Source organism: Pempheris klunzingeri, chromosome 13 (assembly GCF_042242105.1).
Source record: "Pempheris klunzingeri isolate RE-2024b chromosome 13, fPemKlu1.hap1, whole genome shotgun sequence".
Lineage (NCBI taxonomy): Eukaryota > Metazoa > Chordata > Actinopteri > Acropomatiformes > Pempheridae > Pempheris > Pempheris klunzingeri.
The window spans coordinates 22,736,392-22,854,636 of record NC_092024.1 but is presented as its reverse complement, the minus strand read 5'-3'; the positions used below and the strand labels follow the sequence as shown (position 1 = coordinate 22,854,636).

The 118,245-nt window shown below is 41.4% G+C and overlaps 3 protein-coding genes across 16 annotated transcripts; 1 reads left to right on the top strand and 2 right to left on the bottom strand.

The window, feature by feature from the left end:
- Window positions 1-33,350: 33,350 nt before the first annotated feature.
- trmt61a (tRNA methyltransferase 61A) lies at window positions 33,351-53,043 on the bottom strand. The gene is made up of 4 exons (XM_070842169.1): window positions 52,924-53,043; window positions 51,118-51,456; window positions 40,662-40,928; window positions 33,351-34,058 (listed from the first exon to the last, which is right to left on the bottom strand). Exons 2-4 carry the CDS (start codon window positions 51,446-51,448, stop codon window positions 33,757-33,759), a joined length of 900 nt encoding a protein of 299 aa, XP_070698270.1. The 5' UTR covers window positions 51,449-51,456; window positions 52,924-53,043; the 3' UTR covers window positions 33,351-33,756.
- A 928-nt stretch (window positions 53,044-53,971) lies between these two features.
- Window positions 53,972-57,303, top strand: ckba (creatine kinase, brain a). The gene is made up of 8 exons (XM_070842170.1): window positions 53,972-54,089; window positions 54,494-54,695; window positions 55,403-55,557; window positions 55,644-55,776; window positions 56,109-56,280; window positions 56,385-56,508; window positions 56,603-56,792; window positions 56,937-57,303. The coding sequence occupies exons 2-8, from the start codon at window positions 54,503-54,505 to the stop codon at window positions 57,113-57,115; spliced, it is 1,146 nt and encodes a 381-aa protein (XP_070698271.1). The 5' UTR covers window positions 53,972-54,089; window positions 54,494-54,502; the 3' UTR covers window positions 57,116-57,303.
- Window positions 57,304-58,913: 1,610 nt separating this feature from the next.
- On the bottom strand, window positions 58,914-114,219 carry mark3a (MAP/microtubule affinity-regulating kinase 3a). 14 transcript variants are annotated; one of them, XM_070842156.1, is made up of 18 exons: window positions 113,582-114,219; window positions 107,377-107,559; window positions 105,924-105,977; window positions 96,598-96,646; window positions 94,432-94,497; window positions 91,647-91,717; window positions 90,694-90,750; window positions 88,023-88,259; window positions 87,048-87,188; window positions 84,192-84,291; window positions 79,538-79,650; window positions 78,032-78,197; window positions 76,620-76,816; window positions 75,806-75,909; window positions 71,525-71,797; window positions 69,939-69,965; window positions 61,721-61,765; window positions 58,914-59,868 (listed from the first exon to the last, which is right to left on the bottom strand). In XM_070842156.1, exons 1-18 carry the CDS (start codon window positions 113,630-113,632, stop codon window positions 59,523-59,525), a joined length of 2,280 nt encoding a protein of 759 aa, XP_070698257.1. In that variant the 5' UTR covers window positions 113,633-114,219; the 3' UTR covers window positions 58,914-59,522. The 14 variants fall into 14 exon arrangements, with proteins under 14 accessions (XP_070698257.1, XP_070698255.1, XP_070698256.1 ...); XM_070842154.1 differs by having other exon boundaries at window positions 76,620-76,837; window positions 78,050-78,197; XM_070842155.1 differs by having other exon boundaries at window positions 71,525-71,794; window positions 76,620-76,837; window positions 78,050-78,197.
- Window positions 114,220-118,245: the final 4,026 nt, after the last annotated feature.

Below are 118,245 nucleotides of genomic sequence, written 5' to 3'. Positions count from 1 at the left end.
AAATGAGTCACGTCGCAATTTCACACTGCAAACGGCCCCACTGATGCTCTGAAAGCAACAGCAGCCGAAATTCAAGAGACAAAACAGAACAAGACGACGATTAAATTACTTCAGAGCTTCCAGCTGACCTCTAACGATGAACTGTTCTTTAAGAGAAAGATGTGAGACGATGAGGCAACACCTGCAGAAAGCTTGAGCTGGGAAACGGCAAAGTTTAGTCGTTTAGTTCTGGAGCTTTCAATCAGATCTCATGATCTTTATCCAGCAGATAAACTCTGCCCAGCTGTTGTGGACATGTAGATGTTGAAATTGTAATTATTTCTCAGCACTCTGAGGAATTTAAAGTGGCTATAATCAATATTTTTATGATTATGGTTTTTTTTTTTTAGCTTTTCCAGCAAATTTACTCTTTTGGTTCTCAGCGTCGTTTCCAGTTAATGTTTTCAGAGTAAAAAAACCACCAAACAGCTGACAGACACAGTTGGAGACTAGCTGGTGCCCACAAGGGATGAGTATTTGCCTCTGGAGTTGGTGGAGACCAAAAACAGAGCCAAAAGACAGCGATTATTGGATTTCTATCCATCAGTTAGACGTAAACACGACTCCAAATGAATGATAATGTTGCTCAGTAACTGCTGGATGTGCAAACGTTTGCCACATAAACTTTCTAAGCTGATTTGTCAGGTTTAACAACAGGAAGTCAGGCAATTTAAAAACTGAACTTTGATACTTAACTTTTAGGCCAATATTTAGTTTGGCCAGCTTCTGTTCCCAAGGTCAAGAATAAACTTTCAATCTGGCGCCAACGTGAAGGAAAAAGCCCTTAAAGTGCTCAGAAAAAGGAAACAGGACATTTGAACATCCACATTGGCACGACAGGGGAGATTGTTTTGTCAAGAAGTGGAGGATTTGTTTGGCTCTAATCAGTCTCTTGCCAACTCGCTCATGAATTAAAGATCCCACAGAAGGGAAAGAGGGAAGCTTTTGATCGTATCTGATTGGCAGTTGACACTCACGGAGAGTTTAGCTGAGGCCGACGTTTCTTGGCCGAGAAGGTTTTGTCATCAGCTGAGCGTCTCTCTCCGTCCGTGGATCGTTTTTTGGCGGCTGCTCGCAGTGTGAACGCAAAACTCAACAAATCTCAATCGTTTTCCGGGAAACTCGCATGTGATTAAAGCTAAAGCGGCTCTTCGGGGCTGGTCCTGCGTGTCCCTGCTTTTTGGAAAACACAAAAACAAATTCCAGTGAACTCCCATGGACCAGTTTTATGAGCTGCCGTCGGAGGCATTTCCTGGCACCAGGCCTGCCGCTCGGCCTCCTGGGCGAGGAGCTGACTCATGCGAGAGAAAATCAGATGAAACGGTGTTCATTAAACATCGTCGGCCTTCCCCGGCTGTTGTTGTAACAGATGCTTTCTCACAGCGAAACCTTATGCTCTCTCTCTCAGACCAAACCAACCCGGACACACCTTAAGTTCACATGCTCTTCTTAAGTATGCAGTAATATTTACAGTCCACACTTCTGTACATTGCTTCCTTTTTAAATTTTCATTCCAATAATTAAATCAAAAGTTTTACTCTATGTAAAGAAATGTTACTTGGATCTTTTTCTGTCTTGTCATCATAGTGTCTCTAAGTTTTGTTTTTTTATTTACTCAGCACTAGTGGGCGCACTGGCAACCATGCAAACTCTGTGGTACAAAACTAAAAAGGAGGATGGCAGTGAGCTAAAGCACCATTTATATATAAAAAATTAAAAAAAAGAAGTTGTCTGAATCTATGCTAACGAGACGGAGCAAGTAACCCTTAAAATATTCCTACTGCTCCTCTTATTCTGTGCTGTAAATATATGGACCCTGGTCCCACGTTCACTTCTGGATTAATGAGGATTCGAGATGATAACAAGTGTTTTGATGCTTTTTTTTTTGTGGCCGTGTGTGTTTACACAAAAAAAAACTAAAAAAAAAAAAAGGAACGGTGGATTTTATAGGTCAAAGAGCGTATTTCTACATAAACTAGTGTGTCCCTGCATGAGTGTGAAAGTTTGTCAAACGGCTGGTTAGTCTAGACGGCATTTTAAAGGAGAAGGCTGCTGATGTTCTTGTTATCGTCAAGAAATCCCATGAAAAGACCCAAACCAAGGACTATGTAGAAAAACAAATTGGCGGCAAATGTTTACTGTCAACAGCTGGTCACTAGTTTTCATCCAATGTTACTCAAAACAGGAGTAAACAGTACATTTGTAGGGGGCTTATGCAGATTAGTCCACATTTGGCGCTCTAGTGTGTATTTGGGGCAGCAGCACATTTACCATTTTAATAGTTTTTGCACAAAAATGAAGCTCTTTGACACAGTTGTTGTTAGTAGGATGCATTTTTTAGTTAGTTTGGTCTTTTTATGGGATTTATTGATGAGAAAAACGGTAGAATATTACCACATGTATCCTTAAAGTGGAGTTAAAACTGGTGTTATAGCCTTATTGTATTGAAACAGCTACAGAGAGAGTCGGACCTTTCCTTAATGAAAAAGAAGAGGACATTTGTCTGAGCAGATTATTCTAGAAATGTTTAAGATACTAAGTCAGTACATTAATAAGTGGTTTGGATTTCAAACCTCCATTCCTCTGCTGAAGTGATTTTCCAGTTTCCTCCTGCCTGTTGTTTCGCAGGCTTCTCCGCCCAGACGCTACGCTCTCCTCCAACACACGGCCGGAGCGCTAAAAGCAGCTCGAGGTCATTTAGAGTACCTGAACCCGGCGGCACCGCGGTCCATTAGTCGAGAGTTTAAAAGATTCAGACCCTGTGGGTACGGAGAGGTGGCCGTGTGGCATCTATCAGCCCTTTACAGGAGGAAGCATTTATACGCTGAACACCAAATGCAGCGAGTGACTTGCAGATTTAGTGGTTTCACAAAAGATCTTATTTTCATTTGTCCTGGACTGAATGTAGTCACTGAGGAATGTTTTGTCTTTGTGTTTCATAACTACCAAAGTTAATATTGAAGGAGACATTTGAACTGGACTGATATATGATGATATGATGATGCTGACGAAGAGGAAGGAACTTTTAACAATTTAACAACTTAAAACATGAAAACATTCGGCCTTGTGTGAGAACATTTGTTTTCTAATCCTGTGATGTTTATGCTGCTTTCAAATGATACTCGTGACAAAAGGGGGAAGTCGTGTCGTGGCGTTTAAAGTGGTTGCATTGTGGGAACACTTGTCCGACACCGCTGCCGAGAAACACGGCAAAAGAGTCCTCGAGTTCGGCGTCTAGGAAAGGAATAGATGGTGATGCAGGAAATGTGAAGCCACTGGGAATATCACCTTTAAATGAAGAGGAAAATCTGTATGAAAACATCAACACGACCCCGTTTGAAGGCAGCATTAACTTGTCATGAATCACTTGTTTCAGCCTGATTAATGTTAATAAATTGAGGAGGTGGACGCTTGTTTGTCAGGAGAACAATGGACTCCCATAATTCCCCTAAGACAGCGGCCTGCTCTGCTCCCTCTGTAGATAACTTTCATTCACTGAATTTTCCCTAAACAGAAGAAACACACATTAGGAAACTCATTTATATCCTAAATGTTTAGACAGCGCAGGCTAGCTGTTTTCCAGTCTTCACGCTAAGCTAAGCTAAGCTAGCCGACTGCAGCTTCATATTAAACGCACCGACATGAGAGTGATGTAAAACTTCTCATCGAAGTGAAGAACTATTATCAAACTATTATATCATCATGAATCTAACTTGGATAAAGGATGTTAGAAAGCAAAAATGATGGAGAGGCTGGAAAACTACGACGAGAGAGAAAAGATCTTCCTTAGTGAGCTTCAGCAAGAGGTTCTTTTATTTAAGCGCACTTTTTTTTTTTAATATATATATATATACGTTCCTTGGTCACTGTTTGTTGCTGCTGCTTCGCCTTTCTTTCTGCAAACGACAGGAATGTGTGCTCTGTGACAGAAAAGGTCTTGCATTTCTTTTTATTTTTTTTTTTTCCAAATATGTTTTCTGAAGTCGCCTTTAACTGCTTTGATTGTGACAGGCTTTTGCTGTTTCTCCTCTGAGACGCGCTTGTACAAAAAGCACACTGAGACTGGAAAAAAAAAAAAAAAAAGTATCTGTGTGAATGCTCCATGGATGGTTGTGTTTCCAATTTGTATTCCCACTGCGAAATAAAGACGGCGTGTCTTGATCAGTGATATGTTAATGTGGTTTGTTCTTCATTCCTGTGTCTCCCAGCTCTCCGGAGAACACGTGAGGATCACAAACATGTGATCACAAACTTTTTAAAAATGCCTACTCAGGGTTATTTTAAGAATACATACAGTATCGCCACGGGACGCTGGATAAAAGACATTTCACGCAGCATAAACTCGCTCCCCGCTGGAAGATGGGCATTAAAATTTAAGCTGACGCACTCAGAGACGCTTTCTCCTGACAGGACATATCCCTGCTGCAGGAATCAAACCTGTGATCTCCCAGTTACAGGACCGCTTTGTTAAAGGGATAGTTCGGAGGCCTTTCTATCAGGGAAGATAATCTAGCGTTCACGTAAACTAATATATCTGTGATTATTTTTTATTTTAGGTGGTAAAATACACTTTCCTTTCCTTGGATAAGTTTCCTCACACAAAAATAATCCCAATTATCCCTTTAACATCTCCCTGGAAACATGTTTGTCAGCTTATAACCATTAGCCATCGATCAAAACAAGTATTTGAACTTATTTTGGAGATACAACACTGACTGTCCAAAATCTGAAATGTTAAATATGTCAGAGCATCAACTTTTCCCTAAAATACAGTCAGGACATCTTAATTATAATCTAGGGCAGTATTAGAGCTGTTAAAGTGTTTGAAACTCACCTTTTAATAACAAAAACATGCTATTTGACATCAGCTAGTTGTTTTTAATCAGGCAGACCATCATTTTGGAAGTGATGGCTGCACCAGGAAGTTCAGTATCTGTCACTGAGGGACTTCTCCAGAGTATTTAAAGAGGTCTGTGGGTCCTCATCAACCACCACTGCAGAGCTCATCAAGTCACGATTTGTGAGAAATTCAAGAGCATCTTCCAGCCAGAAAGCAGCAGGATTGAGGTTAAACTTCAGTTCACGGCGCTTCTCTCTGTGCTGTGGGGTTTTCCCGGTCGTTATGAATCCACCACCAGGGAGGAAACCGGACCGGGACGAGACCACGATCACGTTCCTCGCTCTGTGGCCAGCGGGCCGCCTCCGCAGAGGGAGACACTCAGCATGTGTGGGATCAGGCGACCTTTCACATTGTGAGAGAGTCTCTCAGCTGGAGCTCACGTCAGCAGCACTGACACACTGTTACAGCCGCCCAGAGGTCAAAGTGCATCTACATTTTGTGGGTTTAGCTGGTTTTCTTTTTTTTTTTCTTTCCCCCAGTCACTGAGATCCACTAACACGGAAAAGGGAGAACAAATTCCTAGTTGTTGTCGTTTTGTAGAGAAGTTCTGCCAAACACTGGTTCCTTTTGTCTTTGATGCAGTGCCAAACTACATGCTGGAGGGATACACAGCAAGAAGGCTTTAATCGGCTTAATAACACTTAAGACAGGCTTACATCGCTGAAACTAATGAAACATCCAAATATGTAAACAACTGCAAAACACATTTGTTTAATTCCTCATATTCAATTTATTTGTTTAAAAAAAGTCAGACAATATTTGAGGTTTTAAATCTGTCACACATGAAGCAGATTTTTTTTACTTTTATCCTATTTTATTCATTTATTCTGTTTGTAAGAGACCGTGTACGGTGTTAAATGTAGATGTCACCACATGGTGAGTTAACCCATCGCAGGTCATAATTAAATATCCACAGAGTTCAGTTCACACACATGAAGATATCAAGTATCGTTGTGTTTCTCTTACTTACAGAGTTTAGTTGAGACTTTTATACAAAATGTGAGATAACGCTTGTCATATATAGATAAAGACTGACTGACTGACTGAATTAAGGCAAAGAAATGAAAATATTTTAATTAAAACTAACAGGAGTTTATAGTTCCTCCTTTATTTCACCTTCCTGCTTCCATTAACCCGAGGACACTAAACGTCAGGGGATTTTCATTGTGTTTCTTTTTTCTATTTTTAAGGAATCTTTCGTTAACGATTCCCACATTTTTCACTAATCTTAGAGCCTTTTTATTAAGTCCCCCCATGATACCTTTTTTTTTTCGTTTTATGAGACGTTGCATCAGGGAAAATAAAAGAAGACTACTTCAATTTGCCACGTGTTGTTGTACTTATTAGTATTTTTTTATCAGGTAAAATAAACCAGACGTTAGTGATGATGGTGTTACTAACTGTTGTGTTCTAGGGTTAAAAAGGGACAATTAATAAAGACTTTTAATTAAACGTTAGTATCCAGAAGAAGTCTGTTCAAAACAAATATGGTGCCTTTCAGATAAAGTACATCCAGTTTGTACTTGTTTACTTTCCACCACTGTCTCCTCTTCCACTTATTGACGACTGTGTCATTTAATAATACCTGGTGTGTGTATGTGAAAGCTGTTTTTTTACTTTATTAGCACAGTTGGGTTGTTTGATTCACTGCAGTGGATCGTACGTTATAGGGAGATCAGTCTTTATGTTGTCAAGATGAAAAAATAAATCACATATTGTACTGAACAATAACAACAACAACTGTTATTTGTTCTAATCCAGCAGCTGACGTCAGGGGGAAGTTTATTTTGGGGGTGTTATGTGTCTTCTTCAGGGCGAACCTGTAATTTTCCTCGTCGACGGTGCAACAAAAGGGGATAATGAGGGAACTTATTTTGGTCTCCAGAGACGCTCAAACCTTCGGGAGCCATTTTTCTAATGAAATGATGCACACGCTGATGTTTTCTAGCTTCTAAAAGTTATTATAATGAAACAATGAGGAGGAAAAGTACTAATACCACACAGGAAGTGTGTCCTGCACTGAAAATGCTGCTTAAAAGTGTGTGAACATAATCAAGAAAATGCACCTAAAGTATTAAAAAGTAAAAGTACTCAGATTATTATTCGTCATACTTTCATGTAAAAGCAGGATTTTATTGTTGGAGCTCGAAATATTTTGTATCAGACTGCTGCTGATAATTATTGTCATGGTGAATTAAGCTGCTGATTATTTTCTCCATTGATTGTTTGGTTTGTAAAAATGGTGAAAATAGTGAGAAATGCCGTCGTAATGACCCACAACCCAAAGTGACACCTTCACATTTATTTATTTATACTTTGAAAATATTAAAATGATTAAAAAGAACAAATCGGGGAAACATTTAGCTCCAGTGACTGGACCAAGATTTGTGACGGAGTGTTTCCAAAATGTACTTCCATCTCAATACATGAACCAAATTTAAAATTCCTTCATAGGACTTACTTCACCCCTGTTCGCCTCCAAAGGATGTTCCCCAACAGCTCAAACCTTTGTTAGAAATGTAAAGTTCATAAGGGGTCATTTATCCATTTGTTCTGGTCATGTGATCACATCAAAATGTTTTGGAAAGGAGTACAGTGACTGGTAAACAATGTCATCCTCTCTCTATTTGTTAAACCATACACCTGGTAATCTATTAACAAGGTCTCTATTAACAATCCTGTTATTCCTTGCTAAGAAATGCATATTACTGCGATGGTCGGCCCCCCAGGATGTCTCAGATATCAGCTCTTCTTCCTTTGGAAAAATTGACCCACGATCTGAATCACAAATCAGAAAAATTTTGGAGACTCTGGACACCTCTGCATACTTTTCTACAAAAACTAACTAATTCAGTATCTCACTGAAGGTTGCAATGTTTTTTTTTAAAATACTGTCTGATAAGTATATGTGGTTGCATTTATTTCTGTAAAATTCTGTAATATTGTGTTGCAGCGCATGAAGTTAGTTTTGTGGTGGGTGGGATTGTTTTGTTTTTGTTCTTGCCTTCCTGTTTGTTTGTTTTTTAGTTTATTCTTATTATTATTATTACTATTATTATTATTTGCACATACCATAAAACTCAATAAAAGAACAAATCCATGAAATATTTTTAAATGATAAATGATCAATATAGTTGCCCGTTAATTTCCATTAAAACTTAATCTGTAAGAAACTGGAAACTTGTGTTGTTAGATACTTTTAGTGCAGTAAAAAGTCTAATATTTGAGGTATGAAGCAGCCTGAGAAGAAGGACTTGAGTAAAAGTAAAGGTCATGAAGGAAACTCATCATTTCAAAGGGTCACAAGTCAAAGAGGGGAAATTGTTCTTGAAGGTGCGACGACGGGTCAAATATCAGCAGGTGGAGGAGAAAAAGGAGGAAGAGCTTCAAACAGTAGAAATCAGACTCACCTGCTCCAGAGGGTGTTTCAGTGTGTGACCTCTGACCCTCCTGTGAGCCAACACACACACACACACACACACACACACACACACACACACACACACAGAGGAGACGTGTCACATGCAGCCAGCAGAGGGCGCCACGTGCTCAGCTCTGCAGGCAGGTGGTGGTGTGGGGGGGTGTTGGGATGATGATGGGGGGGTTCATATGGTCTCTTATGCTCTGGGCATGGCTCCAGTCACACACTGTCACATGCTGACTGCCTGAGCTGTAACACTGAGGTGATGAAGACTCTGAGGTGATGAAGACTCTGAGGTGATGAAGACTCTGAACATTTCACTGGATCACATCAGGCCGCCACGACTCACTAACAAGGACTTTAATCAAAGTTTCATGAGGGAAGGATGGTCCTCTTTGGTGCTGCTCGTTACATAAAGACCATTATCTAATATCTGGAAAGCTAAAAGTTAAATCTGAGGAGATTATAATCTCTGAATCCACTGTAGGAAGACGTTACTCTGCACTGGAGCTCATTTCTAACACTGCACACTGCTTTTCTTTTAAATAAGACCGACATGCTGCCCATATAACACTCTGATCAACCTCATCTCAATATAACCAGCAGTGTTAATCAATTCAAATCTGCTTTATTTTGAAAGAAAGCATGAATCAGTGTGACTTTATAAACCCAAATTTAAAACCGTCCCCTGATATATTTCTATAATATTTAAAGATTCTGTAGTAACTATTATATTGTAATTGTTTTAAGTAATTAAACCTGCATCCTCCTGGTTCTTTAGGCAGCGAGGGGCAGAGGGGAGAAGCTGATCCATTGTTAATGTGAAAAAACTGACTATAATCTCTTTAAGTCATCAAAGTAACCTGGTAAGAGGCTTAGTTTCCACTAATATTTGTACTTTCTCTCCTTCTAAAATAAGACGGCAGCTACTCACCGAGAATCTCAGCATTTCTGACCTGATAAAGTTGGAAAAGGTGTTAAAACATCTGAATCCTCATCAGGACAAATGTTTGACCAGATGCAACGTGATGATGTAATGAGACCAAACAGACCTCACCTGTGCTGTGGCACGCAAGTACACCTGGGAAATGTAGTTTATCGTAACGATTTTAGTTCCCAAACCCCAAAAAGAAAACAGATTTATGCTGGATAGATGCTTTATTCATGCCCATATGACGAAGCATGAATCTAAATGACTTATAGCCACCAATTAGCTTCAGGTTGATGCTTTAGCTGAAGCTTTGCCAGTTGTTTTACCGTGTTTTGTTGGATTTAAGGCTTAAAAGATCAAATCCTGCAGCTTCTCTGGAGTCTTGGGCAGAACACCAAACCAAACAAAAAGGAGATGGTTCTCAGTTTGCCCTTCGGCAGGAACAAGCACGGCATCAAACCGAGACGAGTCAGAGTCACATGGGCACAAAGTCATATCAGAGGAGCTCTCCAGATCAGAAATCAAACCCCTGCAACACTTTATTTATATGTTCTGTCTGTTTACAGCTGTTTTATATCACATCACAAACCTTTTTTTGACCTGAGAGAGTCAGACAGTTTGACCAAAGAGCGCCAGCAGGAGGGAATAGAGGGATAAACATGCAGAGATAACAGCAGGGCCGTGTGTGTGTGTGTGTGTGTGTGTGTGTGTGTGTGTGTGTGTGTGTGTGTGTGTGCTGAGGGTTATGTCATGAGGAGCATAACATCCAGAATGGAGCGAGACCAAGAAAAGGATTAGTCACACAAGAAGCATGAGACTCTGGGATGTGGACAGGGCAAGAGTGTGGTGCAGAGCTCGAACATACACACACACACACTATACATTCCTATTAATAACTGAGTGTATGTCTGCTTTTTCTGTGCAGAAATAGGCGCACAGAAGAAGTACTCTGAATGGAGGGGGAGGCAGAGCGCCCGGGGTGAGGGTACAGCAGAGAGGGAGGCGCACAGAGATGAAGGGAGGCCGGTGTGGAGTCAGATGTGAGGAGGGTTATGTCAGGCAGCAGGGTCCCCGGTGCTGTCAGCCGTGCAGCGGTGCAGAAACAGAGCAGGACGGTTATGTAATATTCCCAGAGCCTCTTTACTGGGTGAGAAAAGCCTGCGTCGATTAGCGTAAGCTGCCGTCACTGCAGGGCCGAGGGGGGGTTAAAATAAAATGGTCGGTAATCTCTCTGACCTGTGTGGCAGAAAACACAAGGACCCCCAGCAGCCGGGGAATCTGGTTCAGAGGGTTTGACGCTGAAACTGAAGCTCTTTTGTCGGAGACACTAAATGCTGGTCGGCTTATAAGAGCCTTAACTTTTGTTTTGTTTTTGTATTATTGTGCTAAATGTTGTCAGAATAAAGCACCAAGCACAAAAACACAGACAAAACATGTATTTTTAATCTCACTGTGAGCCGCTGTCATCGCTGCCAGGTGTCACCGAGAGGATGACCTTTTTAAGAGAAATGTCTCAGAAACATCCAGAATGTATTGGCAGTCTGTAACAACTTCAACGATCCTTTAACTTTCATCTAAATACTTCTCAGTAACTCCTATTCAGCTGCACCTGATGATTAGTGATAATCAGCACACGTTAGCATGCTAACATGCTGAACATCAGCTTGTTTGCATTTTCCATCCACTTCTTTTGATGCACGTAAAAATGGAAATACCAGAAATTAAAAAGAGAGGACACACTGGAAACACTTTAGGTACATTTCTAAAAAAAAAGAAATAGATGAATACAATGAAAAAAAAGGTTAAAAAAAAGTGAATAAACTCGACTGAGGAGGAAAAGTTGATTCATCGATAAACGAAAACAGACAAATTAAGGATGACGTATGTGAACTCTGTGACTTGAACGTCCACTGAAGCTGCACCTTCCTCACTCGCTCTTTTATTCATATCACCTCATTGTACCTTCTTCTTCTTCTTCTTCTTCTTCTTCTTCTTCTTCTGCAGTGGTTTATTGGCACCTGATGGAAGAATTAGCGACACCAGTGTTTTATGTTCCAGTGTGTTGATTCACTTTGTCTTTTGGAGGATTTTCTGTAAGTTTGAGGTAAACTTGGCTGTTATGAGCATGTTAGCAAAAATCTACTGGTAAAAAAATATATAAATTCTTTGGTGTGTTGCAGAAAATAAACCAAATAACAAAAGAAAATAGCCAAAAGTAGCTAATTGATTATCTCAGGCTTTAAGCTTTAACTGTCCAGCTTTGACCTTCCCTTGCTTTAGAGGCTCTGACCTCTGACCTCTTCCTTTCTTTACTGTGTCATGAACACAGCTGCACTGCTAAAGTAATAGAAGCTTTTTCTCTTCCCTTCATCGACGTCTCTTTGTCAGCTCGCTCTCCTACAAACACATTTAATCTTTTTAAACGTAAAATGAATCTTCACATGATTCAAATTGCCAAATGAAGCCTGACGAGCGTTCGTTAGTGTTCGTGTGTCTCTGCGTCTCACAATTTATCTCCACGATAAAAAGATCAGGGCTCATTTATCGATTTAATTCGGCAACAGTTCTCACAGGAAGCGTAAATGAGGGAAATCATAATCCTGAGCAGAAATAAGCTGCTGAAAGGTACCTGATTATGAAGAGCAGGCGTCCTGTTTGTATCAGCTCTTTTTCTAATTGAACATAATGGGACAGTTCAGTGTGTGTGTGTGTGTGTGTGTGTGTGTGTGTGTGTGTGTGTGTGTGTGTGTGTGCTTGTATTCATGACATTGTGGGTAATAAAGTTGTTGAGGATGAACATCTGGTCCCGACTATATAAATATTGTATTTTCACTCACTAGAACTCACTCTTGGTTTAGGTTTGAATTACTTCACAATAAAACTACAAATAGACTGATGTTTCTTGCTAGTTACAGGTGTGCACACCTGCACACTGTCTGCAGAGAATAAATATTATTCTACAGTCGATCAGAGGCTCTGTATCATGTTGTTTTCAGCTTGTTATAGGATATTTTGTGCAGACTTGTATCCCAACAATGCACTTTAAATTCCTCAAAAGGATCAAACCACTTCAGCTTTTTATATTTGTGCAAAGGGAACAACATGCATTTGTTGAGTTAAATGTTCGCAAAAAGTTTGTTTAGTTTTACTTTTTTTTAACTAAGCTGAAGTCCACAATGCTGCTGACATTTGCTGTGAAGTGTTTTGTGACTCAGTGTCACCCTGAGAGCTTTTCCAAAACTACAAAATACTGATATTTTGATCAGTTGTTAGTTGTTTTTTGACCAAAGAACTTCTTCAGCCTCACTTTTTATTTAGCTTTTATTGGTAATTAGAAGAAAGATGCCTGTAGACCAGTGAATTGTTGCTTCTGTGTTTGTAATGTTTTGCTGTCTTCTTACATTTGCTGCTTTAATGACCTACTTCCTTCAGGAATGAGACCCAGAAAACTTGAGAACTTGAACAACTATCCAGAATCACAACTGCACGCAAATAAAACCTTCAAATTATGTTTAGAGATCTTTTTTTTTTTTTTTGTCTGAGAGGTTTTTGACATGCCGTCCCGTCCTGATGGGGGTCAGGGGAGGACCGGGGATTAGTGAAGCGTCCCGGCGTCTCTTCGGCCGACTGGAAAAGTTGGCTCTGATCCGAGTTGGTCCATCTGTCTTCTGCTGTGAATGTGGTTATGGTGACTAATTTGGCTGGAAACCTCGACAGATAAACACTCCAGCTTCAGCGTCAGCTTCAGCTCAGGACGACAGCTGGAGATTCGTTTTTCCCCTCCGGTCGACCCTTTGACACTCAGTGAGTTAACAGAATTCATGCAACGTCAGTTAGTGAGAAGAGAGTCGGGGGAGTCCAGGCGGGACAGTCGCTGAGATTTTAATAATCCAAAATCCATTTTCAGATTCTTCTCTTACTGTCTTTACTGTGGGTGTCACTAATAACCCCTTCAGCACGTTGTAAACACAGCTGGTCTGAGACTAAACTAGATTTCTGCACCTCCTCTCGCCTGTTTTCAGTAAATCTAGTAAATCTAGTAAATCCTGTCAGAGAGAGAAAATGTTCCTCTTGGCTGTTCTGCAAATGATTAATCGGACAGACTCTGACAGAGAGACGACAATAAACGCAACAAAGCACGAGTCGGCATTGACGAAGTGTTTGGGAGATGAAGAGAAAGCGGTTAACTTCATAATCCTGTGATGTCTAAGTGTGTCATGGATGTAATGTTATTATAAGACCAGACTACAGGATGCAACACATCCAGATGCTGCGTACAAACATCCTTGATTTTGAATTCCTGAGTCGTTGGGTCTTTGTGGAGAGTCTTGAGATAACACTGTTATGACCTGCCGCTATATAAATAAATAAAGATTGATTGATTGATACGTAGATTTGCTATGAAAGAAGGCGATGAACAGTTATGTTGAATGGAGCTAAAAGTTTAGTCTCCTGCTGCTGCAGCTAATTCAAGTTCATGTTTATATGTAATGTTTTATAATGATCGGGATCCAATCAGAACTGGGATTACTGAAGCTGCTAACTTCATGTTCCTGCAGGCTAATATCTAAATGTGTTTTGATACTTTAGTGTATCTAAAAGCAGCTGATGAGTTTATAAAAAGCTAATAGTTTAGCTAATTCCAGTTGAGTGTCTAACGCTGAATCGTGAATCTCAGTGTAACACCACAAAGGGCCTTTACAAATCCACACATTTACACAGAAAATAAATAATATATACAGAAATACTAAACTACACAGCACTGTTTACTACAAACACGCTTGGTTTAAGATGCTAAACTTATTTTCCTGCACGTGTGAAGTTTGTGCAAAAGCTTTTTGTTGATTTATTTCCGTTTCCAGAGAGCTTGACTGATGCAACAGAATAATATTGATGATATCGTCACTTATCACAGATCAGCTCAGTAAGTTAGTGTTTTATAGGCTCCATTTCTATGTATATTATATTATTTTTTCCTTAAAATAAAGATATCCTGGTTTCATGAGATCATTTTTAACTAATTAAAGCAACTTCGGCTGTTGTGCAGTGCAGTTTGTTGTTTGGTTGTTCTGATTATTTTCACATCTTTTAAGAAAATCAGTAATATCCAATAAATTTTCCCTAATTTTTTTGCAAAATACCTGAAAGAAAACTACAAAAACACTTGATAAGTAGATTATTGTGGTGTCTTAGTATGTAAAAACAAATAACAGCCAAACACCCAGGCTTTAAGTGCAGTAACAGAGCCTGTATTTAGTTTAGTAGTTCCTGGATCTTCCCTTGCACAGACGGACGGATTCAAACCGGCAACCCTCCGGCAACAAACCAACTCCTCTGTCTTTTAGGTTGCTGTGACCCGACAGCCTGAGGATGTGAGACATTTGGAGAAAGGACATCACGCTCCAGTTCAGACTGTATTTACATAACCTCATAACTGAGAGCTCCCTCGTTTAGAGAGGATTAAAGTTCACACAGACAAATAACACAAACTACTGTTTAAAATCTAAAATAGGCTAATTAGCTTTTAGCAAGACTCTTTTTCTGTGTTTGTCTTTAGCCACTGCTTTATTTATGTGGTGTAATAGATTTGATTACTAAGATGTTGGAGCACCGATGTTAATTTTCTGTGCCAAGAAGAAATTAGCTGGTTTTTATTTACGCATTTGTTTGGAAATTCAGACGATAAAAAATCAGATTCTGGTCCATTTGACCGAGTAAATAAAAGATGACGGTGTCAAACTAACTAATAAAAGATAAACAAAGGAGTTAAAACTTACGATGAGCTAGTTTTAATTTATTTGATCAAGTATTTTGGTGCAAAGGAGAAAAGTAAAAAGAAAGATTTCTCTGTTTTAATGACTGATTGGAGGTAAAACGTACAGAACATCTTTTTTACATTCCTTTTTTAAATACAAGTATCATTTATTGATGTAATCAGTTGTATTTTTGACTGATCTTTTGTCAGTTTTGGGGCCCAATAATTCTTTCTCAGTCAATTTAAAGTTGTGTTTAGACTTGTGTTTCCTGCTACTGACATGTTGTAATGTTCAAAAAGCAAATTATTTTCTCAAACAGTGCATCTTCCTGTTATCATCCTCTTTCTGGACGCTGTGTTTTAGCTTCTTAACGTCCCTTTATGGTTCTTCAGAGGTTCTCTGCTGAACCAAAAGTGGTTCCCCCATGATTACAGGCCAAAGAACCACGTTTAGTACTATATAGTAGTACACTCTACTTTAGTACACACTAGTTTTCTCCGTATGATGTGACACTGAAAAGTGAGTGTTTCCACACAACAGGATAAAAACAGACAGGTTGGTCTTTTCTTATAGTTTCAGGGTCTCTAAACACACCAGGGACACATTCATTCATCTGAAAAACACTTTAACCCCTTGAAGGTCCTCAGAAATAATCACGTTAAAGATCCTTACACACATAAATGTGTATGCATAAAAACAAGCCATAAAAATGTTAAAAATCTTTCTTTTTTTAAAATTTTTTTTAAATAGTTTTTTAGACCAGCATCAGCCCTAATCATACATATCAAATTTTAATTAGTTTTTTAAAAAATTAACCCTTAAATTGCCATGTTTTTGTCATGATGCGCATCATTTTATGGTCTAAAATACACAAAAAATACATGAAAAAAATTGAGAACTCTGAAAAATTCACCATCTTGCAAAATTATAAGCAATATGCATGAAAAACTGATAAAATATGCTAAAAATAAAAATCATAACACACTAGAAAGTGCTGAAGACCCTCAAAGGGTTAAAAAGCATGCATTTTGCACAATATGTCCCCTTTAACAAAATTTCATTTAAATTTTAGACTTTTAGTGGATCATGATACTTTAAATGCTTCTAGTATAAAAAATATTGGATAAATGTGGCATTAAAGTGTTAGTGTTAGTGACTGACATTCTATCTATCTATCTATCTATCTATCTATCTATCTATCTATCTATCTATCTATCTATCTATCTATCTATCTATCTATCTATCTATCCATCCATCCATCCATCTATCTGGGCTGTAACACTGGTACCTGTCAGTGATGGGGACGGTGCCATATTTGGCCGGTTGCCACGGCAGCAGCAGGAATCACTCACTCCTCCGCTGCAGCTGCCCTCTGTTTGGCCCGCGGATATTATTGTGTGTCTCCACTCCCACGTTTTTTTTTTACATCTGCAGATTCACTCCCAGAGCCCAGAGCAGCAGTCCGGGGGAACAGGCAGAGAGCGCCGGCGGTGGCAGAGTTACCTAACGTGATTTTTGATTTGCAGAAAGGGAGATTATTAGTGTCATAAAGTTTAGAAGCCATTGTGGGTATTAAAGTAATCTTTTCCTGGGATAAAAACAGATGTGGCTGTTTATCCTTCACCCCAACAGAAACACACATCATTTGTCCTCTGCAGGGCGACACGTGCTCCACAAAAGGAGCTCCTCTGAGGAAAAATGGCTCTTTCACTGCATTTTCTATGTATTCTGGTACATACAGATATACAGGAATAGCACGAGTGCCTTCCTGGAGAGGTGAGAGCTTGAATGTGTGTGTCATGTTTTATTCACCACCATAAGGCCTAATGTAAAGATTGAAGAGTCCACTAAGAGCCGGCGTCTCTATTTCAGGACACAAGCTACTGCACGGTGTCCTCCGTCTGAGCTGCAGGGGGCAGCCGATCATCGCGCCACGTCCGAGCCTTTCTCACCTTGAACGAGACGTGAGCTGTGTTTGGGATTTCAGGACAAGGGGGGACGTTGTTGTTCCCTTCCTCCTCCTCCTCCTCCTCCTCCTCCTCCTCCTCCTCCACCCCTCCCTGTGGGAATCTGTGTTTGTTCCCAACCTGAGCTTCACAATCTGTGACACAAATGTTTCACTGGAGCAAAAGAAAAGGAAAGAGACGTGAGGGGAATGAAAAAAAATCAGCTTTTTCTATCTGCACTTGTGCTTTGATTAGAATATACATAGGTTTGGCCTGATCAGGGGGTTTTAGGAGTCCTTAAAGACGGGGAAAAGGTTAAAAGTCAGGTGAAGGATGTGTGCACAAGCCAATAAGGAAGTGAAACAAGACATGAGCGTGTAGTGCAGCCTCTTCTTGGAAAAACTGTTTCATCAGTTCACGGCTGAAACATCGTGTTTAAGCTCCTCTTAGAGGCGTTTTTTTTGTCACACGGGGAAGTGGACGGAGAAGTTAACGTTAGGAAACAAGAAGGCGGTCTGAGCAGGAAACAGGAGCAGAGAGTTAACTGGCCCACTGCGTCGATCAGTGTCTTTGAGGTTGTTCGCAAAAGCAAACAAAATAACAGAATAACTATGATAAGATCAGATCAACTTTGCCAGAATACAATACAAAGTTGAAGCAGTATACACAATTACAGGAAGGAAACTAGATGTGAAGAAGAAATTTACTGGCAGAAATTTAAAAAAGAAAACAATAACTGAAACTGTTTTATGTTTCCAAAACTAACTAACTAACTAACTATGATAAAGAAAATGTCTCTGTCGTTCATCTTTGGCGACACAGCATCACAGCAGCACCTCACAGTTGGTAAAAAGCACCTGATTAAAAGAAAGAAATCAAAACAAAGCATTTTCCAAAAAAAAGCTAGAATAATGTAGGAAACCCACTTAAAAAAACTGAAAATCAAAACAAAAGAAAAATGCAAAACTAAAATCACCTCGGTGTCTTCTGGATGTGAATTTAAGATGATAATATGTACAATAATTAGCTTTTTATGGAGTTGATCTGCCCTCAAGTGGCCAAAAAGAGAATCAACAAAGCTTTAAAACTATGTGTAAGTATGTAGAGAAAGATCTCTCTCTTCAGAAGCACATTTACCGACTCATGCTGTCTGTTTTTGTCTATTTTCTCATTTCTTTCTCACAGTTAGATAAATAATATGAACATATGATCAGTAATGGCTCCTCATATCTAAATGGAAGAAAGCTGCGGCTACTAACGGGAGAAGTCCTGGATCATAATCGATCCCTGTGGAGCTGATGGAGCAAAAGTGGTGAAATGCTGCAGTGTCGCCTCTTTGGCCAAAGTCCATCCTGTGACTTCACGTCTGCACTCCTGCTTCGCTGCACGTTCACACGGCCGACAAACGCACTCTGCACCTCGTAATAGCAGCAGGAATGTGACACACCTTCTCACTGCACACACAAAGACAGGAGGGCTGCAGCCCTGGTGACACAGCACTGCACAAACATGTAGCACGCCGTTATCACTTTTTGTGTCCTGCTGTTTTAGGATCTAACTGTTTTGCACTTTAGCCTCATTAGGAGCAACAAATACTGTACAGTTTGATTGAGTCATGATTCCCACTCCGGCTTTTCCTCTAGCGCCACCCAGAGACTCAATTTTGTTGCTTTACGTGAAATTTCTCAGCAACTATTGGACGGATTTCCATGAAATCTGCTTCTATTTCTTTATTTGCATCCTCATAATTTATCTTTTCTCTATACTTTTATCCCTTTCCTTTACTTCTATACTTCTTTAAACCTGCAGTAAAGAACTTTACATTACACAAACACTGTTGACGCATGCTTATGATTTACGGCTTCATTTGAGCGTGCCAGAAACAATTTACAAACTCAAGTAGAGTATCGTAGCTAGAATGTCTGCTCCGAACATTTTACAAATACCAACCCGTCCAAGAGCAACAACTTCCATGTCTGCCCTCAGGCTTTTCTCTTCTTTAAGCAGCTTTAAGCTACACCAATGGTTATTCATGTCTGTCCTCCCTTTTTACTGTAATCCTTCGTTTGAACGTCGAGTTTCTTCTTTATGTGGACGATCAAACTTTTTTCCCACCACAGGCTCCGTTACACTCCTAGTTGCTGTAGCTTTGTCCTGTCACAGGAGATGGACCCAAACACAAAACAGAAGAGGCAGCAGGAAATGCAGAGCTATATTCACAAATATCAGGCACGAATTAACTGCACAAACAAAACAGAGAATCCAAACAACAATAAACTGAAGTCAGGACCAAGATACAAACTGAACAAATCGGGGAACAGGGGACAAGACGTGGAACACTGAGAACAAGGCAAAGCTAACTGAGACGGGAACAGGCGAAGGCAATCATAAGGGCGGGAAGGGTGACAAGACTCCTACAAAATAAAACAGGAAGTAATGACTGGACAAACCACAAGACACAACCAGGGAAGTGCAAACAACTCAAAAGTTCAAAAGTTCGTCGCTATGGTTGACAAAAGATTTTTTTCCTGGGACGAAAAATCGTTCTTGACGTCAAACCCCTGATCGGTTAGGTTTAGGCATGTGGAGTCAGACGGTTTAAGGTAAAAATATCCAGATCTGCCAAACCAATCATTGCCGGTTGATGTAGCCGATGTGGTAACGCAGGGATGTCGCCACAGACACCAGATTTAAAAGGCCTTGAATGTAACATTTACGTTCATTTATATGGAAAAGCAACAAGCTCCAGCTTTAATGATCCAAATCCCCACGTTAGCATGTTAGCAATAGTTCTATTTTAGCATCTTAATAAAGTTTATCATTGCTCATATTTGTAAGATTTCTGGATTATTGGAAGCAGCCAACAAGTAAAGAGATCAACGATCAAAGTCTCCATAACTTTTAGAGGATTTTATTTGAAGTAGGCTGGAAATACTCAACAAAACTTAAAGAGACAGTTCGACATTTTTGTCTTCTTACTGCTTTTCCTTGCTGACAACAGGCAGAGATATTATCAATGAAGTGTAACAATTATTGGTTGTTCTCGCTTTAAAATTGGCCGATGACATTTCAGGCTGCCTTAAATATCTCAAAATGCACCAGCTGTGTCTGCCGTCAGTTTGTTGGATGTGTCAGTCATGCTGGGAGCTTGGGTGTCATTTTTTCCAGCTGGTGGAGATCTCCTATAGCAATGAAATTCTTCTGGTATAGTGTCTATTGTTAGGCAGATGTCAGCTGTCTCTGCATGCACTCCATCAGTCCCCCCCTGTTTCCATTTTCTGGGAAAATCACAATGCTCTGGATGCTGCTCGATGCTTCCCATGACAGAGTGACTCATACTTACTCAGAGACGTGGAAAATATAGATCTGGTTTTAACTCTCGGCTGCTCAGCTGTGGCGGTCTGGACTTTGGAACGAGTACAAATCAGATTCAGGGTTGTTTTCTCACTATTTGGGTAAAATTAAAGCGTTTCTGTCTCTGGTGCATTTGAATGGACTGAAATAATGATGGAGGCCACAGGTGAAGGAGTTCAAGTATCTTGCGGTGTTGTTCTCGAATGAGGATGAAACGGAGCATGAGATCGCCGTGGTGAGGACGGAGCCGAGCTGGAGGGCAAATAAAATACCTGTCGGCCCATTTTCCAACCCTCACCTGTGGTCGTGAGCTTTGGGTAGTGACTGAAACAAGGAGATCATGAGTACAAGCAGCTGAAACGAGCTTCCATCATGTCTGGACTGGATAAAAGGCAGAAAATGAATGTATACATGGTAGAAAGATCTAGATCTTGTTAGACGAAAGGTGATCTGGATTCAGTACAGATTTATCCTGGGAAGTCAAGATTAATTGTCATGTCCTTCTCTGTTATCTAGTTTGTGTTTATTCGGTCGTTTCCTGTTTTGTTTTGCTTCTTACCTGTCTTCTCCTTTCAGAGTCTTTGCTTCCCCCCCAGGTGTGTTGTTCCCACCACTGCCGATGGGGTCTCCATCCCTAACTGCTTCCACCTGTGCCTCATTATTTGCCTGCCCAAATCTATTTAGTCTGCGTCTTCAGCACCAGTTTGTCCTCGTTCCCTGTAACAAGTGTTTAGTGTTCATTGGTTTCTGATTCCTGCTCCTGTGTACTGATCAAACACTATTTCCCTGAAAAGTTTTGCATTTGCATCCTCGTCGCTTTGTTGTTACACAAAGTCATGGAACAATTGTACATTTGTCAGGTTTTCCAGCCCACATCTTCATTGTTTGGTTCACTCTCACGTTTAAATGGCCAGAATTCATGTAGCGCTTATAATTTATCTATTTATTTATGTAATTTGGCTCTTATTAACCCATTCATACTGCAAGCGTGCAGACAGTGTGCTCTACTTTGTGAACCACAGCCTCTTGTGAACTTTATTTCCCAATTTAAAAAGATAAACAAAAAACACTAAACTTAACTCTAGAAAAACTATATAGACAGATATGTCCCTCAGGAGGTGGTGGAGACCAAAAACAGAGATAAAAGTGAGGGACTATTGGCCTTAGATTCATCAGCTGGCCAGAAACAGACTCCAGATGGATCATAATACTGCTCAGTGTCTGCTCAATGTACATAAAAGGTAACTGTTGCTAACACATTAGCCTCATCAGGTGATAATATATCAGTGTTGTGTTTTAATTTTGCTGTGCTGCCTCCAGAGTAAAAAAAACTTGAGGCAGGTCATGATTTTAAAGCACTTTTCAAGGTAAGTTTGTGCCCTGGTGTTGTGTTCTTCCCATTTCAAAGTAGTTTTCATAAAAGCTGCACTTTCTGGAGGAGGAAAGTTCAGTTTTTATGAGTCTGTTGCCCTTTAAAACCGTGTCGTCGCGCTGGTTTGTTATCACAAGGTTGAACTCTCTGAGTCCAACCTGCAGCCAGCGATTAGGTCACTGGGTCCTTGTCTCATATCGCTTCTTTATGACTTTTAACTTCCTCAATGACAAGCGTTTAAACATGTGACATCACCAGCAGCCAATCAGAAAGTCTGCAGCAACGCAATTACAGCTTTTTATATTTTCCTGATAAACTGCCGGTTAGTTAGATTGAACCTGTGAACCTGTGACACATGAGTGAGGATTCAACCAGTATGAGTTCATCCTGATTCAGTATGTTTATTTCACCTTTTTGGGGGGTATCTATTCTATTCATTGTATTTTAAAAAGCTTAAATTAATTTAATTACAGTCTTGTGATGTTTTTATCTTGATTCTTACACGTAAATCGCCTTGTAACCTTGTTTGTTTTTTCAAATCTGCTGTTTAAATAAACTTTATCATCATTATACTCTGTGTTCCTGTATTAAATGAATACTTTGTGCTGATAATGTCCTGAAAACACTGAAGCTTTTCCCTGAAACAAACCACAACTATATTACTTCATTAAATATCAAACTTTTATACTAGATTTCTGTTTAATGTCACCAGAACCAACACTACACTTAAAGCCAGGTCTCTGGGAGCCTCCTAGAATAGATTTTCTTTAACATGAGACGATAATAAAATAAAAATTTTGCTTCCCAAACAAAAACTGGCAACATTTCGTGCCATTTTTGCCAATAAAAAGTGACAAAACAAAAGCTCAGAGCATCATATGAGCATCATATCTTGTTAGTTGTGTCATCTGTCTGTTTACTGTAGTCTGAATAAAGTGCTGCTGCTGATACTACTTTAATGTTTACATGCTTATTTGTACATTATGTGTGCTTAAACTATTATTTACACTACACAAGCTGGTTCAGTGCCATGTGTCATGCCCCCAAAACCAAATCCTGCTCTGGGCCAGCCCTGAACGTACCTCAGCTTGACCTGAAAGTCATTTCCAATGCAAAAAAAAGAGTTTGTGTGAAGGTCACTTCAGACTAAATGTGATAAAAATGATAAATTATGCAAATACATAGACAGGTAGTGGTAAAGCGATGAGATGTGCAGATTTATAGTATGAAGAAAATCCTTATTCCTCATCCTGAGCGTGCACAAAAGAGTCTCAGATGTGGATTCAGTGTGAGGGCTGAAACAGCTTCAGCCAGCTGCAGCTAACAGTCTGTTCATGCTCGTCACTGAGCGAACGCACTGTGCATGTGGGAGCTGTAGGAAAAGTACTGCAGCCGTCGGTATCTTATCTGCACAAAGTGTAAATGTGAAGCCTGTTCTGTGCCTGCAGACAGAGTACATATAAGAGCAGATACGCTGCATGAAAGCAGGCCGTTATCTTTCATTTTTTCGACAGTGAGACTGTGTAAGTCCTCTGCAGAGGTAATCACACTGCTGCAGAGGTGACTGTGGGGTCAGAGCCCGGGAGGTGATTATAAAATGACATCATGGTCATCATGAGCTGCGGTTTTATTGGATTTTCAAACCTTTGGTACAAATACACGCACCTCCACTGCCAAAAATAGCATCCGGCACGTCAAGTCATTGTGCTGCTTTGTGATTGGCTCTGCTGCACATGTGGGCCTTGATTTTTATGTAATCTTGTTTCATTTTTAATCCTGGCCCTCCCTCTTTCATTTTTTGATGTGTCCCCGATCCTCCAAACACTGATATCCTATATTTCTACATCATTTAATTACAGTAGTTATTTACTCAATAAACACTAATATCCAGACACACTGATTAAATTAATATTTGTTTGTCAAAGATAAAAAGCTGCTAGCTTAAAGAAGTCTTCATCAACACAGCAGGATGTTCATTTAGTGAATTATGGTCCCATTTAGAGTGAAAACAGCGGTTATGGTTTAAGGCGGGACTACTTTGTGACTAACCAATCAGAGGTGAGGTCTTCGTGGTATGAACGTCACTTCCGATACGGCCGTAATACCAAGATGGCGATTTTGAAAATGCTAAAACTTGAGGCTTGTTTTTCTTGCAAATTTGTGAGTTTAATTTAGAAAAATTCTGGATTTTCTTCTCAGAAAATGATCCTCTCCCTCGGATCTATGATTGTTTTTTAGTTTTTTACCTTTACCTTTTTAGATTGGCCCCTAAAATGAGGTTGTACAATACATTTCTGACTTGGAAACTAAACATGACAACTATATATAATACAGGGCCCAGTATTTATCCTTGGGGGACACCGTTATCGACCAATCCAACAGCAAAAATCAATTTATTGAAACAGTTACTTGTAACCTGGACACCTAAGAAACAAATTTAGCAAAGTTTGAATCTAAATATCTTCTGACCTGCAAATCAGCATCAGTTTCTTTCTGTAGGAGAGGACAATCATCATCAAGTGTACAAGCCTGTTAGGAAGAAATATCATCAGGAATATTTAATCTCCTGCCTCTCTGTGGTCGGGTCAGAACACAGGAGCCATTTTCAGAGCTGCACAAACTGTAACAAAGACTCAGCTGACCTCTCGGTGACGTCAGAGCGAGGCAGAACAAAGCCTCGCCTCTGACCTCTGAGAAATCACCGCTGATAACACACATCGACCACAGGGCAGCCAGAGATACAAAGACTTACAGTACAGCGGCGCTCACTCGGACAGACTCTGCACTCATCTGCAGTGTACGTGGACTCTTCCTGTCTGCAGCCTCAGGTTTCTGACAGGAGGGATGATTTATTGTCCTCCACGTTACAACGACAAGGAAAAAAATGCTCATAATCAGGAGGAGATCCTGCATGTGGACTTTATTTGTGATTTATGAAGCTCAGGGCTTCTGGAAATGTATGAAGTGACCCGTCTTCCTCTTTTTAACGTCCTCTGTGGTTTAGAAAATTATGTTTTAGCTGTTTTAGTAAATGAGAAACCCTCTCTCCATCCTGTATACAAGTCAGATTTAAGCACTTTTAAGGTAATACTGCTGTATTACTGTATTATTAATATGAAGCTACAGCCAGTTAGCTTAGCTTAGCATAAAGACTGGAAACAGGGGGAAACTGCTAGCCTGACTGTGTCCTGACTAAAGATCACACATGAACATAAATATGACAATAAAAAAACTTCTAATTAACTAATTAATGAGTTTAGGAGGAGAGTGAGGAGGAGATCCTGTTTCCAGTCTTTATCACAAGAATGTGTTATGTTAATTTTTGGATGTTTTGCTATTAATTTAGATTTTTTACAGCTGGAATTTGGACAAATCTGTTTTTAAATATGTCACATCCGCTGTCTTGTTCATGGCGTGTTCCTCTTGAGCGAACCCCCCTCAGACATTCACAACGACCCTCTTTTCCCAGACCCATAATGGTCCCCAGTGTTCCCACTGCCGAGCGCCCGTTTTCAGTGGTGGCCTCCTGCCAACCGGCTCTTCCATTAAATGAAGACGAGGAGTCTGAGCCACCGTTGTGAAGCGCTGATTAACCCTCCATTGTTGTCCTGCTTAGACGGCGACCCCCCACCTCAGTGATGAAGGCGACTGGCTGAAATCCAGACTGTGCTGTTGGAAGGTCACAACCAGAGAGAGTGATGCTGCGTGTTAATGAGCCCGGTTCCCAGGGTGAGAATAACCGTCCCTTAAAGCTCTGAGGAGGGTCGGAAAACAGCGAAACTACCCTTTAATTCCAGTTCTCACCTGTCAGCCTATTTACTGTCAACATTAACAAACATAATAAATCCTGTGACATAAACTTAACCCTCTACTGCAGAGATGTCAAACTCATTTTAGTTCAGGGGCCACATGCAGCGCAATTTGATCTCAAGTGAAATCGCAGCGTAATAACCTTTAAATAACGACAACTCCAAAGTTTTCCCTTTGTTTTAGTGCAAAAAAGCACAAGTACATTCATTTAATCTTTTTATGAACCACCTGAAATTTCTTAAGAAAAATCAACAATATAATGCCTCAGTTTATTATTTACACTTTGCAAAATGATCATTTAAACATGCTAAAAATGTTTTGTGTATTTTGTATTACTTAAAATTGCTTAAAATAATGGAAATATTGAAAAAAAATAAATGTTTTCTCTAAAAAAGTGCTTTTATTGAAAACAAGACTAAACAAATCCACATCGTACTTGGTGGAATGTATAACCTTATATCTTTATGATATCATATTGTTATTGGTTAAAAAGACAGATAATTAAAGAACATGTGGTCTCTGGGGAACCGTGAAGGACGTTTCACTGATCTCCTTGTAGATATTTTGTAGATTAAAGCATTTATGAGTTCGTTAGTAAAGGAAAGCATCAGTTGTGGCCTCATTAAAGGAGGAGTCAGAAGTCCTAAACCTTCACACTCACCCTTTTTGTCGTAATCTCCTCGCGGTCCGCCGCCTGTTCTGTGAACGGGGAAACAAACTCAGGGTTCAGGCGGAGTGTGGAGGAAAGGTCCAGTCAGTGACTCCATCTTTAATGAAGGCTGTCCAAGATAGAAAGTAAATAAATTATTCATTTAGACACATGGTGCTCCCACAAAAGCAATCTTGTAATCCAACACTATCCAACTAACTATTACAATGAGGACGTACATATCCGAGTCAAACATCACAGATTAGATTACAGATTGTGATTATAAAACTCAGGAGTAAATTAATCCCACTCACAGTGGCATCTTTTGTGTTCTCCTGGCAGGACGGAGCAGCGTCGGCTCTCCGTCCCGCAACTGATCGATTGTAATTTAGGAAAAAAGAACTGGAACGGATTCAAACAAGCTTCTCGTCAATATTTCATGCAGTAATTAGACCTCGGAGGAGGCCTGTGGCTTTTAATACTCTGCAGGGTGGAAACAGTCGGCCTGCAGGGGAAACTGGGTCACAGACATTTTATGTTTTTATCCTCAAATGAAAAGATCTGTCAGACCGCAGAGAGAATCTGCTGCACTCAAAACCTTCTCAAGTCAAATTTCGCAGGTGTTATCGGCTAAATTTACCTAAAGTATCAAAAGTAAAAGCACTAATTGTTCTCCGTCAGCGTTTTCTTATCATAGCTGATGTGTCTGGATTAATATTACTGCTGTGTTGCATTTCACTGCTGCAGATGTTGATGGTTGAGCTCATTTTAATCGCTTAATATCCCGTCGGGTAGTTTATTCTACAGCAATGCATCATGGTCTATAAGATCACCATATGTTTGTGGCATATGTCTGAACCAAATAGCTCTAAAAACATTAAACATTTAAACATTTTCATAAGAAAAGCAGCCAGTTTTTAACTCTGACATCATTTTCCAGCTGATCCAACAGTTTATTGAGCTTTAGAACGACTTCATCCTTCAGTTTATCAGAAAAAACATGAAAACAAAAGGATTTAGGGGAATGTAATGGCAGAAATGTAATATTGAGTGTATAATAGCGTGTCTATATATATGTAGGGGTTGGTTTTCAGTATGCAAACGTGTCTCGTCCTTTCATCCTTTCTTTGCATCTTTACCAGTGAGGATGAGGGAGAGATGTGAGGATACATCAGGGCACTTCAAAGAGCTTTACAGGGACATAAAACACAATAAAAACAAGACACAGAAACGTTACATTGCACGTATAAGCATGTTCTCTCCTTTCTGCCATCGCTGCTCGTCTTCTTGACGTGCATTTAAAGGATTGGACGATCGTCCGTGATGGCGGATGGGAAATGATTTCCAGGTCACAGGAGGAGATCGGAGGCCAGGACGGATGATTTATGTCGTAATGAAGAGCATCCCGGGAGTGGGTCCTCCTCCGTGGAGTCCACCACGCTGCTCCGCCATGTTTTTACGGAAGCCCAGAACGGACAAATGAGGCCCTTTTGTGTTTTTACGTTGTAGAGACATGTTGAATTCACAGGCACGAAGGCACACGTTGGAAGATAAAGAAGAAGAACGAGGAGGAACGACAAATGGAGGATCGTTCTCAGTTTGTTACAAATTACACCTCTAGATACTACTCATCCCTACGTACTGTTCCTTTAAGCAGTTACACACCACCACTGTTTCTTCCACGTGTAAATAAAGGTTTTATACGGTTTAAATCCACCAACCAGGGTTCAAACTGCTGCGTGCTGCTGAACGACCCCAGTGAGCATCAGGGCCGCTGCTCTGTGACCTCTGACCTCTGAGCGTGGAGGTCAGGACAGGAGCTCCTCAGACGCTCGTCACTCCGACTGTGATCAATTCTGTTATTGTTCCAATCTAAATCTATTTTTTTAGCGGTGAGATCGAGACTTGTGTAAGAGGTTTAATGTGAAACTGCAAACAGCAGCGCGGCTTTTCTCTCCGAGTCTCTTTTCAGCCTCTAATCTCATCATCGCTACTTTACTCATCTGCCCCTCGTTCTCTTTTAGTCCCACCAGGATTAAAGGGTTAAAAGAAAACAACAGCTCTGAGTGTTCGCTCGCTGTGACTGGAGCTGCTGATCACGTCCTTTACTGTCACCTCCTGACAACAAATAAATAAAAAGAAGAAATTAAACTTGAATATTGTTTATTTTACAAGAAAATACACATTTTAAGAAACTGTTTTAATATTTAAGACAAAAAATAAAATGTAATATCCAAAACTCTGAAGCTCTGAGACTTCTTGTGCTTTAACCTGATGCATTTTTCCTCCCTGCAAACAAATCCGGCTGCGTTTAATTCAATTAGCACCTCCTGCTAACACAAAAACAACTTATATTTAAGTCGATGACTCTACTTTCCACCATATAACCATCGGACCTAAATGTCTTCTAACCATCTCAGCTCCTTTAATTCAGTTAGAAACAAGTTTTACCTGAAAAATAATCTAATTAATGTCTCGTCTTTCACATAAATGCATCAAGCCTCAGTTACCAACAAAACCTCAACTAAAATAACGACTCCAGTTCGACTTTTTGTGATTATTTTGATGCATGTTTCTCTCTGGCTTCACTCGGTCACACAGTATAAGGAACAATAAACTCCTCCTCACATTAACGTGGTTGTTGTGGCTGAATGGTTCAGTTATACAGGAGAATAGGAGGTGAATCCCATGTGAGACCAACAGTAAATTAATTTATTTGTAAACTTAGTTACATATTTATAGTTTTCTTTTATCATAATCAGTCTTTAGCTGCAGATTGGTTAGGTTTAGGCACCAAAACCACTTGGTTATGTTCAGGAAAACAGAATATCTTCTTTCTAACATACACCAAATGGTGTTGATTACCGACACCTGGGTGCAAATAGCATTTAGCCAAAACTTTAATTAAATTAGCTGTGACTTCTTTCCACCATATAACCGTTTAATCTGTGAACCACTAGCTCCAAAAACAGCAGCCGACTGAAAGCAATTATTTTAATCTTTAAAACTGTGCCTCTTGTGTCCTGTTTTAATGCATTTTATTCTTATTTTTATGCACTAAACCACTTTTATCTCCTTTAATTCAACTAGAAAAATGTTTTAACTGAAAAATATTAGTGATAAAATTAGAATTAATTCTCCTCTTTGCCATAAAACCATCTGAGCTCAGTGTCAGCTCCTCTCTGTGAGCCACTGGCTCATTTTAGTCTTTAGCACGAACATGACAGCGGAGGCCCGACACGCCCTCTCGCCCTCGCTGAAATCTCGCCATCGTGTGCCGCCCGGTCCCGTGCTCGCCGTCCCCCCCGCTCTCTGCCAGCGTTGTTTTCAGGCCCTAATGTTTGCAGGGAATCAGGAGGCCAGAAGACAAGCTGATTAAGCGGGAGGATTTCCAGCAGCTCAGAGAAGCTATTCCCAGCCTCGGCCGGCCAGATTAGACCCTCCGGAGCTGCCTGCTGCTGCTGCTGGTCTGCGGGTGGGACGATGCGCTGAGTGCTCGGGCATTACTCCAGCTTTCACTCAATTACATGACTCAGTTTTCTGGAAGCTGACCAGAGAGGCTAGTATTTCTTTAATGCAGGGTTAAACAACATTCTCGTCAGCCTCCTAGCGGTGATCTTCAGCAGCACCTGAAAGACGCCACACAGTTTTGATGTTTAGATGGATTTTCAGGCATCCGATTGTTTCCACAGATGATAGTGAGATGGATTACATGACTCAGGCTTGTTCCCAGAGTCTAATAATTGTTTTTTTTTTCAGTATGGAAATGAATGGAAACCAATGGTTGCCACAAATGATGCAAAGCTTTGATAATCTAAGTTTTGGACGTTATTAAAATCTTACGTTATTCGGTACGAATTACTCTGAAAAATGAAGTAGAGATTTAGAAATGCATCAGTGATTGAATAGAAATGATTTAGGGGTTGCAGAAGAAGCCCATGAGGAGCTTTTATCGAGTACCAGAAGTTATTTGTTCATCTGTCGGCAGAAAAGACTTGTTAACCTCTGTGTGTGTGTGTGTGTGTGCAGAGACCACACTGTCAACGGTAACTTCAGTGGCTGATTAAAACAAAAGTAAATGTAATCTAAATAAATGTAGTTTGCTGTTATCTTACTTCATCTCCAACTCCATCTCGTCTATTCTGCTTTCCACTTCCTTCTGTATTGATGCTGCGCACCAACAAAATCATGTGACTTGTGGGCAGCAAAACAAGCTGTGAACAAAATATTGACACATTATCGCCTTATAACCTGTTGGCAAACAGTTTGTCTACTCATCCAACATTTCTATTCATTTGGAGCCGTGTTTGATGAACGTAAGTCCAATATTCACTCTCTTTTAGCTCTGTTTTGGTCTCTACCAAACTCCTGAGGGAAACTTCTCACTCTTAGGCTGCTAAGTGATGCCGTTAATGCTGTTTTTACAGGACATAGATCTAAAACAACGAGCCGAAAGATGCTAAAATGCTCCAAAAAGCAGATTTTGTTGATAATTCTCTGTTTATTTGTCATTTAATTCTCTAATAAAGCAAAAATAACAATCGGCGCAGCTTTAACTGGCCATTAACTGAATTATCTCCAACTAATAAGTTCTGTAGGAGCAAATCTTTGCTGCTTTAGGCTTTTTGATGGTGAAAACGGAGCAGGAGTTTTCTAATCCTACCCGCTGCAAACTGAATCATCTGGAAGATTCACAGCTGATAATATTTTCTCTCCCTTAAGAACGAGGAGACGAATGCGAAGACGCCAGCAGCACCCACACCCACACCCACCTCCTCGGCAGGGAGCGTTACTCACTTCCTCCACCCACACGCTCCCTCCTGCTGGTCGGGGGAAAACGAACCAGGAAGCTCAAGACTCCCAAACACTCATTTCTCTAATTCAGCCACTGGTCCTGTTTCCACTGTTTACGAGGACCAGCCGGAGGTTATTTATCATTTGTGAACTTCCCTCTTAACTCCCAAACGGCTGCAAGTCACACATCGTTTGCTGCTCACACACATGCCAGGTTTTTACAGTTGATTTTTGTTCCTTTTTGCAGTGATGTATTAATAATAAAAACAGATTTGTATGAGCTGGTCTTTGGCTTTGGCCAGAAGTGGAAAACTGGCGGTGAAACACACCGAGATGCACAACAACCTTTCTCCAAAACAGCAGACTAAAACAACCACAGTGCTTTTTATAACCCACGGTAAGCTCGGGATTATACCGTTAACCACCCCGTAACGTCCCCGCTGCACACCAACGGCCTCTAAATGTAGCAGGAGGCTTTGACTAATAGCAGCAGCAGCAGTCAGGTGTCACAGCGCTGAGAAAACACGACCGATTTAATGAGATATGCTCAAATTTAATGTCTCATGTACCCACAAAATGCCAACATGACTCTCAGATTTCTCCAACTTTAAACATTGAACGGTGAAGCTTTGGAGAAGAAAAGCACCCAGAGTCCAAATTAATTACAGCAGTAATGATTTACTGGTGCTTCTCGCTGCACCGGATCTCTTCTCCCCTCAGCGAGGGGAATGGGAAAGCTCAGCGGTCGACAAGTGGACGCTCCTCTGCGTGCAACTGCAGCCATTTTTTTTTTCTCTCTGCCTTTTTTGGTGCTGAGCTGCAGCAGAGGGGTCGTCACTGCAGGGGGGGACGCTCGCAAATTATCATCAAACATGTCAGAGTATAAAAAGATCAGCAACAAGAGCAAGGTTGAATAAAAAGAAGGGTTTTTTTTGTGTTGCCATGACTTAAAATCGGTGCTGTAGTTGAGTAAGAGGAGCTGGAAATGTTTTAACTTGAACTTGGTTTTTAAAAATTCAACGACACACATCTTAATTGGAGACTGTTTTTACTCTCTTTTGATTGTTTTCTTGCCCGTTTTTAATGTTAAACAGTGTTTCTGTGCTTCCTTTTTGGCCAGAAATGTCTAGAGAAGAAAACGTTGAACTCTGGGAGACTTTTAACCTGATTAAATAAAGGGAAAAATAAGCAATTTAAAGGATAGTTAAATCATCTTCTGACCAAGAGTTAGAGACTCGAGAGAAGTGATGCTCTTCTCCTCTACCATCAAATTTGAAGCTACAGCCAGCAGCTGGTTAGCTTAGCTTAGCATAAAAACAAGAAACAGCCGACTCTGCCCATAAAAAAGGTAATAAGATTTGACTAGAAACACTATAAAAACTTAAAAATTACTATAGAATATTTAGAATCTTAAAACCTACTTGTATAAAACCCGTTATGGTTTCGTAGGAGGGTTATGTGTTACGTTATGTGTTACCTGAGCCAATAAAACTGATGCTAAGCTAACGTAGCTTCATATTTACCACACAAACGTGAGAGGCGTCACTCCAAACATCTCACTCTTACAAATAATGTGATTAAGCACGTTTCCCGAATTTAAAACGAAAGATATTTTAGTTCATTCTTCACCTTTTGGCAAAACAATCCTAACTCAAGGTCCACTTATCAGCTTTCCCAGAGCTTTCAACCACGTCACAGTCTTCATCAGTGGGAGTCGTTGGCTGGTTTGTCATGGAGATGGAGGTTGAGGTGCAACCTCAGTGGCTGTTATGATTATATCCATTAGCTCTTTTAGGACTTCTCTTCTGTGTTGTCGTAGAAAGCCTTAAAAAAAAGCTAGTAAGTGGACCTTGAGTTGGTTATGTTTGTTGAACTGCTGTTTCCAAAGTCATGAATCAACTTTCAAGCTTAATATTTGAGCCAAATGTCCTAAAAGCGCTAGAAATTTAAACAATCAGCTGCCGAGTTCGACTGTCAGCATCGATAACTGAGCACCTGCTGATGAAGAGAATGTGATACGGTCAAAAGCTCCAGAAAAAAAGCCGTTAAGGCTTAGGCTTGTTTTTGTACAAACAGAAATAATAAACAGTTTTGAAACAAAACTTAATCTGGATTAAAATGTAATATGCTGCATTTAGCATTTTCACAATCTCTCTTGTTTTGATTGATCTGGTAGGTGATCAATGTTTTACTCAAGGGCACTTTAACAGCTGGCGAGGGGATTAAACAGCACAAAAACAAGCCTGTCGGGTTTATAGTATTAATGTTTATTGTTTACTGTCATAACTGTCTGCTGGTGAAGCAGCGTCGTCGGTATTTTATGGTCGTCAAATAAATTTATCAAGAAAAAAAAGGATCTTTTCACACATTTATTGTATTTATTTGAATACAAAAGTGAAAAAAAACAAACTATTTCTTCCCCCAACAAATGAAAAGATTAATTAAAAAGGATGTTTTATAAAAGAGGAGGCATCTTATAAGTCATGATGCACAAAGCTTTTAAGTAAATTCCCTTCAAAAATAAGTCACTGTCAACTTGATTTTCACTCTTGCTTGATCCAAGCAACAAACCGGTGCAAAGTGACAGGAGCTCAAAATTACGTAAGAGTGTAAGTCCTCTCGGTGCTGCAGTGCCAACCGGGACCTGGAGGAGCCTGGCACCCCCGCTGGATTATCACAGTCGTATTAATGTACATGTGAAATGAAGTGGAGTGAGGCAAAGTACGGATTATGAACCCCGTCCTGTTTACTGTTGGTGGAGGTGAAGAAAAATACCTCTGAGCTTTAGGTTCTCGGTTTGGTAGCGAAGGTGAGGTACCCTGTGTGCCCGGGGATCTCTCTGGGCGGGGTGGTGGTCTTCAAGGCAGCTGAGGCCTGATTTGGGGGCGTTTTCTCAGCGGCGCCCGGTGGAGTCTGAGCGAACGGGTCGGGGCCGAAGTCCGGCAGCGGCAGGGAGACGGTCCGCACGTCGTGGACTCTGAGGAGGACCTCCAGGGTGCTGATCTCCTCGAAGCCCTGATCCGCCAGAGTCTCGCATGTCCTCTGAACCTGCTCTATACAGGGAGAGAACGAGCACAGCCGACCTCCTGGAGAGAGAGAGGGGGAGAGAGAGAGGGGGAGAGAGAGTTGGCGTCTTGCTCCTCAAAAATAATTCAGACCAGTCAGCAACAAATATGTCGCCTTCTTTTGAGCATCTTTAGGCCAGTCGGGCTGATTTTCAGACACGCTAGAGACTCGGCCGTCCATCACTTCTGTCCGAGCTGAAATATCCAAACAGCTACTGCAGGGACTGCTGTCAAGTTCCTCAGAGGTTGAATCATATGTTCAGAATTTGGTGACCCTCTGATTTCTCCTCTCTCACAGCTGTCGGGTCAAAGTTTGACTTATCCAGTGAAACAGCCGCACATCTCCTGGAAGAATTGGGACTAAAGATGTTGGTAGGAGTGTTTCTCACATGTTAAAATCATGAAAAGAGCGCAGGGGACCCCGACCTATTCCTGATCAGGCTGCACTGTGAACAACAAACCTGTGCTGAGCTTGACAGGAGGAGAGCTAGTTAGCTGTTAGCAGCCAGTATTTAGCTAACGGAGCTAATGGAACAACTAATGGAGCATAAAACATGTTTCTGTCTCCTGTGAAAGAGCAGAAACAAGCTGTATGAGTCCGTCGGCCAACAACAGGATGGAAGTTATACTGGGTAATGTGAGTGTCTGGGAAAATGACAGTGAATCAATAACGGAAACACTGCTGATGAGTTCTACAGCGAGTTAAACTGGGACACAGAAAGGGATGCTAACAATAACTTCTCCACAAACGCTGAGATGAGTGCATGCACCAGCACCAGGAGTCTCTAACGGCTGTAGTTTACACTCAGTGATTCTCAAGAGCAGCTAGACAAGATCACTGCAGATGCTCTTTACCCCGAATCTCTGTTCACATCATTCTCTACAGATCCGCTCACAGCGAGAAAAGACTGTGCGAGAGGTCAAACAGAAGATTTATGAACTGAGATGCTCCAACAGATTACACAATTTACCATTCTTGTGTGGTTATTTTGGTCAAGACAGACGTGAGCAAATCAAACCTTCCTCGACAGCATCAGATATCTCAAAAGGAGCGTAGAGGGGGCGTATTTTCATTGTTATCTGCGTGTAGCTCATTTAAAAAAAAAAAAAAACAGCCACGGACAAAGATAAATAATCTAAACCACATTTATGAACTTAATATGGACTCAGGCTCACTCTAGGGAAACCCATGATACTTCTACTATTAATAATTTTGTTTTTCTTACACCCTAAAGCATATTATTTTCCTTAACAAAGCAGGCCTGTGACCCGTCGGGCTCCAGGCTGGAGTTTGTGGATCATCAGGGGATGAGCAGGCGCTCTAATAAACAGAGATCACCTACCAGCTCCGGCCCCTCGAATCCAAATGAAACCCTGCGGGGATTCGCAGCGGGAGGCCGGAGCGACGAGCCAAGAAACCTTTCACCGGCTGACCTGGAGAGGGAAGAATGTGACTCTGACCAGTACAGCTGGAGGTGGGAGGGGTTAGAGCCAACGAAAGAAAATGGGTTTATATACTTTTCCATCCATCCATTCATTTTCTTCTGCTTATTCAGGATTAATAATCCTTATTTTTATTTCTTTAATTCATAAATGTTTATATATTTCCTTAGTTAGATCAACCAACTTCTGATATTTGAAATTATAGCATTCAAATACGCTATTTTAGTCAAATATTCACTCTCTTTTAGCTCAGTTTTTGGTTTCCACCAACTACTGTTGCTAGTTAGCTAGTTGCTAACTGTGTCTCACTGCTGTTTGGTGCTGAGCAGGTAGCCTGCAGTGGGTTTTTTTTTACAGCTTTTCTGCAAACAACAGCTGAAATCAACATCAAGAGAGCCGTGAGAGTGAATGAAAACAGTACAGTTGCAGCTAAAGCTCCATAAAGCCGAGGGGAGCTGCAGATTCAGTCAATTATTCTCTGTAGGTTTATCTCACATTGTCTTCTGATATATTATCATCATAAATATATGTTTTAATGAAGCCTGAGCAGCCTGTTCAGTAAAGGTGAAGCTCCAGAAGACAAAACAGCAGCCATGTTAGCAGCGCTGGGAGGCTGTGTGAAATCAATGCTAACACTAGCATGCTAACACGCTCACTTGATAACATGCTGATGTTTAGCATGTTAACCAGCTTACTTTAGCACATTAGCATGCTAATATTTGTACACCCGTGGCTGATGGGAATCTGGTCATAAGCCAAAATACGGGACACTCATTATAATTCAGATATGAATGTCTGCACCCAATTTCACAGCAAACCATCCAACAGCTATTGGGTCATTTTAGTCAAAACCAAAAATGTTAACCTCATGGTGGCGCTAAAGGAAGTCATTAGGATTCATCCTCTTAGGTGGAGGCTGTTTATGTTTTTGGGGTTCATAATCTCTAGTGTGGACTCTACATTCCCGTCTGATTCATCCTCTGGGACATTTCAGTCCGGACCAAAAGACCACGCCTAAAAAAAAACTGCACTTACACACAATGTAAAGCCAAATTTACAAGAAGATTTCAGTGGTAATTCTTCTGTTTTTTCCTCCAGTACTTTATATACATGATTTAAAAAGCCTTCATTATATTTTCTGGTGCACTACAGACTTCAAAGTCCCTAAATGCAACAGTATAAACTCCATTAGCCCTCACATGTTGCTGAAAGCCTCCTTTTTCTACCTTCTACTAGCCACAGTTTGGGGTTTTTTCACCTCAGAGGGTCACAGATCACAGCTGTGCTGCAATCTGCCCATTTAATCTTGCTTAATGCTGCGGTGAAAACAGGGAGGCACCGTGTGTGTGATTAAAAACTTCAGATTCTGAAGTCATTAACACACACACACACACTCACACACACACACACTGAACCGAGGAGCAGGTCTGCAGAGGGCAGCCTTGCTGAAGAGTCCACTGTGTCTGATAAACGCTACAGGAAACTTTGGGGATGTTTCAGATAGCGGTCGTTCCTTCGGCTAACAGGACCAGTGTTCTCCCTCGAGGAGGCCATAAACACAACTCAATGGTCTCCTAGCAACCAGGACGAACACAGAGGGAGGGGGCCGAGTTGTTGATTATACAAGGGCGTCTCTGCTCGTTATTAATAGCCTCGAAAATCAACTGTACGTCCAACAGCGAGGATCCATACATGCAAGAAACCAAGATTCCTTATCTGGTTCTTGAGTGTTTGTGTTCGGTGGACATATTTGCTTTCTGGTTGCATAATAAGAGTCTTTGAGTGAGGAGGGAGGAGAGGGGAGGGGTGAGGTCTGTCAGGATCTACGGCCCTTCTCAAAGAGCAGCTGAATAGAGGGCTGGGCTGCAGGCCAAAACATTAGAAGAATTAAACTTGGAGGGGAAAAAAGAAAGAAATATTTCACTGCCACTTGTCTCACACTCTGTCCACTGCAGCAAAGCAGCTCTCAGCTACTTTTTCCTGAGTCTGAGAAAAGCTGTGGAGTCGATGTGTGCAGGACAAGGCGATGAATTTTGTCTGTCAACTTGTCGGGTAAAACAACAGAACTTTTCACGCTAACAACAAAAAAAACTAGCGTAACACCTCAGACACTTCACAGGTGAGGTTTTTTTCGTGTGTCTTTTTTTGGGTAAGTTCTCTCTCTGGAGAAGAAGCATCCAGCTTGAGTGGTGGGAAAGTAAATCAAGCCTTTCCTTATGAAGCCACATTTACCAGCTCTCTCCCTGCAGCATAACCCTGTATGGTCATGAGACTGCTTCTACAATGGCTGCACTCTATTTATCTGAATCTGTGTGTGTGTGTGTGTGTGTGTGTGTGTGAGAGGGTCAACAGCTCATGAAAGGAATATGTAGCAGTGGCACCATAAAAGGGATTCAGAGAGGAGGAGGAGGCAGAGCAGCATCCTCGCTCCTCCTGCATTCCTCTTCATATTGGGACTTACTTTTTAAAAACACGCTGCATTTATGTGGCTCAGGAATACGAGCGTGCACTCAGGCTTCCACACTCACTCATAAACCACCCACTTTCGCATCAGGTGTGTTTCCATTCACCTGTCTTATTCTCCATTCGGGCATCAAAGCAGCCGGCTGGGAACGGCCAAAACTTGAAATAATGCAAAAAGAAGTTATGACACTTGGCTGAGGTGGAAAAGCTGGTGTAGTAAAATGCGACAGCAAAGTGAAATGGAATAAATTGTGACGTACATGAAGCATGTGACATCGGAAAAACATCTGATCAGTGATGAAGAGCAGCAGTAACTTTCCGCCTGTTAATACACGAAGCAAACATAAATGCAATGTTTCCAATCATGTGTTCAACGTGATTTTCTACCACTCGGGATTTGACCGCCGCTCTCTCAGTTATGTTGCACCCTCTTCTTCTTCTGCAGTGATTTAATGGCACATGACTGGATAATTAACGCCACCAACTGTTTATCTAAAGGCACTTAACCCCAGATATTCACTCAGAGGAAGTAAATGGAAACATTTGCATTTTCTTTTAACGATTTTCTGTAAATTCAGTTCAAATTTACACTAAATTTGGATGGAAATCTGGTTGAGTCACTCACTTTTTGAGTAAAGCGTACAGGCGTACACGATTGTTGCACAAACTACGGGTGGCTTTTCTTTCTACTGAACCCTCAGACTCTAAAGCATCAGTTACCACCTTCAGCGGATCATCATGAAATAACCCTAACCCTCCGTGGAAAGATTCTGTCAAGGCGAAGTCAGACAACTTTACAGGTTTGTAGTTGAGATCACACTGAAGGCTGAGGTTGGAGACCAGTGTGGTTGGAGCGACAGCGCTGGAAGTAAAGAAAGGGCCATTAAGTGCCATAAGTTGATGATCAATATATCCTAGTTACTATGAGTCATTACCGTCCTTTGATCCAACACCATCTAGATAACATTCAACTTTCATTGTAACAACTCATAACATAATACAGCTTAAAAAGTCTGCACATACTAACATGGTATTTTGTAACGAACGTGACATTCCTAATAAATAAAAATTAATATCATAAAGCAAATTAATTCAATTTAATGTACTTGGATCATCGCAGGATTAATCTAACTCACATCTCAAAAAAACGCCGCTCTGGTGTCAGCCTATCATTCGATGGTCTGTAGTTTACATAATAAAACTGAAGCCAGTAACGGTGAGGTACAGAGATTTTAAAACTGGATCAATACTTGGTATCAGGAGAGAAACGTTGGATTGGTGGATCCTTAACAAAGTTCCTTAAAAAGCCTAGTGAGAAAGGGTTGCTATATCATTTAAAGGTCCCATATTCAGCTCATTTTCAACTTCATACTAGTATTTTGAAGTCCTACTCGAACAGGTTTACAGGGTTTAACGTTAAGAAACGTTTAGAAGGACAGAACAGTCTGTGTGCTTTGGTCTGCCGTCGACATCTCTGTAAAAAACAAAAGCGAACAGGAGGTTTTCACATACTGAAGATGTAGCAGAGGAAACAGAGAGAGGATGGTCTTTTCTGGGAGTTTCAGGGTCACACTGGGGACACATATTCATGTTGAAAAGACATTAGGAAGTACATTCTGCATATTATGGGACCTTGAAACCGTGACTTCACGTCTGACCACCTGAGTGAGCTGCTAACCTGTCCGGACCTGCTGCAGGTCCTGGTTGTCACAGACACCACCACATGCTTTCTGCCTCAGTGGCTGAGTTTGTTCTGTGACCAGGAACAAATGTAAAACACACACACACACACACACACACACACACACACACACAAGGGCAAAGTTAATGAGAGCCGTGCTGACAAGGATTGATTCTGGGAGTGCAGGGTGAGGCGATACGGCCGCAGGCAGGAAATAAATTCACTGGCTGGTATTTTAAAGTGCGCTCAGTCACATGTTCATGCTCCTGCTCAGCCAGAACGAGTCACAGTGGCGGGAGTCAACATCAGGTGATGGTGGCCACACCATTTATATATCTCACACACACACACACACACACAAAGATTTCAATATTATTCACTCAGCAGTGTCCTCCAGGTCAATAATAATAAACACCAAGGATTGCATTTTGCATTGCAACAGCTGAAAAGTAAAATACTTTTAGATGATCTGCACCAGTCGACTAACCTAGTGATGATTTCTATGTGCTAACTGGAAGTGGATGATTCTGGATGTTTCTCAAAATGGGCTGAAGATGAAGTCAGACCAGATATTGTAAAACTGCTGGTAACTGGGTGAAAAGGATTTATAAGTGATGGTGAAATAATAATGAATGTACCAAAGGAAAACTTTAATCTTACGTGAATATCATGACGTCATTTGTTCAAGACGCTACACCCTGTATGATGCATGATGCAGTCAATATGAGGATTGGCTTCTTTTCTTAATATAATCAATGTAAATTGAATGTCTTTAGGTTTAGGAAACAAGATATTTGAAGCAGGGCTGCAACTCATATTAATCTGCAGGATATTTTCTCATTAATCGATTAATTTTCTTTTTTCAAACATTGGCAGGTTTAATCTTTTCTGCGGAAATGATTTAATGTGTTTTATTATTATGTGGTGGCCTAACATGTATGCTGCTAAGTGTTTCTGATGTCTGGAGCAGCAAAAGGAACCTTGAAAGACTTCACTGGTCGAGAAAACATCCTCACACACACACAGTGGTGTCTTACCGTGTTTCTTCATCGCCGTCTTGGCGTGTCTGACTGCCTCCCAGGGGCTGGGGATGTCCAGGAAGACGGCGTCCGCCACCCCGCTCACCCCGAACCCGTCCTTGCACACGTCCTGGTTCCTCACGGTGACCAGATGATCCACGCGGTGCTCCTTGAACTCCTCTGCCACCTTCTCCGCCCGCTGCTGGTGGAACTCCACCGTGTGCAGGTGGCCTGTGGGGGCGACGGTGCGCAGGATGGCGTGGGAGAGGGAGCCGCTACCCGTCCCTGCAACAGAGGCAACACGGGGTGGGGGGGTGAGAACAGCATCACTTCACTGCTGTAGAGAAAGTGAGGAGAAAGCCCTTGAAGGACTTTAAATGTTTTAAAAGCACCTGTTGATGAACAGTTCTGTGTGGAGACCTGCGTGGGACGACAGTGTGTGAGTCCTAGACCACCCACTCCCACCCGCAGCAAAGTTTAAACTGCCTGCAGGATCCTAATTAATGTGTCCTCTAATTCTGACATGCTGGTAATAAGATGGTGCATTTAAAACCAAGGCACTCTCTTGGAACAAAACACTTTGATTTGACTCTTTTAGATCGTTTGGTTCAATGTTTGGTCATTACGAGCCACCGTACTGTGTGTGTGTGTGTGTGTGTGTGTGTCCATGGTCACGTAAGAGGAGGCGTTTAATGTCCAATCTGGTCACGTGGTCTTAATAAACCAGCAGATATTGCGACACAGTGTGACTCACACATAAGGAGCTCATTTCTACTACTGTCATCCGGCAACTATATCACACTTCATCTTTTGACCGACCACTCCCGCCTGCAGTAAAGTTCAAACCACCCACTCTGGGAGATTTGCATTGAGTCCTGCTACTGCACTACCATCAGTTTAACACTTAGAGATTAGATGAAGTCTGTCTCTAAACAACAATCCAGCACCAATAAAAACACTGACGCAGGTTTTGTTTGTAATAATTAATCCTCCTGTTCATACTGGACATTAACAGATTTGGTGCTTCCAATGTTTCTAAACCCGTTTATATATTAACTTTCGCTGGTGTCTGCTATGATAAAGACAGAGTAAAACATCCGGTCGTATCAATAAGAAGGCAGGTTGTGTTATTTACTGATAAAGCAGGAAGATGCTACAGCTAGCAGAGTGACTGCCTTCTCAAATAAACATGCAGATAAAGAGTTTGTCTCATACAAAACCACAGCAGCTACAGAGAGCCAGAAACTCTGATAGCCTGAGTTACCTCATTAGTGATAAAGACGACTATTTATCATTATGGGTGAAGGACAAACTGTGCTGACTGTCCTAACACGACCCCATGTTGATATTCAGCATCTCAGTGAAAATATAAACAACATAACATACGAGGTAATGCCAAGTCATTTGTCAAAAACAAAAAAACTAATATGCAAACATTAAGAAATGCCTACGTACATCCCTCCCAGTGATACATACCTGATAATAAAGCTCACAAAAAGACAGAACACTGTTATGTTTGGTTCAACATTAAAAATAGGACAGAAAAGTCCAGTTTTTCTTTTTTATCTTGAGCCTTGAGTAGTTTAAGGCGTCCTCTAAGAACAGATCAATAACTATGGTAAATACTGCTGCAGACGTGCTGAAAAATAAAGATTACTTAAAACACTGACTTAATTTGAACACATTTGAGATAAAGCTGTCCATTCAATGGTACGTATGAGCATGAAGTACCAATGACACGTTCGGCATCATGTTGTGTGTAAAAACAGCGTCAGGAAAACTTATATTTCCACTCAACACTGCAAGTGTGGAACATAAAGCCACTTTATCTTAGAAAAACCTCACCCGTACCATTTGTTATGTCTCAGAAATGACGTTCAAAGCTCTCCACTGTCCTGATTTAGTCTAAACGCAGAGCTCACAGCTGATACTACGACACACAGCCACATTTCCCGGCTGGTTTTCTCTCCACTCCGGCTCTTGAGGGGGGATGCTACATTTCTAAGTGGGCCCTCTTTGCCCTGCAGTTCCCTGCTTGGTCCTTGATGCCCGCTAATGTGCAGTCTGGGAGGAAAAATAACACCACCGGTCATGTGACTTGCAGTGAGGGCGTGGAGAACGCAGCTAGAGGCCAGCAGAACCCATCCTCCACCCTAACCCTCTTCTTCTTATTCTCCTCCTGCTGCTGCTGCTGCTGCTGCTGCTGCTGACATTACGTCACCGCCGCCTTTGTTCGCGTGGCGACAAAGAGGCCAATGTTTACCCCACAGCAACACTTTGACTTGCTAAAACCTCGCTCTGCTGAGCCGGATGGTGTGCGGCTGGAAACAACAGCGAATGGGAAAGCTGTGGATGGATTCTGACGGTTGTAGTGAACCGAAGGAAGGAGGAAACGTGGATGTAAATAAGCAGATCAAGAGTTTGATTCATAGAAAACTGCAGCAGAGAGCTTGAAACTCTCCGATTGCTCGAGTTACCTCATTAGTGATAAAGACGTTTATCATTATGGGTGAAGGACAAACTCTGCTGATTGTCCTAACATGACCTAACATATAAACCATGTAACGTACGAGGTAATTCCATCCAATTTTATCAATGTTATCCCATTAGACTGCATTATAATCTGTCTTTGACGGAAGTTATGTTTTCAGTCCCCAGTTGTTTCTGAGAAACTGGTGTTTCTTCAGAGCATTTCATTGGTCACTTAGCTTTTTTCATCACTCCAACTAAATCCTATAAAACCCAAAAGCAGATATCTTATATATTTTATTAATCTTTGACGCCACAGCACATTGTGAGGTTGTAACCTAACTCAGACCTGCTCCTGTCTGTTGGATTTCTGTTTTTAACATGTTCTGTTGTCATTCGCTTGTTTGTTTTCTCATTAATTATCTTAATTTATGTATTTGTATGTATTCTGTTGTTTATTCTGAACATCACTGAGAATGAGGGCATGCTCTCAGTGATGTCTCCAGATTTAAATAAAGGTTGAATGAAAAATGATTAAACTTCCCGCTCCTGTGAGATTCTCGTTGGGTCTCACGTGACCCAGAGCAGTCGTAGTACGTTATGCTCCTCTGCATTTACACATCACACTTTGATTTGGTTTTTGTGGATCCTTTGGCTTAATGATCGTCCTGTCTTTGTGTAACATCTGATCTAATCTGACACTAAACTGTTCAGTTCAAACTGCCTCCTCCTGAGAGATCTGGGTCCCATTCCCACTGCAGCCCTCTTCTTACAACTACTACCAATTATTCAATGAATCATTTAGTGTCGGGGGGAAAAAAAGCGAGAAAAGCCCAACACAGTTTCACAGAGCCCAAGTCTTGATGCCTCAAAATGTCCTCCTCTGTTCAGATTCACACGGACAGAAAACCAAGAAAAGCAGCACATGTTGAGAGAACTGTAAGGTCAATAAGCCTTGTGGGGTTTGATGCTGTTGTAAAGCTATGGACAGGCCACGGTTATTGATTCTAGTGCATGTCGTTCTAACATATTTGTCGTGTTTGGTCTGTATTTTGTGTGAACATGAATTGTTTATGTGCTTATGTTTGCATGCCTGCCTCAAATTGCCCCTTGAGGGACAATAAAGTATTTTGAACTTGAGGTTTTTGCTTGTTAAGTGATTTAAATTATTAAATCAATTATCAATTATTAACTGACTAATTGATCGATTGACCATTTTTTCCAGCACTGATCAACACTTATAAGTGGCACTTACAGCAACATGATGAGTTTACACGGCCATATAATCCAGTCGCATCACAAACTGCAGCCTCTCACTGTCGTACTGTTGAACAGGCTCAACACATCGATCCTCAGCTGAAGAGTTTACTGTTGAGAGGAAATGGCAGTGCTGCTCCAGCAGAGTTCAAACCATGTCTGAACTCGACTCTCACGAACAGACAGACAATCAATCAGCACAGAACCGACTCTGGACCTCTATCTTCATGCCAGGCTGCTGACGGGCTCAGTTATCCTGATGCACAGTGTGGATTATTGCCAAGTCCACCAGAAATACACTCAACATCAGAGGTTTTGTGTAAAAATCACATCAGAAATGTGTAAATACAAAAAGAAATGTGATTATAGAGGACAAATATCCAACCTTTCTTCTAAAATTGGCGATTTATTTAATCAGTTGAGGCATAAAAGTATATTTTCCACAATGTTAGAATCTGGGAAGCGACAAATTTGATAAAAGGGATCAAGTGTTGTAAGTGTGACTATAGCTTGAAAAAAAAAAAAATCATTGCAATGAGAATATTTATTACAACTCTGTCCTAGAGCCAAACAATGACTCATGTCAGAGATGTGCCAGCACATAACTCAGAGTTGATAATTGGTTCGATCAGCTGGGATTAAACTTAAGTTACGATCTGATTTGACGTATGAAGAGAAGGATAGTATGACAACACGGTGAGTGGAATCACTGTTGAACTTGCAGAGGTATCGTGAAAAAGGACAAGCAGCCAAGAACACAAGTGTTGGAAACAACAGCACAAAAAATTGCTCCAAGCAATTGTGAAGCATGAAAAGACTCCCACCACACAGAGAGGATTGTGAGAAACTCTTTCCAGAGTTAAAAATGTCAGCTTTTGATGGTGAGTCTGAGCAGCTGTTGAGTCATTGTGTGAGAGCAGGAATTAGAGCATATGACCTTTTCGTGCAACGTGCTTATGGGTCTTGACAAAGTGCATATTAACGGTTTATAAACAGCTTTTACAGAGGAAATAAGTCTGTGAGGCTGCACTGAGATGCAGTGGTGGTTTGAGCTAAATGCTAACATGCTCACAATAACAATGCTAAAATCGTTCAAACTCAAGTGCATGTGGAAGTCCACACCACAGCAACGCTAACGACAGTGGCGAACGATATCATCGGGATCAAAGCAACAGAAACACTGACAGCCAATTAAAATTCCTCCAAATTTACAGGGTGTCATATTTATACCATTTATAGCGCCATGGATATGATGCTGACTCATAGGAAAAGTATAAAATTTGTCTTCAAACGGCGACAACTCTCTCAAAAGGGTGTTGGACTCTTGTCTTTGAAGTTTTCTCTTTCTTTTTGTGCTCAACATACAGAAGTCTTTGATATCCATTTTTCTAAGCTGCCGACACACTTGGAGAGCAAAGCTCATTGTTCACCGGCGTGGATGCTCACATCATTATAGTTAGATTTTATGGTGAGGACGGCCCTTAACAAGCTCATGTTCCTCATAGTTTGGCATGTTAGCATGCTAACATTTAGCACTAAACACAGAGTACAGCTGAAGGAACGTCATTGGTTTGGCATTTATGCCCTAATAAATGCCAAACCAATGACGTTCCTTCAGAACTAAAGTTAAAACTGGACTCTCCAAAGTTACTACAATTCAATCTGAGAGAAGCATGAATGTCTAAAACAAATTTCAAGAAAATCCATCCAAAACTTTATACTATATTATATATTTAAACTTAGCTGTCATCTATTAACTCACCTGCAAACTATTTTGATAATCAATTAATTGGCCAAAGTCAAAATTCTGTTTCATTCTCTGTTTTTTTTTTTACTCTGTGACAGTAAAGTGAATAACTTTGGGTTGTGAACGTCATCTTGGGCTTTGGGAAACATTTTCTGACAATTTATAGACTCAAAAACTATTAATTAAGAAAATAATCAGTAAATTAAATCCACAATGAAAACGATCTTTAGTTGCAGCTCTAAAGTATAAAATCTGTTTGGAAATGCATCCAGTGGTTTTGAGATATTTCAGTCTGGCCCAAAGTGGTGCAAGCTGCATTGGTTCATGAAATAAAGAAGTGGCGCCCCACCATGTCTGCTTCAAGGGTTCATAAAGAGGAAATGCACCTTTGTTTGACCCCTTAGACGTCTGTCAACTCCAAGCTTTAAAGCCACATTAACCACTAGAACTTTATCGAGGATAAAAACTGAAACTGTGCACTGAAATCTCAGAGCGCTCTTCGTCTGTCTGAGTTTTACACATAATGATGAAGGAATTGCCCCTTAATGAGAGTTCTGCTTTGATGCAAACGGTCAAAGCAACCCGTGACTCATATCTACGTTTCTAATCTGCTCACAGAACAAGACGTCAATCCAGTGGGCAGCTACTGTACGAGAGAGAGACGAAAAACAGCGTGGGGGAGGCGGCTGTTGACCTGAACTACTTTCTGTTCTCCATTTACGATCAAATACTACATTGTGGTTGGCTGGATGAGGAGCAAAACCAGGCTAGGGGTCAGAGAACTTATTTTCCCAGCAGGCCCATCGTCGTCCACCCATCATTGACCCACTTCTGTCCCTGCAGACCAGTGAAGCACTTAACCCCTAAACGTTAAGTGGAGCCGCTTGAAGGCCAATTGATAGTGATGGTTGTGAGTCTTCAGAGCATCTTTTGAGGAGATGATACAAAACCTAATACACATTTTTCTGTATTTAGGCTTTTTATTGCAATTTCTAATACCCCAGGAATCTCATGAGTCCAAGGTAAATCACATAAGTTCATTATTGTTGATGTTGAAACGTGTCTGTAACAGTAAAAAGGACCACAAGAGTTTCTGATCTGATTCTGGCCCAAAATATATTGCTAATATAAATGCTCTATTAATGTCAGTATGGATGCAACTGAAGGTTTTTATTTTTGAATTGTCGATGAAATCTTTTTGTCCAAGGATTTATAATATCAAATAAAATGATTTGGGCCATTCATGAGTTAATGGAGACCAAAGTGAGTCTTTAACCTCGTTATTTCAAAAACTTAAATGGCACTTGCAGCCACATGAAATAGATTTTATGGTATTTGTGCTTGATAAATGATTTAAATGATAAAATGACTATCACAGGTGGACATTCCTGATAAATAAATTAAATATTTTGGGCTTCAGTTCAGAACTGAAGAAGCCTCTTGGATGGGAGGTCGAAACGTCTTCAAGTACCTTCAACAAGTCCAGTTGACTTTTGCTCAACTCCTAAGGAATCTCAATCAATCTTTATTTATATAGCGCCAATTCATACCAGTGATATCTGAAGATGTTCTCCATAAAGAGCAGGTCCAGACCAAACTCTTAAATTAAGAGAGAGACCCAACGATGCAGGAATTCAAAATTAAGGATTCAAGAATCCCCACATGAGCAAATATCAGGTATTATATTAGGCAGCAGTGGCAGGAAAAAACTCCCCTTTAACAGGAAGTAACCTCGAACAGAACCAGGCTCAGAGGGGGGCGACTCATCGGACACTTGAGATTAAATAAATCAGAACAATACATGACATGACTAGCTTTCTACCTGCAACAGAGCAACTGTTTTCACTGGAGTGTAAAAACAAGCCGTCATCTCCTTATTTGTGGGCATGAATCTGTCCCTGTACCACCTGACCGCCCCCTGGCTAGTTACACCTCAGTACAGCCTCAGTACTAAGACTCAAAAGCCCTTGAGTTACAGTGAGTATTTGCTCAGTGTACTGGCGCTGCAACCTGCTTGATGTGAATCACTGATACAGGTTGAAAAACAAAACAAAACAAAAAAAAAAACATACAGTAAATAGTAAAATTGCTCGGCCCCCCACCTCCAAGGTGACTCTGCAACATGACCGGATACTCCTTCATCACAAGCTTGGCATGTAGGTCGAGGGAAAACAAAATTATCACCTCTAATCGCTGGGTGTTTACACAGCTCACTGACAGAAAGTCTCCCCTACACGGGACAGCGTGTACTGGTTAGAGACCATTAGGCTGAACACAATGAGTCACCACTGTGTCGTACAAACGCTGATTAGCGCCTTGTCGACACATAACGGTGCTCAAGAGTCGTTATGTGCTGCTAATAAAACGCTGCATTCCAGAAGTAATTTAATAAACCGGACATTTAACCTGACGTTCAGACTGTTATTCCTCTAAATTTAAGACGTCCAGGGTGGTGATTTTTATTCTAATGCATGCATGAGTGTTGAATATAGATTAAAAAAGAAAGGCCAGAGTAATGTGATACCAATGCAGATAGTGCAGCCCTCTCCATGCTGCTGGTGTGTGTGCTGACTAAACAGATTTCCTACCAAACTCATTCATCACCCCAGAGAGCTGTCCAATCTTAGCTTGCACACACACGCACGCACATACACACACACGCAATATTCACTAAGCACAATCAATAAAGTGACATGCGCAGAGCTGGCAGCAGTAAAACATGATGAAACACTGCACCACACACACAATGACATCCTCTACCATCCCCCACGCTGCCCCTCGGACTGGAAGAAACTGCTACTAGGTAGCCCGAAAACACCCCCAACACACTCCGAGTGATTGTAATTTATCAAATGGGAATGGAGGATGGAAACAAAGGCGAAGTAGAGATCAGAGCAGGAGCCATGGGGGGGGGTTTAGGAGGACAAAAAGGGGGACAGTGTCAACAAATACTGTGTTATGTAACTTTCTTAGGCACATCTGCAGCTACAGCATGTTGTTCAAAATCAACAGCTGAGGCTCTGACTCAAAAGGTGTGAACAGGAAAATGAAAATCAGCTGTAGTGGTAAAGATCTGACACCTTAGTGAATAATAAAAAAAAATATAGGCGGCAATAGAGGAAAGCGTCCCGTCCACCCACGAGACACCTAATGGACATAAATCTGGATTTATACTGGACGTAAAGGGTTCACAGCAGTTCTGCCTCACAGATATCTACGGTGAAGGTTATGATTTATACTTCAGCGTCAGATTGCTCCTGTTGACAGCACCGATGTGACAATACAGACGTGTTGTGCTTTGATTATCTCTGTTCACATTAAGGCTTCATAGACCTTCTTAAAGAGTGACATTCAAGCACAATTCAAGCACTTTCAAGGCGTCTAAACCAAAACTTTCCAGCCCCTTGAAGCTTTTATCACATTTAAGTTGTTGCTATAAATGCAATTGTGAAATACGTGCAATCAATGTATTAAAGCACTTTGATTATTTTACCAGCTGTTCATATTAACTTTGATTGTCATGATTATTTGATGCTTGATAATTATTTGATAATTGATGATAACTTCAGAAGACTTATCCAGCTATGAATGGCCATCGTATCACAGGTCGATCTCCTTTCTGCAGGTTGTGCAGAACATCGTCTTTTCTGTGGCTGACAAGCAGGGCAATAGTTAGCTATCTGCCTTCAATGTGCAGAGCACCACATCATCAAAAGGTCAGAGGTCATCCTCAGAGCAGACGGCCGCCCTCATGACAACGGGTTGACACAAGACGCAGAGCAAAAATGGAAAAATGCACTAGTTTAGCACCAGTCTGCTGCACTCAACGGCAAATATTAAAAGATTTGAACGTGTAGACGAAACACCAGATTATGTTGAACATCAAGCAGTTTTCAAGGAGTATATTCGAATTCAAGCATACAGCGGTTATAATCTAAGCCTTCCTCAAACTTTTGAGACCTTGTCACTAAATGTGTGCCGCTGAGAGGGAGAGGATTACGAAGCCTTTCTTGCTGAATGTTGTCTTAGGTTTCAAGTTGTATCACAAATAAAAGCAAGACATGTAGTTATAGTTTAACTACATGTCTAGCTGCTTTGGTGTGACGCTTTACAGGCGAGCCGGCCTGATGCACATTAACATGCTGTGTGCTGCTCTTATCATTTACAACCACCAACATGCAAAGTAGCAGCTTCTAGCAAGCTATTACAGAACAGAGGCCTCATTGAAACGAGAAAATTAAGACCATAAATATTCAAATTTCACCCTTCAGCCTCATTTATCTGATATGGGGTGAATTTGATTTGATGACTGGGAGAGGAGCGACACTGAGGTCTTTTTTTCGTGAACAACCAAGATGGCTGCCGCTGAGGTGGAACGTTCTGTTGAATCCACTAAAACAAGTCAGTGTTAAATGAACAGGACGGCATATTTTGTCTAAAGGAAAAACAAACAATAGCACCCAAAGCTTTTGTTGGTAAGAAAGATGCATTCACTGGTTGTAAAATGATCGGAGAGGTTCCAGCCTAACTGGAATTTGTGAATTAGTATGATGATACCAGGCTATCAAGCTTCATTTAATCTATTAAAAACACCTTTTTGTATAAATGTGAATCATATTAAACATATTTAATATATTTTTAGCTGACTTTTTTGTTTTTGTTTCTCTATTTTCCATCGTTTGAGTCCTGCTCCATCATTCCAGCAAACATTTTCAATCACATAAGGTCTAACTCTAACAATCACTGCTGAATGACAGACGGCTGCAGTTAAAATTGGTGTTACAGCTGTGGCTAAATCACCTTTCCTTTCCTTTCCCCCTCTGATAGACCATTTTGTGTCAGCATTAAAATTCTCAGATGTAACTGCTGGTCAGGGGTGAGCACATTAAAGCAGATTCTCTGTTAACCAAACTGTGTGACATTTTCTCTTGATTTATTCTGTATTTGTGGGCTTTCAGCGCAGTGATACTTGTGTTCAATTCAAAATGACGTGGCGCTCACCGGACTCGCAGACGACGGATCCCGGCTTCAGCTCCAGCATCATGGTTATCGTGGCGATGTCGGTGGTGTAGAGGATCTGCGTGCGGTGCGGCAGGCTGACGGTCCACAGCTCAGGCGTGGGGTGAAGCACGTAGACCCAACCGCCTTTGCTGCAGGTGACCTTCGACCCGTACCGCTGACCGATCAGGTCTGTGGAGTGGCGAATGACTCCGTAACGAGTCTGCGTTTGGGCGCCCTGCTGCACCTTGACTGGCATCAGGGATTCGTGGCCCAGGTAGACGATGGCGACGTCCCCTTCCTGAATGAGGTCCGAGTACTCCACAAAACTCATGGCGAGCACTGTGGAAGAGGGGCGCAGGAGATGATCTCAGGTTAGTGAATGGTGTGCTTAAAATAGGAACACACAATCTTCTCAACATTATACTGAATATTATTTTTAACATAAACAACGAGAACACTCTAAAAATAGAGAGCACCGACATGCATTTGTACACATATGCAATATTTCAATATACTTAAATGATCTAGGTGAGATTATTACATTTTTAATTGAACTGTGCTTATTTCAGGCTTTATTTCTTCTATGGATAGATGAATAGGGGATGAATGAAGTATCTATCTATCTATCTGCTTCCACAGAGTGACAGCTAATCTTCCAGGGGTGCATGCACAAACAATAACAATAAAAACAAACAATAATTCAAATCGTAGTGTATCAACAACACAAAAAAAGCAAATATAAAGATCAGAAAATGAGTGAAATGACTCTACATGTGGAGCAAAAACAGAATTGCCACAAATATGCAACAATAAAAAGGAAATAAAAACAATCAGTGGTTTCAAAACAAACCACATCAACATCTACACGACAGCTAACCAATGCTCACTTAGTTACATCCTCCCTTTTTTTTTTTGTTCTTGTCACCTGCACAGGTGGCCATCAGACATCAGTTAAAGACAGGAGCCACAGTGATCACTGTTTATATAAATATATAGAAATATTTAGTGTTAAGGCACTAAAAACGATGTCCTCTCTGTCTCTGTGTGCATCCCTGTCAGTGCTTTGTTTAATAACTCATTCCTCTTCTTCTGTCCCTGATGTTGATGCTTCTGCTTGTGGATGCTGGGCAGTAGAGGGGGGACCTCGTTGCCATGGTACCGGACCAGTGGTTTCTAGGATACCGTCAGGATGTAGAAACCGTTAATTTGAATTTAAAACAACGGCGGTGTCGTTCAGCTGCTTTAGACAGTGAAGGGAGGAGAGGACTTCGTTTTTGTTGCTTTACAGAGAGAAGAAACTCACGGAAACATGTCTGACAACTTGGAGAAGATGTGAGTGATTAGTTTTAATAATTAAGGTTTCATTTCTGGTGTTGCTTTTGGTTTTGGTTGGCTATCTTTAGCTCCGTTGAGGGTTAGCTCAAGTTTACCCTGAGGTTAAAGTAAGATTGAACGCATGCAGGTGGAGAAACATACTTCGACTAACTGAGGAAAGTTTTCTGTGATGATAGCTTGCTAATTTAGCTCCCTAACGTTAAATGTTGTTGAAGGCTGCTAGCTAGCTGGGTAGCTAACTAGCTTTACAAACTGTGAACACTATTTCTTCATTATAAGAATTATAACCGCAATGTACAATCACACACACACAGAGAGAAAAGGTCGCAGTGCAAATGTCTGTTGACACAACTTGAGATAAAATTTTATGTTAGATTCCTGAGCGCCGGTTCGACATGCTAACTAGCTAGCATGCTAGCATTAGCCACCGTAGCCGTTAACGCTCAGACCGTTAAAGAACCGTTGACCCACCGTCTCCTGAAGAGCAGCTCTGCGTTAGAAACGGACACAAACTCGGGTCAGAAAGCGACAAATTCTGCTCCTAACGCGGGTGAAATGTGCTTGAGGACGCCGCTGACAGACACCCATTCATTCCCCCCGCACACGTGGTGTTGTTTTCGGAGGAAGTCGGCTGGACGTGACCGGATGTGGAGCCGCTTCACGGATCCAGAAACATCCTGCACCCGGAAAATCCGTTCAGAGCGGCCGCAAGGATGATGTGGAGATCTGCACTCTTCAGTCAGCGCCATGAAAGGCTCCAGGAAGCATCCAAAACAAGAGAAAAGTACTTCCCAATGTTGAGTTTGTAAAGGGATAATATCCAGTGTTAAAAGAATGAAACTACACAACATAATTTTCACCACCAGTAAGTGTTCAGGTACTAGGACAAGTAGAAATAAGTAAATGTACATAAATATCAGTAGAAATCTGTTCTTAAAGCATCAAAATTAAAAATTATAACCCTAGTTTTACATTATTTGTTATATATTTTAAAGAATGGATTATTATTACTGATTATTTTGCATTTCATATCACAGAATCTACTGATCAGATTTAATTTGTAGGATTATTTCAGATATTTACATGGAGCCAATTGAAATTCAGTCCCACTGAATAAAAAAGTTTGTGTAAGCCATTATAATGACAAATCTTCTGAATATAATGACTTAATATCTCAAAATAATTAGATAATTTCTGAATATAATGACAAAATATTCAGTATTTGGGGATACTAAGTCATTATATTCAGTTTCTCATTATGATGGCTTGCAGGATGTTTTTTCATCACAGTGGTGGAAATGAAAACATCTATAGAATATGAGAGCAGTCTTATCAATAAATACAAGACATTTTTTAGTATGAAAATTGCGATTTATTGCACAAAAGTTGAATTAGCGGTGTAATGTGTGGATGTGGAGGGTGTCAGCAGCCCAATCAGCGCGTCCAATTGAATGAATGGACTACAAATACCGACCAATGGGGGCGGAGATGGCTGCTATAAAGGACGGGCTGCAGCCGTCCGCGGGACCGGAGAGCTGCTGGGACGCCGCTGGTTGTTTGTGAGCTCCTCGGCTGGAAAAATAGGGATCTTTGTCTCGACCCCTGGTAGTAGTAGTAATCCACAGGTCCGACAGCAGGTAGGAAAGTCATTTAATTTCACCTTTAATCCCGGCACACAGGCAGAGAACCTGGTTTTTAATGGTTAAATCGATGAAATGAGACGGATTAATGTGGCCTCATGAATATGTCCGCTAGTCACCACAAGGGCATATGTTAGCTGTTTGATCAAATGCTGTAAAATAAGACTTTGCATGAGATTTCACAATATACTACAATATTTTTCTCAATATATCTGCTGCAGCTGTTTGGATGCATTCAGGGCCCCGACCACTGCAGGATATCTCACCGCCTCTCTGCCCTTATTTAGTCTGACATCCACAGAAATGTCGGTTGGCGCTGCAGACTGCACGCCGTCTTTGTCTCTGTGTGCTCGGTTTGTTTCGCTGCTTTTCATCGCCTCTCCCCTCCATCCTCCGCCCAGGGAGCAGCCATGCCTTTCGGTAACACGCACAACCAGATGAAGCTGAAGTTCACCTCGGAGCAGGAGTACCCGGACCTCAGCAAACACAACAATCATATGGCCAAGGTCCTGACTGCTGCGATGTACGAGCGGCTGAGGAGCAAACAGACACCCAGTGGATTTACCCTGGATGATGTCATTCAGACTGGGGTAGATAACCCAGGTAAAAACACAAGCGGCTTTTCGCCCAAACCGCCATCTGTTCCCGATCGGCCGTTTAATGGTTTCCTGACAGGGACACCAGCAGCTCTTTGCACTGTGACCTTGCCGAGGGGATAAAGTGAGGAACACTTAGACACGTAGGGGCTGTCATCCTCCTCTGAACGGGCCTCCATTATCACAGCAGCGCTTTATGGCAAACGGTAAAGATTACATGCAGTGTTACATAATGTGTGCAGGGCAGCAGCTGATAATCCAGGCTGCCTTCACCGCTTCATGTCAGTTTGCAGTGTAGACCGATGAGCAGAGTGTGTCACGTTCCTCCAAGCAGAGGAGCTGTGACTCACCTGGTCAGGTGTGGCAGGTGCCCCCCCCCCCCTCACCCTGTAGACTGTGTTTCTGTGTAGCTCTGAGTCTATGGCCAAGCTGACGCTGAAGAGGCTGTCAGCTGAGGAGGAGTTCCCAGATCTCAGTCAGCACAACAACCACATGGCCAAAGTCTTAACCCTGGACATGTACAGGAAGCTGAGGGAGCAGGCTACACCCAACGGCTTCACCGTAGATGGTGTCATTCAGACCGGGGTTGATAATCCCGGTACAGTCACACAGTCCCACCCAGAGACCTGATGGCACTCAGCACATTGAGTTAGTGAGGATGTCTGTTTGTCTGTCCGTGTGTCCGCTGTCCTGACCCCGCTGCTCTGTGCTCAGGCCACCCCTTCATCATGACCGTGGGCTGCGTCGCCGGGGACGAGGAGACCTACGAGGTGTTCAAGGAGCTGCTGGACCCCGTCATCCAGGACCGCCACGGAGGGTACAAGCCCACAGACAAGCACAAGACCGACCTCAACGCGGGCAACCTGAAGGTACAGCAGGCCGGACAGACGGACAGAATGACAGGCCGACTGTCCCTGAACCAGCAGGGCTAATAATGTGTGTTCTCCTCTTTCAGGGTGGTGACGACCTTGACTCCAACTACGTCCTGAGCTCCCGCGTCCGAACAGGCCGCAGCATCCGCGGCTACTGCCTGCCCCCCCACTGCAGCAGGGGAGAGAGGCGCGCTGTTGAGGCGCTCTCCGTCGAAGGTAAGGGGGGGTCACGGGAACCTGAAGGACACTGCTGCAGAATCACAGTAGCCGCACTGACAGACGTTACTGCAGCTGAAGGATTCAGAGCTGCAGGCTGTGACCTGAGCCAGAGATGCTCAGCGGAGTCAGTGATGCTGCACCGTCTGCTTTCTGCAGCAGGCGGTGCCCTCTAGTGCTGGAGGGAGGGATGGCAACAGATTATGGTGCAGGACACTGAAGTAAAGGTCGACCAGGATCTGCTCTCTGATGCACAGCTGCTTTTCAGTGACAGCTTGTGTGTTTTTTGACATTCCAGATGTGGTCTTGACACTTGTGTCTCCTCTGTGCAGCTCTGTCCTCCCTGGCCGGAGACCTGAAGGGGAAGTACTACGCCCTGAAGAACATGACGGAGGCTGAGCAGCAGCAGCTCATCGACGACCACTTCCTGTTTGACAAGCCAGTGTCTCCTCTGCTGCTGGCCTCAGGGATGGGCCGCGACTGGCCCGACGCCAGGGGCATCTGGTGAGGCTTCATCTTCACCGCCATTTGTCACCCAACATCTTGGATTTTTCTCTTTAGAGATTCAGTTTTAAGGGAAAATGACTTTGGTCATCTTCTGTCTAAAGGCACAACGACAACAAGACCTTCCTGGTGTGGGTGAACGAGGAGGACCACCTGCGTGTCATCTCTATGCAGAAAGGTGGCAACATGAAGGAAGTGTTCAACCGCTTCTGTACCGGCCTCACCAAGGTGGGCAGGAAGTGGAGTTATCATCCATAGTTTGTTCACATGATGGAGTTGGATGACCTGAACGAGCTCCCTGACGACCTGGTTTGTGTTTCAGATCGAGTCCCTGTTCAAGGAGAGAAACCATCCCTTCATGTGGAACGAGCACCTCGGCTACGTCCTCACCTGCCCATCTAACCTGGGCACCGGCCTGCGCGCAGGTGTGCACGTCAAGCTGCCCAACATGAGCAAACACGCCAAGTTTGAGGAGATCCTCAAGAGGTTGAGGCTCCAGAAACGTGGAACTGGTGAGTGCAGCCTTCAGACTTTCATTCTAGTTAGAACGCCACGAGGGACGTTTGTCAACAACTTCTATTTCAGATTGGTAAATGTTTGTTCCCAAGTCGTTGGCTGATCATCTGGACTACAATGTGTTTCTCTCGTCCTCTCAGGTGGTGTGGACACGGCCGCCGTGGGGGGTGTGTTTGACATCTCCAACGCCGACAGACTGGGTTTCTCTGAGGTGGAACTGGTGCAGATGGTGGTGGACGGCATCAAGCTGCTGGTGGAGATGGAGAAGAGGCTGGAGAAGGGCCAGTCCATCGACGACCTCATGCCCGCCCAGAAGTAAAACGGTCCTGACGACCCACCGTCCTTCCTCCTCTCCCCTCCCTCTCTTCTTTCTCCTGTCTGAATGTTTGACTCTGTCCCAGAATGCACTCTGTATCCCACAGCTTGGATTTGTTTGTATTTAAGACCAAACGGTTCCTGTAAGGTGACGATGGATCTGAAATAAAATCTAAAAACTGAGTGAACATGTTCAAGGTGTCATTGAATCATCACCTGGTTGTGTTTGACCTTCAGTCCGGAGCAGCTGCTGGTCAGAACTGGGTTGGCCGACTCTCCACATGAGGAAGCTGCTCCTGTTGAAACCTTCAAGGTTTCACACCTGCAAGAATTTAAAACTGGTCTCAGGGCTCCTGTCCAGACTTTAACCAGACCTACAGTCCCTGAACGCAGCACAGGAGTTAACACAGATCAATACTTGCATGTTGTGGTGAAATGTCTCTTTAAGGATGATTTCAGGCCTGTTTTTGTTCAGGAGGCTGCAGATGCTGTTGCGTTGCATTGTGGGAAAGGTGTTTTAGCAGCTGGACATAAGAGCTCTGATAAATGAGTCTCTGGAGTTTAACTTTACAGACTGATTATAAATATCTGGAATACAGATTTATTTTACGTCAGAAGCATCTTCACATTTAAGTGAGCCATTTTGTCTAAATCTTGTAAAACTGGAGATGTGAAACAGAATCTCTGCTTTCTCACCTGATTAAAAGATATTAGAGGCTAAATTTACCAAAAAAGTGCTGCTTACACTAACTCAGGAGTGGTGTTTCAATGAGGGACGGTGTTTTGGGATTTGTAGTTCTGAAGACATCAGTGAATCCAGATTAAACCTAGGATTAGGAAGGTTTCAAGTTTTTATGGGTTTCTGGACAAAGACGTCTCCTCTTGACCTCCAAAGCTGAACTGGGATTCTGTGGAAAGATCCTGATTCATAGTAAACTGACAGTACATGAGCACTTTTTCAAAATGTAATAGTAACAATTTTAGTTCAGTATCTCAAATTATAAAGATCTAATCTGATCAAGAGTTATTTCATCGATCACATACTCTACTAAAACAAAGCTGTTCTGTAAAAGCCCACATTTAATTGAGGATAACTTTGGTATTTTTAAGCATGGGGTCCTATTTTACTTCTTCAACAATAAGTACAATGAGTCATTTCCAGGAATTAGTCCAGTAGATCACATCAGCCACCAACAGATTACGTCCACTAAAAGAGCTTGTTTGATCCACTGACGGGCTCAGAGTGTTATTCTAAGTGTGTGACAGCATCATGGAAAGGATCCCTACAGAGAGAGACCTGGAAGATCCTTCTGGTTTAACCACAAACAGATGTTATATCGCTCTCTGCACACACACACCAGACTCCATTCACAAAAACAGGGATTTTACCCTGCAGAACAAGGGAGTTGCTGGTTTACTGCTTTCTGTCAGTTTGTGTGATTGTGCAAATTCTGTGTTTTAAAGGGTCAGTCTGCAACAAAATATCTGCTTTACACACAGTAACACAAACAAACTGACCACTTGAAGCAGCAGCAGTAAACCAGCAACTCCTGGTAAAATTACTATTTTTGTTAATGGAGTTTGGTGGATTTGAAGAGAGCTAAATAACAGCTATTTCTAGTGGTAAAAATAATCACTTTTAGTGGACGTAACTTGATGATTTGAGTTGCTCCAAAGGATCATGTTGAGGTTTTCTCCTGGACCAGTTCCCAACTTTTAATACCAACCAGTTATTCTAACACCAAAACATGTAAAAAAAAAAATAAAATAAAATATGAAGCTCCACACAGAAGCAGCAGAAATGTAAGCAAACGTGTTTTTTTATATATATATTTTCATCTCGACTGTGTCCGGTTACAAATGATCAGCGTGAGACGGGACGTTCAAGTTGACAGACACTTTAATTGAGACATGAGTGACCCTTTAACCACGTGGGCATTTACACGGACTCCCCATCATCTCTACTCTTTAACGAAATACAAAAGAAAAAAAAAACAAAAACGGAAAAAAAAAAAAAAAAAAAACGAGTATTGCCGTGAAGCCGTCTTGAAAGTAAGATACATTATTTACACTGAAAACAAAACGCTACGTATTTTTTTTTAAATCTTTTTCCAAGGAGAAAAAAAAAAAGAAATAAATAAGACTAGAAATGTTTTTTTTTTTTGTCCACATTCACAGCATGACAAATCATATTCAACTCGTTAATGTCGACCCCGTGTGGCCAGAATAGACTGAGATATTAGTAGGTAATTCAGTGATTATTGCCAAAAGCCTTAATCTATACATTTTAATATTCAATACATACTCTGTATTTTGTTTAAAAAAAGGAGACATTTGGAAACTGCTACTTGGATGATTGTACAGCTTAAATACTTCTAGATATATATATGTATACTTTTAAACCCTTTTGTTCATAGCTTTAACTCGTTGGCAACTTTGGAAGCAATGTTTTTGAAAGCGATGGATGATCCGGATATCCGTTTGAACCTGACGCCGTTGAGGGAGAGACGGGGCAGCTTGCAAACCTCCATCTCCCACTGGACCAGGTTCTCGGCTCGCCCGTCCCCGTGGACGCAAAGAAGCAGGAAACTCTCTTGCTGTTCGTAGTCGCAGTTGTTGGCATCGAGCACCTTGCGAATCTCCCGCATGATATCACAGGGCTCCATGGAGCTGGTGGTCCTCATACTCCAAGTGAATCTGAGGGAGCGGGGTTTACTGTCTTTATTTTCCCCTTTTTGATCCCCAGGTACATGGCGACTGTCGGGGAGAGAGAGACACACACAAAAATAAAAAAATACAGTTTTCTTTTCAGGTTTGGTGGATTTAAAAAGCAGCAGCCACTTTTGTCACATTTTACAAAAAGGAATATATTTTTTTGGGGGGGGGTTTGTTTGCGTTCTTGCTGAGAGTTACTGACACGGCCGGCTGTCTCGTCTGTGCAGGAAATATGACGCTACAGGCAGCAGCTGTTAGCTTAGCTTAGCACAAAGACTGGAAACAGGTGGAAACAGCTAGCCAACATATTCAGATCCCTGTCAGTGTTTCATCATCATTGCCTCATTAAAGTTTCTTTAATTTTACTGCTGTACATGTTTAATTAACATTGAGTTCATTTTAACTACTTTATATCCTGAAAGACAAATAAATCAGGAGGAAGATTTTTTTTGCATTTGAGAACAAAGTCGACGTGTTTTTCTTTTGCCAAATACTCTGACTTTCGACTTTATCCTCCATATTTTAAACTTTTTGAAATGCAAAATAAATAAAATCAAAACAAAAGAAATCTTCCTCCGCTGATCTAGTTTTTTTTAACTTAATCCTCTATATTTGGACTTTAGCTTTAAAATGAAAACCCTTCCTCCTCTCAACATGTCTGACCCTTACCCTCTGCAGCAATGCATCATGGTCTATAAGATCATCACGTGTTTGAGACTTTTTAAAATACTTTATTTTAAGAAGGAGGAAAGTTTTCATCCTTAAGTCCTCAAATCTGTGTAAAAAGTATAGAAATGACTGAGGTTTCACTGGAGTCTCCTCTGACTCTCAGCTAGAAAGCAAACTTCCCAAAAACGATTCCTTCAAACGTTATTCAGCTTGTGGCTGGTTTTTGTTTTCTGCCCCCAGTTTAAGCTTCACATGTATCAGCGTTACATTCAAGTCACAAAGCAAAGCGTCTGTTTGTCTCTAACACCTTCTGCTTTCCTACAGATGTTTAAATATTCCCCCCCAAAAAAAGATGCTTTTAACCATCTGGATGTTAAATTTTAACACTTTTGCTCGTCAGAACAAATAAATGATTAATTTATAATTTATTTTTAAGACATATACACACATTTTTCTTTTTTCAGCCACAATCCACCTGATGTTGTTGAAGTTACACTTTATGCTCCTTAACGGTTACATCAAACTTTCTATTTGTACAAAAACATCATGTCAATAATGTGACAATAGGAGCAGATAAAAAGATAAATTTAATGTTATCAATGTAAAAAAAAAGGTCCTACTAATGTCCACAGTCTATAAATTCAGTAGCTTAGAGCATAATAACAGAAATTCAATAAAATAAAGATGCAGTGACCAAAGTATCTAAACTATTTTAGCCAAAATCAAAGTTTTTGTCCTTGAAACAGGTCAAAAACGTGTTTTACTGAGCGGTGACTGAATATTTCTTTCATCCAGATGGTTTAAAGAGTCTTTGAGGATCAGCGGCTTTAACAATCTGTCTTTATTTTGTGACTGTGAACGTAACGTGAACTGGGGCCACACGTGTCCATGCTGGATTAATGCCGGTTTTCTTTTTTTGGGGGGGGGTATCAACGTCAAAATGCCATGCTAACAGAGCAGCACATGAGCGCAGGGCCATGCAAACACACAAAAATAAAATAAATGAAATGAAACGGGATAAAAACAAGCCAACAAGTCAAAAAGAGCAAATACATTAAACACATTCAAACATCCCAGGAGAGACAAAGCAGAGGTTTCCTACGCAGACGAGGACAAACTGAAGCCTACGTTTAAAGGAGGCCGACACATTAGAGGAGTGTGTGTGTGTGTGTGTGTCTGTGTGTGTGTGTGTGAGTGTGTGTGTGGGGGGGGCAGGTAACCTCACCTTGAGCCCTCAAGTCTCCCGTTTCTCTCAAACTCGGTTGAGACTCTGGGGCGCATGAGAAGATCAGACAGGGAGGAGGAAAAAAGAAGAAATAACAAAAAAAAGAAGATGTGGATTGTGCACGACAGAAATAACTTCAGATCAATTTCAGTGATTTCACAAAAAAAAAAAAAAAAAGAGTGACGAGTGATAAGAAGAAGAAGTGACACCGACGTGAAACCACCACCAAAAAATAAAAAAAGAAATATATATATATGCAAAACAAAAACAAAGACTTGGCAGATTTGTACTTGTCATGAAGAGGAAAAACCAAAACGGCGATGAAGGTTCAGACTGTGACCCCAAAGTTAAACCAACAGCTTGAAGCAGACAAAGAAAAACGACCTTTGAACACACAAGCAGGACGGAGATGCTTCTCGTGAACTGTGTGCGAGCGTGTCGAACCAAAAACAGCAGCACAACAACATCAACATCGGCCTGCAGGCCACAACCAGGCAGCTGCTATTTAAAGAGGGGGTGCATAAACCTTTGCTTTCTTCTTTTCTCCTATTTTCCTCCTTGAAAACATCTTTTTAATCTATAATTGGTGCAGCAGATAGCTCAAGATGGATCCTTTTATTCCTTTATTTGGTGTTTTTCATGACTTATTTCAAAATAAAGCACATGTGTGACCAACTGCATGTAAAATATTCTATTCATGAGCAGAACAAGTTCATTCATCACCTCAGAAAGTGACAAAAGGAAGCTTAACTTCTGACGTAACAACAGCTGAGCAGTCATTTAAAATCCATTTAATCTTACTGGCCTCCTTTCCTGAACTTTCAGGTGCTTCCCACAGTCTTCCACAGTGTAAAAGAAGTGCGAGGAAGACCAAGACACGGATAAAAGCTCCGGAGGAGGCAGGTAAGTGAACGCCTGGTAAGATTTGGCCTCAATTGGGACATTTTACAAGCCTTAATGAAACAAACAGTCAAAACCAGAATCAATAACTAATTTTGATAGATTTTAAAGTCAAATCTGTATCATTTTAGGAGTCAGAGACCTTTTTAAAATCTGTTTAATGTCTGTGACCGTTTGTGTTTCAGCTTCTGAGTGTCGTCTCTTTTAAAAAGACTCGATGTTGATCCGATAAATAAAAAGTTATTTGACCTCACAGGAGAAACAAATCCAGGACACACACACAGACGCCGTTTGCAGCCTTTCTGGCATTCGTGCAGACGGGAAACGCTTCTTGCAACACGACGCCGAGTGAAGCTCTAAAAATAAAAACAAAAGTTCCCCCGACAACGATCGAGAGGCAGCGACGCGTTCAGGGACGCAGCAGACGGCCGAACAGCTCGTCGGGCCGACGTGTTCGTGTTCTTCCAGTCCACATGTTTTTACTCTGTTCTTATTCATCCTGCTTTTATTCTGTTAGGTGTTTTTACTTCCTGTGTGCGTTTGTCTTTTGGTTTTACTCTTTGTCTTGTAAAGCACTTTGTAAAGTGCCGTGTAAATAAAGTTTATATTCTCTCTCTTCATATGAATATTTTGTCCTTAGAGAATCCAATCACAGCTGCACGATAATGTAGGACATAAAAATAAGAGCGACACTTTTCATTCATGTCCTGGAGAATAAATGAAGTTTGAGTCTCGTTCAGAGAGACTCACAGGGTTCCTTCACCTTTTACAAAGTTAAATCACAAATCAATCAGGCTCTTATTTTTCTTATTTCTTCACCTAAAAATCTAATTATTGGTGATTTATTATACTAATGCAGTTCAAGCAGTTTCAAGGCTTTCCAGGAGCCGTGTTTGACTTAATTTATGTGTAAATTTAACGCTGTACTATGATTGTTTTAGCATTTTTGTGAAGCATCTTGAGATTTCTCTGTATTTTAATGTGTGCTATGTTAATAAAATACATTATTATTATTATTATTATTATTATTATTATTATTATTATTAATGGCTTTATGAATGACATTAAAGTATTCTGTTTCTCTTATTATAAACATGACCTGATCAGAGCTCAGCTAGTTTTTCTTTTAAAAATCACAACATTAAAATAAAAAGCACTGAGAATTACAGTTTTTCCCTTTTACAGTTTGATTAATGTTACCGTGTTGAAGCAACGCATCAAAAAAGAGCTCACAGTCAAGATCAGGAAACTGGAAGCGAAACTGTAGTTAAATATTTAAGACAACTTCATGACGATATCGAATATTTCTGTGTTTTCTGCATCAGTGAGATGAAATACAGTAATTTCTCAGACATTTATTCAGCTAGATTAGACACAAACATGCATTTCTGTCTGGATTAATGGAGATTTTCAATCTCACAACATATAACTACAAACACTCAGAGTGTATTTTGTCCTCATCGCTCATTTTCAGTCAAGTTTTATAGTCAGAAAAACGATAATATTCCTGAAGACACCTGGCGTAGGTGCTAATAATCAGCTCTCGGCTCTTCACAGAGACTCAGGAGTGTTTTTACTGTTACTCAGACAGGAAACCAGTCCCTGAATCACCACAAAACACGAGGAGAACGTCTGAGTAATACAACAGATTAGAGGCAGTAAGCTCCCTGCGCCTCTGACAAGACGGGTTCCCAGCATGCACTGCAGCCTGGAGAACAGAAAAACAGGACGGGTGGAGGAGGAAGTGACTCCAAACTCCCCCGACAGCTAAAGAGACTCGACAACAAGCGGACAAGTGAAGAGACGGGACTGACAGCGGGGTCCTGGGTCGGCCGGAGAGGCTGTGAAAGGTCACATGACCGAGGGGTGGGGGGGGTGAGGGAGGTGAGGGAGGGAGGGAGGGTGAGAGGGTGAGTCCCTCCACATAACTGACACTCAAGACTCTCAGAGGAGAGGGCTGGAGGGATTGAAACGGACCCTTACTCTAGATCTTCATCTTCCTACAACTCTCTATATCTTCTGCTCCTGAATCTGAAAGAAAAAACGGGAATCTGAAAAATAAAAAACTGCGATTTTTTTTGTTTCTCTCAATGGACACATGACAAAGAAAGAGAGGAGGAAAGAAAGAGGGAAAGAATATTAAAAATGTATGACATGGAGCAAAAAAAGAAGAAGAAGAAGGAGAAGGAGAAGAAACAAAGATGGAAGGATGATGAGAAGGAAGGAAGGAAGGACAGGCTGATAGAGACCGGAGGGCAGGAGACTTACTAAGGGTCTTTCCTCCCTGCGTAGAAGGGATGGCAGGCCCTGTTTTGGCCGTCTGCCGTTTGGCCGGGTCAATACTGACCCTAGGCGGAGAGGAAGAGCAGCAAGAGGTCAAGGTTAAAGGACACAGGAAGGTTAGGAAGACAAAAAAAACACACAAACTGTGAGGAGAGGTCCTGAGGAGGAGGAGGAGGAGGAGCAGGAGGAGCAGGAGGAGCAGGAGGAGGAGGAAAGTGACAAAAACTCATTGGTTAAGTCTCAAGATGTGATGAGGATTTTTTAGCAGAAATGTACGCAGGGTTGAAACTGACAAAATGTAGTGAAATGATATCAGATGGGTCTAAAATATGATTTTAAATAATTAGAATGGAGAGTAAAAAGAAATATAAAGCGTTTTACTGTTATTTTAACATTAAACTCCAGTGTTTCTTTTGTTTATTTCTTATTATTACATATTTTGGGTTTTAAATGACTGGCGGCTTGTAGATTAAGTTTTGAAACTACTTTCTGTCCAGCAGATCCTTTTTGTTTGACCTGAAACAGCTTAAGTTCGCTCTTTTTTCAAACCTACCAGACTCCAGTGAGAAAAAGAGTGATTTTAGCTCACAGAACACAGGAGATGTTGATCATTTTGGTGTTTTAACACGTTAGTTTAAGACTTTAGTGTTTTTTTTTAGGGTTGATTTGATTAAACCTTTAAAGCACCAAACTTCCACAATAAATAAAACACACTAAATGATCGATGCGGCTGTGTACCAGCAGCTCTTGTGTTCTGTGAGATAAAATCGCTGTTTTTGTGAATGGAGTCTGGTGTCTTTGGAGAGAGCACAAAAGTATCGTCCTTATCTTTCATCTGACGCCGTCGTCAGGTAAAAAATATATTTTATTTAACCAGTGCTTTGGTTATGGCCAAAGTGATTACAATTCATCCTAGAGGGAACATGAATGTCTGAACCAAATTTGGTGACAATCCATTCAATAGACCTTTTGGTTTCTAGTGAAATATCTCAACATCTTCAGGATTCATCCTCTGGAGAACATGAATTTCAGCCATAGATTGAAAAAGGACCATGAAGGATCATGAAAATCACCATCAAGCATCATCATCCGAGTTTTTTTTTTCTATCTCCATTTATATATTTTTATGATAATGAGCTGAAACAATTATCTAATCGACCTATTAATTGATCAGTAGAGAACTAATCGCCATTTTTCAAGTAAAATCTCAAGAATTAGCTTCTTTACTTTTTGTTTTTTTATGCTGGTTGGACAAAAAAAGAGATTTGAGGATGTTACTTTCAGGTTTTTCACTTATTAGTCAAAAAAAGAATGAAAGAAAATGAGTAATACATTTACAACATATGAATCAATAATTGAAACAGTTGCAGCCTTAGTCTGGAGCAGTAATTGGTCCAGAGCTTCTTTTAAGTTTTATAACCAACTGAAGGTTCAATAAAACTTATTTTTAAATTCCATTTTAATCATTTAAACATTATTGATTGACGTGTTCAGTGATGTTTGTGACCCATCTGATGAACGTTTCACTGCATTTTGCCTCCTCAGAAATGAGAACAAACACAAAAAGTGAGGTGATAAAAGTGAGATGGGAGATGATGGACGACAAAAGTTCCCCCACACGAGGCTCCGGGTGATGAAGACGCTGCCGGAGGAAGACGACTGTCCACCAAATCAGCCAGCAGAGGGCACCGTCGAGCCTCGAGACGGCGGCCTGCGAGGCCCACAAAGCTCCTGCAGCCGATGCTGACAATTATGACGGCGGCTGGTCCAGTTTGACCACAGCTATCCAAATCACTTAGACGGCTCTATTTCAGGCACTGATCTGGTTTGTGGAGTTTTATTTTGGTGTTCTGGCCTGACGTCAGATCAGTTTCACAGCCTCCTTTTCTAACCCCGACCCCCCCATTAGTGGCAGAAATAAACCGACAGGAAAAACCACAAGTATTTATGTGATAAATGTTCAAAAATGGGAGCTTAAGATAAACGTCTGTGTGATCGGACTGGATCACAGTTATTTATAAAGAACATTTTGTTGTATCAAAGGAGTTACACAGAAAGGTTACTACTTGTTTACCCTCTTGTCAATAAGTGATGAGGGAGGAAGAAGAAAAAAAAAGCCTCCGCTGCCTTTGCACCGAGTCTCTATTCCCCCTTTTTCCCACCACTAGTCCACCAACCCTGTTATCAAGTTCACCTGAAGGTAAATATGAAGCTTCAGCATCAGTGGAGAAACTTCCAGAGTACTTTTAGTAAGAAAATTCCCTTTTTTATTCACTTTTATTTATTTTTCATGGTACTAAACACTAAAGTGTGGACGGTTTGCTAATCACCTAAATGATTGGTAAAAAATATATATATTTACATTTCTTATGGCTATATTGAGAATAAATCATTTGTCTTTAAACCAGCTGGTTCAGGCGTCTCTGATGTGAACATTTACTGCATTTCTTCGTCTTGAATGACAGTGAACTGAATTTCTTAAAACAAAGAGGCCACTAAACACACAACGGACATTTATCCTACATTTTACAGACAAAAACATCAGATTTAGATTTGATTAAACTCAACTTTAGTCTTTAAAGCCTTTAAAAGACTTTCTATTCTGACTGCTGAACCTCCAACGACATTAAAGCTTTTTAAAAAAAATAATAAACCTTATTTTTATAGCACCTATTTTACAGAGTGCTTTACAAAGAAAAAACTAAATAAAATAAATCTACTTCACCAAAATAAAGGTAAATAAGTACAGGGAATAAAATACCCAAAATACAATCAAAAAATAATAAATTAGCTAATTGACCCCCCCCCAAAGAAACTACATAAAAGATAGTGAAAGTAGAAAAAGACATGTTAATAAAAAGGCTTATTATTTAAAAGCTATGTTTTAAGAATTACTTAAGACAGTAACAGTTATTATTAAGACAGAACTGTGAAATTATAATAGTTAAACATGAATATTTTAATAAAACTGAGTTGTATTTCTGTAGTTTTCAGCCACTGATGAGTTGAGATCAAAGTCTGTTTAAAGATCATTTATATTTCTCTCGTGTCCACTGGGAGGAACCGTCATGTTGTGCTTGGTTTCTATGGTGACCTAAAGCTGATCTGCAGCTGATAATTAGCACATATAGCTGATCAATGAACTGAGGGGGGGGGGGGAACTCTTCTTAAAATGATTCAGCGGAGACCAGAAGTCCAGTTCAGGAACACCGATTGTTCCCCAAAATAAACATTAAGTTGCAAAAGGACAGAAGGAATCGACCGACAGAAGATCTTCAGCTGTAACTTAAGTTTCTACAGCTGTAAATATGCGCAATGCAAAGCCTAGAAACACCAAACACCACCGGACAGATCCATCAAAGTCCTACACAAGCACAACAACCTATTCGCTGAGGATGAGATTCACAGACGATAAAACACAAATCTGTTTCTTTTAGCTCTTCATGGCCCCAAAATGTCCTCCTCTGTCTGAGAAACAGGAAATAAAATCTCATCCTCAGTGATTTCTCCTGTTCTGACAGTCGCAATAAGTCACATCTGGGCCAGAAAGAGTTAAAAAAGATAAATAAATAAAACAGGAAAAAAAAAAAAAGCATCAGTTTTGTGGTGAATAACTGCAGCAGAGTGATGTTTAAGGCGTCCGTCCGTGTTTGCAACAGCAGAGAGAGAAAGTTCAGTCGCTGACAACAATTTGTTGTGGTGAGAAAACAAACCACAATCAATGGCAGCTGTAAGAAGCGACCCCCATGCAGGCATCGGCAATCGATTAGTGGCAAGCTGCTCTGTTGTTGCTGTTGGTTAATCGACTGATTGTTCAAGGAGTCCGACCTGCTCTCCCAATCAGCCTTTATCCAGCCAGACCAACCACAGCCACGCCGAGTACATTTACACACCAGAAAACACCAGTTAGAACCCGATTAATGCAGAACTCCCATTGGAAAAACCATCAATTTGGTGTATAATGACCGATTTGGATGTTTGTGTCGACACCGACAAGATCTTATTGTGTTAAATCCCTTTTAAAGGACTAGTTCGACATTTCGGGTGACTCACATATTGGCTACAGAATGAAATAGATTGGTACCACTCTCATGTCTGTAAAGTGAATATGAAGCTAGCTTAGCATAGCATAAAGACGTTTAGGAGTCAGGGGGAAGACGGCTCTGTCCTCGTGGATACAAATGGGGTGGACAAAATAACGGAAACACCATTTCAGTGCAACTCAATACCAGAAACAGCCAGAATGACCACAAAGCTTCTACAAAAACTGAACAACCGTCATAAAAGGGAAGATTTGCTGCAGGACTCTTGTGTCAGACTTAGCACGGTGTACCTAATAAACTGGCAACAGAGTCTCATCTCCAGGTAAAACAGTGAAGGTGCAGACGCCCACAACATGTTGAAGTAATGGAGCGTTGCTTGGTTTACAAACAGCACTTAAATTCAGACTCTAAATCTTTACGTGACTCATTACAGACACTACGTCACGTTGCTTTAGCCCCCGCAAAATGGTGACTTTACATTTTTCATTCTAATTCATGTACAGATTAAATAAAACAACATAAAACAGGTTAAATAATGAGCCTGCGTTAGCTTCGGACAGAGCCAGGCTAGCCGTTTCCCCTCTGCTTCCAGTCTTTATGCTAAGCTAAGCTAAGCTAAGCTAAGCGGCTGCTGGCTCCAGCTTCAGATCTACCGTACAGACATGAGAGAGGCGCCAATCATCACATTTAACTCTCCGCCAGAAAGTGGATAAGTGTATTTCCCTAAATGTCACACAACTCCTTTACCATTAAACCTACCGGCCGATTAGCCGACGCTAACCGGAGCACTAGAATCTGCTCACATTGATCGGATCATAAACTGCGTGCATGTAAATGTACCCAGAGAGTTTTTTCTTTTTCGTCTGCTAAGCGGTGTGTGTTAGTTGAGTGCCAGCAGCCCCACGCGTCTGGAGAGTCTCAGAGGAAGTTTTTCAGTGAGATTGTTTTCGTTATTTTTGGCACAGAGCGAAAAGGCAGTACAAGAGTCCTACCTTTTGGTAAACCTGAATGACATGTTTCTACAACAGAATCAGACAAAGAAACAGTGAAAATGGTGAAGAGGGGGTGAGAGGAGGGGAAGGGAGGGGAGTCAGGGAGGGTATGAGGAGTCTGAATGAGTGAACAAAAATGGGGTGATTGGAATCATCAACAGTGAAGGGGGATATTCATTTTTTTTTTTCTCCATTGATTATCAAATGATTTCAATTCCTCATTTTGGGTCAGTCATTGCAGGAGCGTCGCTGGCCTGGCTGCCGCTTCACGAGCCTTTTCATGCAGAGAGAACACGTGATGTCTCGTCATTTCAGTATTTTCATTACCGATTAAACTGTTAATTATTTTCTAGATTATAAATTCAGTCTGTTGCCGTTTACCAGAGCTCAAGGCGACGTCTCCAAATTTATTAATTTGCTCGATCGACAGAAAAACGGAAAAATATTAAATTTACAGTGATAAAAAAACAGAGAAATCAGCAAATCCTCACATTTAAGCAGCTGGAACCAGAACTTTTATAAGAAATTCTGCTTGAAACTCAACAATCATTTGATTCTGTCCATCAACTAATCGATTAAATGACCATTAATGGTTCCAGCTCTGATCAAGTGGAGGAATAAGGACTAAAATAATATTTTACTTTGGTAAAAGTAGAAATACCAAAGTGTAGAAACATGTTACTTGAGTAAAAGTACAAAATTATTAGCATCAAAAGTTAAAAGTACTTCTACATAATTGTGATGAGGATTATATTACCATTTAGAAGATGTGATATATATATATTTTAAAGTCATCGATGTATTAATTAGTTTAATGTTGGAGCTGGTAAACATTTTATTTACTTTAAATGCTCAATAAAGTCTCCTCATCTATTTGAGCCTGAGTCTGCAAAATAAAATAAAAGCCCTCAAATAAATGTAGTGCAGTAAAAAGTCTTTAAATGTTTGGTTACATTAACATAAGAAAAGCTGCCAAAACTTGAATGTTTTGACTGCAGTTCTGTTTATAAGCTCTGGTTTGTTGGTCGGGATGAACCAGATTTAGCCCGTTTCATTATACACTGCATGAAAAGATCTCTTCGTGACTGTTAAGCGAGAAAATGAGCAGCAACCATCTTTAAAGAATCACGGGACTGAAATGATCTGCTGCATCAGCTGCAACTATCAACGATCACTTCACTAGAAATAGAGACGTCAAATTGTGGCTCGTTCAAAGTGGTTTCAGCTCTCTGCGGCAGGCATCCAGGCAGCGACAGATTAAACAATTTAAGAATAAATCACATCGTACAGGACAGTGAAGTGTCCCCCCCACCACCCCCAGCATGTAATTCATCATCCTAGCTCTACGAGGCACTGCGCTGATTGGCTTGTAATCCGAAGAGACAGAGTCAAAGGGCGATTACAGTGTACAGAGCAGGGCTGGAATCCATCCTCTTTCTGTTTCAGGCTCTATATTTAAACAGGAGCAGTGAAAAAATGCACATAAATGATTGTTTTAGGACCGTTTGAGGCTTTAAGTCGACTGAACAGAAAGAGGGCTAAATCCCAACCCCTTTGGAGCCTGGCTGAGGTGTTTCCTCTCCTACCTGCGGGTGAGTTTGGAGGTGAGTTTGGAGAAAAGGTTGCTGGTTCCACGGCTGCGGGTCTGAGAGAGCGGGGTGGCGTCGTGGGAGAGGGTGGGCGAGGCCGGCGGGCCGTTGTACGTGGCCGTGCGGCGGTCTCTCAGCTGGCCACCGTGGAAGGTGCTGCGGCTGGCGGTGCCCCGTGGGAAGCGCAGGCGGTCGGGGGTGGTGGCGTTGGCGATGCTGTGGATCGACGCCACCGGGTTCCTCTGGCTGCCGGGCGACACCGCAACACTGCTGAGGTGGAGGAAGGAGGAAAGACGGTGGAAACAATTAAGATCCATATCAAAAACACAGTTTTTCCACTGCAGGTAGGATTTTCTCTCCTGTCTTTTACTCGCAAATGTGTCCAGCAAGTCTGTCACGGAACTGATTTTGCCTATTTTATTAATAACGTCTGAGGTTTCTCTCCAAAATAAACAAACCAAACCGGCTCAGTGTTTTAAGATGTAGTTCAGGTTTTTTATCCATCGTCACTGTATTACCGACAGTAGATGGCCGTTGGTGCATCTCCCAGTTTGGAGAAGCAGCTGCCCAAAAAAAAAAAAAAACATCATCATTTTAAATATAAACTATATTTAGAATATTTTAACCGTTTTACATTACCTCTTTTTCTTTGCTCCCATCAGAGCCACCAGACTCTATTGACAAAAACAGTCATTTTACTTCGTATATCACAGGAGGTGCTGGTCTAGTTCCTGTCGCTTTGGGATTTTATCTTAAATTACTGTTTTTATCAATGGAGTCTGGTGGCTTGGAAGAGAGCATAGACCGATATAACGTCTGACAGCAAGGTAAAGCAGTGAAAATGTTCTTCATTTAACAAACAATTCACTGCTATTGGTGGCTAAAATATATTTTTCTGCTGCCCCCGTCCACAGTGGTGCCTGCTTCTCCAAACTGGGGGCGTGCCGACCGCCATCTACTGTAGGTAAACCTGAAACACCCCTTTTAAAGTGGATATTGAAAGGCTGCAGTGGAAAAACCTGAGCGCACAGCTGCATGACATTCCCCCCCTTATCTTTAAAATGTTTGTTATTCCTACATGGATCTCTAATACTGCCATGAGTTTTAATAACATGACTCTTGCATGTTAGATGTCAGCAGGGTAGGAAATTAAATCAAAATGCAGAACATCCAATCACATTAGCTGGTGGAGTCAGACCTGTTGTTTTTAATTAAATAATTCCAATTTCCAACACTAACCCTCTATCTTATTATGCCTCTTTTTTATGCTCAACTAGTTTTATGAACTTCAAGCCACAGGGGACAAATCAGGAGCTGAACCAGGAACTAAACGCCTCCTTTGCACATTTCACACGTTTGTGCTGGATGAACATGTCATATTTGAATGTGTGTCACATAGGAGGTGGAAAAAACCTCCAGCAACGTGTCTCCAAAGCTGCATATGCTTATTTATTCCTGCTCCAGTGTATAATCTCATTTTAACATTATTCAGGAAGTCAAACTACTACTGAAGCTGTATGTGACTTGTAGAAGTTTGGAAGTTTGTGTTCGACCAATACGTGACGTGAAGACAGAACCGAGCCAGACCGGGACCCTTTGGGAGGCCAGAGACTATGACAGCAGGACCAACTTAGACCAAGGTTATTATAGTTTTGGATTCGTTTTCAATTTCTGTTTAGTTTTAATCACTTTTACAGAAACTTTAGTTTGGTTTTTATTAGTTTTACAGTTAGTGCTTTTTGTAATATTGGAGTACAGTTTTAGTTAGTTATCACACTTTATTAATTATTATTATTATTGCACACTTTATTTTGATTTTTACGTCACTTAATCTAGTTTTCTTTACGTCATTAACGATAATAACCTCACCTGACACTCTTGCTCCATCATAGAGGACCAAAACATCTTTACATAATATGTAGGAATCTGTGTGGGACGTTTTTATATAAACTCACCAGCAAAAGATCATTTTAGAAAAGACAAAGACTAAAAATCTACCAGCTGATTTCTTTTTAATTTCCCACCTTGGACATCAAGCCTTTAAATGTGATCAATGATACAGGAGTGAGTCGTGTCCCTGCTCAGTTAGAGTCTAAACAAAAACAGACGATGGTCTGAGGGTGGTGGGACAGCAGGAGGAGGAGGAGGAGGAGGAGAGGGGGGGCGGTGAGCGGTGGGGCTCGGCCGTCGTGTCGGAGGCCGACAGGTGAAGGATCCAGACGGAGAAGATCAGGGGTCAGAGTTCACAGCAGAGGATGGAGGAGAGATCAGGAGCAGAGCTGTGAGAGTTTGTTATTGCAGATGTCTGCAGCGGACACGGGAGGTCCTCCGGTTCATGGCGGTGCACAGAGATGATGATGCAGACGCGGAAAAATATTATCACACACAGAGTCTTCAAGAGCTCATTCACCAAAAGCGCGGCAGCTTGATTCCAGTGTGAGGATAAATATTTTTCTCTGCTGGTGCCTCCACTTTCATCAGTGTCTAAAATCTACACCCATCAGGCTCCAGGTCCAGGAAACCACTGAGGTTCATCACCTACAGTGTTAATGTGTGATACATTACAGAGAACTAGTCATTACTCTTTAAACCCTTCATACCATTGTTGCTCTTATCTTCATACTTAGTGGTGTTTTTAGGGATCTTAATATGACCTGTCCCTCCTACGGTCCCTCAACCTTAATACGCTTTTCTTGACTTGAGCGGCAAGTTCGTAGTTTGCTAATGTTACCAAAGATTTTAATTTCTTTCCATAAAACTAGATTAGGACATCTTCTATGGAGGTCGCTGTGAGACACTGCATGGACGAAAGGTGTTTTTAACGAGCTTAAAAAAGAAAGAACGGTTCAAAACGAGGACTAACATTTAATCTCAAATCTTAATCCAGGTGTAGGTGAAAAACGAGCATCGCGTGGGTCAAGCAGTTTGTTGACAGACTGCAGGTTTCAAGCACTTTCAAGGTGCCTTTTCCAGCTCCTTACAGCTGTGGTCAATTAACTACACTGAAATTAATTATGTTCTGTGGGACTTATTTTATTTCTTTATCTGAAACCGAGCGGTTGTTATTACTTTATTCAAAGTTTTTCCAACCTTGAAAAACACCACATTAGAATTTAAGCATGTTCAAGGACCTGTATGGAAGAAGTGAAGCCAAGTGAAGCCTTTTCTTTTACCTGCTGCAGAGGACGACGAGTGCAGCTTTGTCTCTCTGTAAGCTCTGCACACAACACCAGCAATCCCACGGCCTGAATAACAAGCGCTCTCGACCTGCTCGCGGCTGATGAGCATAAATTTCAGACACTGACCACAAAAAACAGGTTGGACGCACGCTTGCCTTACTGTTCTCTGCAGGAAACGGCGTCCATGGTTTAGTTGTGGGGTTACAGAGTGTGAAGCCGGCTGGATGCGTGGGTTAGCGAGGGGCCAAACAGGGGCTGAGACATGAGAGGAGACAGACGGGGGGGTTTGGAGGCCCTGCCGTCTTACTTGGGCGAGCAGTAGTCCAGAGCGTAGTAGGAGTGGGGCAGCGTGGCCCAGCCTGCCTGGCAAACGTACAAAGGGCCGACGGTTTGATACCTCTGCCGCACCGAACTGGACGAGGCACCGAACGCAGTGGCCGCAAATGCAGAGGAGGGGCTAGTGGCACAAGCCATCTCAGTCATGCTGGTCATGCCACAATAAAAAAAAAAAAAAAAAAAATTCCCCCCGAACCACAAACACACAGGCAGAAATGAAAAATAAGATGATGAGAAAAGGGGGAAAGTAAATACAAGAAAGAATGAATAAGAAAGAAAGAAAATAAGGGGATGAAATAAAGGAAATCTTTTTTTGGGTTCTGGATTTTTTCTTTCAACATAAAAGGAAAGAATCTGGCCTCAAACGCTGCTGTTAGAGTTCAACCGGTGAGAGTTTGGAAGGATTGATATTTTTGTACTGAGCCGACTAATACCCATATTTATAAAACCTTAAATTTGACCACAGTTGTGTTTCATGACGAATTTTTGCATTCTTGTTGGGCGGAAAAAGCTCTAAACCAGCATTAAGACCACAATACTGGCAAAGGAAAGCACTGATTGGTGGTGGAATTAAAAAAAATACACATACTGGGTTCCACAAACATGTACAGGCTCAATAATGCCATTGAACCAAGAAGTAATGCTCAGTCTTTCACTGATGAAGAGGTAAAAGTGGCTCAAACCCAAACTCTTCTCTGTGCTGACGCAGATGTTATGCTTCAGTGAGGAAACCAGGTCAAAGACAACAAACATCCTCTCTCACCTGTTCTCCTTCCCGTTGGGAATGACGGAGAGGCGGTCCGTGTTGTTTCTGTCGCTGCAGACATACGTGTTCCTCCTGGTCATACCTGCCGACGCAGTGTTATTCTGCAGAGCAACAGAGAGGGAAAGAAGATACTATATTAATACTGACTGTTTTAGTCTGTAGTCTGTAAGTAATATGTTCAATAAAAAACATTACAGTTTATTGGTTCACATTAGCTTCTGCTGAAGCAGTTTGTAGTCTTCAGATATAAATGGGACAAAATACAGAAATCAACAGTTAGATTTGTGTTTTATAATCCTCGTGCTGCCGTCATTACTTTTCTTAAAGTCTAAGAATTAACTATAAAAAAACCCCCAAAAAAGCAGAAATGTGAGATGAATTTGCTTAAAAAAGCTGAAACTTCAAATGTAAAACTGGCAGAGATGCAGAGTACGAAAATAAAAAAGTTTTTTTAACATTTGAAAGGAGTTTCTGAAGTACCAGTAATACCAGTAGTATTGGTTATACCAGTAGTATTAGTACCAGTAGTGTTATTAGTTATTATTAATTATCAGTAGTACCAGTAGTACCAGTAGTATTAGTGGGAGTGGTATTAGTATTAGTGGCAGCAGAGTCATTTACAGTGTCAACAGTCAGTTTAAAAACTGGCCACTGTGACTATAATCATAGTTTTTAAACGATGAAACAAATTGTTGTTTTATTTTTTCAGGAGGACCAAACTGATCCTGATCCCTGCAGATAAACCAGCCCGTGCTGACGCCGGCGAGCTCAGCTGCCTTTCTGTTGTGTGCAAACGGACAAAGTAACTCACGCTCGGGCCGGTGGTGGCGCCTTTCCTGCGGTCGGGGATGTCGGCCTTGTTGGGGTTGTTGGCGTTGCCCAGCAGGGGGCTGGAAGGCGGAGCCCCGCGGCTCCCCGGGGTGGTGGGTTTACGGAGCTGGACGCCACCTTCTTCCTTGGCGCTGTTCTCTGCCGTGGTGGTCTGACTCCTCTTTGGATGAGCCATCCCTGGAGGGACGTTCTGACCGACTGCAGAGAGACGCACAGAGACGCAGATGTGTGACGGATGACTCAAAGATGCTGCTGCTTTGCACCTCTGGCAAAAACACTGGTGTGAAAAGTGTTTTATCTATAACGAGACGACCCACATTCGGAAATAATGTGACACTGACGCAAAGTGACCGAGGACATCAGCAGCAGCACATTGTGATGTTTTTAAATAAACCAGGGTAATTCAGCTTATAGATGAAATACAAACATGTCTGTCTGTCTGTCTGTGTGCGTCTGTTTTAAATAATGAGCTTGAAGCCATAATTTCCCTCAAAAAACAGACCCGGAGCTTCAGCTGATGTATTTAGTTGAATAATCATTGAACAGAAAATTAATCAGAAACAATTTCAAGTCAAATAGAATTATATTTGTCTCAAGACTTATGATGAATTGTGCAGGATAAAGACAAGTAAAACACATAGTGAGCACTCTACGGTAGCTGATATTACTTCCTAGTATTAAGCCATCTACTAATGAGTGTTTTAGTTTGTGCATTTTGGATCATTTATTAAACTAAATTCACTCATTCCAGCTTCTCAAATGTGATTATTTGTCTGTGAGTGAACTGAATGTCTTGGAAAGGTTTCATTTTCACAACTTTCAAAAACTGTGACACACATTTTTCACCATTCTTCAACTAAACAACCTTTTAAAAATCAACTAAATAATCTGCAGCTTAATTGATAATAAAAAGAACAGAACCTGTAGCAGCCCTACTACACGTTCCAATCGCTGAATACTTTGTGGTTAAGCTGTAATTGAACATGTTGATATTGTGTGTCGGGGGGGAAAGAAACCTGAAAATGCCACGGTGGTCTTTAAAAGCACAAAGCTTGTAAATGTCTGTTAGAGCCGCAGCTTAAAAGCTTCCCAGTGAAGCCATTTAAGCTGCAGATCTAACAGAGAGGAAGCAGCACAAACGGAGGTTATTGACAAAGCATTATATCACAGTGGACAGCACTGAGCTGTGCAAATAAGCTAAAGGTTGAGGTGCCTCCACCATGTGACTGGTTTGATTTAAACCGCCTTTATCAGCCTGACAACAAGCTACTGACTGAAACCAACTGTTATTAGGAGGGAAAGGCACAGCAGAGTGTCGATACACGAAGAGAAAAAAATAAAAAAATACCACTAGAGCCTCTAAAAACGGCCGCATTCACCAGAGGAAGCGACACGATGCGTCCCCCTCACCTTGCTCGCTGTAGCGCCTCTGTTTGTGGTTGGAGGAGACGCTCCTCTGGACTTTGAGGTGGGAGGGCGACTGGCCGTTGAGCTCGCTGTTGGGTCTGGGTTTGGCCAGAGACAGGTTGCTGCTGGAGGCCGACTCGCTGGGCTCCAGCTGGGGGACAAACAGGGAGAGACAAACTGAGTCATGTAGTTCATGTAGTTTAAGTTAAAAGTGGGGGGTGCATAATTAGTGACGGGCAAGAGGAGGTATGGCAGGAAATGTTTCATTTAATTAAACACCTGAAAATGTCATTTCCTCCAACACAGAGCCAAATAATAATAATCACCAATAAAGCTGCTCCTTCAGCATAAAGCTCAGTTTATTTTGCACCATAAAATATTAGTGGTTCACTGACTTCTGTTCGAGCGACCGATTAAATGTCGTCTTGTTTACTGTACGTAACGTGTATATTGAACTGTTTGTCGAGACACATTTCAAAGCTACTTAACTCATCTGGACGTTTTTCAATTTTCAAAACCAAGATTTTGTTGTATTTGTGTTTGTGTTTCAACATCATGTGCGTTTCAGTTTCTAATCCACAATAAATGTGGAAATTAAACCCTAAAAAAACTTCATGTTCAGTGTCTAAAAACCTTCCATGCAGTAACCTAGTTATCTGGCATATCTTATGTAGTTCTCCAGGTTTTTGTTTGGTCAACAGACCAAAACTTAAAGCCGTTTCAGGCAGAATTATTCTGTGCAAACACACATTTCTTACCCTGGTTAAAAATGTGTGGCTGCAACTGTGGAGAACAACTTATTTCTACTAATTAAGAAGCTGAAAAGCTCTGCCCTCGGGTCATTCCAGAGTCCTGAAGAAGTGCTGATCAAAACAACAGCAGAAAGAGAAAAGACCATACAGACAAAAAAAACAACATAACATCTGATGTCCCCAGAGCCACTGCTTTCACTTAGTGCTGATTTCTGATTAAAGTATTTCAGCACTGGAAGGAAGGAAGGTCTTTTCATAAAACTGCACAGAAGAACAGCGCAAATAATTTTGAAAGTGGTCCCACATGACCGGAGAAAACAGAGAAAAAAGGGTTTGTGGTTCTCCCTTTTGCTCAAGAGCAAAGAACGCACCGCGCCGCCATCTTCCCCGGCTGGCGGTGCTCGACCCCTCTTCCTCCTGCATACTTTCTCTGTGCTGTATTCTGGCTCATAGAAGCAGCAGAAATTGTTTGACAAAAGTGGGAAACACAGAACGATGGATGGTTGAACGTCGGAAAAGTTCCTCTTTACAGAGGTTTAATGGTAATGTGTGTTCAGCATTTAACTCTTGGTGAAACTTCCTCGTGTGCTCAGTGTGTTTCATTAGAAACTCTGATTTGGTGAAAGAATTATTGACACGGCTGACGTTCAGTCTACCTTCCCGCCCTTCTTTTTACCGCCTGGTCAACACAGAGCAGATTAGTTTAACGGCTGCACTGATAACAGGCTGGTGTTCGTACCTCGGAGGCCTTCCTGCCCAGCAGCAGGTAGGTGGCTGTGATCTCGTCGTACTTCATCTTGGCCAGAGAGTCCTGGATCTCCTCCAGGTTGTAGCCCATTCCCACCATCACATCTGCACAAAACAAGACACGGCTCCTTTAAATGATGATGATGATTGAGTGTTTATGCAGGAAGGAGCAAGAGCCCGGTGTGTTTTGGAAAAAGAAGACAAAGAATCAAAACATGGCGTCATCCAAATTATAAATCGAAGCATATAAATCTAATTTCTGCGCCATATCGAGGATTAGAGCTAAATACTGAAGAGAAAATGGGGAAAAACACCAAACATCCAACATTTCTTGGACTTTATTACACTGAAAATGAAAAGGAGTCACATTGACCTGCCTGAAGCAGCTTCCCCTGAAAATGAGGTGAGCAACACGGCACACGACCATGACGCGTCACCTCCCCCATCGTCCAGCTCACGTTTGCGGCAGCATGCCAGGTGAAGCAGAGCCGAGTGTTTCCTGCTGCAGCCTGCTCGGCTTTAAACATTTATCCCTGTGTGTGTGTGTGTGTGTGTGTGTGTGTGTCGTCATATGAAGGCTTTTATCCTTTCATCTCACAACTACGCAGCCTATTAATCTTTAATAGACTCTCTTCTATCTGAAACATGTTCTAATCAAAGCAGATTACATCTTCAGAGGCAGAGCTGGTCTCTGAGCAAAAAGGTGCTGCGGCGAGTCACGACCTTCGTAGTGACCGCTGATGTGCTCCGATTTCCTGCCAGTAATCAGTCTGAGCGGTCAGAGCAGGACGCTGCCCCTTTTTCACCAGATCAAAATGCTAATCAAGAATCTGACATCTGCATTTTCTGGTTGAATGAAGCCAATGAATTAGTGCCATAAACCTGCATTCTTTCTAACGGCCAGCGGGGGGCGACTCTGCTGGTTGCAAAAAGCAGTCCAACTGTATGGAAGTCTATGAGAAAACAAGCCTCCTTCTCACTTGAGTTATTAGCTTTATTAGGGCAGGACTTCCTTGGGACAAACCAATCAGAGGCGGCTCATGCCTAAACCTACCCAATCAGAGGCGGTCTTCGCCAAATAAATGCCACCTCTAGTTTCAAAACCAAGATGGCGACGCCCCAAAACGCCAAACTCAGAGGGAAAATATTCTGTTTTGATATTTGGAGTTCTTTACCAATATATACACTGCAGGTATCTACTTTAAAGTGCTGGATTATAGCAAGAAAAACCTACACATTTAATGTTTTAAATACCCCAAAAGCCCACAAATGAGAATGATTCATTCTGTCCGACAGAATCTTCTTGCTATCGGGGTGGTAAAGCCTCTCGGGCGGCCTTCTGATCATCATGTCACACTGAAGCTCACCACTGAAAGCCGTACTAATGCCATTATGTTTGGTAGGTTAACAGCTCTCCTTTGCAGGTTTTTACTGACTGACATCTTCTAATTTGGTCAAATTAAATCCATCCACACCAACACGGAATAATCCACTCTGGCAGATGTGGCGAATCGGCTAATTAAAAACACACCTACGACATGATTCAAAATATATCTGTCGTCTGTACCTGGAAATTAACACCTGAGTCTAATTCTGTTCGACCTTGGCCCCCTTTCACAAACACACACACACACACACACACAGCAACCCTGAACATATCCAGACATCACCCAGGGGTGCTGCATCTGTGAATCAGCTGGACTGAACACTGGACTGACATTATCCTGCCAGCTCGCACAAAGTCTGCGTTACGTCTGAAGCAGCTACACTTCATACAGCATCGTCAACATGCCTGCTCGCTCGCTCTGAATTCTCCGGACTCTTTTCTGCTTGGATGTTATTTTGTTTTTCACTCTGTGGTTACATCCAAATACGTGTCGTACTGATTAACACAAGAACGTCATGGATGAGTCATCCTGCGCGCTCTAGCCAGCCTTAACCAATCAGAGCATTTCCAGTAGAGATGGGCGATGGCTAACAAACTGAAATATGTCCACAGTGAAACATCACACTGGATCATTGTTGTGTGGGGGAGGGGAGGGGCGGGACGGTGCTCAGCAAACAACACCTACAAAGGAACAAAACAACTTCAAGGCGACTGACGGCTAAAACCAACAGGGATGCTGCTAAAGATACTCAGACGCTCCTGGTCTGTTTCTGATGGAAGCCTCCAGCACGGAGCAGAGGAAGCAGACAGGAAGTCAGGCAAACTAACACTGAAGAGAGTCCTGTCAGCTTTCAAAATAAAAGCCCCCGTGCAGACTTTCAATTGTCTATTCCACCACCACATCATTATTGTTTTATAATCAGTGGCACCAGGCCAGATGGTCTTTTTTTTTTAACACCATGGACGACAAAAAAGTACTTTCACTTCAGCCTGTTGTCTGCAGGTTACAGCACATCAACGTTAATACATACAAGACACACATTTAAACCAGACAAAAGGAGAAACGTTTGCTCACATTAGAAGCACCAAAATCTATTTAATGACCAAATCAACTACATCCGGTACAAGAAGCAGACGAGCCCAGTGGGTTTTCCTGGTACCACTGGGAAAAGGGGAGAGCTGAGACTCACTTTTCTGAGGTGGGGTGGTACACAGCAGCTCCTACCTGCTACAGTGAGCAGACAGAGTTATCGACCAACGTCCCCATGGCTCCCCCCGAGGTTACAATGGTAGAGGCTCAGCGATCGATGGCTAGCAGCCAACTCTAACTTTAAGTAGGTGAGAACATGTCTCTGCACAAACAATCTCCTGTTGTGTGCGACACGCTTCAAAGGGCAACGTCCAGACGTTTAATACTTTGGATACTGTCCAGAGTTCGTATCTGAAAAGCGCTCTGCTTCAAGCTTCATGTGAAAGCGGCTGAAGCGTCAGATGTGGCGCAGGAAGTGAGACGGAGGGTGAGAAACTAGCTCTGCCTCTGTAACCAGGCAGACTCTGTGAAACCCATCTTTCATCTCTCTCTCCGCTCACTCTCCCCCTCAACACTTCAGCTGCTCTCGTCTTCCTTAAAATCTCCTTTACTACCGTGGCTGCAGACAGAGATATATATTATATATATATATATATATTCCAGCTGAAAAACATAGTGTGTATGTTTTAAGCCCTTATTCTGACATGGAACATTTGTTTCTTCATTCATGTGTTAAAGAAATGGCTTCTTGGAAAAGTAGACCTCTCTTATGTAAATGTTGGATACAGCTTTATTTAGACGTGACAGAAAAAGTCGTGATTTCATTCGACATGTGGCAGCTAATGTCTCTCACAGGCAGCAGCAGCGATGGATCTTAAAACTTATTTTGCTGTTAACGACTTAATTAATGACCTTTGTGAGCACGGCGGAAGCTCGGCACGCTGGATCCACTGATAAGAATTCACATCCGTTTCACCGTTTAACTTAATTAGGTGGCAAATTCAGGACGCCGGGTCCAACAGTGTGCAGGACGACAGGATGCTGAGGTGTTGTGTAATTCCCATTTGCTTGAGTTTCAAGCGTTTAGCTGATATGACATACAGAGAGGCTGTGGGAGTTTTTTTTTATTACTGATCTGACATAACTAGAATCTCCTCTAAGGATACAACTAAATGATTATTGTTTCTAATTCATGTGCTGATGATTTAATCGTCTAAAAATACGTCAGATAATATTGTGAAACTGTCAGTTCCCAGATCTTAAAGTTACTTGTTCAAGACACTCTGGCTGTTTCCTGGTTTAATTTAACCTGTTTCACTTTGTGCTTAAGCTGATAATCGATTAATGAATCTATTGCAGTGCTCCTAAAACAGCAGAACAAGACATTTAATGCATCTCTGTGCTGCTGGAGCCTTTATGTTAATCAGCAGTGTTACAGAAATCAGGCCACTTCCAACTTCTTCAGACTTTTATGTGAAACTTTATTCAGGCCTGACGTCAGTGTGTAAAAACTGCAGGCACAGTTCATGTCCTTCTTGACGTCACAGATGTTCGAGCCGTTTTGTGGTGAGAGGCACCATCTCCCCAAAAATATGTTGTTTTTTGTGTCATTTGGGAAATGGTTTATGTGAAGATGCATTATTTAGGATTCAGGGAATCCTCAGCAAGATAAAGCTTTCTTCTCCCTACACTAGCTGGGTGACAGAGTCCGCACCAACACATGTGCACTGCCAGCCAACCTCAGCTGCTGTTACGTAAGAGCCCCCCCCTCGTTTAAAGCTTTCATCCAGGGCACCATGGGGAGGCTTCTTTCTCCCTCCCCCTCTCCCGTCTTCCCCCTCCTGTTCTCTCCTCGCATGCAGCAACACACAGCTCGTCTTTATTTATTCATTCATCATCACATTTCAGCTTTTCTTTTAAAGCTCGTCAGCTCTGAAATAATGAGACCGACTCAGGTAAACCCGCTAACGCTAAACGCCTCAAACGTTTTCTCACCATCAGGCAAAAAAAAAAAAAAAAAACAGGAAGATTGAGTTTTACTGTAATAAATCGAAAAGGATGCGGTTTTGATGCCTGTGCACTTTTCTGATTACACAACAGGGCATGGCGGGCCCAGCGGTCATAACGCTGGAGGAAGACTTTAATGACTAAGCAGACTTTCCTTTCAAGGAAACAATAATGCAGTCATGACGATAATACTGGCAGCATCAGCATCAGTATTTTTCTTACCTATTCTCTTCTGGTCCGTGATGTCCAGCTCTGGTTCAGTGTAAGGCTTGAGCTCGTCCTCTTCAAATCCTGCGTTGATCCATCGATCCTTCATGATTTGCTGCAAAAGCAAAGTGAGACAATTGGAGCCCGATTTTTGATTTAAGCGTCACAAAAAAGCAATATTGATGTGTTGTCAGGTTTTGACGAGGAATCCCTGAACTAGTTTTGGAAAGAATTATGACTGTAGGTTAAAGCGGATATCTAAAACGTTTTCTGGACATTTTTCAGCCCTAATAACTCACAAACGATTTTGATATAAATCCCTTCATGTTGATACGAACTGAGCTGAACATTTTAAAGAAAAATCTACATATAAGTGCACTCTGGCGTGCAATTAAGAGACAGTGGAAGTGTCTTTGACATTCCTGCGCTGCATTTTCTGGTGACCTGGACAATTTATTAGTCTCGGTGTATCTCTAGAGACAAAAAAGGAACCCAAACAAGAAGTTGGCAGTCAGCTACAACAGGTTTTTACTTATAGTTCAGCAACTCTAGATGTACAAATTGTGTTGCGCTTTAATCAAACTCCCCAAAGTAACTGCGGTTACCATCTTTCTTCTACTGTATAATAACACAGTGACGGTGGGATGCAGTGGTTGAGGTCAAGAAGGTTTGTTTAACTAGATGTGAGCTACTGAAAAAGGAGGCACCACTCAGAGCTGTCCATCAGCTCCAGCTGCTGGCAAAACAGCGGACTACTCCTTTAACGTACCAATATTTTCAGAAAAATTGATAACAAATCATAGTATAAATCGCATTGATTGCACAGAGAACAGCCTCTTTAGACGTGCTTCCGTTGATTGTGCTTCCATATACGCAGCACGCACATTTATGGGTTTAATGAATGAACGAATGGATGGATGATCTTTATTTACAGTCCGTTTTTACAGCAGGGATCTCTGAGACGCACTACAAACACACACTAAGACAAGCAGTGTCATTAAAATGTCCATTAATGCTTTTGTATATCAATTATGCAAACTAACACCAGATGTCGTGGCACCGACTGGCTACTCAGTGATCACTCAGATACACAAGCCGACCAATCACAGCTCTTGTTTTATCCCCAGAGCTGATGTAGCTTTGACATCTTGTGTCGTGAGCAGCTACACAGACACATCCTCTTTAAATAACCCGGTTTATTAAATAAATACAAGAATAACTTTATTCTCACTCTGAGCATGAACGGAAAACTGGTGCACAGGAAGCTGCACATATTGCGTGTGCTGTCACCGTCCAGCCCAAATCATTATTCTGCCCTTTCACAGCGGTGATGTCCACACGGTACCGTGCGCTGCATCTCGTTTGCTCGCGCCTTTATTTCTAATTTGCAGCTGATCAATTGCTCTCCGGGGTTTCATCATAAGGGCCGTGCCAAACTAATTAGCACTGATCGTGGTCTGATGTAACCAGAGTTTATGCCATGATCCAGGCCAATCATGTGGCATCTGAGGCCGACACATGTGACCTCCCGAGAGTCAGGCCAACACGATTTAGTTTAATTCACTTATACTCAGAATACAACAAGATGCAATAAAGCGATTTCCTTCTCCATCTCTTTGATTAAATGGCCCATTTGAAAACACAAGACTGCCTTTGAACCTGATCTAGTTTGGAAGCTGCGTGCCAAAAATACTCTTGAAAAGAAATTCTGTTTAATATGTTAATGATGTACTGCTGGGTGTCAGGAAGGGCGGCACGATTACGGCTAAAAGATGATTATTAACAGGTTTGTATAGTGAGACGGCGTGATCGTCACTCTGATTGAACTGTGGAACAATTCTCTCCGTCATTTCTGCCTCTTACATCAAACACGACTATTTTAATCTCAGCAGATGCTCCAAGTGGAATGAAAACGTCTAAATATTTCTGGTATTATTGCAGGATTATGAATTGTGGAAAATTAAATAATGGTTAATGCAGCTCACAATGTTTAACTTGCATCTGCCAGGACATTTTGACACACTGTGACCTTTGATGGAAGCAGAAATTCTGCTTTTCTGAGTTAACTTTACCTTCAGGATGGAAATACTGTGCATTTACTTAGATTTTGGTGCATTAGTTTATGTTTTAATACTACAGCAATACAGAATTTCAGTTAAACAATACACATTTTGATAAATTAAAATGCTGCTGACATCAGTAGTAATTTACCTTTTGATACTAGAGTATATTTGTATAAGGAAAGTGAAAGAATTTACTTGCTTTTACTCAAGTAAATGACCTGAATACCTCTTTAACTATTGGTTATATTGCAGAGACCTCTACATCTTTGTTAAAACCGGGAATAAAAACATCTCAAATGTGATTTTTGCATGAAGACAAAAATCCTTTATTGCCCATTCCAGTAACTTGAGATGAGTTTAAATGTGCTCATGAATAAACCCCCTTTAAATGACGTTTATCCCTCAATCTAAAAAGTACTTTCTTATGTTACCAAAGGCTTAGGCTCCACTAAACCGGTTCTGCGTGCTGCCCTGAACACTGAGAGGGACGCTCGACACTCAGATGAAGGCAGAAGAGGTGAACAAGGAAGACTTTGGTACAAACAGGGATGACGATGCATTATTCATGGTTACAACATCAGAAAAAAGAGGGAGAGTGTGTGGGCCGGGCGCACACAGAAAACAGGACACTGTGGGTGTCAGAGAAGATGATGCAGGCGGGGTGAGGTGGTGGTGGTGGTGGGGGGGATGCAGAAACCGAGCGGAGGGGAGAAGGGGGGTTGCTGGAGAGGTGGAGGATAGATGCATTCTTCGATGGTGCAGACGTGCCGGAGGGGGGCGTGTGTTAAGAATTGAGAGGTATATTTACATTTTCTGCGTCCTCCCTCACCTCGAGAGTACCCCGCTTGGCCGGGTTGAGCACCAGGAAGCGCTTGAGGAGGTTCTCGCAGTCTGTGGACATGTAGAAGGGGATGCGGTACTTCCCTCTGAGCACACGCTCCCGCAGCTCCTGCAGAGAGCAGGACGGCAACAAGGAAGTTTTGAGCAAAAAAACAATTCAGCATGCGTCACACTTTGTGTTACTGTGCACTTGATACAATCCACATATGGATGTCAGTTTTATGTGGGAAGAAATGTGAAGCCCTGATGCAGACAGTAGGTTTTAATACCTGGTTAATGCCCACATTTGGTCATGTCTAAGAACCCAGAGCGGTACAAAGAAGGATAAACTGGCAGAAGCAGCTTAAAGTGACTCCATTTCAAAGCTAAATACTAAACATAATGAAATTTTAACCGGCTGCAGATTTAATCTCTTAGCAATTCACCTGCTGAAGACTGTGTTTGTGCTTCTAAACAAAAGGAATCTTTAAAAACATAAATATAGAGTCACATAACATCTATTGTACGTTACATCTTCAAAATTCAGTGTTGAACAGAAACATCTGGTTGTTGCATTATTATCGATTTCAAAGAAGATAATGACTATACGAATATTCTCGGTCACGTTCCCTTCACAAACCTTGGGAGAAAAATCTAAGGTAAAATGTTTGCCAAACACCAAAGCAACGTTTGAGTCATTTCCACCAAACAGTGTCCGAGTTAACGTACGTTACGAGCTGGATTTAAACGTTGGTTCTGACTCTGCCAAACATTTTGTCTCTCTGGCAGATAGTAGACATGTCTGATGTTCCAAAAAACACCTTTAAAAATAAAAACCTGCAGCTGGATAACATGTTAACAGGCAACATTAGGATGGTCTGCACAGGGAACACGACATGAGCCGAGGTCACAAATGGGGCTAAAGTAGCAGTCCAGGTATTTTTCCACATCCACACCATCCTACCTTGAGGTTCTGTCCATCGAAGGGCAGCGAGCCGCTGACCAGCGTGTACAGTATGACCCCCAGACTCCACACGTCCACCTCCGGCCCGTCGTACTTCTTCCCCTGGAAAAGCTCCGGCGCTGCGTACGGCGGAGAGCCGCAGAACGTGTCCAGCTTGTTGCCCATCGTGAACTCGTTGCTGAAGCCAAAGTCTGCGATCTTGATGTTCATGTCGGCATCGAGGAGCAGGTTCTCCGCCTGAGCGCAGACAGATGGAGGTCAGGGGTTATGATCCTTTTTGCCTACAGTACATCTCATCCAGTTACGACGCTGTGTGTGTGAGCTCATTCAGCCCTTTTTAAACATTCAAAGCTGCTTTTAAAGCATTATTAATTCAGTCTCACCGTCAGTGTTGGGATTTAAACTGAAGATTAGCAGAATTAGGAGTGAATCTGACCAGAGGAATTAGTGAGGGAGGTTATTAATGAAGACTATTAAGATATTTTAAGAAGAAATGTGTTTTAATGTGGTTTAAATTAAATAAACACCAACTTAAATTACCATTGTGATAATTTACACTAATACAAAACTATATATTTTAAACTAAAAGGCTACTAATTACTGATTTTTTGTTTTCATAATATAGCTTTGGATGGATTTCATAAACGAGATATATGATATTAATTAGTAGCTTTAGAGGCACTAGCGGGTGTATTTTTGGACCTTTAGACAGACAAGCTGTTCTCTGGTTTCCAGTCTTTATGCTAAGCTAAGCGAAAAGGGCTGCTGAATATAGCTTCAAATTTATTTCACAGATGTGAGCGTGGTTTCAATTCTCTCATCCAACATTCAATTGTTCAAGATGTAAAATACCAGAAAACAGTGAAAATTGACTGTTTTTTTCAAACAAATGATTCAAACAGATACTTTTTTCTGTATCTGTACTAATTGATGATCATTTCTGATTTAATTTGCATCTTTCCATTCTCATAGAGTGATTTGTTCGACACAGTCCGATCTAATAAAAGAGGATTTTAACTCAAACATCTGGCCGGCGCTCCCATGCAGCTGAAGGCTAAAGACTAATTAGGAGGCTGAAAACGAAGAGAGCAAAGTAATCTCCCAGCGAGCGGAAGGACTGAGAGGCGTTCGGCTGCATCAGGGCTTAACGACAATCATCGCAAACATGGCTGACCATCATCAATAGCAAAAAAGAAACATTTTGTGTCCCAGCAGGAGACGCTGCTGAAGCCCGGAGACTCACAAATGAAGAACAAAGTGGCTACAAGCCGTTCTTCAGATGCCTCGCCACAATCACACCTGTGACACACACACACACACACCTGCCCTCCTTCTCTCACACACACACACACACACATGCATCCACTGCATACATGGAGCAGGAAGCCAGAAGCCCCTGCTCTCATGCCTCCCTCCTCATCATCATTCACGGAGCTCTTCAGAGGAAACGGTTTCGACATACGCTGGCTCCTCAGGACTCCCACAGACGTTAAAAATACAGAAGCATCAATATTTATATTCAGGGACGTGAAGCCCATCACGGCTGCAAGATGGAGGCGGCCCATTTACACTACACACGGGTGATGTGGTGCAGAACATGTGAGCGGTTTGGAGGGCCGCCTACTTGTGCGTTTACAGACACAGACAGCCAGCCCCCCCCCCCTCCACCCTCCACCGAATGTGGTGTAATGATAGGTTTTAAAAAAGGTGGTTATACAGCTAAGGGGGAAAGTCAGAGAAGGGCGAAACGGAGCCTCGTTAGCAGCACGGGCGGTGTTTTGTAATCAGATGTGCCGTGTTGGAGTCGTCAGGAATACAGGAGTTAAGAGGAGAGTCATGAAGCACGTAGCACTGACGTCAGCTCCCTACTTTGACCTTTTTATCCAATATGAGTCAGAGGTAATTAGCCTGAAAGGTGAAGACGTTTTGCTAATTTAAACCCCTCACAGGGGCGCCGCTGACGAACATGAGCACTAATAAAATGTGTGTTCATTTTAGTTCTACTCTGTAAATTACTACCATAAATAATTATAAAGTTTTCTGCAGCTGGAATGAGATTTAAAATATGCAGAACATCTGACATCATGCTCACAGATATCGTCAATAAGTGATGTTTAACCCTTTGAACTCTAACCTAAATGGTCTGTCTGTGTCTATGTTGGTATGTTCAAATGCTTCTTATCCCTAAAATCTAGTGACGTGAATCAATAAACCATAATAACTGATCAAATTTGACAAAAGACACAAAACATTTTGATCCTAAACACTTCTGAATGTGGAAACATTCATTAAAAAAATATTTCTCAACACTCCAGAAGTTATTTGAACTCCATGTTTTAGTTTTTCTTACCAAATCTTACCAAAATGTGTATGTATAATATCAAAGTATTCATAAATAAAGTTTTTAACTAATAAGCCAGTACTGTTTGGACTATAAACGAAGATTTGTCGTTTTAATTTTCCAACCTTCACCTTGGTTGCTCATTGCCTACATTTCCCAGAAGGCCTTAGTTCCTGAGAACGCAGTGCTTTGACAGCAGCTGCACACTTTGACTGACTTTAAAAAAAAAAAAACACCCCATCACGCGGCTGCATTGCATGCTGGTCGACTGAAGCTACGCTAGCTTCTGTCCGTGCAGCTACCAACCAAGCGTGGCTTCTCTGGACTCACCTTGAGGTCTCTGTGAACAATGTGCTTCTGGTGGCAGTACTGCACCGCCGATACGATCTGCAAGAGGGAAGAGACGAGCAGAGTTTAGTCAAACGTCTGGCGTTCTGCTCTCAGGCTGTGATAAAGGATGTGGTGGTGCAGGAGGAGGAGGAGGAGGAGGAGATGTGGTCGACACTGGCAGGAAAGATAAAACATAACGCAGGTGTGGCTGAACACACCAGGAGGGTGAGACAGAGCAGTAACACTAGTGTACACAAAGGCTATGATGGAGGGATTAGGGCACACAGGGTTCCTACATTTAGAAATTTACCGTTTTTAGATCCAACTTTAGTTTTGTTTCTCCTTAAAAACACCAACATGACTGTTCTGCTCTGCTCTGTGCAGAAACCATGTTTACTGTTATTGCATCCACATTTGTTTTGCTCCATTTCTCATTTTTGGCCATATTCTTTCTAAAATACCATTTAAGGTTATAGAGAATGATTAAAAAATTGTTTTCAGGCTTCAAGGTTCAGTTACATTAGCCTCACTAAAGGACATGGCTTGATGTGCCTTGATTCTACTATGAGTAATAAATAAATATCAAGCAAAGTGATGACAAATTGTAAAAAGCCTGTGGGAGCAATGATGCAGTTTATAGTCTAGTACTGTAATATTGTAGTTGCATTTGTGAGGAGTCATTTTGGCGTCTCTAGAAGGTCTAAACTTCCTTTTAACACATTAAACTCATCACCATTTGGCCACTTTCTTATGCCAAACAACACTGGATGACTTTGGGCTGTGTGTGGCAGTCATTGATGAGGACGTAGGCAGGTTTGGACATTTCTCATCAGTCTTTGCACAGGACAGACGCTGCCGTCCCAGAAGCAGGACAGAGGACGACGACCTGTCTGAGGCAGAGCCGGGAGCAGAGGTGTGAAACCGGAACACTGCAGGGGGAGAAAGCTGGGTACCTGTCTAAATTTAGCCCTGGCCTCTTTTTCCTTCATTCTTCCATGTGCAACCAGGTAGTCAAAGACCTCTCCTGCAAAAGAGAGACACAGAGAGAAAGAGAGAGAGAGAGAGAGAATTAGGGAGCGACAAACCGAGTGTAAAAGATTGAGGGAGATACAAAAGGAGCAATGAATGAGAAGTCAGAGAACAAGACAGATGGAAAGAAGGTAGAAAGTGAGTCACAACTAGTAAAAATAAGCAGATAAAAATAACTTGAGGCTGAACTTTTCTACACAGCTGGCCTGCACCGTTACCCATGTGCATGGTTCCAGGGTGTTTCTTGACCATATTGAGACGAGCGCGGCGGCGTTGCTCCTCCTGGAGGCACAAAGCTGCTGCCGAGCTCGGCTCCAGCAGCGGACCCTTCGCTCGGCCCACACTTCTGCACACTTCCAGCCAAAACGTGACAACGCTCGCTCGTGTGCTAATTGAGCTCGAGTGGCTGGCGTGTGCGCATATGTGCATCCATACCGAGATAAAAAAAGTAACTAAACAACATAACAAGCAACAAAAAAACGCCCCCTCTACTTTTCCTGAATCCTCAGAACCCTGCTACTCTGTCAGCGCTGACCCGCAGAGGCGGTCAGAGTGTACGTTTCTGTACTTCAGAGCTCTAGAGAAGCAACAATTCATCGACGCTCTCTGACTCAACTGCTAAAGACAGAGTGTGCCAGAGCTAAAGGGCACAACGTGTGCCGTACATGGGGATGAGATTAGGGAACAAAACTGGAATGCAGCAAGGATACTGTAAGCTTGGGAAATGAGAGGATGGTGTGCCGTTAAAAAGACATATGTTCTGAGGATTCTGTACAAATGTGGAACAGGAGGTTAACATTACGCCTGAGAAATTCAGTAATGTCGAGGCATTCCTCAGATTATCTGTTTGAATGCAATTGACCCTCATCCAGTGTCAGATCCTGCCAACACGGCTCCTGATACATTGCAACTAAAAGTTTATTCTGGCAAAGAAAAGTCTCCAGTAAAATTAACTCAACTCATGTAAATTCAAAGTTAGAGCTAATTATGTATTATAGCTTCCAGCCACCAGCAGCAGAACTGAGCAGTGATTTTTTATATGTTGTTTTATACGTTTTTGTAGGGACTTTATTGGAAGAAGGCTTTCTCTGTCAGAATAATACACTTTTGCTGTTATTTTACTTGTTTCATAGGTTGGCAAGAACACTTCCCACCATCTGGGGAGTTTGTATTTTCATTATTCTTTACACAGTAAATTTCATGACTTCATCCGAGACTGAAATGTAGAAGTTCCTGGAGAGAGCCGTGCAGTCCTGGGGCTGTGCTGCAGACAGAGCTGAGGGGTCTCCTTAAGATTCTGCTTGAATTCCAAGAAAATCAATATCAAACTTGGAGAAATATTAGATTTACTTCATTATGATCTAATGCAATTGGCCTACGATCAGAGTTCCCATCTCGGTGGTAATGTGATTTGCTCCTCGGCGAGCGGGTCTTCACAATTTTTCGGCTCGGCTCGGCGGTCTGAACGCAACCTTTCCGAGAAATCAATGACAAGATGTGACTCTTCGGTGCCGTGCAAGTGTGCCGCTGCATTCAATGAGGAATGAAATGGCACTTTCCCTACAAGAAATCTCCAGAAGTAGAGGACATGTTCGTATCTGGGTGATGCTGAACACATTAACTTAATAAAAATATGGATGTTGACAAAGCGGACGTCGACTCTTCGGTTTGATTTGAGAGGTTTTTCCTGCTCTGACATGCGTCTCCTTTTAGGGAGTAGTTTTCCTGTAAGAACTATGTAATTTCACAGTAATTACAGGTAAAACTGGGACAGTAGTTACATTTCCACGTGAATGCAGTGCACATTTTTCCGAAATTTTAACAAAATTGGCTTAAGTAACTGTGCATTCATTCATGCTTCCATTCACTAATGTTATGTCAGTATTGGGGAACTGAGATAAACAACTGGTCGCGCTCTTTTTACAGTCAAGAGCCTTTAAATGATTGAGGAAGAAATCAATGACAAACGAAAGGAAACCACCCCAATCGGTAGAAAGCGTGATGGGAAAATGACATTTAGAGGTCACAGTTTCCTCGTTGCCGTCGACTGGTCTGATGCTTTCGTCTCTTCGGTGGACGTTTTAGTCACATGCTTCACGTACGTCACACACTTACTGTTCAGCTGACACAGATCTAAATAATTCATTCCAATTTATTGATAAATTAGGAGCAAATTAAATCAACTGCAGTCAATGTTCTAGAAAATAATTGGGGAAATAACTTACTTCATGTCTATATTCTCTGGAAGCTGCATAAAGTAATCCAACACGGCTCAGCTGCTCGCAAATCTGATTTACTGTAAATGCAGCTTGGATTTACTCAGATTCGTGTTGTTCTACATTTGTCGTTTCAGGTAGAATAAAAGTCTGTAGGCTACATGCTGCTCCCAATGTATTTGAATTATTAATGCACACATTTATTACTTTTGGTGTTAATAAATCATACTGGGGACATTGGGAGCAGCACACGGTGTGCAGATTTCTACCGACTACATCTGGTCTTCTGTTCTGTAATGGTTTCTACAATTGTTTTATGTTTAGAGCCAAATTTATTGGGGTTATGTAACCATTAAAAAAAAACAACAACTCAAAAATGCATTTTCATTCAACTAAAAGAGGCTGCATTTCTCACTCAGATAGGTTTGGCGTGTTGGAGGTAGAATGCTTTCCAGTTTACATGAACAAAATGTTTATTGTGTTTCTGTCTCACCTCCGCTGGCGTACTCCATCACCAGGTACAGCGTCCTCTCCGTCTCAATCACTTCAAAAAGCTTGACTAAAGAGGAGGGAGGGAGGGAGAGAGAGAGAGAGAGGGGGGAAGAGAGAGAGAGAGAGAGGGGAAACGATAAATTCAATTACGTCTAAAGATGGTAGAGATTCAGACAGAGACGGTAATGAATTCATGGACACAAACGCCAAAAACGTCTCCAAACAGACGCTTTGTGGAGGAAAAGTTAAGTCACGTGGATCTGTGTGTGTGTGTGTGTGTGTGTGTGTGTGTCGTGACCATGTAAGCACAGCATCGAGCCGAGCTTAGCAGCACTCAATATTTACTGTTCAGTTCAGAAGCCTTTTTTACTGCAGTGTGTTCAGCTCAAAGATATAAAAGACTGTGTGATGAGCGGCTGCACTGCTAAATATAGACAAGGTGGGATGGAAGACAATGAGGGAGAGAGATGGAGATGGAGAGCGTACGGCCTGATGAGCGCTTACTATCACCTTGGTAATTATAATCACATTTCTGCAGAGGAAATCATGCAGCGCCGGGGAAAGGAAATTAAAAGTCATTAGCGGGGAATCCCATCTCCAAAATCAAACGCACCATGGCAGGTCATCTGGTGTGTGTTTTTTTTGTGCACATACTGTACAAGTCAGAGAGTCGGTCCGTATGAAAGCCACTGAGGCCGAATTGATTAGTCAATTAATAGAAAAATAACACAACTATCTGGATATTCAATTAACTGTTGAGATCATTTTATAATTTTTTAAAGTCTTTTATGTGTTTTATAATAAAGTTTCTCAAATGTCTGGATTTGCTGCGATTTTTGGGTTTTCAAATTTGCAACTTCAACCACATTATATTATATTTATTTGATTTAAGCACGTATTAATCGAGTATTTATTGCTCATTTGTTCTCCCACACAGATCTCTCTTATTGGACTCCTGTTAAGATTAGAGAAGGTGGAACTTTATCTTGAAGCTAACTGATGTGCTGCAGTTATAGTACAAACCAGCAGGAGTGCAAACATTAGGCAGAAGTATAAAATATCAGTTAACAGTTAACGAAATGTATCCGGTGACAATAGAAAAACATTTGTCGCTCTATTATGATTATTATTCCATCGGGATGCAGATCACAATCTTTGCTGCACTACTTTTTTCAGCATTTGGTCGACGTTGTGTCCTTGAAATTAGCATGAAGGCAACACAAGCAAAAAATATCCTGTATCGTGATATGTGCCGTTATCTCAATATGAAATGTCCCACATGTATATCGCACACGATGAAATATGCTTGTATTCTTACTAATATTCATGTTCTCGTCTGTCATCTGATATTAACTTCTTCTTGACATGGTCTTGTGCCTTAGGTAATTGTGATGGCTATTTCCTCACATTTTAGGCACCAAACATTTGTTGAGGACATCACGAAAATAACCGTCACACTAATTGATAATGAAAGTAATCGTTAGTCGTGACCTGACGCGACACCTGATCATTGCCACAACATTGTGTCTCATGTCTTTGCTGTTGTCCCGCTCGTGTTCAACCCTCCAACCGCTGAGGGTTTTTAATGATTCTGGCTTCTTGTTGCTGCACTGGTTTGGTGTCAGTGTGTATTTCCTCTCCAGGCAGAGTGCCCTCTTCTTTATTGATCAAAAACGGTTTCATTTTCTGATCCCAAAACAAAGTGGAAAGAGTGACCCTCCAGTTTTAGTCTCAGTCACGTAGGCTTGCAGAGCGCAGTAGCCATCCAGTTAACGAGATAATAAAATGTCGCAGGAGATTTGCCAAACATTATTTCAACTTTACAGCCCGTCGTAAAAACCTAAACAACAGTTTTGGGCAAAGGCCGTAGAGTTTGACACTTCAGATGGCTGCTATATTTATAGAAACTCCTACATTTTTCCAGCATTGTTTGATTTGAAAGAACACAGCTTTCACTCACTAATCTCCTGTTGACGTCTGTCTGAGCCAAAACACAATAAAAAAGGAGCTAAAAAGCTTAAGAAGGAGCGTATAAATTAAAACAAGCTGATGAACTGCAGGCCGGCAGCTTGCTGACTAGCTCATGTGACTGTCCGACAGCAGAAAGGTCAGAGGCCCTACATGTCAAGCACTCTGTTTGTGCCATAATACTGTGTTTGCCACTTACCTATATTGGGATGATTAAGGATCTTCATTATTCTAACTTCTCTGAAGAGCTGAAACGAAAGAGAGAAGTGAAACGCTCATTAGTTGGCGGTGTGGGTTTCAAGATTCAATATGTTATCAGCATTTCAACGCAGTTAATGGGAAGTTATTGGCTTTCATATAACGTCACAATGGGACATACAGTCACAGCACTGATATACAAGAAGATGTGAAGAGCATGAAATTAAAGAGCTGTGACACAAAAGCTGGTTAACTGGTTCTTCGTCTCGTCTTCAAGACAAGATAAACCCAAAGGAAAAGGAGGGAATGACACCATTAAACAAATACTTGCTGAAGTAATTGTACGACATGACAAAGTAAACAGAGTTAGATTAGTTCAACGGCCCTGAGCATAAAGTTTCTGATCATTCATTTAATGTATTCAACCCTGTATTTAAATCAGTAAAATCCCAGTGAGATTCATTCACAGACTTGATTACATAGCAACAGTTAGAGGTGCTCCGATCAATCGGCCATCGATTATTATTGAATGATATTTGTTCCAAGTAGTTTGATGGGTGGCCAATCAGATGACGGGAAACAGGCCTGGTTTGACTGACAAGGCCGCACGCAATTAAGTGGTCGAGCCTGGCAACAAGGAGGCGTGGCCTTGGAGGCTAACGCTAACAGAGCTAGCATCTTCAGTCCAGTCCGGTAAAAAAAAAAAAAAAAAACGGAGGATTTAACCGGAGAGTTTTTCCTGCCTTGCGTCTTGATATTTGTGCCCTGATCACATTACTGAAAACCATCAACACTGCTGTTATTCTTGGACAGTTCATAACAGGAGATCATGTGTTCAGAAAGTCAAACACTGGGTCTTGTGTTGTGCCAACATCAACACATTTGTCAAGGAAATGTGATCGTTTTGTCACCGCCGGCAGATCGTCACGACAACGGGATTCCCTGCAGCTCAGCGTCGGTTCAAACCGGCCGGAGAGACGCCTGGACAACAGCCGAGGAGAGTTTAATCTGAATTAAGTTAAACATGCACCATCCCTCTGCACTAATAACACGGCGCTCTGTCAACACACGCTCCCTTCATCAGCATTCACAGGGACCAGACGAGCAGATTTGTAACGGCCAAAAGTGCTTTTCAGTTTTCCACTGTAGGAGGCACGAAGAGGACTGAGTGCTATGTATTATTGATCCACTGTTAACTACACCTCGCTCTCTTCCTCCCCATAAAAACATAAAAAGGCATCAATCATTCATGAGGCGGGAGTAGCCTCAGTTAGCTTACCGACGGCAGCTCGTAAGACCGTGCAGCCACAGAAATACCTTCCACATACAGACGTTCATATAAATCCACAGGGTTCAGATGAGCAGAAGCCAAGTTTAACTTATCACAGCTCAAACTGCTGTCCTGACATAAATCCTCTTCATCTTAAAAAGGAGAAAGCACCGACAGCTTGACATTTTTACTTGCCTCCAACATTGACTACACCAAATTCTTCCAGCTGCACTACGTACGATCTGTTTAATAGCTTTACTTTTAACATCTCAGTCTGATAATTAACTGTTTATCCCTCTACGGCCCAACTCATATTTTTGAGGGCATGATTTAAGCAGGTTAAAATAAAGTTATCAGAGCTCAGAATTTAATCATTTAGTAATCATTTGAAACTGAAGGACAATGAGGCAAAAAACTTCTTGTAATTTTAAAGCTCCAACCACAACTGCTCGACAAGTTTTACATGCTTACAAGATTAATTATTAATTTCAGCAGCACAGCGTAAGATCTTTTTATAGCTTCATTTTTGACAGACTGTACAGCTGGAACATCTTTTTGACAGTGAATCCTTGTTTTATTTGGGCTTTTTGCTCATTTATGCTTCTGATTACCAATTTATCATTTGATTACTTTTGTGACTGAGTAAAATAATCTGTTTTTGGTCTATAAAAAAGTCAAAAATCCTTCGTCAGAGCTCAAAATGACATCTTTTTTGCAGGTGTAGCGAACACACCTTGTTGGGATAATACATTGTTCGCTATTTGTGAGTTTCTCTTTTATCTCTGAGCTTTTCTCTCAGTGGGAAGAGAAATCAACGACTGCAGTGAAGCAAAATTCGCCGACAGATTCGAACTCGCGGCGCCTCAAACCCGCAGATCCACCAGGACGCCCCGATAACGCCTTCTGTCCTGAACCCCGGACGGCCAGTGTCTGCCTGAGAGGCAAACAGATGGTGACAAACAGCGGGTGATGTTTTCTCGTTCAGTATGAGGCCGCACGCAGCGCTGCTTTAACACACACGGTTACACAACACTGCAAAAAATGTGCAGAGATACGTGCTGTCGTTCCACGTCTGTGTCATGTGTCACACTGACCCCTCTGCACTGTCCGTCTGTCCTCTGTTGTGCTGAGGTCTTATGTCATCTTTACATAAAAACATTATTTACACACTCTCTCTGACCAGGAGTTGTCGTCTGCCTCTTTGAGAATTCAACTCATTGAATACTTCCCCTGTGAGGCGCATTTTGAAGAGTGCGTGTTGCAGTCAGATGACGACCACCAGACCACCGGGGCCTACGGGGGTCGTTGGGCTAGCACAGTTAGCACAGTTAGCACAGCTAGCACAGTGAGAGGTGTTCAGCAGAGTGAGAAGTTAGCAAGGCTGCAAACTTTCACGCATGGACTGCACTCCTCACGCCACTCGTCCATATTGCCGCACAGAAAACTTTTTTATTAACTGATAACATCGCGGTCTAATCATCTATAACGGCTGTAAAGGCTCTAATGTTTCAGTAAAATCACATTTTCACATTAAAAGGATGTCGGGGGATAAGGTTAAGTCTGTCAGTCCAGACTTTAAACAGTAAAGGGTTGGTGTTGGTGTTGGTGCAAAATCTGATCCAGTTTGAGCAGAGACACAAAAAGAGAATCTTCTTACATCTTCTTCCAAATACTTGCTCATAAATATATCACAATAAAACGCTGGCATGAAAAGTGTTTTTAATTAAAATACCATTGACTGACTGAGCGAGCAGCTAATTAAAATGCAACTGGGGGAACTGAACAGTTACATAAGTGCAGTGGAGCAAAAAAAGTCTTCAACTTTAACTAACTCAACATTACGTAGTTCAGTTTAAACCTGGGGATCAAAATGTCTCTTATTTGAGAATAAAATGACATTAAATGTGTTTTAAGAATTTCAAATAGACAAATACAAGCTCCAACAGTGTTTTGTAACTGAATATTTATCTATCTATTTGATATACGGCCCATCTCTGCAGTCTGAGTAACAAATCAACGAGTCTGAGGGTTTAAAACATTTAAAAAACACACTGCTTGTTACTTTTATAACATTATGAGAAAGTTATGATGGAAGCAGCCATTTTGTCTTTCGGCGCAAAACAACTTCAAAGTCACCAGGATAAATACAGCGTTCACGTTACAAAGTAATCTAGCAGGAATGTGCGCTTGCCTTAAAGGAGGGACTTTATTGCTGCAGCCCCCTGCGTAGGAAGTGGTTTTATTCAAATGAATGAGGGGCTGCGTCTCTCATTTCCTGTCTCTACTGTCCACTATCAAAATAAAAGGCCAAACTGCCCACAAAAATGCAAGATGTTCTAACATTGTCTGGGAAATGTGGTTAAATCAAGACAACAAGGCGGAAATACTACTATACTAGTATATTACTACATACTGCCGCTGAATTAGATCTGTTGCTGGAACAATTAGTCGATGAGTTGAATTAGATAGACAGCCAATGACTCAATGACAGTTTTGATAATAAATGTGTTCTTTTACAACACTTCAGATGTAAAAACGCTGAGCTGTTGGACAGAATACTGAAACCAATCGCTCCCCTGCTCGATGGCCAATCGGCGACTGGTGAGCGTCAATGTTTACTGTGGTTTAACTATTTATTTTCTTGTACTTTTATTATCTTTTACATGCAATTTAATGCTTCCGAGGCTCGTTTTTATTGTGTTTTATGTCCCTGTGAAGCACTTTGAACTGCCTTGTATCTGAACTGCAGATCTCTCTGCGCTCCATCCAACCTCCCTGCCATGCATTCCTGATAATGTCAGCATGTCACACTTATCTGTATTTATTTGCATTCCTTTTTGGTCCAATATTTCCAGCTAATTATCATTAAGTGCAATTCAATCCACCGAGAAATTGTTGATTAGCATTTAGTTTGTATGTAACATCTGACTTCTGGTGGACAATAAAGCTACAAAATCTGAAAAATCGTCAGTCGACAAATTTCAGCTCAACTTTTTTTCTCCAAATTAAGGATTTGCTTGCTTTTCTTTTCAGTTTGTGTCTCTGGATATTGAGATCTGTAGGTTTATTTCCCCACAGGTGATCTGACAAAATGAGCAAAGCGAAGACATTACCAGGGTGATGAGACATTTAGAGAGATAATAAATATATTCCTTTTCTCTACTTCTTCCAATTTTCCACTACAAACATTTCTGTTTGGAAAAACCAAGATTAAACAGTTGTAAAGATAATAAGCATCACTTCAAAATGGTGATATAAACACAGAGATGCTGCAGCAGGCGTCCGCTGTGGGAGGAACCGAGATAATAAATCTCATTGATGATTCGACTGAAGGGTTAATTATGAACTCAAGTCACTGGGGCCTTCAGGATGGAGTCGACCGGTTTGGAAGCCATGTTAACAAACTGAGCCAGGACGAGTCTGGCTGCTGACAAGGAGGAGGGGGAGGAGGAGGAGGGGAAGAAGAAGACGATGACGAGCTCTGGAGTGAGCCTGAGGTCTCTTCACTGTCATTACTCTCTGCCTGTGATCGCGCTCTGCCCATCATTATACTGAAAATACTCTCCTGAGCTCTCACAAAGTGCAGAGGAATAAATCTGAGCTGGTTTTCTGTGCGACAGTGGAAACAGTGCTGCTCAGGAAGGGGGAACTTCATCTTTTCCTCATTACTAGAGAGGGGGAAACATGTTTAGAGTAGTTCGGTTGTCAGAGCGAGACAAGCGTACCACTTTCTTTAAAACTCAGTGACTTTGTAAAGTTTTTGACACACTCTGTACTGTCCTACATAGCAGACACAAGCCTTTTGACACCTGGGGAGGCTGGAAAACAAACCAAAGAGTATATGAGAATACTTTGTCGGGTACGTTATGCAGTAAATAGAATTAGTGGAAAAACACGAGAGATGAACAGAGATGATTCACCACATAATACGACCATGAGGTCGCAGACGTAAACCTGCTGGAGATCCAGTCATACCACCGCAATGATGCACAGCTGTCCCCGATTACACAATCCGCCTTGTGATCAATACAAGCCACCTTCAGGCCATATGACACACGGTTTGAGGGTGAAATCACACCTACAGTCGGCCTGCTGGAGCCCAAACCTTAGTGGGGAAACCTCCTCCTGCTGTGTTTTCCTGTTAAAGATGCCTTAATTACAACTGATCTTGTGAAACAAAACTTCCTGTGGGCTCGTTGTTAGATCATCTCCCGCCTGTTTTTGGTAAACTTCCCACCGGGTCGGAGACTCTGAGTTGAGTCACAACATCATCAGTAGGGACAATGGATGCCTGTGCACTTCTTACTGTAACTGACCCGCCTGCTTGTTTATTTCAGTTCCCATCAGGACTAAAAGATCAACCTGAGGGAATAAACGCTGGTTGGAGTAACTGCTCCAGTCACACCAAAGTTTAGGACATTTAACAGAGAAAGGGTTTGTCTCTTTTAAAGTCAATTCAAGTCATTACTCAAACTGTATTCAGGTTCAATTATTGCCTTATTCATTAAAATTAGAGGCTTACAGAGAGCAAATATTTGTTTTTTCACACGATAAATGCTGTTATTTTTGAATAAAAAGTTAAGAAATGCTCTTCTTCCTGTTAGATTAATGATTTTGGTGACTCCAGGTTGAAAAGTTGTGCTAGAAACGATGTCTAGTAACGGCTAATGAAAGGCAAAGCGTCAGCACCGAGAGCAGAGGTCGTCCCAGGCTCCAAGCATGTGGCAGACGTTGTTTAGATTTAATCAAAACCTCCAAGAGTCACACTCCCTCCCTGACCTTTGACCCAGACGCCAACAAGACCCTCAGCAGGTCGAATCAGGACAGAGAGGTGAATAAGAGGATGAAGAGGAGAGAGGAAGCGGGGAGCAGCTTGCCAGGAGCCGTTGACAGATGTGAATGTCGACTCAGCTCCTCCGAACTATTAAGAACAGAGGCTGAAAATAAACACTTAGGCTTCAGAGACGATATCCCCCGCTATCAGCCTCTCGCCAATTCTTCCAGTTACATAAGGGGTCAGGACACAGGGGTGCCGGCTCTGAGGCAGGTTGGCTGTTACAGCAGCACCAGCTCAGAAAGAAAGACGAGAGCAGAGGAAAATAAACACGAGATCCAGCCCTTCAAAACTCATCCTGAGCCTGAACACATCCCATTCAGTCAACTCTTTCAAACCGACAGTGAGTTAGTCCGTCTCTCAGTACTTCCCCTGCCTGGCTGTGGCCCATTAGTTCCTCCTGAAGACGCACAGCTTTAAAAAAAACAGGTCACAAATGCATAGCGTCACTTTTAAGGCTCAGTAATTTGGGACACTGAAGTTTTAAATGTTACACAAACGGGACTAAGTGGAGCATTTGTTGGGAACTCTTTCCAGCAGATTAATACAAATTTGTTGCTCTGCATTTTGATAGTTTTTGGGGGATTGCAGGAAGTTGAGGAAATCCTAACATGGATCAGATTTGTGGCCTGTTATGAAGGAGTAATTAGACATTGAACAATATGCTTATCCACCAAGAGTTAATACTGTTCTCTGACAGTTCAGCATGAAGCTACAGACAGCAGCCAGTTAGCTTAGCTTACTAGAACTAACACCTTACATCTCATTTGTTTAATCCGTCAAAAACCAAAGAGTAAAAACAAAACGTTGTGGTTTATGTCAGGTTATGTGCAGCACTGCTCCTCACACAGGCCCACTGACTTCCTGTCACCGTGGACAGAACCAGACTAGTCGTGTTCTCCGTTTACACTCTTTATGCTAAGCTAAGCTGCTAAGGTGCTTTTTTTCTGTGGTGTATAGGAAGAAAAACCAGATACATTCAGGGTTTTACTCATGCATCATATTTTACATGGTCTAACAAAACAAAATCCCCTCTGACTTCTAGCACACTTGGTTCAGCCCTGTGCTGCCACCCCTCTAGAAATCTGCGATCTCCACTTTCACTTATGCAACCAACATCAGATAGAGCTGCTGGAAAGTTGTTTGGGAAAAACAGCAAACCGGCTTTTGCATTTACATGCAATCAAGCATTTCGAGCAATGTTCAAAATGGATGCTTAATCTGCACGATGGAAGATATGCAGGAGGAGGAAAGTTGAAGCGTGACGCGTTTGGGTTAATTTGCTTTACTCGACATCAAGCATCCTGCCATGTGACTACTGCACATGTATCTACTTCATACGTAGCATCCAGACATGAGAGTGAAACTTATTTTCTCATGTTATTTCTCTGCATTTATACGTGACTAAGTGTATTTCCCCAAAAAGTCCAACTATTCCTTTAATGCAAGACACCAGGCTCATGTATTTGTCATTCTGCAGCACAGGTTTGCACAGCACAATGTAAGCTTTAGCTCCAAATGCTACAGGAGGAAAAAAATATATCCACATTTTTTTATGGCGGAGTGCAGAGGATGAATTTGTGAGTCTCACAGCCGGCTCTGAAGCTGAGGAAGCTGCTCTGTGGTCTGCTGGTACGACAGCAGATACGTCTTCTGTTTCTCTTGCTAGACAGCAGCAGGAGTATTGTCAAGTGACTCTCGTAGATATGAAACCCTCAAGATTCGGGCCAGGCTCAATTATTGAGCGACAAACCTTTAGAATAAGCACAAATCTAATCCATGTCAGGATTTCCTTCAACTCTGAATAACTCAACCGAAAAAGACCAAGTAAAGACACAGAAGGCCTAAAAATAGCAGTGACAGGAATGGGAACATTTAATGTGCCAATCATGAAAGAGTACTAGAAAGTATTGAAATGCGGTCTCTTTTTCAAGTGTGCTCTGATTCCTTAAAATAAACATGAAAAGAAATCTAAATCCCTGGTGAACAGCAGGAAAAACAACCTGACACATTCCTAAAAGAGGTTTTTTTTTTTTCCTTGACTGTGACAAAGCAGTAACCTAAAAACAACAAGGATTGTCGACAAAAGCCTCACGCTTTGTGTTTCCGTGAACAACGCTGTCATGACTCAGTGTTTTTCTGTCAGCGTAGTGTCACAGCCAATGCCAAAGGGCCCGGGCCTCTGAGATACAAAAGCCAGAATCAATGGAGCTTTGGAAAAACTGATGGAAAACCACTAGCCGATCGCTGAGTGGGACGAGGAAGAGGGGAGCCGGCCGAACATTAACACCCAGCATCATCGTCGTCGTCATCATCATCATCATCATCTACACCAGCAGCAGCCGCCGCCGCTCTGTGAACCCGTCCCCTCTTCTGTCTGATGAGCAAAAAAAGCTGCTGCAGCCGAGTCGATATCGCTCTGACTTCCATGAAACCACTTCCAGACCGAGAGGCAGAGCCAAAACGTACAGCGGCGCAGATCAAAACAACCACACACACACACACACACACAGACACACATCTCCCTTGCTAATGAGTGTACACAAAAAGAGAGGACACAGGGTTATGGGCAGCTCATTCTCAACTCACTGACTTCAAACTGTAAAGTGAAACTGCCATTCACTGAGCAGCAAAAGCAGCATTCACTCTCAGCCTCTGAAATTTGCATTTTAAAAGCAAACCCACTTCCTGATTTGGTTGATTAAACATGGAAAAACAAAACTGTCACTCCCAGCTGCATGACAATCAAGCAGCGCCAACTGGAAAAAGGTAGAGGAAAAGAAATAAATCCACATTTAGTTTCTCTTGGAGGCTGATAGATGTGCAGAAAATGTCCCCACAGAGTTAAACGGGACAGATCTGAATCTTAAAAACCTTTTCAAAGTGGCCAAAACACTTCATTTCAGTTCAGCCACTGCAGGAAGGAGGAGTAAATAGACTAAACCCAAAATCTCACACAGATTCTTCTGCTCTTCAGGCCTCACATTTGAAAGCTGAAGCATTACAGTCCAAAATGTTCATGCAGAACCTGAGCTGAAGAGTCCACCACAGTGGGATAGTAAAAAAAAAAAAAGCTCTATATGGAGAACACATGCTCACCCCCAGCGTGCCCCGCTTCCCATTTACACAATTAATATGCAATCTGTTGTGCTTCATGAATTCGTAAGCGAACTCTGCCACAGCGTGAGAGTGCAACAGAAGAGAGAGAAGGGGGGTAAATTACCTTCTGAAGGCTGTTTGGGTTCAGCTGCGTCTTGTCTATTATCTTAATTGCCACCTGTGGAGAGAAAAGAAAGAAAGAAAAAATAAAAAAACAGCGTTGAATACTGAGCTAAATTGGATGTAACAGCAGAGGAGAAGTGTGAAAAAGAGGAAGTGGAATATGACTCTGTAATCAAAAAGCACAAAAACAACCACAAAGAAAAGGAAACTGACATTAAATCTGTTTTTAAAGGGGAAAATAATCATCTAAAAAGACTTTAGAGACAATATGGGAGAGGAAGAAGCCCGTTTGAACTTCCGCCTTGAGAAGAGAAATATGGTCCGAATAATTAACAACAGCATCAGGAGCGCATTGAGGGGAAAAGAGCACCACGGTCTCGTTAAATGTCGTACAGCGTGTTAAGAAGATGCTTGCTCTTTCGCTTCATCAATTATGAACAAATCCAAGGAGCAACGGCTCCCCCTGAAAACATCCATTACTGCAAACAAGGTTTGAAGCCACGAGACAGTCGGTATGTGGAGCTGGTAGGGTTTGAAATGTACCCGATATGGTACAGAGATCACAGCAATGCTTTATTTGTAAAACTTTATGGAATAAAGAGGATTTTCCAGTAAAAAGCTGTACTTTACTTTGGAAAAGAAGTGTTCTTAAATGTTAAGTGCTGTCCAAACACAAGCAGCTGCACGACAACTCCTCAATTGGCAAAATTTCGAATTAACTCAGGAACTGTCTGATGAAACAAGCGATCCAACTGGAAATTCGATGCCAACTTTTGGTACTTGACAGTTTTCTCACTCACAAGACAAGTATTGGGACGCAGGATTGGTGGTGAAGACTGAATGTCAGCGCAGCAGTGTGTCTGTCATCCCAGTGTGCAAACCTGCAGCTGCAAGCTGGCACGCAAAACTTCACTCGTTTTTTGGTTTCAGTGAACAGTTTTCAGTCCTGCTGCATCACGCTGAGGTTGAACTTAAGGTGGTCTAACTTATTTAACATGAACGACAAAATGCGGCGACGCTTTGAGCAAACGTGGTCAAACTTGATGGCAAAATTCAACCGTTGGCTCACAAACCACATACGAGGCTTTAAGTGTCTCATCTTGACTTCACTCTTCTGCTACAGAACAAAAAAATGAGATCTTCATCTGAATCTGAGCAGAAACTAGCACAAACCATGATGGTAAAGTTAAATCTTTTTATCCTTTAAGTACTCCAGTGGAAAGAATTACACAAATCTCACCGCTACTCTAAGTAACAGCTTTTTTTTTTTATTATTTTAAAGCCACAAAAACCTTCTTTACAAATTGCTGTGGTTGGTTGGTGTTCTAGCAGATCAGGTTTATCAGTTTATCAACAGTTAATGACGGTGAAGCACAAATTTAACCTGATTCTGTTGTTTCAGACTATTTTAATGTCTAAACGTTGACTTTGCCGTCTGTCTGCGTCCGTCTCACCTCTCTGCCGGTGAGGATGTGTCTGGCCAGTTTGACCTTGGCGAAGTTGCCCTTCCCGATGGTTTTGAGCAGCCGGTAGTTGCCCACGTGGGGCTGCTGCGGCTCCTCGGAGCTGCGGGATCGCACGCCGGTCCGGGCCGAGCGCGTGCTGACCTCCTGGCGCCCATTGCTGTGAGACGTGTGCTGCAGAAAAGAAAAGAGACATTATTTTAGACGGGTGCCTTCTTACTGTGAAACATCTACATGTGCCGGCAGTGACTCATATGGACCCACTGTGACATATCCACTTAAGCTCTGCAGGAAAAAACACGGATATTTATAGTTCTGCATCCACACGAGGAAAATGAGCTTTTCTCCCACCAGCCTCAGGTGGCTGGTTAACAGTAGTTTCACCATTTCATCAACCGAATATCAGAGCCTCAGAACTACAGGTAGATATGGTGGCAGCTTTGGACCCCTTAGCTTACCAACCCTGACAATCCATTTTAAAAAGGGTGATAATTCGGTTGCATGTCCAATACTTGAAGTTTAATCATCTTTTCTGTGACATGTCCGAAAAAGTGAGAAATGGCCATCACACGTTCCCAGAGTCCTCAGCGACAGACTCAAACAAGTTTAATCTGTCAAAACAACACTAATAAACTCACAAAAATCAGGACAGAATCCTCACGTTTAGGAGACTAAAACTGGTTATCTTCAGATTTTTTTTATATAAAATGATTCCTCGAAAATGCTGAAGCTGAATTTTCCCGTTCAACTATTAATTGTTGCAGCTCTAAAATGAATCACACCGTCAAATGAACACTCAGAAGTTTCCTGGCAGCACTTGTATGAACTTAAATAGAGTTGTAACGATTAGTAAGTTATCAATTAGCTCACTGACCAAAAACTAGCTTGGTCATTGTTTAAGTCCTATTTCAAGAAACTCTCTTATGTGACAAAATGCTGCTCATCTATAAACGCATTGGAATAAATGAAAGATTTGGGGGTTTAGGACTGAATCAGATGTGGCCCTAAACTTAAAATCATAATGAAGACAAACAGATTTGAGGTGAAGGAATATTTTCATTGCATTATGAGTGTGTTCCCACCCAGAGAGCACTGAAGACACTCAGCCACTCAGCCAGTCAGCCAGTCAGCCAGTCAGCGGCTCCCACGTGATACAGAAAGTCACGTTTACACACAAGTAACTGAAAGCTACATTGAAAAAATGTGACCAGGCTGAAGAGCAGTAATCTGAGCTCAACTTGAGGACAATTTCTTGCCTGTTTCAGACATTTCCCCCCCCCACACACACACACACATCTTCCTCATTTTCTCGTCCTGTTGTGAAGAACAGCTGGTGAGCTTTTTATCAAGTCACCTGCCATGACAGCAGGTCCCACAATCAACCACAGCAAAACAAACTGTAGTTCTTTTCTCCACAATTACAATTGTGTCTTTTAGATGTTGTTCCAATGCATTTTTAAGCACCTCTCTGTTCTGTGGCTGGCAGCTACAGTCGGTCTCATATCCTGTGGTGGCTCGTGGGTACACAGACTTTGTGAGAACAGGAAGCGCAGCAGAGCACAAAGCAGAAAAATAAAAGTTACCTGAAAAGTTAAAGGGTCAGTTCACACCAGCAGTCTGCTTCAAGTACCGTTACCACACCGCTGTTGTGATTTAAACCAGCCAAACCTCCACGTGTCTCAGCTTGTGATCGGCAGTTTAAACAATACTTAAACTATCTGGCATTTGTTGGGTGAAAAATGGATGGGAAACAATGTGAGCTGTTGTTATTTTCACACTCATGAAGTCTGATTTAACGGGGGCTGTTTTCAATTCCCAGCTTTGACTGACAGAGTATGAATGTCTGTTAGTAGGGTGTCGTTTGAGGCTGTAAAGGAATATAGTCAGAAAAACCAATGGGTTCTGGACAGACAGTTGCTTTTCATTCTTCTTGATTAATGAATTTGTTGTTTGGTCCATAAAATGTCTGAAAACATTGATCAGTGTTTCTCAAAATCCAGTTGATGTTTTGTCCAAAACCCAAAGAAATTCAGTTTCCTTCCATTTAGGACCAAAAACTCACATTTAACAAGCTGGAATGAGAGAATTTAGACTTTTTCCCCTTCAGAAATTTATCAAAAACGAATGGCTATTACTTTAATAGTTAGCTGACTAATAGTTGCAGCTCTATACCTTAGGATACTTTAAGAGTGCACTAAGCTTTCAGGAAAACCACTGAAGTCTGGACAGGGCTGTATATCACCTTCATTGTCGGTTAATCTGTTGATCATTTTCTTGATTAATCGTAGATCAGCGTTTCCAAAAGTCAGGGTGACTGTTTTACCCACAAAGACAGAAAATATTCACACTTAAGACGCTGGAATCTGGAATCTGGGAATTTTTTTCCTTCAGAAAAAATGGTTGCTGATTAATTTAATAGTTGACAACTAATCGACTGACTCTTCAGGATACTTTAAGAGTGCTCTACACATCCAGAAAAAACAACAGACTCTGATTTGCATCTCTGACGTGCAATCAAAGACCGTCTGCTCGCCGCAGGAGGAAGTCTGATGTTGTGATTTTGCGCTGCACGGCTCTGACAGCGCCACCGATGGGAGGATCGATTTTTCAGGCACTTTGGGTGGTCAAAAGCACCCCTCTGTGTCCCGACAACTATGGCAGAGAAAAATAGATACTCGGCGCGGCCGCGGTATCGACTGTCCCGCCGATGCTTCATTAGCAGTGGAGGTGCCCTCTGCCCCGCCCGACCCTCCCCACCCACAACCCAACTGACCCCATTCACCCCGGAGACAGTGAAAAGGACAACGACAAAGTGGGAAAATTAATAAAAAGAGCGTCGACTTTCATGCAAACCGATAATTTCATACAGAGCCAGAAGAGGTCGAGCATGATAAGCAAGAAGGCTTGTCTCCACTTTGACTTTTCCCTCCACAGTGCACCAGTGCAATTAAAAACATATACATAATTCATTCTGTAGCACATTCTGCAGATATTAAAAGATAAATTCACGTAATATAAAGTCAATTAAAAAGTTACAAATAGATACGATCAAGGTCACAATAAACTTAATTAACATTACAGACATTCAAATTCTCCACATGAGTCGTTTTAGAGATTAAATCAGAATCAGAATCAACTTTATTGGCCGAGTTTGTACAAGCAAACAAGGAATTTGACTCCGGTGAAACTTATCTCGCTATGTACAGTAAAAAAGTAGGAAATAAACTACAACAATAAGAACAAGAACAATACAAGTACTAAAATCACAATAAGGTCACTTTAAACTCTCCTAAGCAGCACACACTCTTTAAGTCACTAAAGGAATATTTTAGGACTTCTACAGCGATAGCAGAGGAGATAAAAATACCATCAACTAGGATAAGGTCACGGTTGAATACCACAGACACATTTCTCTCTCTCTCTCTCTCTCTAGTGTGGGAACATTAAACTCCTTTTTTCCTTCCACTGTACCACCCGCTAATCATGAATGACAGAAACATCTATATGTTTCAAAGACCACCGTTTCCATTTACCAACTCACAACTTCCTGTATGAAATAAAATCTCCCCGTTTAAACTGATCCCTTTTCCTTTTCTGTGGCTACTCACAAGGCTGCGGTGTCTCCTGGCTGCCTGGGCGCCCGTCATGTTTCAGCAGGAAAACACTCTGCCCCGCTGGTGATGCCCATAGAGAGATTCCCACAACACCAGATTTTCCCAACTCGGAGCCCAGATAACCACAGGGAGACCAGAGAGGGAGACGACAGGAGGTGGGGGGGGGAGACGCACTGATCTCGGTCAAGCCTACTGCAGGCTGACACGCCGGATATCGCTTGCTATCCTTTCACATTAAAAGCATTTAGTCAGCTGCTTTCAAGGTTTCAAAATTCAAGCGAGGCATTTTCAAGGCACCTAAACCATAAAATTTCCAGACTCTCAAGCTTTTATCACCATATCTAGAAATGCAAAACATAAAAAGCAGAGCAATCACCGTTTTTTCTTAACCAGCTGTTCAATCTAGTCCCGTCTCTTTTTGAATGATTATTTTTCGGCCAACAATGCAACGCTGAAACTGCCAGATGAAGTCAACACACCTTTAACTCGTCATATTCTTTTTGATTCAGAGCTGAAAATAGGATATTTTCTTGACTGGTCCATGTAAAACACCAGAAAACACTGAAAAATGGTCTTAGTTCGTGCACAACCCAAAGATATCAATCTTACTATTATGTAAATTAAATATGAACACCAAGACAATTAGCAGATCATCACATTTGAGAACCTAAACCATCTTGTGCGTCGTCTTTTTGCTTAGAAAATTACTTCAACGATCGATCGTTTGTCAAAACAGCTGCCAATAAAGTGTAATTTCAGTTTTCGTTCTTGCTTCTACTGGTTCCAAGCCGTCTTTTTCTGGCTACTGAATCTTCACATGTGCAGCTACTGAAGTGGCCTAATTTCCCCTACAGGGATCAATAAAATTGCAGCACATCTTATCGCCCTCAGTGCTCTGTTTGTGCAGGATAAGTCTTATCTCCAGCTGACTCGCTGCTGCTGCTGCTGCTGCCGCCGTGATGAGTCATGAGATTCGGCAGATATCACATGTGGACATTACGTGGCTGCAGCTACACAGACGGGACATATGGGGTGAAAAAGAAATGTATGGTAAGGCTACGACCAAACGGAGACGAGTGGAGTATGAAGAGAAAGCACAAGGCAGCTTTAAAATTAGCAGCTGAGGTTTTAAGTAAGCTGAATTTTCAGTTTACAGGTGGATCAAAACAATGAAACATGCATGTCTCCATTTCCTGTCGATTCATTACCACTTTATCATTTTGATCATTCTTTAAGTTAAAATACCAAACATATCTGGTTTCGGCATTTCTGTCGGTAAGATGGTGATCATGAATTACATACTTTTGGTTTTTGGGGAGGAAAAAATAATCACTTTGGCTTGAGAAAACTTACAGTGGGCTTTTTATCTTCATCCAACACCCTGAATGGTTAATTCAATCTATCCAAGTACAAAGTGACTGAGAAATCAGTTCAATTAATTACTGCAGTGCTGACAACTATTTTATGATCAATTATTCACTTAATGTTTCTAAGACGTGAGGATTTGCTGCTTTACTGTTTTCTAACACTGTGAAACAAATAACTGAGTTTTGTAAATTTGACTTCGGGATGTTTTTAAACTCACTTTCGTGACACACGCAATAGATTACACAAATTGGAGCTGATCTGATTTGTCGAGAATTAAACGAACACCAACTTCGGTGAACCGCTTAATTTGTTGGGGTCCATTTTAAGCAACAATGATTAACATTCTCCAGTTCTATCTTCCTAAATGAGAGGGTTTTCTGATTTCTTGTGTTTTATACAATTGTTATTAGAATATTCTCATGATTTTGGATTATTTGTCAGAAAAAATAGGAACGTAAAGATGTCACCTGATGTTTTGGAAAACTGTAACTTATTTTTTTCTGATAATAAATGACCTTAAAACTTAAACTGCAGTCTCACTTTGTAAAACAGATTTCTTTTTTTTTTTATATAATTCTTCATGTTAAAAATATATATATATATATAAAACAACAAACACTGTTTAGAAACACCAACTCTAAAATTAGACGCGTCTAATTTTGAAAATCCTGGCCGGAAGCTGCATTGTCGCTACCTTGACAACGCTCTTCCAGACAGGATATTCAGTTCGTCACAAGGAGGCGGGACTAACTTCCATATTTGGAAGCTGAACGGCTGAAACGTTTGAGTGACAGCCGGGGCGGCCAATGGCGAGCCAGAACAGAAAACTACTGTTGCCTGCCAGAACAGGCAAGCAAAGTACTGTAGTTCAGCCCGAGGTTGGGCCTAAATATCCTGAATACATCCTAATTACCTGTACCCACATTAAAACTTAGTAAGAAAAAAACTATAATTTACATGTGAATGAATTCCAAAACATGCATTGAATTACATAGAATTCAAAAGGCGTGTTTTGACATAAGAGATAAGCTTGTTTACGATTTAACAACAAAGTGTGAAACAATTAATTGTCATCCAACAACAGTAATTAATCAACCACAATTTCAATGCAACAGCCACCTCCTTCTAGAGGCAATTAAACCATTTTCCTGTACAGAAATGAGACCAAAGTGCAGCTAGCTTAATACCCCAACAAACAGCCCCTTTATACTTACACTTTCCGTCACCTTCTCGTTCACCGTAGGCAAAGGAGTTTTTGTTGACATCTTCTAATCGACCTTCGTCCAAAAAAAATCCAACCGACGTCTTCGTCAGTCCGACAAAACGGGATTATTGCTTTGCTTTTCTGCAGCTCTGTCCTCTGAGGGGGGAAACTGTCTCAGCATGGATCGTGACAATTTTCAAAAAACCAGACCGGACGTGTTGGAGCCGAGCACCTGAACTGTTAGGGACCGGAGAATGGAGGAGGATTTACACAGGAAAAAAAAATAAAATAAAAAAAAAACCCTCACAAAAAGAGCATAATAGTCTTTTGTGTTCAATATTTACATGGCGCGTACGCAGCGTTCATGGCCTGTGTTTAACTGAAATCAGTGTCCGTCTGTCCGATCGGGGTTGAGTCAGTGAAGCTAACTAAACTAAGGCGCTGTCGGTCGCCACTTCCAAAAAAATCGCCCCGGGGTTTTTCTTTTTCTCCACAAAAACAACTCCGTCTACAAACACGCCATGGCGTCGAGTGTCACCTGTCGATGTTTCTCGGGGGGATTCAAGCGGTTCGGCTGGCAGAAACACTCGCCGTCGCCTCGGTTTCTTCCATCTCCGGCGGCCCAAAGTGAAGCTGCTCTGTCTGATTTAGGTGGGACCAAAATGGCTCCTCAGCGGCTGGGCTGGATTAGGCTGCCTTCACGGACCCCTCCCCGGCTCCGACGTCAGAGTGTTCTCATGAGCGGCTGAGCAGCACAACTGTTGTTGTTGTTTATTTATTTTTTTTATATGTTCAGGTTAATATTGTGGAGGAACTGAGGTCACATGTGTGTGTTTGTTTTATTTATTAATCTAAAAAGTGTCAGACACATGTAGAGCAGTAGAGGTGTAAGTAGCTTAAAGTGGAAATACTCAAGCAAAGTACATGTACGTCAAAAGTATAGTACTTGAGTTTGGAAGTACTCAGATCCTTTATTTAGGTAAAAAATAAAAATGAATAAAATAAAAAAAAAAGAAAATATTAAGAAGAAGAAGAACAACAACAGCAATAATAATAATAATAATGATAATAATATGTTAATATTGTGGAGGTACTGAGGTCACATATGTGTGTTTATTTTATTTATTAATCTAAAAAGTGTCAGACACATGTAGAGCAGTAGAGGTTTAACAGAATAAAGTGGAAATACTCAAGTAAAGTACATGTACGTCAAAAGTATAGTACTTGAGTTTGGAAGTACTCAGATCCTTTAATTAGGTAAAAACTAAAAATAAAAAATAAAAATAATAATGAAATTTAAAAATAGTTTTAAAAAAAAGTAGAAATACCATACTTACTAGTTTAAAGTGCAGACGTATTATCAGGAAAGTAATATTAAAAGTAGAAATACTCATTATCCATTATGTGTTAGTACTCCTGGGCAGATTATTAGTATAATACTGCATTATATCATATAATAATATCATGTTTTATGTAAAAAGAAAAAAACTACAAGTGTCAGACAAATGTAGTGGAGAAAAGTACTCCAGTAAAAGGATCCTGTCATACTTGACTTTTGGAGGAAGTACTCAGGTACTAAAAAAAGTAGAAATACATAAGTATCAGCAAAATGTACTTAAAGTATCAAAAGTACGGATACTCACTATGCATTATGTGTGAGCAAGCTGTGTCGTACTACTGAGTAGATTATTAGTATAATACTGCATTATGGCATAGAAGAAGTATTCAGATCCTTTACTTGAGTAAAAAAACAAAACAGAAGTAGAAATATCGTAGTTTAAAGTGCAGAAGTATTTGTACAAAATGGAAATACTAGAGTAAATTACAAGTATTAAGTGTGGAAAAAAAGTAAAAATACCATATTTGCTAGATTAAAGTGCAGAAATATCATCAGGAAAGTAATATCAAAAGTAGAAATACTCATTATCCATCATGTGTCAGTACTACTGGGCAGATTATTACTATATCACTAGTGCTAGTTATGTAAAAAGAAAAAAACTACGAGCGTGGGACAAAAGTAGTAGAGTAGATGTGTAAGAAGTAAAGTAAAGTAAAGTAAAAGTACACATGCGTCAAAATTACTAAATTATAGCACTTGAGTTTGGAAGAAATACTCACATCCTTTACTTAAGTACAAAAGAAGTAGAAATACCGTACGTACTAGTTTAAAGTACACAAGTATCATCAGGAAGATGAATAACTAACTAATGTAGTGGAACAGAAGAATAAAGTAATTATAAGTGACATAAAATGAAAATTAGTTTGTCCAAATGTGATCTTCTTTGGGGCCAATCAGACGAGATGTATTGACGAAGCTGCTCATAATCAGTCTTGATTTTGTGTCTATTAACATGTGGAGGATTAAATAAGATCAATACATTGATCTGAATAAAACAAATGTGCAGCTGATAAAAAGATAAACTGAACAAATCAACAGTTTGGCAAAAAAAGTTGACAAAGCAGTAAAATAAACATATTTACTGATAAATATAATCAGTGAAACTATTAATAACCTTCCCAAATGTTACACAAGCTGTTATTGATCAGAGCTAAAATCACAATTACATAAATATCATGACAAATGTGGTCCAGGACTCAAACCTGATCAAACCTGTTCAGACGATTCAGCGACATCAGAGTCAGAATGAGCTTCAGATATGTGAACACACACAAGGAGTATTATTAAAACTAAAACGAATATATATGTATTTAAAAAGGTGAGAGGCACTTTATATACATTAGGTAGATGGTTATGGACAGTATATGTAAGTATAAATGTATATATACAGGTGCCTAACTAAGAAATATGTAATTTATCATTTGATTCTCACATTTCTTTGGCTAAATCAGAGGTTTAAAACCTAAGCTGGAGATAAAAGTGGATAAAATACACAGAATATGTAATAAAAAAGGCCTAAAGATGAATTTACAAGAGTCTTTTTTAAATGGCTGCTGCTCAAATCACTGATACACATTAAAACTCTGTCTTTTAGCCGTGAGGTTGTGTTCTGATTATCATGTTCTTCCTGATTTAACATGGCTTTTATCTTTATTTATTTAATTTAATCTCTATTTAGTCAGTCAGATTTACATGAGATTAAAGATCTCATTAACAAGAGAGATCTGAGCAGCAGAAGTTTACAAAATAACAAAAAGTAAATGTAAAAACCTGATAAAATAGCTTCCACATAATAGAGAATCACAGCTCCTGAAGTAGCCAGTGCCTGCTGTCACACCGAGGGGTCAGTGTTGGTGTTTCTGACAGCACCTGAAGGCAGCATCAGTGGGTCCAGCTGAGCGGATGGAGGAAGTGAGGAAACCTGCTGACCTCAATCCCATTGGACCACAAGCACAGAGAGGAGCATCCGCACACAGGAGGAAGTGTCTCCGAGGGAGCGAAACCTTCTATTGATTTGTTACAGATTTGATCATTAAAGGGAGGAAACACAGAAAAGTCATTTTCCCTCAAATCTCAATTCAACTTTTTTAAGTTTTTAAACTGTGACTGATGCTCTTACTTCTTCTTACATACTCACAAACTGTACGTACAATATAAAGTACAATGCAACACTTTTTAATGTCTTTTCAACATCCATCCAGTGTCTATTCAACTCATCCTTAAGGGTCAGAAGGGGGCTGGAGACAGTCCCAGCTGACTTTGGGTGAGACAGACAACACTTCACGCTCACACTCACTCCTCTGAGGAAGCTGGAGTACTGGAGGAGGCAAACTCCACACAGAAAAGTTCAAGGTTCAAACTGCAAACAAGCTCCATCTTTCAAACATGCTATTTAGATTAGTTAGCTCCCACTGACACAAAGAAGTCAAAGGTCAGATCAAACTCACAGATTGTTTTTCAGACAGAGGCTGTTGTTGTTGTTGATGTGTTTTTTGAACATTAAAGCATGTAAATCTAATCTAGTGGGACCTAAAAACCCACGTATGAACCTGACAATGAGCAGAATTATGGGACTTTTAAGTGCAGATTTAAGGGACTTTACTCGACCAGCACATCAAACATACTCATTATCCCCGTGCAGCATTAAGACTCATCTGTGCAACATCCAACCACTGACTGTCTGAGCACCATTTATGGCTTCTGTTCTGTTCTATATCTGCTGTCAGGCTGTTTTGTCTAAAGGATAAAGAATCTCAGTATATTAGCTATTAGTCTCTTATTCAGAAATAACTGTAAATTGCCATAATTAACCAATCAGTATCAAAGCATTGTAACAAACACATGTAGAGACCATCTGCTCAAAACATGGCTTCCACTGGTCTAATGTCCATTTCTTGTGTTTCTTCTTCTTCTTCTTGCTTTTGGTTTCTTCAAATCCAATAATTTGACCATGAAGGTCTGATTCATGCAGTCTCCTCCGAACAGCTGATGTTGAGACGTGTCTTTTGCCACTGACAGGCTCAGATTATGTGTCTGATAACATTATGGAAAGGATCCCTTCAGAGACCTGTAGGATCATTTTCTTTCAACCACACTAGCCACCAGACTCCATTGACAAAAACAGCAATTTTATATGGTAAATTTGGCAAACTGCTCAGTAGGTTAGCTCGCACTTTAATAACAGTAATTTTTAATAGCAAGTTGCTTGTCAACTGCAGCCATAATTGGTCAGGTCAAGTCTTAAATGGATCACATTGGATCCTAACTAATCCATC

Coding starts and splice junctions, on each gene's coding strand:
- trmt61a (XM_070842169.1), bottom strand. CDS start 51,448: ATGAGTTTTGTGGAGTACTCGGACCTCATTCAGGAAGGGGACGTCGCC. Junction 40,929..51,117: donor ATCCGTCGTCTGCGAGTCCG/GTGAGCGCCACG, acceptor CCTCTGTTGCAG/GGACGGGTAGCGGCTCCCTC. Junction 34,059..40,661: donor GACGGCGATGAAGAAACACG/GTAAGACACCAC, acceptor CTCTCTCTCCAG/GAGGTCGGCTGTGCTCGTTC.
- ckba (XM_070842170.1), top strand. CDS start 54,503: ATGCCTTTCGGTAACACGCACAACCAGATGAAGCTGAAGTTCACCTCG. Junction 56,281..56,384: donor CCCGACGCCAGGGGCATCTG/GTGAGGCTTCAT, acceptor TTCTGTCTAAAG/GCACAACGACAACAAGACCT. Junction 56,793..56,936: donor GCTCCAGAAACGTGGAACTG/GTGAGTGCAGCC, acceptor TCGTCCTCTCAG/GTGGTGTGGACACGGCCGCC.
- mark3a (XM_070842154.1), bottom strand. CDS start 113,632: ATGTCAACAAAAACTCCTTTGCCTACGGTGAACGAGAAGGTGACGGAA. Junction 90,751..91,646: donor CCAGGGCTAAATTTAGACAG/GTACCCAGCTTT, acceptor TCCCTCTTGCAG/ATCGTATCGGCGGTGCAGTA. Junction 84,292..87,047: donor TGAGGGAGGACGCAGAAAAT/GTAAATATACCT, acceptor TTGCTTTTGCAG/CAAATCATGAAGGATCGATG.